The sequence below is a fragment of the Salmo salar genome, chromosome 29, assembly GCF_965601325.2.
Source record: "Salmo salar chromosome 29, fSalSal1, whole genome shotgun sequence".
NCBI lineage: Eukaryota > Metazoa > Chordata > Actinopteri > Salmoniformes > Salmonidae > Salmo > Salmo salar.
Genome location: NC_138319.1, coordinates 32,957,603 through 33,101,781, shown reverse-complemented (window position 1 = coordinate 33,101,781; position 144,179 = coordinate 32,957,603). Strand labels below are relative to the sequence as shown.

The 144,179-nt window shown below is 44.6% G+C and overlaps 3 protein-coding genes, 1 long non-coding RNA gene and 2 other non-coding genes across 8 annotated transcripts; 3 read left to right on the top strand and 3 right to left on the bottom strand.

Annotated features, from left to right (window-relative positions):
* Positions 1–28,608: 28,608 nt before the first annotated feature.
* Positions 28,609–53,724, bottom strand: LOC106590608 (methionine synthase reductase). 3 transcript variants are annotated; one of them, XM_014181732.3, is made up of 15 exons: positions 53,596–53,724; positions 53,231–53,378; positions 52,885–53,038; positions 52,645–52,762; positions 51,643–52,162; positions 51,457–51,570; positions 51,159–51,312; positions 50,919–51,007; positions 50,259–50,439; positions 47,665–47,707; positions 46,633–46,813; positions 45,049–45,167; positions 36,346–36,438; positions 29,404–29,595; positions 28,609–29,281 (listed from the first exon to the last, which is right to left on the bottom strand). In XM_014181732.3, the coding sequence occupies exons 2-15, from the start codon at positions 53,372–53,374 to the stop codon at positions 29,137–29,139; spliced, it is 2,247 nt and encodes a 748-aa protein (XP_014037207.3). In that variant the 5' UTR covers positions 53,375–53,378; positions 53,596–53,724; the 3' UTR covers positions 28,609–29,136. The 3 variants fall into 3 exon arrangements, with proteins under 3 accessions (XP_014037207.3, XP_014037208.3, XP_014037209.3); XM_014181733.3 differs by having other exon boundaries at positions 53,231–53,375; positions 53,596–53,723; XM_014181734.3 differs by having other exon boundaries at positions 53,231–53,375; positions 53,600–53,708.
* A 739-nt stretch (positions 53,725–54,463) lies between these two features.
* Positions 54,464–62,053, top strand: LOC106590610 (T-complex protein 1 subunit epsilon). The gene is made up of 11 exons (XM_014181736.3): positions 54,464–54,704; positions 55,318–55,378; positions 55,558–55,722; positions 56,204–56,402; positions 56,623–56,815; positions 57,385–57,534; positions 57,747–57,866; positions 58,022–58,207; positions 58,418–58,555; positions 59,658–59,838; positions 61,632–62,053. Exons 1-11 carry the CDS (start codon positions 54,600–54,602, stop codon positions 61,757–61,759), a joined length of 1,626 nt encoding a protein of 541 aa, XP_014037211.1. The 5' UTR covers positions 54,464–54,599; the 3' UTR covers positions 61,760–62,053.
* On the top strand, positions 55,959–56,092 carry LOC123731566 (small nucleolar RNA SNORA49). Its single transcript, XR_006762776.2, has one exon. It is a non-coding gene; the product is annotated as a small nucleolar RNA SNORA49 (small nucleolar RNA).
* On the top strand, positions 56,924–57,057 carry LOC123731567 (small nucleolar RNA SNORA49). The gene has a single exon (XR_006762777.1). It is a non-coding gene; the product is annotated as a small nucleolar RNA SNORA49 (small nucleolar RNA).
* A 6,204-nt stretch (positions 62,054–68,257) lies between the features above and the next one.
* LOC145865801 (uncharacterized) lies at positions 68,258–71,746 on the bottom strand. Its single transcript, XR_014383101.1, has 2 exons — positions 71,660–71,746; positions 68,258–69,289 (listed from the first exon to the last, which is right to left on the bottom strand). It is a non-coding gene; the product is annotated as an uncharacterized LOC145865801 (long non-coding RNA).
* A 23-nt stretch (positions 71,747–71,769) lies between these two features.
* On the bottom strand, positions 71,770–128,982 carry LOC106590600 (pleckstrin homology-like domain family B member 2). Its single transcript, XM_045710809.2, has 18 exons — positions 128,573–128,982; positions 120,326–120,445; positions 110,359–110,543; positions 105,794–106,921; positions 94,714–95,079; positions 93,627–93,797; positions 91,713–91,850; positions 86,581–86,736; positions 86,399–86,509; positions 86,161–86,250; positions 83,060–83,197; positions 82,792–82,888; positions 78,133–78,259; positions 73,634–73,724; positions 73,399–73,542; positions 73,037–73,256; positions 72,850–72,935; positions 71,770–72,035 (listed from the first exon to the last, which is right to left on the bottom strand). The coding sequence occupies exons 2-18, from the start codon at positions 120,378–120,380 to the stop codon at positions 71,895–71,897; spliced, it is 3,444 nt and encodes a 1,147-aa protein (XP_045566765.2). The 5' UTR covers positions 120,381–120,445; positions 128,573–128,982; the 3' UTR covers positions 71,770–71,894.
* Positions 128,983–144,179: the final 15,197 nt, after the last annotated feature.

The following is a 144,179-nucleotide window of genomic DNA, read 5'->3' as shown; positions in this document are numbered from 1 at the left end:
GAGGGGAGGAGATGAGACGGAGGGAGGGAAGGGAGGAGAGGAGAGGAAGGGAGGAGAGGAGGAGAGGAGTCGGGGGAGGAGAGGAGACAGAGGGAGGAGTGGAGACAGAGGGGAGGAGTGGAGACAGAGGGGAGGAGTGGAGACAGAGGGGAGGAGAGAAGTGGGAAGAGAGGGGACAGTGGGAAACAGGAGAGTGGGAGACGGGAGGAGAAGAAAAGGTCTGGGTCTCTCTCTCCTGATGTCAGAGAAAGAGTGTCTGGCCCGGAACGAAATGCCAACCAAATGAGGACGGGTCGGGATGATCGGGAGGCCGAGTATAAGCTATCCTTAGCCCCCATTACTGAGGGCACAAGACAGATGGGACTATTTCTCCTGAGAGAGTAATACACATACACAATAATATTTGATTCATCCAATATTTATACAGTTGATCCCATTGAGATTAAATATATTTTATACAGGAGGCCTGTGCCAATAGAGCAATATTCACACAGACATTGTTGTGTTAGCCGCAATACACTGTAGACACACACTATACTGTAACACACTCTCTAACACACACACACAACCGTCTGTCAACCGTCTGGTAGAGCATGTTTTGACAACGGATTTAGAAGTGGATATGATTTATTTATTTTTTTACTTGAAGTTGATTGGTCTACTCCCCCAGCCCTCATGCAACAATGACCATAATGTGTATCCATCTGGGTTGCTGCAGTTCAGTGGCACTCTGACTTTTCAGAGGAAGAAAACTCTAAATCAGTCACTAAAGATATGGGATAAAAGTCAGGATTTCAGTTGACGAGGGATTGAATTGTAGACAACACACTACATTTAAGCAATAAGGCATGAGGGGGTGTGGTATATGGCCAATATATCACGGCTAAGGACTGTTCTTAGCACGACACAACGCGGAGTGCCTGGACACAGCCCTTAGCCGTGGTATATTGGCCATATACTACAAACCCCTGAGGTGCCTTATTGCTATTATAAACTGGTTACCGACTTAATTAGAGCAGTAAAAATAACATTTTTGTCATACCTGTGGTATACGGTCTGATATACCAAGGTTGTCAGCCAATCAGCATTTACAGCTCGACCCACCCAGTTTAATAGGTAACATAAATTGGTTAAACCACGTTTGATGACACATGGGGTCAATTAATCAATATTCAGACTTTAATCAATATTCAGATCGGTAAGCTGCTCTGACAGCTGACGCTTAATGTTAGTGAGGGAGATATAAGTCTCCAACTTCAGTGATTTTTGCAATTCGTTCCAATCATTGGCAGCAGAGAACTGGAAGGAAAGGCAGCCAAAGGAGGTGTTGGCTTTGGGGATGACCAGTGAAATATTCCTACTGGAGCGCATGCTACGGGTGGGTGTTGCTGTGGTGACCAGTGAGGTGAGATAAGGCAGAGCTGTACCTAGCAAAGACTTGTAGATGACCTGGAGCCTGTGGGTTTGGCGATGAATATGTATGTTGTTGTCTGCTTTGCTTAACGCATTTCAAATGAATTATACTTTTACTTTTGATACTTTTGATACTTAATTACATTTTCTTCTGATATCTATATATATTTACAACAAAATACTTCTAACTTTTTACTTAAGTAGTATTTTACTGGGTCATGAAAATAAAAAAATGAAATATCATATTTACGTAAGTATTCAGTCCCTTTACTCAGTACTTTGTCGAAGCACCTTTGGCAGTGATTACAGCCTCAAGTCTTCTTGGTTATGACGCTACAAGCTTGGCACACCTGTATTTGGGGAGTTTCTCCTATTATTCTCTGTAGATCCTCTCAAGCTCTGTCAGGTTGGATGGGGAGCGTCGCTGCACAGCTATTTTCAGGTCTCTCCAGAGATGTTCAATCATGTTTAAGTCCAGGCTCTGGCTGGGCAACTCAAGGACATTCAGAGACTTGTCCCAAAGCCACTCCTGCGTTGTCTTGGCTGTGTGCTTAGGGTCGTTGTTCTGTTGGAAGATTAACCTTCGCCCCAGTCTAAGATCCTGAGAGCTTTGGAGCAGGTTTTCATTAAGGATCTCTGTACTTTGCTCCGTTCATCTTTGCCTCGATCCTGACTAGTCTCTCTGTCCCTGCCGCTGAAAAACAACCCCACAGCATGATGCTGCCACCACGATTCACCGTAGGGATGGTGCCAGGTTTCCTCCAGACGTGACGCTTGGCATTCAGGCCAAAGAGCTGAATCTTGGTTTCATCAGTCCAGAGAATCTTGTTTCTCATGGTCAGAGTTTTTAGGTGCCTTTTGTCAAACTGCGAGTGGGCTGTCGTGCCTTTTACTGAGGAGTGGCTTCTTTATGCCCACTCTACCATAAAGGCCTGCTTGGTGGAGTGCTACAGAGATGTTTGTCCTTCTGGAAGGTTCTCCCATCTCCACAGAGGAATTCTAGAGCTCTGTCAGTGACCATCGGGTTCTTGTTCACCTCCCTCCCCCTCTCTAGCGCTCGAGGGCACCAGGCTGCCCATCATTACGCACTCCTGTGACCTTCATTACGCGCATCAGCATTTCATTGGACTCACCTGGACTCCTTCACTTTGTTGATTGCCCCCTCTATATCTGTCTGTTCCTCAGTTTGATCCCCGTGTCAGCATTAATGTTGTTTTGCTTCCCCTGTCCAGACGCTGTCCGTGTTCTGTTTCATGTCCGTTTATTAAATGTTCACTCACTGTACTTGCTTCTCATCTCGTAGCCTCTGTCCTTACACTTGGTGGTTCCAAACGTCTTCCATTTAAGAATGATGGAGGACACTGTGTTCTTGGGGACCTTAAATGCTGCAGAAATGTTTTGGTACACTTCCCCAGATCTGTGCCTCTACACAATCCTGTCTTGGAGCTCTACAGACAATTCCTTCAACCTCATGGCTTGGTTTTTGCTCTGACATGCACTGTCAACTGTGGGACCTTATATAGACAGGTGTGTGTCTTTCCAAATAATGTCAAATCAATTTAATTTACCACAGGTGGACTCCAATCAAGTTGTAGAAATTTCTCAAGGATGATCAATGGAAACAGGATGCATCTGAGCTCAATTTCGACTTTCATAGCAAAGGGTCTTCATACTTATGTAAATAAGGTATCTCTATTTAATTTTTTTTTAATAGATTTTCAAACATTTCTAAAAACATGTTTTCATTTAGTCATTATGGGGTATTGTGATGTCATTATGGGGTGCTGTGTATAGATTGCTGAGGAATATATTTTATTTTATAGTTTTAGAATAAGACTAACGTAGCAAAATGTGGAAGAAGTCAAGGGGTCTTTCCGAAGGCACTGTAGAATGCAGTTTTTTTTTCTTGAGTATATATTTATTGTAATATTTAATATGGTTATTTCAATATCTTCATATAATTCAAATATTAACATTAATGTCAAAATCAATCAAGAGATTTTACTTCTGTAACAGAGTTCAAATTATGTTCTCTGTTAGCTTCTTTATGTCCATTCAAGATGTCGAGGAGTTCATTTTATGAAACGCAGACTAATAACTTTCTCCCTACATCCCTTAGTGGCAATAAAGCTGACGTTTACGGTGCGAAACTAAAGCCTTTTTTTATAAATGTCTCTGGTCAATGGCTGACATCAATACCAGAAGAAACTGGAGGACGAGATCAATTAGAGGAGATTTATGGAGATTAGAACGGAACAGCCTGTAGAGGTAGCTAAATGTGTGTCCCAAATGGTGCCCTATTCCTTATACTGTATAGCCTCTACTTTTGATTAGGGCCCCTAATATATAGGGAATAGGGTGCCATGTATGACGCATGCACCCACTGACTAGGTTCAGAGTTACCACCAGAAATTGACTCTTTTACAATGGCTGAGCACAATGAATAGACTTCTCTCAATGTATAAATTATGAATGTATTTTTTCAGACTATACCCCATTCGATTCAACACTTCATGGTCCACCAATTTCATTCATTATTTCCATAATTCAAAACCGAACAGGTTTCAATATAACCCATGCTATCATGACCTCCGCTAGAATATAGGTTTTCAAATCCTTTCTTTTATCTGTATTCATAAGATCTGTCTGTACGTTAAATGAAATGTTCTTTACGTCACGTAGTAATTACATTGGTAGGTACAGTGAAATTGAACTGTAGATACGTATTGTTGTATACAGTAGTTCTTACAATGTTCACAGAGTACCTATAATTACATCTGTCTTAATAACGAGCCGTAAGAAACAGAATCACAAATCACTGGCTTTTCCTCACAGATGTAAATTCTATGATAATTTATACATGAGATCATTTAAACAAGGAAGGAAAATAGGGCCAACATATTTCAGAGGGTCGTTAGCATGACCAATTAGTGTGGATAACATGTAAGATAGGGTGTTATTTTGGTTTTCAAGCTTTGATGCACGTGCAGAACCTATTGGGGTGGGGTTGTGAGTGTGTGTAAGAGTGTTTGTGCAGTTGTGTATGTGCATACGAGTAATGTGATAGAGAGGGGGGGAGAAAGGGGAAGAGAAAGAGATGTAGAAAGCTAGTGAGATGGATGAGAGAGAGAGAGAGAGAGAGAGAGAGAGAGAGAGAGAGAGAGAGAGAGAGAGAGAGAGAGAGAGAGAGAGAAGAAAGGGGAAGAGAAAGAGATGTAGAAAGCTAGTGAGATGGAGAGAGGGAGATAGCAAGAGACTCTAAGAAGCTGTAGATCTGTTCTGTGTGTGCTATTTCTATGCTTCCTGTTCTTAAGCTTACATTTTAGCTCCGTTTACTTTCGGTTTTGTACACCAGCTTCAAATAGCTGAAAAAAACTATACTTTTGGTTATGGAAAATACATTTGACAACGGTTTAGATTATTTCTGCATAGAGCATCTTTAATAATCTCTATTGTTCCCAGTGGGTCTGGGCTCCTGCATTGTTTATACTATAGATGTATTTTTAGACCTAATCAGGCAATAAAAACATGATCTGATTTGGTCTCTTCACACAGGGAGATGTAATCAGGTTTCACTCCCAAATATGACTTGGACAACAGCCGGAGGACACAAACTATTTCCTAGGGGACGTCCTTTAAGATACGGCACCTCATTGACTTACAGTAGTATTTCTGTAAAGTTTATTTGCATTGTGACCCACTTAAAATACTTGTAAATTTATTGTGACCTACTAATTCAACAAAGTTAGTGCTTCTAGTCTCAACTTAGTCTTTGGGCTACCTAGAACTTGGTTGTTGAGTACCTGGGTGTTTTGTCACCCTAAAAAAGTTCAGTTCCAGCCAGGGTTAATTTCTCAGTGGAAACAGGTCTCTATTGTGTCCCACAGACAGCTTCCTAAACTTTCTGAGGAGGTGACTGAATACACTACAAGTCTTATCTGTCCCCAAACAACTTGATGCTGCCTCAGTTTACCTACAGTCAGATAAGCTGGGTGATGTTATGGGCGTGGACTGCATAATGACCGAGGGTGCAAGTACAGTTGAAGTCGGAAGTTTACATGCACTTAGGTTGGAGTCATTAAAACTTGTTCTTCAACCTCTCCACAAATTTCTTGTTAACAAACTATAGTTTTGGCAAGTCGGTTAGGACATCTACTTTGTGCCTGACACAAGTAATTTTTCCAACAATTGTTTACAGACAGATTATTCCACTTATAATTCACTGTATCACAATTTCAGAAGGGTCAGAAGTTTACATACACTAAGTTGACTGTGCCTTTAAACAGCTTGGAAAATTCCAGATAGCTTCTGATAGGCTAATTGACATCATTTGAGTCAATTGGAAGTGTACCTGTGGATGTATTTCAAGGCCTACCTTCAAACTCAGTGCCTCTTCGCTTGACATCATGGGAAAATCAAAAGAAATCAGCCAAAAAAAATGGTACACCTCCACTAGTCTGTTTCATCCTTGGGAGCAATTTCCAAAACACCTGAAGGTACCACGTCCATCTGTACAAACAATACTATGCAAGTATAAAAACCATGGGACCACGCAGCCGTCATACCGATCATGAAGGAGACACGTACTGTCTCCTAGGGATGAACGTCCTTTGGTGCGAAAAGTGAAAATCAATCCCAGAACAACAGCAAAGGACCTTGTGAAGATGCTGGAGGAAACAGGTACAAAAGTATCTATAGCTACAGTAAAACAAGTCCAATAACGACATAACCTGAAAGGCCTCTCAGCAAGGATGAAGCCACTGCTCCAAACCCGCCATAAAAAAGCCAGACTACGGTTTGCTACTGCACATGGGGACAAATATTGTACTTTTTGGAGAAATGTCCTCTGGTCTGATGAAACAAAAATAGAACTGTTTGGTCATAATGACCATCGTTATGTTTGGAGGAAAAAGGGGGACGCTTGCAAGCTGAAGAACACCATCCCAACAGTGAAGCATGGGGGAGGCAGCATCATGTTGTGGGGGCGCTTTGCTGCAGGAGGGACTGGTGCACTTCACAAAATAGATGGCATCATGACGAAGGGAAATAATGTGGATATATTGAAGCAACATCTCAAGACATCAGTCAGGAAGTTAAAACTTGGTCGCAAATGGGTCTTCCAAATGGACAATGACCCCAAGCATACTTCCAAGGTTGTGGCAAAATGGCTTAAGGACAACAAAGTCAAGGTATTGGAGTGGCCATCACAAAGCCCTGACCTCAATCCTATAGAAAAATTGTGGGCACATTCTTAAAATATTGGTGATCCTAACTGACCTAAGACAGGGAATTTTTACTAGGATTAAATGTCAGGAGTTGTGAAAAACTGAGTTTAAATGTATTTGGCTATGGTGTATGTAAACTTCTGACTTCAACTGTACCTGTCTGAAGTTTATTTCTCACCTTGGTAAAGAGGTTTGTGAATGATGCTTTGATAACTGGAACATCTGCTATCTAATGAGCTGGTAGTACCACTGCAGAGCCAAACACACTTTAAGGCCCCTTTTGCACTTGGCAGTAAGTGAAATTCACTACACATGAGCGTCGTTTACATGAGTACCTGGGCATTTTGTAGACCTAAAAGTTCAGTTCCAGCCACTGTCACACACACTCACGAACGCATTCAGGTACACATCAGGAGTAGCTGCAGGCGCATTGAAGACAGAAAATAATTGTTAGCTCAAGGCTGCACAACTAAGTCCCTTGAGTTACTGCTTGATTAGGACCATCAGACAGTGTACATTGATACCCCATGTAATCATTCAGGACCTGTACAGTATATGTTGAAGGACGGGCCTGAACTGTCTCTGACATCTTCTTCTGTGGTAATTAGGTACAGTATGGGGTTAATGTGGCGTTGCGGGGCCACCTAGAGGACACTGTCAAATTTCAGCTCTCTAATCAGCTGGCCTGCGGCTGCATCTCTAAAGTTTCCAATTGCCACACTGCTCTAATTACTGGAGCCCTGTTACTGAGAAACAAATGATTCTGCATTTAGAAATGTAGGGTTTGAGGCCAATAGAATAGAATAGACACACATGCAGTGCCTTCAGAAAGTATTAATAAACCTTGACTGATTCCACATTTTGTTGTGTTACAGCTTGAATACAAAATGGATTTTAAAAAAAAAGATCCTCACCCTTCAAACAATACCCCATAATGACTTGGTGAAAACATGTTTTTAGGGGAAGAGAAGCTAGCCAATTACCCATGGAGCCCAGAGCGAGGAGAACAGTACAGCACTGGCGAGGAGAGGCTAGCCGTTGGTTACCATTTAACATTAGCACTGTCGTGACGTGACTACTTTTCATCTGATGACTTATGTATCAAATCAACGAACTATATTTAATTGTTACTCAAATTAAAATAATCATGTAACAATTAACTCATTTGTGTAACGTCTGCGTCCAACTCCCACTCCCCAAACACTTAGATCCCCGGGACGCAGCCAGCTTTCCAGCTCACGCTCCAGATCCCAATCACCGGAATTCTAATCACCTGTTCACACACCTGCATGTCATCATCACACTCTATTTAGTTCAGTTCCTTGCACCCCATCACTGTGTGTTATTGTTTGCTTTGAGACATACTTCTTTCGTAGCTCTGGTTTTTCCTGTCCTTCTCTCCTCCCTTGTGTGATAGTTTTTGCCTGCCTCACTCACGACGCCTTTTGCCTATTCCCTGCCTGTACTGTTGCCATTTTTGGACCTACCGTGTATGACCTTCTGTCTCTTCCTATGGTCCCTTTCATTAAATACCTGCTGAGCTCTACGCTTGAAACCAGCTCTCTGTCTCCCTCGTGTTCATTACAATTAGGATTTGGGGCAGAAAGATGTTTAACGAGCTACCATCTCCCAAATTAAACACAAGAAGAGATATATATATATATCTATCAGTTATATATTGTTAGACAGTCACTTATTAATCATTACCTCATATCAGTCTCATTCTGAACAGTCTCTTATTAATCATTACCTCTATATCAGTCTCATTCTGAACAGTCACTTATTAATCATTACCTCGTAATAACACAGAATACACACTTACATGAGACAAAAGTCCCTAGTGGACTGACAAAATATGACAGCTTATTACACAGAGATGGAGAGGGGGGGTGAGAAAAATAGAGAGATGAGGAGAAAGGGACATTAATTGTACATTTGGTAACTACGCACACAGTAACCATATACAGTTGAAGTCAGAAGTTTACATGCGCCTTGGCTAAATACATTTAAACTCAGTTTCACAATTCCTGACATTTAATCCTAGTAAAAAATCCCTGTCATAGGTCAGTTAGGATCACCCCGTTATCTTAAGAATGTGAAATGTCAGAATAATATTAGAGAGAATTATTTATTTCAGCTTTTATTTCTTTCATCACATTCCCAGTGGGTCAGATGTTTACATACACTCAATTAGTATTCGGTACCATTGCCTTGAAATTGTTTAACTTGAGTCAAACATTTCAGGTAGCCTTCCACAAGCTTCCCACAAGAAGTTAAGTGAATTTTGGACCATTCCTCCTGAGAGAGCTGGTGTAACTGAGTCAGGTTTGTAGGCCTCCTTGCTCGCACAAGCTTTTTCAGTTCTGCCCACAAATTCTCTATAGGATTTTTGTGATTGCCACTCCAATACCTTGACTTTGTTGTCCTTAAGGCATTTTGCCACAACTTTGGAAGTATGCTTGGGGTCATTGTCCATTTGGAAGACCCATTTGCGACCAAACTTTAACTTATTGACTGATGTCTTGAGATGTTGTTTCAAAATATATCCAAATTACTTTCTGTCTTCATGATGCCATCTGTTTTGTGAAGTACACCAGTCCCTCCTACAGCAAAGCACCCCCACAACATGATGCTGCCTCCCCCATGCTTCACTGTTGGGATGGTGTTCTTCAGCTTGCAAGCGTCCCCCTTTTTCCTCCAAACCTAACAATGGTCATTATGACCAAACAGTTATATTTTTGTTTCATCAGACCAGAGGACATTTCTCCAAAAAGTACAATATTTGTCCCCATATGCAGATGCAAACCATAGTCTGGCTTTTTTATGGCGGGTTTGGAGCAGTGGCTTCTTCCTTGCTGAGCAGCCTTTCAGGTTATGTCGATATAGGACTTGTTTTACTATGGATATAGATACTTTTGTACCTGTTTCCTCCAGCATCTTCACAAGGTCCTTTGCTGTTGTTCTGGGATTGAGCGGTATGACAGCTGCGTAGTCCCATGGTGTTTATACTTGCGTACTATTGTTTGTACAGATGAACGTGGTACCTTCAGGCATTTGGAAATTGCTCCCAAGGATGAAACAGACTTGTGGAGGTCTACAAAAAAGCCACCGAGTTTGTGTCAATTAGCCTATCAGAAGCTACTAAAGCCATGACATAATTTTCTGGAATTTTCCAAGCTGTTTAAAGGCACAGTCAACTTAGTGTATGCAAACTTCTGACCCACTGAAATTGTGATACCTTGAATTATAAGTGGAATAATCTGTCTGTAAACAATTGTTGGAAAAATGACTTGTGTCATGCACAAAGTAGACGTCCTAACCGACTTGCCAAACCTATAGTTTGTTAAGAAGAAATATGTGGAGTGGTTGAAAAACTAGTATTAATGTCTCCAACGTAAGTGTATGTAAACTTCCAACTTCAACTGTATGTTACACACAAACTACTGCCCGTTTTGGTAAGAAATGCAATGTATTTACGTGTAGATGTCTTTGTTGTCTCTCTGTTGAAGCCAATCGATCCTTCTATGGGTAATGGTTCGATAGGTGTAAGGCTCTGGTTGTCCACCAGAGGTCACAATGTCCTTAGTTTTGGTCTTGTAGTGGAGTGTTCAAATGGAACAGATACTCTGTGATTGTCTAAGATGGGATTTTCTTCCTTCCCACCTCGCGTCTTTAGTCAAAGTTCTAGATCCTTAAACATGCACAGCTGCAGACTGTCAATGTTTTGGTTTTGTGAGTTTTAGAGTTTCCAACCATTTCAACGTGTTTAGCTCACGCTTCACGTCTGGTAGGTGAGGTTATCTACTCACCTCGTGTTGGTTCCACGTTTCAACCATTTTACACATGTAGCTAACACTCAACGCTTTTCTGGTTAGAATGTTTATTAGCGAGTCCTTTTAATTTGTTATGGATAGGGGGCAGTATTTTCACGGCCGGATAAAAAACGTACCCGATTTAATCTGGTTATTACTCCTGCCCAGAAACTAGAATATGCATATAATTATTAGCTTTGGATAGAAAACACTCCAACGTTTCTAAAACTGTTTGAATGGTGTCTGTGAGTATAACAGAACTCAAATGGCAGGCCAAAACCTGAGAAGATTCTGTACAGGAAGTACCCTGTCTGACCATTTCTTGGACTTCTTTGCCATCTCTATCCAAAACAGGGGATCTCTGCTGTAACGTGACATTTTCTAATGCTCCCATAGGCTCTCAGAGGGCGCCAGAACGTTGAATGATGACTTTGCAGGCCATGGCTGAAAAACAGTAGCGCATTTGGTAAGTGGTCGATCTGAGAACAATGAGACTGGCATGCGCATGCACGAGACGACTCCATGTTTACATTTTCAGTCTTTGAACGAAAACAACGACTCCCGGTCGGAATATTATCGCTTTTTTACGAGAAAAATCGCTTAAAAATTGATTTTAAACAGCGTTTGACATGCTTCGAAGTACGGTAATGGAATATTTTGAATTGTTTTGTCACGATACGCGCCGGGCGCATCACCCTTCGGATAGTGTCTTGAACGCAAGAACAAAAACGCAGCAATTTGGATATAACTATGGATTATTTGGAACCAAAACAACATTGGGTGTTGAAGTAGAAGTCCTGGGAGTGCATTCTGACGAAGAACAGCAAAGGTAATACAATTTTTCTTATAGTAAATCTGAGTTTGGTGAGGGCCAAACTTGGTGGGTGTCAAAATAGCTAGCCATGATGGCCGGGCTATCTACTCAGAATATTGCAAACTGTGCTTTCACCGAAAAGCTATTTTAAAATCGGACACCGCGATTGCATAAAGGAGTTCTGTATCTATTATTCTTAAAATAATTGTTATGTTTTTTTGTGAACGTTTATCGTGAGTAATTTAGTAAATTCATTGGAAGTGTTCGGTGGGAATGCTAGTTCTGAACGTCACATGCTAATGTAAAAAGCTGTTTTTTGATATAAATATGAACTTGATTGAACAAAACATGCATGTATTGTATAACATAATGTCCTAGGAGTGTCATCTGATGAAGATCAAAGGTTAGTGCTGCATTTAGCTGTGGTTGGTTTTTGTGACATTATATGCTAGCTTGAAAAATGGGTGTGTGATTATTTCTGGCTGGGTACTCTCCTGACATAATCTAATGTTTTGCTTTCGTTGTAAAGCTTTTTTGAAATCGGACAATGTGGTTAGATAAAGGAGAGTCTTGTCTTTAAAATGGTGTAAAATAGTCATATGTTTGAAAAATCGACGTTTTTGGATTTTTGAGGACTTTGTAATTCCGGCCACACACTATCATTGGTTATTGGCGAGGCGTTCCGCTAGCGGAACATCTAGATGTAAGAGGTTAAAAACTGTATGAACCAAATACTGTAACTTAGGAAGGAAACACACTTTGGCTGTTAAGTTTCCATCCAATATGTTGTTAACACAATATGAATAATGATGAAACTATTTTTGTTAAGATATGTATGTGATTTTGGTTTTCTAATGAGATAATGGTTTTTTATGTCCGTTGCACATTAGCTAAGCCACGCCCCAAATTAGGTCGGAAGAGCGTGTCAGTGTGATGGAATCGCCCTTTCCGACCAGAGTGCTTAATAACATCACAAAAATGAAAAGCAATATGACATTATTATTCTTTAAATCCCCACTGACCATTCCTATCTTAGAAATATTTTTCCAATATTCACTTTTTGGGTGTTATAGTCTTGGCTGCAAAAATCTTCTGGGGGACAAAGACATTCTTTTAGTAATACTGAAGAGCAGGAGGGAGATTCCCCTTCTTAATTAATGACAGAGTGTTAAGGTGTCATCCCCCCTCACCTCTCCTGTGGGAGAGAGGGGGGTCTGGCTGTCTGTCAGCCATTTGCCAAGCTGATCTGAGGCCTTGGATCCTCAGCCAGGAGAGTCATGACAGCACAGAGACTAGAACACACAGAAGGAGACCCCCACTGTCTCTGAAGCCATGGCTGGGAGATGGGCCAGACTGGTTGATGTGGAGAAAACATTGAGTACAGTACAGGGTTAACATTGGTTGTATCAGCGTTGTTGACTTAAACTCCATGACCATGACACAACTACTGTACCAGTTCATCAATACTGGAACAACTCAGCTCAGAGATAAACACACAGAATAGGAGGAGGGCAGAGAGACGTCACGTAGTCAGGAATCAATAGAATACAGAGTGAATTGCTTTGAAAAGGGAGCAGAGTCCTGTAGATTCTACCTGTAGAACTCTTGGAAGCATTCTTGGAATCCTGTGGTGTTCTCAAGGCTCAGAGAGATTTCCATAAGGTTTAAAGTTGGTCTGTTGGTATGACGCAGCATTTATAGGCAGGCAATAAGGTGATGTGTAGAGTTACATGGCTCAGTGGTTTTGGAGAGAAAGGGGACATCAGGCCTCAGTAGGGGGAGACATCATTTACTAACACACACACAGCCTGTCTCTGCCTGTCTGCCTGTCTCTGCCTGTCTGTGTCTGTCTCTGCCTGTCTATTGCTAGCTGCTGAACAGTCTATTCAGACTATTTTATTCCGTTAACCTCCTTACCTGTCTCTGTCTGCCTGTCTATTTCTAGCTGCTGAACAGCCTCTTCAGATTATTTTATTCCATGAACCTCCTTACCTGTTCCTCAAGCTCTTCACTGACACCCATAATCCTATTTGACTGGCTGGATGAGGGACGGTGAACCTTCCCTGATGTAAAATTTTACTTAATGAAATTCCCCAAAAACATTTGAGTAGAGCACATTGTAATGGTATTTTATCCCCCATGATAAAGTGTTCTTATCTTTGACACAGATAATACAATACATAGTAATGGCCACTCCTAACCAATCAGACTCTGTGGTGAATTTTATTATCTTAATAATAATACATTCTGAATAACTGTGGTTTTGGGCGAGACTTACACCCCAAAATAATTACAGTTTCATGCTTCATGTTCCCCCATTGTCCTCTGTACGAATACTGAACTAATTGAATAACTTCATTTTTCTGACAAAGCACTTCAGCTGTGGCATAAAACCCAGCATTGTAGAGCTACATAAAATTTGATTTGATACATTTCACAACAACACAAAGCCAAACAATGCATGACAAATCCAGAGTATCCACTCAACACAACAGTTATCAAACATAAAATGTGGACACATACGGGTCAAATCTCCCTCAGGTGAAAAGAACTCATCTCTCTTGTAAGATTGCCTTGTGTATTGGTAAATAGCGCTTGTGCTGTAAACTATGAATTATGTTATTGTTCTATCTACAGTAAGTATAGATTTAAAAAATAAAACAGTCAGCACTGAGGGATAAAACTGTTATTCTTGATATTTTTTAATTTATGAAAAATAAAAAAAATAAAAAACGTATTTACATACACTACCGTTCAAAAGTTTGGGGTCACTCTAATTTTTTGTCCATTAAAATAACATCAAATTGATCAGAAATACAGTGTAGACATTGGTAATTTTGTTAATGCCTATGGTAGCTGGAAACTGAAGATTTTTTATGGAATATCTACATAGGCGTACAGAGGCCCATTATCAGCAACCATCACTCCTGTGTTTCAATGGCACGTTGTGTTAGCTAATCCAAGTTTAACATTTATAAGGCTAATTGATCATTAGAAAACCCTTTTGCAATTGTGTTAGCACAGCTGAACAATGTTGTCCTGTTTAAAGAAGCGGTACAACTGGCCTTCTTTAGACTAGTTGAATATCTGGAGCATCAGCATTTGTGGGTTTGATTACAGGCTCAAAATGGCCAGAAACAAAGACCTTTCTTCTGAAACTCGTCAGTCTATTCTTGTTCTGAGAAATGAAGGCTATTCCATGCGAGAAATTGCCAAGAAACTGAAGATCTCGTACAACGCTGTGTACTACTCCCTTCATAGAACAGCGCAAACTGGCTCTAACCAGAATTGAAAGAGGAGTGGGAGGCCCCGGTGCACAACTGAGCAAGAGGACAAGTACATTAGAGTGTCTATTTTGAGAAACAGTCTTCAACTGGCAGCTTCATTAAATAGTACCCGCAAAACACGTCTCAATGTCAACAGTGGAGAGATGACTCTGGGATGCTGGCCTTCTAGGCAGAGTTTCAGAGAAAAAGCCATATCTCAGACTGGATAATAAAAAGAAAAAATATTAAGATGGACAAAAGAACACAGACACTGGACAGAGGAACTCTGCCTTGAAGGCCAGCATCCCGGAGTCGCCTCTTCACTGTTGACATTGAGACTGGTGTTTCAGGAGGCTGAAGAAATTTGGCTTGGCACCTAAAATTTTCAGATGCACAATTGAGAGCATCCTGTCCGGCTGTATCACCACCTGGTACGGCAAATACACTGCCCAACGCATCACCGGGGGCAAACTACCTGCCCTCCAGGACACCAACAGCACCCGATGTCATAGGAAGGCCAAGACGCTGGGCTAATTGTGCGCCGCCCTATGGGACTCCCAATCACAGCCGGTTGTGATAAAGCCTGGAATTGAACCAGGGTCTGTAGTGACGCCTCTAGATGAGATGCAGTGCCTTAGACCCCTGCGCCACTCAGGAACCCTTGTTTTCAAAGACAACAACCACCCAAGCCACTGTCTGCTCACCCCGCTATCATCCAGAAGGCGGGGTCAGTACAGGTGCATCAAAGCTGGGACCGAGAGACTGAAAAACAGCTTCTATCTCAAGGCCGTCAGACTGTTAAATAGCCATCACTAGCACATTAGAGGCTGCTGCCCTATATACACACAGACTTGAAATCACTGACCACTTTAATAATTGGAACACTAGTCACTTTAATAATGTTTACATATTTTGCATTACTCATCTCATATGTATATACTGTATTCTATTCTACTGCATCTTAGTCTATGCAGATCTCACATTGTTCGCCCAAATATTTATATATTCTTAATTCCGTTCCTTTACTTTAGATTGTCTGTATTGTTAGATATTGTGTGTGTTGTTAGATATTACTTGTTAGATATTACTGCACTGTTGGAGCTAGAAACACAAGCATTTCGCTACACTCGCAATAACATCTGCTAAACATGTGTATGTAACAAATAAAATGTGATTTGATTTATTTGATTTTGACTAGTCAGGATCAAGGGGAAGATGAACAGAGCAAAGTACAGAGAGCTCTTTAATGAAAGGTCCTGTGCGCTCTGGAGCAGGTTAAGACTGGGGCGAAGGTTTAGCTTCCAACAGGACAACGACCCCAAGCACACAGCCAAGACAATGCAGGAGTGGCTTTGAGACAATTCTCAATGTCCTTGAGTGGCCCAGCCAGGGCCCGGACTTGAACCCGATCAAACAACTCTGGAGAGATGTTATCTATCCCCCATGTGCCGCGACGCTCCACATCCACCCTGACAGAGTTTGAAAGGATCTACAGATAAGAACGGGAGAAACTCCCCAAATACAGGTATCAAGCTTGTAGCTTCATATCCAAGAAGACTCAATGCTGCCAAAGGTGTTTCAACAAAGTACTGAGTAAAGGGTCTGAATACTTATGAAAAGTACTGAGTAAAGGGTCTGAATACTTATGAAAATTTGATATTTCCTGGGGTGGGGGTTCTATAAATTAGCAAAAATGTCTAAAAATCAGTTTTTCTTTGTCATTATGTGGTATTGTGTCTAGATTGATGAGGGGGGAAAAAACGATTTAATCCATTTTAGAATAAGCCTGTAACATAAAAATGTGAAAAAAAAGTCAAGGGGTCTGAATACTTTCTGAATGCACTGTATATTCCACTATTAATATCTTATGCAGGTACAACTCATAGAAACTGTGTGTGTCTGGTAATAGTCTTTGTTGTGTACTGCCAAACTGTTGATGTAGAAATTATACAATCCAGATGTTCTACAGTGTTTGATTAGTTATACATCATTAATGCATCCATAATATCCCTTTTGCTTTCTGTGAAAAATACTTCACTTCCTTCTCCAAACTATGATGGAGATTGAACATGTTCTCATGCTTTATGTTAAGGTCACAGTGATCCAGAGAGGTTGTCGTGACCGGTTACCTTAGAGATCACTTAGCAACGGTTCTCCTGACTTCTGCAGTCATAGTAACAGTCAGATACCATCTACTGACCACTGTGTGTGCGTGCATGTGGTGCGTGCATGTGTCTCTGCAGGGGAGATGTGTAGGAAGAGGAGGGTAGGTGGTGCTCCACCCACCCAGGTGGAACCATGTCCCCCTCCTGTTGTCCGGTAAACACACTGATGGATTACAGGACAGGGATAGTGTGTTTAAAGCAGCCTCTACTCTCACCTTTAAACATCCTTCATGCTCTCTCAATGTCCCTATCTCTCTCTTCCTCTATCCCCCATCTCTCCTTCCTTCTCCTTCTCTTCTTCCTCTGTCTCTATATCCCCAATCTCTGTTTCACTCTCTCTTCCTCCTCTCTCCCCCCCCCCCCCCCCCCGCCCCCGCACTCCCCGCATCCCCTCCCTTCCCTCCTTCTCTTCCTCTGTCTCTCTATCCTCCATCTCTCTTTCATTCTGCTTCCTCGGTCTCTTCACCCCCCCATCTCTCTTTCCCTCTCTCTTTCTCAGTCTCTCCCTCTCTGGACATGAAACCAGTCTTGATGAGTCTACGTTGTCCCCCCTCCCCCATTCTCCTCCTTCCTCTCAATCTCTTCTTTTCTCTATGTCTCTACCTTGGATATTAAGCTGGTCCTTGATGACTATGAGTCTCCTCTCCTAGCTGTTTATGTGGGAATGGTCAGGATTACACTGGACTGTTAGCTGTTTATATACTTATTAAAGAGTAGAGAGAGAGAGAGAGATGGAGAGATAGAGGGAAAAGAGCAGGAGAGATAGCAAGCTGCGCTGGGGTCTACAGAGAGATAGCAAGCTGAACTGGGGTCTACAGAGAGATAGCAAGCTGCGCTGGGGTCTACAGAGAGATAGCAAGCTGCGCTGGGGTCTACAGAGAGATAGCAAGCTGCACTGAGGTTTACAGAGCACATAGCCCTGCTGGTAGGGTTTTAAAATAGGGTCCATTTGAACACACTAGAAGGAGGGGAAAGCAGTTTGTTGAGTGGAAATGGGAACGGATGTTCATCAAAACCTAACTGGAAGTTATTACTCTTTCTCAAATAGACACACACACACAGAGTCCATCCCTCAGTCTGAGCACGTCCCTCACTGTCCAACACACTCATCTCTCTGAAATCCAATTAATCACTCATTTGCATAAGTCATTGTCTGTCAATACGCAGGATGGCGTCAATCCTGGGAAACACATCTGACTGCCGCTCGCTGCCCAAAGTTTAGACACGCTAAAATGATTTATGTTTAATTTGGGTTTTGTCTTTGACTAATGATGATTGAGTGTCCGTACCACAGAATGTTATTGAGACTACGTGAGTGGTTGCTGTGTGTTGGGTTTGCTGAGTTTAGTGGTATTACTTGCTATTATGTAGAATTATGAAGAACAAAATGCAATATGTTGAAGAGCAGCATTTGTTTCTGAGAGATAAATCCATATTTAGTTTCAATTTGCGTCATCGTTTGGGACAGATACATAACATAGGCCTACATGACACTAGAATATACTGTACTGTATCTTATTAGGGTTATTCAACTCTGACCCTACGAGGCCCAGAGCCGGCTGGTTTTCTGTTCTACCTGAATTAATTGCACCCACCTGGTGTCCCAGGTCTAAATCAGTCCCTGATTAAAGAGGGAAGAATGAGACAATGCAGTGGAACTGACTTCCCTGGTGTCCCAGGTCTAAATCAGGACATCCAGGTCCAAAGTTGAGTTTGAGGACTATAGATGATGAATGCTAACATCAGGTGTTATGACTGCCTATAACACTGTTGTGTCACACAAGTTATGAGCAAAGTAAAATAGTGTTTGGTTTCTGAGAGATAAATCCTACTTCCTTGTGAGGGGTTGTACTTCCCTCGGCGCAATATTTTAAGACCAAACTACATCATATTACAATGGTTGTCGCCTACTGCATTATCACAGTGTGATAACATCACAGATGTAAACAATCTTTACAAGCTTAGTAGGGAGATGGGACTTGTTACTGAACTCATCATCAATTACAGTAAACGTTTCGCTCTGCCCGATGTGGACCAGAGGTATCTCCCGTCGATAAACACAAAGCCCTGGAATAGAAAACATAAATTTTCAGGTTTCCACAGTGAACAGAGCAGGAAACCTAATAACACAATGGCTTTTTTTTTTTTGCCTCTGGTCTTTCTTGACAGATGCTGAAGTGATAATCAGTGTGTGTTGAAAATCAGAGAGAGTTGGTTCTCTCAAGAGGTATGCTGGATAGGGCTATGTTGCTGTTGGTTTTAAATGATTGAGCAGCAGGCACAGAGTAGACAACATTATGATGGAGCAGCAGGCAGAGTAGACAACATTATGATGGAGCAGCAGGCAGAGTAGACAACATTATGATGGAGCAGCAGGCAGAGTAGACAACATTATGATGGAGCAGCAGGCAGAGTAGACAACATTATGATGGAGCAGCAGGCACAGAGTAGACAACATTATGATGGAGCAGCAGGCACAGAGTAGACAACATTATGATGGAGCAGCAGGCACAGAGTAGACAACATTATGATGGAGCAGCAGGCACAGAGTAGACAACATTATGATGGAGCAGCAGGAACAGAGTAGACAACATTATGATGGAGCAGCAGGCACTGAGTAGACAACATTATGATGGAGCAGCAGGCAGAGTAGACAACATTATGATGGAGCAGCAGGCACAGAGTAGACAACATTATGATGGAGCAGCAGGCACAGAGTAGACAACATTATGATGGAGCAGCAGGCAGAGTAGACAACATTATGATGGAGCAGCAGGAACAGAGTAGACAACATTATGATGGAGCAGCAGGCACTGAGTAGACAACATTATGATGGAGCAGCAGGCAGAGTAGACAACATTATGATGGAGCAGCAGGCAGAGTAGACATTATGATGGAGCAGCAGGCAGAGTAGACAACATTATGATGGAGCAGCAGGCAGAGTAGACAACATTATGATGGAGCAGCAGGCAGAGTAGACAACATTATGATGGAGCAGCAGGAACAGATTAGACAACATTATGATGGAGCAGCAGGCACTGAGTAGACAACATTATGATGGAGCAGCAGGCAGAGTAGACAACATTATGATGGAGCAGCAGGCACTGAGTAGACAACATTATGATGGAGCAGCAGGCACTGAGTAGACAACATTATGATGGAGCAGCAGGAACAGATTAGACAACATTTCCCCAATCCACTTCAGTCTGAGAACTTAGACTTGTGTCCTCCTGATAGAGGTTTGATAAAGGGAATACAAGGCCAGCGGTTGAGCAACAGGAGAAAACTGCAGGCTTAAATCACCAAATCAATGGGAGAGATTGACACCATCTAGCAATCAATATCCCACATATGCACGGACTGTATTGGGTGGGAGTTTGTACAGTTGCACACCTCTTGTACCCCCTTGAAAAACCTGAGAGAAGCCAACTACATCCCCCACGCTGCTCCACTCTCCACTTCCACCTAATGACAGTCATTACCATCCACACACATCTTTCTGCTTCATTTACACTATTTTTAACTAGGCAGATCCATCATAGCACTCTTCTCCAGTCCTCGCTAGCGCTTGGCTGGCTCCGTTTCCCTCCCTCAGTCTGATTTATTCTGATTACCTCTCTTCCTCTTCGCCTCTCACTGCGGGGAAAAAGACACCTTGAACCTTTTATATTAAGAAACTGTCATTTAAAATGTCGTCAGTCGTTACTGATGATTCACAGGGCTCTCGGTCTTCACGTGAGGATGCTAATAGGCTAGGTAAATAAGGGGTGATGCGCCTGCCCCCCAAAAAACACTCAGCAGAGACACTGTCATTCAGGGGGTGTTTTGCTTTGGAAGACCAAACCTAATGAAAATTTTCCCCTCTTGTTTATTACACACCGAGTGAGTTTGGTGCCATTTATCAAGCTTAAGTCTCTCTCTGTGTGTGTGTGTGTGTGTGTGTGTGTGTGTGTGTGTGTGTGTGTGTGTGTGTTTGCATGAGTGTAGAGAAGAGCCGGAGGCCTTCTTCGTTCTCTCACTAAAACAAACAAAACGTTCTCGCCTTTTTGCAGACATCTAACCGATTGCTAAACTTTTCTTTTGTCCTTTAGCAGGGAAGGATGAATAATCCTCTAGTTACCAGGGCCTGCTGTTTTGCCCCCCCCCCCAAATGCCTTGGGTTGACAATTATAGCTGGATGATAGTAGATTGTGGATCAATAATGAAAAGACCAATCATCACATTCAGTAACCCATTCCCTTCCAGATTATTCTGTGACCTCTATAAAACAGCCTAATAAATACATCCTGTAATTCCTCCCTGACCCTCAGATATTCTGGATGAATACATCCTGTAATTCCTCCCTGACCCTCAGATAGCCTGGATGAATACAGTCTGTAATTCCTCCCTGACCCACAGATAGCCTGGATGAATACAGCCTGTAATTCCTCCCTGACCCTCAGATAGCCTGGATGAATACATCCTGTAATTCCTCCCTGAGCCTCAGACAGGCTGTATTCATCCAGGCTGTAATTCCTCCCTGACCCTCAGATAGCCTGGATGAATACAACCTGTAATTCCTCCCTGACCCTGGATGCCAGCTTGATTCTGATTAAACCAACCCCTTTCTCCAATGATGAAAGTTTGTGCATGTAAACACCAAATACCTCTCCTCATTCTGTAGTGATGTCTATACAGTACGATGACCTTGGTGACCAGTGGAGGTCGGTGCCATTTAAGATTAGGAAGGAAGATTATAAAAATAAAAATAAATTGTTTATTTATTTATTTTAAAAAAAAAATCTTAATGGAGGATAGCCTTAATTCTATTAATGCATATTGGATGACTGTCATTCATATTCCATTCACGCAGCTCAATGTAACGTGACATTGGAATTTGCCCTATACCAATCATGAGGATGCTAATTTAAAGTTTATAACGTAGCTAGGTGCACAGGTCGAGAGACAAATTGGAGTAATCAATGTGCCAGACAGTGACACATTCAATAACACATTGGATACTTGCCAGCATCTGGATGATCTGAGGTGTAATCATTAGTCCAAACAAAACTAAAATAAGAGTTTCTATTGGACAAAATCAAGTAGATCCCTGCCCGTTTCATTCGATTTGCTTCCATTTAAAAAATGTTTTGCAACAGAATCGTTGGAATGAATACACACCCGATCACCCGCACACACAGTTCACTTTCATAGCAGCCTCGTACCATAACCGCTACACAGCCTACATCGTTGTCACCATATTAACGTTATAGTCAACAAACTAGAACTAACACGTTAGTAAACCCACAATCCAATCCATGTGTACAATCACACGCTACAGTGTACAGCAAGCAGTTTAGCAGTTACACCGGTGGGCCCCGGTGGCAATAAATTAATAAACCCAAATGCTTTCCTTGACTTGGAAGAGTTGCAGTGTTGTATAGCCTTAGCCAGCTAGCTAACATAAATATCATTCCTCTCTGTTTGAGTTAGGTTCTTATGTAGGCTAAATTATCTGCAGTAGCTAACTATGTGCAAGGTAAACTAAGAAGTAAAAAAATACAAAATATAGCTAGCTAGCTCCCTCTCACTCTCACTCTGCTGATTCTTATTTTTTTGTAGAAATGTATTTGTTCAAAGCTGTTCAACTATTGTCTTTCTCTCTCTTTGAGTCAACTACACCACATTTTATGCACTGCAGTGTTAGCTAGCTGTAACTTATGCTTTCAGTAGTATATTCAATTTCCGATCCTTAGATTGAATGGATAACATGTCAGTTCATACTACAAGAGCACTGGTAGGTTGGAGGATGTCCTCCGGAAGTCGTCATAATTACAGTGCAAGTCTATGGAAGGGGGTGAGAAGCATGAGCCTCCTAGGTTTTGTATTGAATTCAATGTACCCAGATGAGGACGGAAGCTAGCTGTCCTCCGGCTACACAATGATGCTACCATACAGAGTGCTGTTGAGGCCACTGTAGACCTTCTTTGCAAAACAGTGTGTTGTAATCTGTTATTTGGTGACGTGAATATATTTCAAAATGTATTTGTATTTATTTATAAAGCCCTTTTTAAAAGTGCTTATACAGAAACCCAGCCTAAAACCCCAAACAGAAAGCAATGAAGATATAGAAGCACCATGGCTAGAAAAATCTGCCTTGAAAGACAGAAACCTTGGAAGAAACCTAGAGAGGAACCAGGCTCTGCGGGGTGGCCAGTCCTCTTCTGTCTGTGCCGGGTGGAGATAAGAGTACATGGCCAATAAGGCCAGATCATAATTCAAGATGTTCAATCGTTCATAGATGACCAGCAGGGTCAAATAATAATCACAGTGATTGTAGAGGGTGCAACAGGTCAGCACCTCAGGAGTAAATGTCAGTTGGCTTTTCATAACCGAGCATTCAGGAGGGGAGACAGCAGGTGTGGTAGAGAGGGAGAGAGAGAAGCATAGGGAAAGAGAGGGTTGAAAACAGCAGATCCGAGACAAGGTAGCACATCCAGTGAACAAGTCAGGGTTCCATATTAAGTATGGTTTTATCTAAAAACTACTTTTTTAATGTTTCATTACTTACTCTGAAATTCACAGACTAGGATGGTCCTCTTCTTCCTCCTCTTAGGAACATCGACTGTTGGTGACTCATAACTTGTAGCATTTCGAATGACCCATAGATCTCTCATATGTTGTCATGACAACAACAAAATGAGTTGGCTAAAGAAGTAAGAGACCAGGGCAGCCAGGCTAGTCCCAGAGACAATGGTTTCAAACTACCACTATTGATTTTATACTCCTCTGACAAAGTGGGTCAGCAGAAAGAAGTGTCCGAGACGTACTGACAATGTCCCAATCTGCTCTGATATTAACAGACCAGAGAATCTTGTTTCTCATGGTCTGAGAGTCTTTAGGTGCCTTTTGGCAAACTCCAAGCGGGCTGTCATGTGCCTTTTACTGAGGAGTGGCTTCCGTCTGGCCACTCTACCATAAAGGCCTGATTGGTGGAGTGTTGCAGAGATGGTTGTCCTTCTGGAAGGTTCTCCCATCTCCACAGAGGAACTCTGGAGCTCTGTCAGAGTGACCACCGGGTTCTTGGTCACCTCCCTGACCAAGGCCCTTCTCCCCTGATTTCTCAGTTTGGCCTTTCGGACTGCTCTAGGAAGAGTCTTGGTGGTTCTAAACTTCTTCCATTTAAGAATGATGAGGCCACTGTGTTCTTGGGGACCTTCAATACTGCAGAAATGTTTTGGTACCCTTCCCCAGATCTGTGCCTTGACACAATCCTGTCTCGGAGCTGGACTCCAATCAAGATGTAGATATATCTCAAGGATGATCAACAGGATGCACTTTTTTTGGTTGAGGTTATTGCTGCCAAAGTAGGGTCAACCACTTATTAAATCCAAGCGTTCACATACTTTTTCCTTCCTCAACTGTGAATGTTTACACGGTGTCTTCAATAAAGACATAGAAATGTATAATTGTTTGTGTGTTATTAGTTTAAGCAGACTGTGTTTGTCTATTGTTGTGACCTAGATTAAGATCAGATTAAATTGTATGAATAATTTATGCACAAATCCAGGTAATTCCAAAGGGTTCACATATTTTTTCTTGCCACAGTAAGTTTTTATGCTGATGATACAGTATTGTACTGTTACACCATCTGTAAATCAACCCTTTTCACATTTGCAGACTGATTTCCAAGCACTACAGAATACACTCTTGGATCTTAAGTTAGTACTTAAGGCAAACAAAACACATGCTATTTCCTAGGTCCCATAACTTGGACTTAAGTGATCTTGAAGTAACTAGCCTGAACGGAAGGCAAATTGAACTAGTGCCCTCATAAATATCGTGGTATCTAGCTAGATGATGAATTGGCATTTAAAAACGCATGTTAATAAGCTGGTAAAGAAAATGAAGATCAAAATGTGATTATTTTACATAAATAGACCATGTCTGTTTTTTGATAATAGAAAGGAAGTTCTCTGCTACTTTTATCTCTGTTTTAGATTACAGGGACATCAGCTACAGCTTCCACAGCTCTAGATTCTTCCCCTGTGCCCTTAGATTCTTACTGGTGATCATTTTAGAACTCACCATTGTGTATTGTATCAAAAGGTGGGTTGGGCCTCTGTATGTAAAAAGAGAGCAGCATTCCTTTTTGTTTATTTACTAAGCACTCCTGTAGAAACTTCCGATGTATCTGACAACCCTCATCAAGGTCACAACAATAGAACACAATACAACAGCACAGAATTGGTTAGAGCTGGCGGTTCCAAGGGTGGCTTCTAACTTAGGGAGAGCTGCTTTGGGTTTTTATGCTCTACAGATGTGGAATGTGTTGCAGGGAAGGCTCATGCTTGAATGTGTTGCAGGAGAGGCTCAGGCTGGAATGTGTTGCAGGAAAACTCAGGATGGAATGTGTTGCAGGGAGGTTCGGGCTTGAATGTGTTCCAGGGGAGGCTCAGGATGGAATGTGTTAAAGGGGAGGCTCAGGCTTGAAAGTGTTAAAGGGGAGGCTCAGGATTGAATGTGTTGCAGGGGAGGCTCAGGATGGAATATGTTGCAGGGGAGATTCAGGCTTGAATGTGTTGCAGGGAGATTCAGGCTTGAATGTGTTGCAGGGGAGGCTCAGGATGGAATGTGCTGCAGGGGAGATTCAGGCTTGAATGTGTTGCAGGGAGATTCAGGCTTGAATGTGTTGCAGGGGAGGCTCAGGATGGAATGTGTTGCAGGGGATATTCAGGCTTGAATGTGTTGCAGGGAGATTCAGGCTTGAATGTGTTGCAGGGGAGGCTCAGGATGGAATGTGTTGCAGTGGAGGCTCAGGATGGAATGTGTTGCAGGAGTGGCTCAGGATGGAATGTGTTGCAGGGGAGGCTCAGGATGGAATGTGTTGCAGGAGAGGCTCAGGATGGAATGTGTTAAAGGGGAGGCTCAGGCTGGAATGTGTTAAAGGGGAGGCTCAGGATGGAATGTGTTGCAAGGGAGGCTCAGGTTTGAATGTGTTAAAGGGGAGGCTCAGGATGGAATGTGTTAAAGGGGAGGCTCAGGCTTGAATGTGTTGTAGGAGAGCCTCGGGGTTGAATGTGTTGGGCCTCCCGAGTGGCGCAGTGGTCTAAGGCACTGCATCGCAGTGCTATCTGTGCCACTAGAGATTCTGGGTTTGAATCCAGGCTCGGGTGACCCATGGGGCGGTGCACAATTGGCACAGCATCATCTGGGTTAGGGGAGGATTTGGCTGGCTTTATTGTCATGTTTTGTAATTTAGTATTTTATTGTGTTTTGTATTGATGTGCGTTTGTACTGTGCAGAGCTCGTTTGAAAAAGATACAGTCTCAATGACACCATTTGAAAATAAAGATTAATACTTGTTTTTTGTGGATTATTTCTTATTGTTGTTGCGTTGTCGAGAAGGAACCTGCAAGTAAACATTTCGTTGGACGATGTATACCATGCTTATCCCATGAGCTTATCCTACCACTAATACAACTTGAAACTTGGATGGAGGCCCATAGCGGAAATCCTTCAATTAACTAATCGCCGACTACAGCTTCATCTAGAACGATTAAATTATTCTTAAAACACAATCATCCCTAATCAATCAAAATTCATTATCTTTGATTGTTCTATCTGAATGGGTTTCGTCTGGTCTTGTACCCGTGCCAAGATAAGTTTCACCCACAAGATCTTCATACAATATTATCATCATACAGTGAGCATCAGAAATACATCAGACCTTTCAAGCAGACAACTTGGATGGAAAATTACTGAGGATAATAGCAGACGATATTGCCACTGCTATTTGCCATATCTTCAATCTAAGCCTACTAGAAAGTGTGTGCCCTCAGGCATGGAGGGAAACCAAAGTAATTCCGCTACCCAAGAATAGTAAAGCCGCCTTTACTGGCTCAAATAGCCGACCAATCAGCCTGTTAGCAACCCTTAGTAAACTTTTGGAAAAAATGGTGTTTGACCAGATACAATGCTATTTTACTGTAAACAAATTGACAACAGACTTTCAACACACTTATAGGGAAGGACATTCAACAAGCACGGCACCTACACAAATGACTGATGATTGGCTGAGAGAAATTGATGTCTGCTGCTGGAAAAACGTATGTGTTATGGCTTTACACCCTCTGCTATATTGTGAATAAAGAGTTGCCGGTCTAACAGAGTGTTCTTTAATGGAAGCCTCTCCAACATAATCCAGGTAGAATCAGTAATTCCCCAGGGCAGCTGTCTAGGCCCCTTACTTTTCAAAATGTTTAGTAATTTCAGTAAAGCCAGTGTGTCTACGTATATGACTCAACGCTATACACGTCAGCTACTGCAGCGAGTGAAATCACTGCAAAACTTAGAGCTGCAGTTCGTTTCAGAATGGGTGGCAAGGAATAAGTTAATCCTAAATATATAAAAAAACAAAAAGCATCGTATATGGTACAAATTTTTCACTGAACCCTAAACCTCAACTAAAACTTGTAATAAATTATGTGGAAATTGAGCAGATTTAGGTGACTAAACTGCTTGGAGTAACCCTGGACTGTAAATTGTCATAGTCAAAACATGTTGATAAAACAGTAGCTAAGATGGGGAGAAGTCTGTCTATAAGAAAGTGCTGCTCTGCAGGCCCTAGTTTTGTTGCACCTCGACTACTGTTAAGTCGTGTGGTCAGGTGTCAGAAAGAGGGACCTTGGAAAAATTACAATTGGCTCAGAACAGGGCAGCACGGCTCCTAACAATAATATGCATGTAAATCTCTCATGGCTCAAAGTGGAGGAGAGATTGACTTAATCATTACTTGTTTTTGTAAGAAGTATTGACATGTTGAATACACAAAGATGTCTGTTTAAACTACTAGCACACAGCTCGGACAGCCATGCATACCCCACAAGACAGGCCACCAAAGGTCTCTTCACAGTCCCCAAGTCAAAAATCAGACTGTGGGAGGCACACAGTACAGCATAGAACCATGACCACATGGAACTCTATTCCACATCAGGTAACTGATGCAAGCAGTAGAATCAGAATGTTTTAATTTATTATAAAAGTACACCTTATGGAACAGCGGGAACTCCGAAGACACAGGCACAAACACATGCGCACACACGATAACATATGCACTATACACACAGATTTTGTTTTGTAGATATGTTGTAGTGGAGTAGTGGCCTGAGGAAACACACTTAATGTGTTGTGAAAAGTGTTATTAAAAGTAATGTCATGTAATATTTTTAATTCTAACTGCCTTAAAATGTTGCTGGACCCCAGGAAGAGTAGCTTCTGCCTTGGCAGCAGCTAATGGTGATCCATAATAAATACAAATACAAGCTTTTTAAGTGAGTGTATTTTGGGATTTTGTACACAGTAAGACAAGCATGTGAAATGTGTAACATTTATTAACTCATGATTGAAGGCAGTTTCACCTAGCTTTCATTTAGCTTGTACAGACAAATTATAGTTTCTGGTGTTCTTCCAGAATCTCAAGTCAACAAGAAGTCTCCCAGGGATAGCTACAGTCCTGATCTCACGGTGTGAATATGCTGCAGGACTCCAGAGTCAAACAGAGGCGTGTGAGTAGTATAACAGGCAGCGTGTTAGTCTTGCATAATTTTTTTTTTTTAAAACACTATAGTACTTGAAAGTACTTGAAAATCAAATCTTGTGCTGTCAGTTTATGAAGTTTATGGTCAGGTCCTGTGAGGCAAGAGGAACAGCATGCAACCCAATCCATATTGTCAGTTTAGGTGTTGCTGCATGGAAATTAATGGACAACTAAAATTACATGGACCTTTTCTGTCAGTGACATAAAATACACTGCCTTCAGAATGTATTCATACCCCTTGACTTATTCCACATTGTTGTTAGACTGAATTCAAAATGGATTTTTCTTCTCACCCATCTACACACAATACCCCATATTGACAAAGTGAAAACATGTTTTTAGAAATGTTTGCTAATTTATTGAAAATAAATTCACACTCCTGAGTCAGTATGCACTACCGTTCAAAAGTTTGAGGTCACTTAGAAATGTCCTTGTTTTTGAAAGAAAAGCAAATGTTTTGTGCTTTTCGATTACATTCTGAAACTCGTCAGTCTTTTCTTGTTCTGAGAAATGAAGGCTATTCCATTTGAGAAAATGCCAAGAAACTGAAGATCTCACACAACGCTGTGTACTACTCCCTTAACAGAACAGCGCAAACTGTCTCTAACAAGAATAGAAAGAGGAGTGGGAGGCCCCGGTGCACAACTGAGCAAGAGAACAAGTACATTAGAGTGTCTAGTTTCAGAAATAGATGCCTCACAAGTCCTCAACTGGCAGCTTCATTAAATAGTACCCGCAAAACACCAGTCTCAACGTCAGAAATGAAGAGGTGACTCCGGGATGCTGGCCTGACAATTACATACATTTGAATCCCAACTTGTAACACAACAAAATGTAAAAAAAGTCAAGGGGTGTGAATACTTTCAGCTCCATATGTCCTGTAGATAGCGTTTCTCCTCCCTGAGTCCGGCCAGTCTATTCATGGCGTCCAGTTTATCCAGCTGAAGCTCTGCTGATACCATCTCTATCAGGGTGTTGTTCACGTCTTTAGCCATGTTCTTAGCATCACTGTGGGAGCAAAAGGTAGTCAGGAAAACCAGTGATCCACTAAGATAATCAACTCTATCAACCATATTGTTCCATTGTTTCCCTATTGACATCATCACCACCATCATCAAAGCTGAGCTCACCCGCAGACATAGAGGTATCCCTTCTCCTTGAGGAGGAGGTTGATGATGTCTTTGGCATGGCTGAGCAGGTTGTGTTGGACGTATCTGGGTCCCGTCTCGGTCTGTGTTTCTGTTCCGTCCTGAGTGTCCCGTGAGAAAGACACTTTCAGATGGGTGAGGGTTCCATTGGCCACAAACCCCTGCAGCTCCTCTCTGAGAGAAAGAGAGAGCCGGTGAGTTATTTTACACGCTGTAGCTTTAATGAGAGTTATTTGACACATATTTCAATAAGTTATTTTTACACATATTTCAATGAGTTATTTTACACATATATTTCACCATCTCACGTTTTTTTTTAAATATCCATCCAAGCGGTGTAGAAGCCTACGCATAAACACACAGGCTAGCCGATGCACCTTATTCAGCGCAAGAGAAATTGAAAAAATATAGACTTCATAAGGTTGAGTCCCTCTTATAACCATATTTTTTTTTACAATCAATCCACCTAGCCTTGCTGCAACCTTGTCTGTGTGTGTCCATTACTTGCTGTCCAAGTTTGTGTATTCCGCCTCAATGTTTAACAGGGCCTTGTGTATATAGCAACAGCACGATAAAGTTGACTGTTTTCTGGGCCAGTGAAGAACCTTACCCAAGGTTGACAGGATGGACAGACAGACAGACGGACAGAGACTAGACATATGGGATGTTGTCTGGAAACAGAGGGAACTTGGGTGAAAGTATTCATATAATGTTTTGCAGTAGCAGAAAGACTTTTAAAAACGAGTTTTAATAAAATATGAAGGCCATGACAGGAATGAGAATAAATGCAGTAAATACTGCAGGGGAGGTGAGCGAAGGAGATATTGTTTTTACTGCCCTCTCTCTCTCCCCCTCTCCCTCTCTCTCTCCCTTCATTGGGTTGAATGTCACATTGATGCAAGAACATCACCATGTTAATCTTATGACATGTATTCATCTGGATGACTCAACAATTCTCTTCTACCTCTGACAGCCGCAAACAAATCCCTAGTTTACCTAGCATGTTAAACACCAGAAAAACAAGAGGGAAACCAGGAAGAAGGGAGGAAAAGAGCTCACAGACAGAATCAACAAGAGCAGTGATGAGGGTTCACTTTCTGGTGATCAAATAACAACATGAATAACACATCCCCTTAAAAGGTGTCGTCTAAAAGAAACGTCCAGGGGGGGGGAGGTGTCGTCTAACAGAAACGTCCAGGGGGGGGGAGGTGTCGTCTAACAGAAACGTCCAGGGGGGGGGAGGTGTCGTCTAACAGAAACGTCCAGGGGGGGGGAGGTGTCGTCTAACAGAAACGTCCAGGGGGGGGGAGGTGTCGTCTAACAGAAACGTCCAGGGGGGGGAGGTGTCGTCTAACAGAAACGTCCAGGGGGGGGGGGGGAGGTGTCGTCTAACAGAAACGTCCAGGGGGGGAGGTGTCGTCTAACAGAAACGTCCAGGGGGGGGGGGGGGGAGGTGTCGTCTAACAGAAACGTCCAGGGGGGGGAGGTGTCGTCTAACAGAAACGTCCAGGGGGGGGAGGTGTCGTCTAACAGAAACGTCCAGGGGGGGGGAGGTGTCGTCTAACAGAAACGTCCAGGGGGGGGAGGTGTCGTCTAACAGAAACGTCCAGGGGGGGGGAGGTGTCGTCTAACAGAAACGTCCAGGGGGGGGAGGTGTCGTCTAACAGAAACGTCCAGGGGGGGGAGGTGTCGTCTAACAGAAACGTCCAGGGGGGGGGAGGTGTCGTCTAACAGAAACGTCCAGGGGGGGGAGGTGTCGTCTAACAGAAACGTCCAGGGGGGGGGAGGTGTCGTCTAACAGAAACGTCCAGGGGGGGGGAGGTGTCGTCTAACAGAAACGTCCAGGGGGGGGAGGTGTCGTCTAACAGAAACGTCCAGGGGGGGGAGGTGTCGTCTAACAGAAACGTCCAGGGGGGGGGAGGTGTCGTCTAACAGAAACGTCCAGGGGGGGGGGGAAGGGGGAGGTGTCGTCTAACAGAAACGTCCAGGGGGGGGGAGGTGTCGTCTAACAGAAACGTCCAGGGGGGGGAGGTGTCGTCTAACAGAAACGTCCAGGGGGGGGAGGTGTCGTCTAACAGAAACGTCCAGGGGGGGGAGGTGTCGTCTAACAGAAACGTCCAGGGGGGGGGAGGTGTCGTCTAACAGAAACGTCCAGGGGGGGGAGGTGTCGTCTAACAGAAACGTCCAGGGGGGGGAGGTGTCGTCTAACAGAAACGTCCAGGGGGGGGAGGTGTCGTCTAACAGAAACGTCCAGGGGGGGGGAGGTGTCGTCTAACAGAAACGTCCAGGGGGGGGGGGAGGTGTCGTCTAACAGAAACGTCCAGGGGGGGGAGGTGTCGTCTAACAGAAACGTCCAGGGGGGGGGAGGTGTCGTCTAACAGAAACGTCCAGGGGGGGGGAGGTGTCGTCTAACAGAAACGTCCAGGGGGGGGAGGTGTCGTCTAACAGAAACGTCCAGGGGGGGGAGGTGTCGTCTAACAGAAACGTCCAGGGGGGGGGAGGTGTCGTCTAACAGAAACGTCCAGGGGGGGGGAGGTGTCGTCTAACAGAAACGTCCAGGGGGGGGAGGTGTCGTCTAACAGAAACGTCCAGGGGGGGGGAGGTGTCGTCTAACAGAAACGTCCAGGGGGGGGGGGGGGGGAGGTGTCGTCTAACAGAAACGTCCAGGGGGGGGGAGGTGTCGTCTAACAGAAACGTCCAGGGGGGGGGAGGTGTCGTCTAACAGAAACGTCCAGGGGGGGGAGGTGTCGTCTAACAGAAACGTCCAGGGGGGGGGAGGTGTCGTCTAACAGAAACGTCCAGGGGGGGGGGGGGGAGGTGTCGTCTAACAGAAACGTCCAGGGGGGGGGAGGTGTCGTCTAACAGAAACGTCCAGGGGGGGGGAGGTGTCGTCTAACAGAAACGTCCAGGGGGGGGGAGGTGTCGTCTAACAGAAACGTCCAGGGGGGGGAGGTGTCGTCTAACAGAAACGTCCAGGGGGGGGGGAGGTGTCGTCTAACAGAAACGTCCAGGGGGGGGGAGGTGTCGTCTAACAGAAACGTCCAGGGGGGGGGAGGTGTCGTCTAACAGAAACGTCCAGGGGGGGGAGGTGTCGTCTAACAGAAACGTCCAGGGGGGGGGAGGTGTCGTCTAACAGAAACGTCCAGGGGGGGGGAGGTGTCGTCTAACAGAAACGTCCAGGGGGGGGGAGGTGTCGTCTAACAGAAACGTCCAGGGGGGGGGAGGTGTCGTCTAACAGAAACGTCCAGGGGGGGGGAGGTGTCGTCTAACAGAAACGTCCAGGGGGGGGGAGGTGTCGTCTAACAGAAACGTCCAGGGGGGGGGAGGTGTCGTCTAACAGAAACGTCCAGGGGGGGGGAGGTGTCGTCTAACAGAAACGTCCAGGGGGGGGAGGTGTCGTCTAACAGAAACGTCCAGGGGGGGGAGGTGTCGTCTAACAGAAACGTCCAGGGGGGGGGAGGTGTCGTCTAACAGAAACGTCCAGGGGGGGGGAGGTGTCGTCTAACAGAAACGTCCAGGGGGGGGGGGGGGAGGTGTCGTCTAACAGAAACGTCCAGGGGGGGGGGAGGTGTCGTCTAACAGAAACGTCCAGGGGGGGGGAGGTGTCGTCTAACAGAAACGTCCAGGGGGGGGGAGGTGTCGTCTAACAGAAACGTCCAGGGGGGGGGAGGTGTCGTCTAACAGAAACGTCCAGGGGGGGGGAGGTGTCGTCTAACAGAAACGTCCAGGGGGGGGGGGGGGAGGTGTCGTCTAACAGAAACGTCCAGGGGGGGGGAGGTGTCGTCTAACAGAAACGTCCAGGGGGGGGGAGGTGTCGTCTAACAGAAACGTCCAGGGGGGGGGGGGGAGGTGTCGTCTAACAGAAACGTCCAGGGGGGGGGAGGTGTCGTCTAACAGAAACGTCCAGGGGGGGGGAGGTGTCGTCTAACAGAAACGTCCAGGGGGGGGGGAGGTGTCGTCTAACAGAAACGTCCAGGGGGGGGGGGGGGGGAGGTGTCGTCTAACAGAAACGTCCAGGGGGGGGAGGTGTCGTCTAACAGAAACGTCCAGGGGGGGGGAGGTGTCGTCTAACAGAAACGTCCAGGGGGGGGGAGGTGTCGTCTAACAGAAACGTCCAGGGGGGGGGAGGTGTCGTCTAACAGAAACGTCCAGGGGGGGGGAGGTGTCGTCTAACAGAAACGTCCAGGGGGGGGGAGGTGTCGTCTAACAGAAACGTCCAGGGGGGGGGAGGTGTCGTCTAACAGAAACGTCCAGGGGGGGGGGGGGGGAGGTGTCGTCTAACAGAAACGTCCAGGGGGGGGAGGTGTCGTCTAACAGAAACGTCCAGGGGGGGGGAGGTGTCGTCTAACAGAAACGTCCAGGGGGGGGGAGGTGTCGTCTAACAGAAACGTCCAGGGGGGGGAGGTGTCGTCTAACAGAAACGTCCAGGGGGGGGGGGAGGTGTCGTCTAACAGAAACGTCCAGGGGGGGGAGGTGTCGTCTAACAGAAACGTCCAGGGGGGGGAGGTGTCGTCTAACAGAAACGTCCAGGGGGGGGGAGGTGTCGTCTAACAGAAACGTCCAGGGGGGGGGAGGTGTCGTCTAACAGAAACGTCCAGGGGGGGGGGAGGTGTCGTCTAACAGAAACGTCCAGGGGGGGGAGGTGTCGTCTAACAGAAACGTCCAGGGGGGGGAGGTGTCGTCTAACAGAAACGTCCAGGGGGGGGAGGTGTCGTCTAACAGAAACGTCCAGGGGGGGGGAGGTGTCGTCTAACAGAAACGTCCAGGGGGGGGGGGAGGTGTCGTCTAACAGAAACGTCCAGGGGGGGGAGGTGTCGTCTAACAGAAACGTCCAGGGGGGGGGGGAGGTGTCGTCTAACAGAAACGTCCAGGGGGGGGAGGTGTCGTCTAACAGAAACGTCCAGGGGGGGGAGGTGTCGTCTAACAGAAACGTCCAGGGGGGGGAGGTGTCGTCTAACAGAAACGTCCAGGGGGGGGGGGGAGGTGTCGTCTAACAGAAACGTCCAGGGGGGGGGGGGAGGTGTCGTCTAACAGAAACGTCCAGGGGGGGGGGAGGTGTCGTCTAACAGAAACGTCCAGGGGGGGGGAGGTGTCGTCTAACAGAAACGTCCAGGGGGGGGAGGTGTCGTCTAACAGAAACGTCCAGGGGGGGGAGGTGTCGTCTAACAGAAACGTCCAGGGGGGGGAGGTGTCGTCTAACAGAAACGTCCAGGGGGGGGGGGGGGGAGGTGTCGTCTAACAGAAACGTCCAGGGGGGGGGAGGTGTCGTCTAACAGAAACGTCCAGGGGGGGGGAGGTGTCGTCTAACAGAAACGTCCAGGGGGGGGGGGGAAGGTGTCGTCTAACAGAAACGTCCAGGGGGGGGAAAGGAGTCGTCTAACAGAAACGTCCAGGGGGGGGGGGAAAGGTGTCGTCTAACAGAAACGTCCAGGGGGGGGGGGGGGTGTCGTCTAACAGAAAAAAATATTCTCTCTATATGAGACTTTCATATTGCCATTTTCCATTTCTCCTCCTTCCTCTCTTTTCTGTTCTTCCCTCTTTTCTCTGTTGAATGTCAGCCAATACAATGAGACTTTGATTTCTGTTTGAAAGGTTAACATCCTGGTACCAGGGGTCCACCCAGACCCCACTGAGCTGAGCTCTTCCGTCTGGCCTCAGCTCTCAGTCAAACCCTGTGTGTATTGACAGAGAAAACAGCCCTGGTCTGGTGGTGCCACTCTGGTCTTTAACAAGAGCTCAGCAAACCCCTTTCCCTCTGCACTGAAATCACAATCCATAAAAAGAGGGGGATAAGAGAGAAAAAAAAGGGAGGGAACTATAAGAAGGAGGGTAAGGGAGAAAACGGGTGCAAACATTAGGGGGTCTGAGTAACTGACTGGAGGTCAGATTGGTGTCACCCTCTAACACGTATGTTAAGTGTTGGGGTCGATTAGGGCTTTTATAGGAGAACATTGTGTACTAATGTTAAAGTCACATCCAGGATATCAGGGTTTAGCCTAGGATCACAGGATATACTTAGCATCAAAGGGAATACATCATTTTTCTATCAGTTCATGTTTCAGACCCCCACTGACCGGCCGAAGTCGGGTTAGGTTGAATTCCCGCAGATAAGAGAGATCTACACTGAACAAACAACCATCAGGCCAGGATACCTGGCTGTGAGGATGTATTTAACAAAGAGATGGAAGAAAATAAACAAATACAGGCAGATATTTCTTTGATCTGTTCTTTCATGATTTCTGGGACAAATTCATGTATTAAGGATGCACTGCTTTGATTTGTGTACTGGCCTTGTAGTGCTACAGCTCATTTAAGGAGAGAGTTTGGATGTTCTGCATTCTCTCAGTTAAGTAAGTTAAGTTTGATTTGAAATACAAATGTTTTCAAGTCTTCTGAACTGGAATTTCTGCATCTACTGTATGGCATATCTACACTGAGCGGACAAAACATTAAGAACACCTGCTCTTTCCATGACAGACTGACCAGGTGAACTTGGGCTACAGAGTGGCGCAGTGGTTTAAGGCACTGCATCTCAGTGCTAGAGGCGTCACTACAGACCCTGGTTCGATTACAGGCTGTATCAAAACCGGCCGTGATTGGGTGTCCCATCGGGCGGCGCACAATTGGCCCAGCGTCGTCCGGGTTTGGCTGGGGCAGGCCGTCATTGTAAATAAGAATTTGTTCTTAACTGACTTACCTAGTTAAATAAAGGTTAAATAAATAAAAAAAGGACATCCAGCCAACTTGACACAACTGTGGGAAGCATTGGAGTCGACATGGGTGCTTCCCAAATGGCATCATACTCCCTATACAGTGGACTACGAGCAGAAACACAATGCAGGCCCAGGTCAGGAGTACAGCACAACATAGGCAATGGGGTGCCATTTTGGAAATACCCAACGTTTTGGTCAAAATGACACTCACCTAAAGAGGAAGTCTCGGTCTCTATGGCGACAACCGAAGAACAGCCAGGTCTCACTGAACTCTGCCTCTGGGTTTTCCTCCCGCTCCTTCTCCCTGAAAGAGAAAAACAGAGGAGAAAATAAAACATATATATACACTGGAGGAGACCTCAAAGCCCAATCAATAAAAACACAGAATGGACAGAGTCCTTGTCACAACAGATGTTAAAGGGAGCAGTGATACGGTTGTATCTCGCTACAACATCTATACAGTACAGAGCCACAATTATGATGGGGATGATGCAGTCCAGAGAGGATAGGAAGTTAACATGCTACTAAAGAGATGGATCACACTACACCGTAGATTACAATTAAAACAAGGACTGAACACATCTCCCTCTGCACGTCAGCCCCACTTTTATAAAAGTGAGTCCTCCTGTGGCCAACGAGTCTGTCAGGGCTCCCAGAATCTTTTGCACAGAGGTGGCACAAAGACCCAAAACGCTGAGCCAGTGCGCTGCCATCTACACACCCCGCCGCCTACAGCCCCCGCCGCCTACAGCCCCCGCCGCCACCACCTACAGCCCCCGCCGCCTACAGCCCCGCCGCCTACAGCCCCGCCGCCACCACCTACAGCCCCCGCCGCCTACAGCCCCGCCGCCGCCACCTACAGCCCCGCCGCCACCACCTACAGCCCCCGCCACCTACAGCCCCGCCGCCACCACCTACAGTCCCGCCGCCACCACCTACAGCCCCCGCCGCCTACAGCCCCGCCGCCTACAGCCCCGCCGCCACCACCTACAGCCCCCGCCGCCTACAGTCCCGCCGTCGCCACCTACAGCCCCCGCCGCCTACAGCCCCGCCGCCGCCACCTACAGCCCCGCCGCCACCACCTACAGCCCCCGCCGCCTACAGCCCCGCCGCCACCACCTACAGCCCCCGCCGCCTACAGTCCCGCCGCCACCACCTACAGCCCCCGCCGCCTACAGCCCCGCCGCCTACAGCCCCGCCGCCTACAGCCCCGCCGCCACCACCTACAGCCCCCGCCGCCTACAGCCCCGCCGTCACCACCTACAGCCCCCGCCGCCTACAGCCCCGCCGCCTACAGCCCCGCCGCCGCCACCTACAGCCCCCGCCGCCTACAGCCCCGCCGCCGCCGCCTACAGCCCCCGCCGCCTACAGCCCCGCCGCCACCACCTACAGCCCCGCCGCCGCCACCTACAGCCCCGCCGCCGCCACCTACACACTCGCCGCCACCTAGAGACCTTGACTAGATAAGGTTTCTGAATACCCTGAACATTCCAGTCTCATTGATGAATACCCTGAACATTCCAGTCTCATTGATGAATACCCTGAACATTCCAGTCTCATTGATGAATACCCTAAACATTCCAGTCTCATTGATGAATACCCTGAACATTCCAGTCTCATTGATGAATACCCTGAACATTCCAGTCTCATTGATGAATACCCTAAACATTCCAGTCTCATTGATGAATACCCTAAACATTCCAGTCTCATTGATGAATACCCTAAACATTCCAGTCTCATTGATGAATACCCTAAACATTCCAGTCTCATTGATGAATACCCTAAACATTCCAGTCTCATTGATGAATACCCTAAACATTCCAGTCTCATTGATGAATACCCTAAACATTCCAGTCTCATTGATGAATACCCTGAACATTCCAGTCTCATTGATGAATACCCTAAACATTCCAGTCTCATTGATGAATACCCTGAACATTCCAGTCTCATTGATGAATACCCTAAACATTCCAGTCTCATTGATGAATACCCTAAACATTCCAGTCTCAACTCAACCCTCCACTCTTCAATCCTCCCCTCTTCCTCAACCCTCTTTACACTCCCCTCCTCAACCCTCCCCTCCTCTCTTCAACACTCCCCTCCTCAACCCTCCCCTCCTCTCTTCAACACTCCCCTCCTCAAATCTCTTCAACCTTCCACTCCCCTCCTCAACCCTCCCACCTCTCTCCTTCTCAACCATCCCCTCCCCAACTCTCTCCTCCTCAACACTCCCCCCCCCCACTCTCTTCAACACTCCCCCCCCCAACTCTCTTCAACACCCCCCCCCCCAACTCTCTTCAACACTCCCCCCCTCCCAACTCTCTTCAACACTCCCCCCCTCCCAACTCTCTTCAACACTCCCCCCCTCCACTCTCTTCAACACTCCCCCCCCCCTCAACTCTCTTCAACACTCCCCCCCCCTCAACACTCCCCCCCCTCAACACTCCCCCCCCCTCAACACTCCCCCCCCTCAACTCTCTTCAACACTCCCCTCCCCTCCTCAACCCACAAGGATCAATATCAATAGCCTGGCTTCTATTTCTACTGCGCCACACAGACCACACTACCCCTCCCTCTGAATACAAATCACATCTCTGCCCAGACCACACTACCCCTCCCTCTGAATACAAATCACATCTCTGCCCAGACCACACTACCCCTCCCTCTGAATACAAATCACATCTCTGCCCAGACCACACTACCCCTCCCTCTGAATACAAATCACATCTCTGCCCAGATTACACTACCCCTCCCTCTGAATACAAATCACATCTCTGCCCAGATCACACTACCCCTCCCTCTGAATACAAATCACATCTCTGCCCAGATCACACTACCCCTCCCTCTGAATACAAATCACATCTCTGCCCAGACCACACTACCCCTCCCTCTGAATACAAATCACATCTCTGCCCAGACCACACTACCCCTCCCTCTGAATACAAATCACATCTCTGCCCAGATCACACTACCCCTCCCTCTGAATACAAATCACATCTCTGCCCAGATTACACTACCCCTCCCTCTGAATACAAATCACATCTCTGCCCAGACCACACTACCCCTCCCTCTGAATACAAATCACATCTCTGCCCAGACGACAGGACCGGAGGGAAACAGTGCCACAGCATCAGAGCCAGACACTCCATTCTGGGTCCAAAGGAGGCAGTTGCCTCTCAATGCTTCTCTGATGAACAAGGAGGTGAAGAAACTGTGATTCAGCAGGAATGAGGTCTTGGTAAACACAGAAATTCTTTTATTTCCTCTGACCTTGTTCATGCTGAATGGGTTTTGATGCTCTGTGTGAGCAGTGTTATGAGACTGTGATAATATGTGGCTGTACGTGATAATTCCAGGAAGTGCCAATGAACTATGATCACTGTACCTGGATGCCGAATTACAATGACATTAGCATGCCCGATTCTGAATGCATTCAGCTGAATGTGGAGAAACTAGAGAGTCGTTTACAATAATCAAATACAACTACCGTTCATCCGGTGAACAGCCTCAATGAATTACTCATCCTTAAGCTCAGACGACTAATCAATGGCAAACAGCCAGAGGTCACCAGAGGTCGCCAGATCCCACCGAGTTATGATATTTCAACCGCTCCCTCTCATTCCCTCTCTCCTTTGTTCCCTCTCTCCATAGCTCCCTCGCTTCTGCAGTTACAAAGTGGAACAAAGTAATTTTCAAAACATCCATCGATTGACAAAGGAAGACAGGATGCCAGTTGGGGGAGGGGAGAGGGAGCGACAGAGGGAGAGAGGAGGAAAGAGTGAGGGGAGAGGGAGCGACAGAGGGAGAGAGGAGGAAAGAGTGAGGGGAGAGGGAGCGACAGAGGGAGAGAGGAGGAAAGAGTGAGGGGAGAGGGAACGACAGAGGGAGAGAGGAGGAAAGAGTGAGGGGAGAGGGAGCGACAGAGGGAGAGAGGAGGAAAGAGTGAGGGGAGAGGGAGCGACAGAGGGAGAGAGGAGGAAAGAGTGAGGGGAGAGGGAGCGACAGAGGAGGAAAGAGTGAGGGGAGAGGGAGCGACAGAGGAGGAAAGAGTGAGGGGAGAGGGAGCGACAGAGGGAGAGAGGAGGAAAGAGTGAGGGGAGAGGGAGCGACAGAGGGAGAGAGGAGGAAAGAGTGAGGGGAGAGGGAACGACAGAGGGAGAGAGGAGGAAAGAGTGAGGGGAGAGGGAGCGACAGAGGGAGAGAGGAGGAAAGAGTGAGGGGAGAGGGAGCGACAGAGGGAGAGAGGAGGAAAGAGTGAGGGGAGAGGGAGCGACAGAGGGAGAGAGGAGGAAAGAGTGAGGGGAGAGGGAGAAGAAGTTAAACGTCCCCATGCTGCTTTGTTGCTAAAAAGGAGGCCATTCAGGCTTTGTTGGCGACCTGCTTTCAAAATGGCTGTTGGTGATACAGCGTCCTGTTGTCAAATTGAACGTTGTTATCTCTTATCAAAGCACGACATCAGGGGTAGACTCCTCGTTTGGAATCTTAAATCGGGCACTGTACAAAGCTTTCATCGTGACAGGTTTTACAATCTGACAGAGACAAGGGTTGTTTCACCCAACTTCTTCCTACGGTGAAAAGCTTTATGCAGAGAAAATGACTGTCTATGTTGAAAAGCACTTAGAAAACGAGAACCTGCCTTTCTACAGCCAATCACCAGGGGCTTACTCAAGGCTGCTATATACCTGTATGTTACTGATTGCTGTTATCGTAGACATGAAAACATTTCTGAATGCTGTAAAGTGGAATGTCCCAGTTATATCAAAATCAGGTTTGAAAGGAACTTGACAGATATGTCATCGCTAATCTGATTAACTTTCCACGTGCAAGAGGACACCTCATGTAAATTGTGATGGATACATGTGATTCCATACAAGATCTGACAAGCCTGACTGCACTGATTTTCACTCAACTAAAAGAAAACACTAGAGAGGCACTAATAGTTTCTTCTGGGTCGAGGCTAAGCTTGAGTTGTACCAGGAAACATGGATTTCTTTAGTTGATAGGTAACAAGAAAATGTAAAAGCTTGAAAACTATGTCAACTAATGCCCTGAAAAGGAGGGCACAACTGTGTGGTGATGTCAGACTGCGCAGGGGAGAACACGCTCCATGGCGACGCTGACAGGTCGGTGTAGCTGAACTAGCAACGTGAGCCATTCATCGACCACGTAGTCGGCGGGTGGTGTGACCGTGTCTGAGCAGCGGTGCACCTCCCAGTAATGACCAGCTGTGATTTACATTGACACATACCTCTTCACATTGAAATCAATACGTCTCCGTCTGCCCTAAGTCATAAACACCAGACAGACAGCCAACGTCTCTGGAATGGCTTGACTTAATACCTCAGGTGGGAAGTTGCCCTTAGGCTCAGATCTAGGATCAGCTTACTCTCTCCAAATACTAACATTAAAAGGGGCAATCAGCAGTTGAAACAATAAATAGTTTCTGTAAAAAGCTGAGGGATGGGGCAAGAGAAAGGTAACCACTCTCAAATTCATAGAGCTATGGTTGCAAGGACTGACCATCCACGACATCAACATTATAGTTTTAACCATGCTATGAGGCTATTAAGTATTTGTTTATATTTGCATCGTTTACAAACATTGGAGTAAAACAAGTTTATATTTTGGGTTCTGATGGGGTACGACAGTTGAACTAAGCTATTTATAAAACTTTAAACAATTTAAAGAATCAAATGGGTACATATCAATTTATAAGCCAAAACATGGATGTGGTAACTACAGATTACTCATTAGAGGTAGAACACACAACGGACCTTGGATTGGCGTTTAGAGGTCATTTCCTCATACACGTAGTTTCACTGAAGAACTAGTGTTAATCCCAGACGTGATCACAGCTCTGTTTGTCACATTACCACTAGAAGTCGACCAATTAAATCGGCATGGCCGATTAATTAGGGCCGATTTCAAGTTTTCATAACAATCTGTAATCGGCCTTTTTGGACGCCGATTATATTGCAATCCATGAGGAAACTGCGCGGCAGGCTGACCACCTGTTACGCGAGTGCAGCGTCAAAAGAACCTTGTGGCTGCAATTAGCAAAGGTAAGTTGCTAGCTACCATTAAACGTATCTTATAAAAAAACAATCAATCCTCACATAATCACTAGTTAACTATACATGGTTGATGAAATTACTAGTTTAACTAGCTTGTCCTGCGTTGCATATAATCAATGCGGTGCCTGTTAATTTATCATCGAATCACAGCCTAATTCAACTTCGCCAAACGGCTGATGATTTAACAAAAGCGCATTCGCAAAAAAAAAAGCACATTCATTGCACAATTGTACCTAACCATAAACATCAACACCTTTCTTAAAATCAATACGCAGAAGTATATATTTTTAAACCTGCATATTTAGTTAAAATAAATGCATGTTAGCAGGCAATATTAACTAGGGAAATTGTGTCACTTCTCTTGCGTTCAGTGTAAGCAGAGTCAGGGTATATGCAACAGTGTGGGCCGCCTGGCTCGTTGCAAACTGTGTTTCTCCCTAACAAAGACCGTAATTAATTTGCCCGAATTTTACATAATTATGACATAACATTGAAGGTTGTGCAATGTTACAGCAATATTTAGACTTATGGATGCCACCCGTTCAACAAAATACGGAATGGTTCCGTATTTCACTGAAAGAATAAACGTTTAATTTTGAAAACAAAGTTTCCGGATTTGACCATATTAAATTACCATTGGCTCGATTTCTGTGTGTTTATTATAATTAAGTCTATTATTTGATAGAGCAGTCTGACTGAGCAGTGGTAGACAGCAGCAGGCTCGTAAGCATTCATTCAAACAGCACTTTACTGCGTTTGCGAGCAGCTCTTAGCAATGCTTGAGGCACAGCGCTGTTAATGACTTCAAGCCTATCAACTCCCGAGATTAGGCTGGCAATACTAAAGTGCCTATAAGAACATCCATAAGTCAAAGGCATACAGTTGAAGTCGGAAGTTTACATACACCTTAGCCAAATACATTTAAACTCAGTTTCACAATTCCTGACATTTAATCCTAGTAAACATTTCCTGTTTTAGGATCAACACTTTATTTTAAGATAGTGAAATGTCAGAATAACAGTAGAGAGAATGAGTTACTTCAGCATATTCCCAGTGGGTCAGAAGTTTACATACACTCAATTAGTATTTGGTAGCATTGCCTTTAAATTGTTTAACTTGGGTCAAACGTTTCAAGTAGCCTTCCAAAAGCTTCCCACAATAAGTTGGGTGAATTTTGGCCCATTCCTCCTGACAGAGCAGGTGTAACCGAGTCAGGTTTGTAGGCCTCCTTGCTCACACACACTTTTTCAGTTCTGCCCACAAGTTTCTATAGGATTGAGGTCAGGGCTTTGTGATGGCCACTCCAATACCTTGACTTTGTTGTCCTTAAGCCATTTTGCCACAACTTTGGAAGTATGCTTGGGGGTCATTGTCCATTTGGAAGACCCATTTGTGACCAAGATTTAACTTCCTGACTGATGTCTTGAGATGTTGTTTCAATATATCCAAATTATTTTCCTACTTCATGATGCCATCTATTTTGCGAAGTGCACCAGTCCCTCTTGCAGCAAAGCACCCCCACAACATGATGCTGCCACCCCCGTGCTTCAACGTTGGGATGGTGTTCTTCGGCTTGCAAGCATCCCCCTTTTCCTCCAAACATAACGATGGTCATTATGACCAAACAGTTCTATTTTTGTTTCATCAGAACAGAGGACATTGCTCCTAAGGATGAATCAGACTCGTGGAGGACAAATTTTTTTTCCTGAGGTCTTGGCTGATTTCTTTTGATTTTCCCATGATGTCAAGCAAAGAGGCACTGAGTTTGAAGGTAGGCCTTGAAATACATCCACAGGTACACCTCCAATTGACTCAAATTATGTCAATTAGCCTATCAGAAGCTTCTAAAGCCATGACATAATTTTCTGGAATTTTCCAACCTGTTTAAAGGCACAGTCAACTTAGTGTATGTAAACTTTTGACCCACTGGAATTGTGATACAGTGAATTATAAGTGAAATAATCTGTTTGTAAACAATTGTTGGAAAAATTACTTACAAATCACGCACAACCGACTTGCTATAGTTTGTTAACAAGCAATTTGTGGAGTGGTTGAAAAACAAGTTTTAATGACTCCAACCTAAGTGTATGTAAACTTCCAACTTCAACTGTATGAAATACAAAATGGTGTAGAGAGAAACAGTCGAAGGGTCATAATTCCTATAATAACTACAACCTACAACTTCTTAACTGGGAATATTAAAGAACTGGGAATATTGAACCACCAGCTTTCATACGTTCTCATGTTTTGAGCAAGGAACTTAAACATTTGCTTTTTTACATGGCACATATTGCACTTTTACAACACTGTTTCTGCATTATTTAAACCAAATTGAACATGTTTCATTATTTATTTGAGACTAAATAGTATTTATGTATTATATTTCATTATTCATTCAGTATTGTTGTACTTGTCATCATTACAAATATATATATATATATATATATATATATATATATATATAAAAAATAATGCTTTTTTTGGTCCTCCAATAAATCGGTATCGGTGTTGAAAACACATTATCGGTCGACCTCTAATTACTACCACAGACTTATTGGACACATACGTTTTTGCGTTACTTACACATGACATCACTTAAGCTGTTAATATTACATCGATGGTGTAGTTGAACAGTAAACATTTAACCCACTCCTGTTGCATCATGGTTGTTATAGCAGCCTAGTGATTCATGTCGTTGTTCTTGAGCCATAGAGAAAACCCTCATACAGAGTTGGCCTTCACAACTCAAACACTTCTACTCACTGACCAGATAAACAAGCATCACTTAAAACACAACAGTAGCCTGCTTAGTATGAATCCTCAATATTTGTGGGATGTACCTTTGTTGTAGGAATCCAATGAAGGGCGCAACCCCGGTGCCTGGTCCAATCATGATGAAGGGTTTGGAGAGGTCAGAGGGCAGGCGGAAGGAGCAGTTCTGACGCACACTCACATTGACCTGAGGTCAAAGGTCAAAAAGTGTTTATGGGTGCGTCACACCTTTACACTCGTATAATTTCAAAGATTTTACTGAACTACAGTTCATATGGAAATCAGTCAATTTAAATAAATTCATTAGGCCTTATTCTATGGATTTCACAGGACTGGGAATACAGATATGCATCTGTTGGTCACAGATATCTTAAAAAAAGAAAATGTAGGGACGTGGATCAGAAAACCAGTCAGTATCTGATGTGACCACCATTTGCCTCATGCAGCGCGACACATCTCCTTCACATAGAGTTGATCAGGCTGTTGATTGTGGCCTGTGGAATGTTGTCCTACTCCTCTTCAATGGCTGTGCGAAATTGCTGGATATAGGAACACACTGTCGGACACATAGAACCAGAGCATCCCAAACATGCCCAACGGGTGACATGTCTGGTGAGTATGCAGGCCATGGCAGAACTGGGACATTTTCAGCTTCCAGGATCCTTGCGACATGGTGCCGTGCATTATCATGCTGAAACATGAGGTAATGGCGGTGAATTAATGGCACGACAATGGGCCTCAGGATCTCATCACAGTATCTCTGTGCATTAAAATTACCATCAGATAAACTGCAACTGTGTTTGTTGTCCGTAGCTTATGCCTGCCCATACCATAACCTCACCACCACCATGGGGCACTCTGTTCACAATGTTGACATCAGCAAACTGCTCACCCACACAACGCCATCTGCCCGGTAAAGTTGAAACCGGAATTCATCCATAAAGAGCAGTGGCCATTGAAGGTGAGCATTTTCCCGCTGAAGTCGATTACGACGCTGAACTGCAGTCAGGTAAAATCCCTGGTGAGGACGACGAGCATGCAGATGAGCTTCCCCGAGACGGTTTCTGACAATTTGTGCAGAAATCTTTCGGTTGTGCAAACCCACAGTTTCATCAGCTGTCTGGTCTCAGACGATCCCTCAGGTGAAGAAGCCGGATGTGGAGGTCCTGGGCTGGCGAGGTTACACGTGGTCTGCGGATGTGAGGCTGCTTGGATGTACTGCCAAATTCTCTAAAACGATGTTGGAGGCAGTTTATGGTAGAGAAATTAACATTAAATTATCTGTCAACAGCTCTGGTAGACATTCCTGCAGTGAGCATGCCAATTGCTCACTCCTTCAAAACTTGAGACATCTGTAGCAATGTGTTGTGTGACAAAACTGCACATTTTAGAGGGGCCTTTTAATGTCCCCAGCACAAGGTGCACCTGTGTAATAATCATGCTGTTTAATCAGCTTCTTGATATGCCACACCTGTCAGGTGGATGCATTATCTTGTCAAAGGAGAAATACTCACTAACAGGGATGTAAACTAATTGGTGCACAAAATGAGAGAAATAACATTTATTTCAGTTCTTGAAACATGGGACCAACATTTTACATATTAAGTTTGTATGCACACACATGTCTAGACACAGGTGACTCCTCTACTCACCTTAGGGAGGGCTGGGGTGCTGGAGGACTGAGCCTTCCCAGGGCGCACCAGGATGGGATCAACTAGGTCAGAGAGCCAACCAGTACACAGGCCACGCCTCCCCACGGGTCTCCCAGAGCATGCTGGGAACTCTATGACGTTGAAAACAAAGTGCAGCCGACCTGGATGTCTTAAACTGGAGCTGGAGAGAGAGCGAGAGAGAGAGAAGAGAAGAAGAAGAAGAAGAAGAAGAAGAAGAAGTGACAGGGGAAGTGATAGATTAACAGATTAGGAGAAATAGTGGAGAAAATATATGAAGGTACTATCTTCTTCCAGTACGTAGAGGGTAAATAAGTGACTGTATACCATCAGTGGTGTAAAGTACTTAAGTAAAAATACTTTTAAGTTCTACTCAAGTTGTTTTTGGGGGTATTTATATATTTGACTACTTTACTACATTCCTTGAGAAAATATTGTACTTTTTACTCCATACATTTTCCTTGACAACCAAAAGTACTAGTTACATTTTGAATGCTTAGCAGGACACGAAAATAGTCCAATTGACGCACTTATCAACCAAACATCCCTGGTCATCCCTACTGCCTCTGATCTGAAAATGGTGCCATCTGGTTTGCTTAAAATAAGGAATTTGAAATGATTTATACTTTTAACACTTAAGTATATTTTAGCAATGACATTTGCTTTTGATACTTAACTATATTTTAGACCAAATACTTTTAGACTTTTACTCAAGTAGAATTGTACTTTTACTTGAGTCATTTTCTATTAAGGTATCTTTACTTATACTCAAGTATGACAGCTGGGTACTTTTTCCACCACTGTATACCATAGCCTACTCGTGTTCCAGTACGTAGAGGCTAAATAAGTGACTGTATGCCATAATCATGTTCCAGTACAAATTACAGTTAAGTGCCTTGCTCAAGGGCACATTTTTCAACTAGCAGGCTCGGGTAGTGTAACCAGCAACCCTTTCACTTACTAGCCCAACGCTCTAACCACTAGTCTACCTGCCGCCCGAGTACAACAACTTACCTTGCAGCGGAGTACGGTCTTGGTTGCAGTTTGGGCAAATGTTCTGAAATAAAAAGGAAAATGCAACAGGTGAGAGGATATTACGGTAAGGAGGCATCCATCCATCATATCACCTTTCTATGTAGATCACTGGCATAAAGGAGCTGAAGGGGCGCCCTACTTCAGAGTTGAGATTCACCCACCCAACCTCCTAGTCCTATTTCCTTGTTATACACACAGATACGCCTCACGCACATTTATTTTAGGGCATACTGCTGTATTCATGTCGTTTTCATATCCCCAGAGTGTAGATGTGGTGCATGTAGGATGGAGATAGTTCATGTCCACCATATTTCAATGTCAGCTTTGAAGGTGCCCTCTTTTGGGGTAATTTGGAGTCTGGGAATGAGGCCTCTGAGGAATATGGTACAGGAAGAGTTATAATAGTTGGGTACAGTGTGGCTCAGTTGGTAGAGCATGGTGCTTGAAATACCAGGGTTGTGGTTTCACCCCCCATTGAGACCAGTATGAAAAAGTAAGTCGCTCTGGATAAGAGTCTGCTAAATATGTCAAATGTAATGGTTAGGGCGGGTGAAGAAGATCTCCGACAATCTCCGTTTTTATGTGATAAAATACCCTCAACCCATTTTTCACTTCAACCTTAAAAGGTAACCCAAACAGCGAGCGAGCGAGAGAGCGAGAGCGAGAGAGAGAGAGAGAGAGAGAGAGAACCAGAACAGCTGGACTAACTCAGCTCTTCAACAGTAAACAGGTCAGAATGTATCACTGATACATGGTGTATCCAGCAGCACCCCCAAGCACTGCTGTAATTCCATCTCCCCCTGCCATTCTCATCTACAGGTTTAACATGGCCTTTTAACCATCTCATTCCCTCCCTGATGGTCTACAGCCCGGCCAGGCCTCTGAGTTCTGACAGTAAACGTTCTATCACAGACAATGACCACACGGGGGGGGGGGGGGGTATTTCACGCTATGAGTGACATCTCATTTTTGTTCACTACACAAAGACAAAAAATAATAACCCCAAAGTGGATTACAATTACAAATCACCTCTTTACCCAACCTTTTCTAGCTACAGATGCTGTGGAATATAGAGTCAATGCCACAGTAAAGATAATAATTAAGCGCAAAGCATTACTCCACCTTAAACTCACTCAGTCAAACCTAATGGGGCACCACGAAGCCAGTAAATGTGTTTTAACACAGACACAGACAGAGCAGTAGCGATCGTTAACCTGTGGCCTGCCCTCCACAGCGCTGTAGCTAGGCCCCTGTTAAATATAGTAGGATAGTCAATGACAGGACCCCAGCAACAGCTAGTGGACCCAAAACGCTTCCACCAGCACATTCTTCACCAGGGTACTTATGTCCCCATTTACATATGGCCAAATTTCTGCAATGCCGGTTCTACTACTGAAAAGGTGTTGCTGTTTTTTATTTCACCTTTATTTAACCAGGTAGGCCAGTTGAGAACAAGTTCTCATTTACAACTGTGACCTGGCCAAGATAAAGCAAAGCAGTGCAGCAAAAACAACACAGAGTTACACATGGAATAAACAAACGTGCAGTCAATAATACAGTAGAAAAGTCTATATACAGTGTGTGCAAATGTTGTAAGATTAGGGAGGTAAGGCAATAAATAAGCCATAGTTGCGAAATAATTACAATTTAGCATTAACACTGGAGGGATAGATGTGCAGATGATGATGATGTGCAAGTAGAGATACTCAGGTGCAAAAGAGCAAAAATAAATAACAATATGGGGATGAGGTAGTTGGGTGGGCTATTTACAGATGGGTTGCGTACAGGTGCAATGATCGGTAAGCTGCTCTGACAGCTGATGCTTAAAGTTAGTGAGGGAGATATAAGTCTTCAGCTTATATGTTAGCAAAATGGCTGTCACAACACAGGATATTAAGTCGTGACACAGCCTCTGTGGGAGGACATTACAACTTACAAGAACAAATGGGACAGATAACACAGTTCTAGTCTAAATATTTTTTATGAGTATTAGATTACGTTTATGTACAATATGTACTGATCTGATAGAAATGCCCTTTCCAACTGGCTTCAAACAAATCTACATAAGTCATCCTCAGCGCAAGTCTAGGCATTATGCCATGAGAGACTATAATGCCTAACTGTCTGCAGCCAATAGTTCTCTGTGTCAGGGGTGACCAAATGGTGAGACAGGATGGAACCACTGACGGGTCACAAAATTTGCAATTTAACTATTTCCTTTTTGCGGTCCTAGATCAAGACTTGATTGAAGCCATGCAGGAACATTGATTTGGTAATTTAGGATTCAGTAAAATGTTTGTAAAAATCCAAGTTGGGTCAAAAAAGAGGAAAAAATAAAATAAAAAAAGAAGTCGGGGAAAACGCTCTATGTAAAATTACATTAACCGGCATTCACTGAGGCTATACTGCCCTCTGCAGGCTAGATGAGGAATACCAGTACATCACTTAGAGACGCTCACTGTATTGGTGACCATTAGAAACTAGAGACATGTTTTGTGACGTGTAAAAGCTAAAACAATGCCCTCTGATTAGCTCAGACATTATGACTGACAGGAGAGGGAGTGTGCTCTGACCTATGAGGAGGCTGAGAGGGGGCTGGCAGGTGGGGAAAGCCCTGAGCAGGTCCAATAGGCAGAGGTTGGGGTCTCTGACATAGAGGTTGTAGTCGGCTGATCCCTGTTTACTACACAGCTCCTGTAGTCTTCTCTTCTCACCACTGTCTCCTGTACACTCCACCAGGGAACGGAGGAACGCCTGAGAAAATACTAAGTAACATTACACACCACATAGCACAAAACCTCTTGTCCCAGATCGTATAGTTTGGGCTCCCGAGGGGCACAGCGGTCAAAGGCCCAGCGTCTCAGTGAAGAATTTGTTCTTAACTGACTTGCATAGTTAAATAAAAGGTTAAATTTTTTTTAAATGTAACATTTTTTCTTCTTCAGATTTGTAGTTAATTCTGGACTGCTGGGACTTTTTCTGCATTCAACAATGTTACATTGACGCCTTGACAAACAAGACAACGGCAAGTTGGATGAGGCAGAGACAGACTTGGCACCCAGGCAACATTCCTGCACCATACTGTACCTGCCAACACTGCAACCTTAGCTGTCTGCCACAGACACTCTAGGTCCTTCTGAGCGTGTATCTTACTGCAGTGCAGTAAACTTTTACAGACAGGTTCAGGTTCTGGACTGGGTAGTTCAGGTATAGGAAGAGAAAGGAGAAGGGACCTTCTTAGGGACAGTCCTGATCTCCAGACTCCAGGTGAGCAGGTGGTGCAGAGTGGTGTTCTCTGGGATGTAGGAGGGGATCTGAGCAGCTGGAGGGAAACAACACTGGGTCACATTTTACATCGATTACATATACTGTGTGTAGTTACATAGTTCAAATAAATGTGTTTAATGTCATCACTAGAGCTATATAGTATATAGAGACTATAAAAAAACACTGCTGCTGAGAAAACGGCATACTTTTCTTCTTGGTTTCTTTTCGCAGTGAGAGCTGGATGCGGTTGCTCTTCTGATCCTCTAGGCCCAGTCTATGGAGCAGCTCCCCCACCTCGGAGGCTCTGTTAGGGCAGAGCACATCAAGCGTGTCCCCAGGCTGGTAGGCCATAGGGTGGGACTGGGTACACAAAGGAGAGAATGGAGTAAAGAAACTACTTTAACCACCATTTCGATCTATTGACCTATCTATTGACCTATCTATTGACCTATCTATTGGTCTCTGTATGAAAAACCATGTTGTAAGAGTGGGACGGCCACTCACTGAGATGTCCATCTCGATCAGAAGGGCTGTTTTAACTGAGTCGTCTCTGGTCAGCTGGACTGCACTGGAGATGGGAACCTCGTGAAGAGTCTCCTTACTGACCGGAGCATTGATCTGGGAAGGGACAGGATATGAGGGGCTAGTGATGTTAGATTTCAAACAAATATGAGTTGAGAGACAACCCACCTCTTCTTCTATGGTGGCTTCCTGAAGCGTGACATCCAGGTAGGGTGGAGGCAGAGTTGGGACGTTGAGGGCCAACTCAGACAGCGGGGGCAAGGAGTGTGTCAGAGAGGCCTCTACAACAGCAGGGAGAGCCCCATTCTGTCCACTCTGTGTCGCTAACACTGACGTGCGATCAGAGACAACACTATGAAGTTTAAGAGCAGTCCCAGTGTTGTCGGTCACTGACACCGGTATGAGAGCAGTAACTGAGCTCCCGGTCTCTGATGCTGAAACAGCCAAAGAATCAGTCCTAGCACTCGCTGCTGTTCTGAGGGATTTGGTGCTCTGGGATTCTGATTCGTTGAGACTCAGGAGGTGGAGTTTGATGTCTGTTGCTGACGATTCAGGTGTTTCATTCGATGATACTCTCTGGTCCCTAACATGGCCATCTCTCTCAGGCTGAGGGGCGGCCATCTTGGATAACGCTCCTCTGATCGCCTCCCACAGTCCTTCAAGCCAGGGGTCCAACACCAACTCAAGCCTGGAAACACACACACACACACACACACACACACACACACACACACACACACACACACACACACACACACACACACACACACACACACACACACACACACACACACACACACACACACACACACACACACACACACACACAGAGTTTGGATTACGAGATAAACTATTAACATGACACTACCAAGAGGCCACTACCAACTGAAGCCTGGACAGAAAGCAAAGACTATTCAGACTCACAGATAAGCAGTGTGATGGAACCGAAAGATAATGTGCCACACAACACAAACGAGGTGACAGGAGGTAAGTGGGGAAAGTACATTAAAAGTGTGTGTCTATTGATGCCACTTTTATTCCTACCGATTCATGAAGACATTGTACCCCTACTTTAAAGCTTCTTAGGTGAGTGCCAAGATTTAAAGTGGTTCTCATACATCATGTAATAAATATGTATTACTTTCCCAATTCAAAAGCCTTGGGCCTTACCCTACACCGTCGTCTGCATGTCCTGTTGCGTAGAAATGTTTAGCACCAAGATCCAGTAGACGGCTGTCAATAGTCTTGCCACATTTGCAGAAATCTGCATAGTTTGTATCACCCAGAGCTGGAGCAGAGAAGAAAAAAAAACAAGATATTGACCATCAACACAATAAATCTTATTTTAAAACCATAGTAGCAATTTATCTCAGCACTAGGCATTTCGTCTGACACACAATTCTTCTTTACCTAAAAAAGCATAGCAGAGGTGTGCATAGAGGTCGCTGGCCAGGGTCTTTAAATTGATTCTCTTGACAAACTTCAGGGCCGTGTCTGGTGGGTCCCCATCCCCTGTGGTAGACACAACGAACACCACAGGAGAACTCTCCTTCTCCAAGTTAAACTGAGGGTGGGATACACAAAACAGGATCAGTTATTCACATGAGAATAGAAGAGGCCAGTAACAACATCTACCACAAATATACTCATACATAGGCCTAGTTATGTTTCCTTAGCAGATTGATTGTTGGCGCCCGCATTGGAATGCATGTCATGGGAGGGCAGGTTGACACTATTTTGTGTTTGATAACTTTACCTTGTGTCCTTCGCTCAAGCAGCAGATATCAGCAAACAGTCCCCTCTCCTCGGCCTCGTCAACTATCCCCTCGGCTATAGACTGGGCCTGGCCTTTCTGAGACCCGTACAGAACCAGGAAGCGAGGCTTTAACTCACAAGGCATTCTGCTGGACAAGTGGAAACAACAGAAGTCAGTGAAACTTTACGTAATTGCAAGCAAATCTATAATTGTTGTGGCAACATTGTTCCTATTGTCATCAACAAAACATTGTGCAGAAACTGACAACCATCATCCATACTGACACGGATCCTTCCAAAACAGAGCCAAGTAAAACTGAATTCAGACTAGATCATCCACGACTGAATACATTTCATGCATCTTACCTACACACTCGGAAAGTTGAAGAACTAGTAGCAGATCCCCGTGGAATTCCTTTTGTAACATTGTATAATAAACCTCTGAACACGTTCAGCACCGTACAAAACCTACCCAGAAGTTACGTCACTTGTGACGCACGACATGCACCAGGAAGGAACACGCTGTCCTAATGCACGTGGATTTGTGTCCATTTATTTATCTAACGGTAACATAACACGAACTGCTTTTCTCTGATATGAGGATGCTTTTGGAGAACAGCTCTCTGAAACTCCATGAGATTCGCTTATCATCCAACAGGACTGACATGCAGATAGCTGTTAAAACTCCTGAGTGCCAGTCTTTCAGCTCTGTTCACTGAGCAACTACTCAACTCAGTGATGGAGTCCGATATAGTTTATTTGGTGGAACTGACAGACAAAAATGGCACTAACTAGCTCACAAGCAAAATATTGAATTCACTTTTTTTCTGGACGACTTACTCAAGCCCGGGAAAGAGCAGCCTAACAATACCAGTAAAACTGCAAAATGAGCTGTCTGATAGTTTGCTGAAATAAACGTAGTCACCCAAAAACATTATCAAACGAATACAGTTATGGAGTTTTAAAGGCTTTGATACAACATTTTCCTCACACCAAAGACGTCCAGACTGCACCGCGAGATAAGAGGGATAGAATCGCGAGACTGGAGGAACTCATTTGCCAACGGGATAATAGGAAAATAAAGTAAATTAAAACATTTTATGCACAACATCTCTCTCAAACCGTTAATTGTATAAAAGGCAACTGAAATCTATGTTCATTATATAGTTTTAAAATAAAAAATGGAATCATTCTATGATTTCTCAACCTCCCCCTCCCCACTTTGTCTCGCCCTCCCCGCCCTGAGATCCTTCCAGAAGTCGCCGGCAGACCCGTGCGACCAAGTGCCAGCAACACTCCACTTTTTTCACCGATAAAAGTCTGAATTTCAGCCGTAGACACTTCTGAAGTGTCGCTGTTTTTCAGCCAATATGTCCGCTATGGGGCAGCTCGCGTTCGATGAATATGGACGGCCGTTCATCATCATCAAAGATCAGGACAAGAAGACTCGCTTATCGGGCCTTGATGCACTGAAGGTACAATGGATTTAACAAGTCCCGTTAGCTAGCATGGTACTTCATTCATGTTTCAGCATCTTACCAAGGCACATTTGCAGAACACTTGCAACTTAAGACCCACTTGTTTAGTTAGCTAGCAAGTAAGTTAGTTATTATGGACTTATAGCTAACATTCTGAGCCAGTCAAATTGTATGTTTAATTTATGTTGTACAAGTTGGCTAGTTAGCGGATTAGCTACGGCATGCTAAGTCTGCCCATGTGCTTATTTTCTGAAGACCCCTGTGAGTCGCGGCTGGTTGTCAAATGAACAATGGAATCATTTAACTAGCTAATATGTCATCATAAGTTGTGTTTTCTCACTTAGTTATGATGAATAATAAATAAAGTGCAATTCATAGTTTGGTTTTATTTAACGTGCGTATGCTGTCATGCCGCTAACGTTAACTAGTTCGCTAGCTAAGTAGCTTAGCCAAAGTTAGCGGTCTAACCTAGATGACAAGGTTTGACCAACGTCAGTTGTCAAACATTCATTTTCACGGACATAGCCATCTACCTAGTCGACCATCCCCGCAGTTTCCCTCCCTCAGCCGCAGTGAAGAAATTCACCAGATTTGCTTTTGTGTTTTGCAGTCTCACATCATGGCAGCAAAGGCGGTTGCCTCGACGCTGAGGACGTCACTAGGACCAAACGGTAAGGCCAAACAGCCACACTGAAGCTTATTCATTCACAGCGCTGTGATAAAGCCACTGCTAGTATTTTTGTGTGCCCTACCCCTCTGGTTAACACAATAACGGCTACCTGAGCTACACATTCATCTTGAAGTACATTTAACCCCCCCCCCCCCCCCTTCACTTTTCCTCTTTCATTAGGCCTGGACAAGATGATGGTTGACAGGGATGGGGAGGTGACTGTCACCAACGACGGAGCCACCATCCTCAGCATGATGGATGTGGACCACCAGATCGCCAAGCTCATGGTGGAGCTCTCCAAGTCTCAGGACGACGAGATCGGCGACGGGACCACCGGAGTTGTTGGTATGCTCCCCTATATATTTGAGTCTCCCTGATTTGATCTTTGACTCATTAGCTTATTAATTAAACAATTGTGGTCTCTTGCATCTCTATCCTGTTAGTAGGCTGTCATTGTAAAGAAGAATTTGATCATGACTGACTTGCCTAGTTTAAAAAAAACAACATTGGATGGTAGACTACTCCTGGTTCCTTTTTTTTGTGCCAATCCAGACATTGGATTAATATTGCAGAATGTTCCTCTTCCCCTCCCTTACACCAGTCACTCTGTCCCCAGTGGAGTGGTCTGACATTGACAGGGGACATAGCACCACTGCTCTCTCACCTCTCATCTAGGACCTTCATCTTACATGGGGCTTGTGAGAGAGCTGACAATTTCTGAAAGCCATTCACATTACCTGCAATTCTTTCTATGATAAGATTGTTAATCAATGCAGAATCATATTGGTACACTCATCCAAACAAACTCCTCACCCCTCCTCTCCAGTGCTGGCTGGTGCTCTCCTGGAGGAGGCAGAACAGCTGCTGGACAGGGGCATCCACCCCATCCGTATCTCTGACGGTTACGACCAGGCCGCCAAGATCGCCATCGCGCAGCTGGACAAGATCAGCGAGACTTTTCCTTACGACCCCAGCAACACAGAGCCACTCATCCAGACCGCCATGACCACACTAGGTTCCAAAGTGTGAGTTTTACTGGAAGTTGGTGCTTTTTCATGACAACTTTCAGAAATGTCAGTTATGGTCCGGCTAGCTGTTGGCATGGCAAGATGGTGTAGAGTTTTGCGCTCTTTGCACAAATTGATTTGGCCCAGATGTGATGGCATACATGTATTATTTATGAACCTTGTCCGTTGGTTTCATTAGGTCTCATACACATTTCTCTCTCCATCTTCCTTCTTCCAGGATCAACCGCTGCCACAGACAGATGGCGGAGATCGCGGTGAACGCCGTCCTGACGGTGGCGGACATGAACCGTAAGGACGTGGACTTTGAGCTGATCAAGATGGAGGGCAAGGTGGGAGGCAAGCTGGAGGACACCCAGCTCATCAAGGGAGTCATCATAGACAAGGAGTTCAGCCACCCTCAGATGCCCAAGGTACACAACCACACACAGACGGCAGCGGTGCCTCAGCCACACAGTTGATACAAGGGTCATGTAATGCTGTCACCTCAGATGTAAACTAGGATGCAGTGTGTTACTCCTCTTCCCCTCCCTTACACCAGTCACTCTGTCCCCAGTGGAGTGGTCTGACATTGACAGGGGACACAGCACCACTGCTCTCTCACCTCTCATCTAGGACCTTCATCTTACATTGGGCTTGTGAGAGAGCTGACAATTTCTGTAGATTTAATATATCTATTTTTTAACCTTTATTTAACTAATAAGAACAAATTCTTATTTCCAATGACGGCCTACCAGGGAACAGTGGGTTAACTGCCTTGTTCAGGGGCAGAACGACAGATTTTTACCTTGTCAGCTTGGGGATTCGATCTTGCAACCTTCCGGTTACTAGTCCAACGCTCTAACCACTCGGCTACCTGCCGCCCTCAATGTTTTCTTTTAGCCCATCTGAGTCTAAAGCACTCCCATTTTAAATTGTATTTAACAAGGTAAATCATCCAGTTGTCTTCTACAACAATCTCCTTTACTCCTTTTCCCCTCAGCTCCTGAAAGACACAAAGATGGCCATCCTGACCTGCCCGTTTGAGCCCCCTAAGCCCAAGACCAAGCACAAGCTGGACGTGACCTGTGTGGAGGAATACAAGGCCCTGCAGAAGTATGAGAAGGACAAGTTCCTGGAGATGATCAAACAGGTCAGTCACACGACCTTTCACAACTTACTATTTCTCTACAACACAGCTGCTAAAGGTAGATTCCTGTCATTCAGTCAGCACAACTAGAAGATGTGTATATGAAGGACCCTCATTTCATTAAATATGATCTAAACTAAAGCTAGAGTTGACTGAATATGTCATGTGATGAAATAACATGAATAAGTGAATTGTCATATTGTGACTTTTCTCAGATCAAGGATACTGGCGCTAACCTGGCCATCTGCCAGTGGGGCTTCGATGACGAGGCCAACCACCTGCTGCTGCAGAATGAGCTGCCTGCCATCCGCTGGGTCGGAGGGCCTGAGATCGAGGTGAGACACACACACACTACACACACACACACTGCATACACACACACTATACACACACACTGCATACAGACGCCCATGCCATTCAGCTGCAAAATGTTCATTTATTTTCCCCCATGTGTTCCTGTGTTGCTAACCTCTGTTTCACCCTGCCTCAGCTGATTGCCATAGCGACAGGAGGCCGCATCGTGCCACGGTTCTCTGAGCTGACTGCTGAGAAGCTGGGTTCAGCCGGCGTAGTCAAGGAGATCTGCTTCGGCACGACCAAGGACCGCATGCTGGTCATCGAGGAGTGCAAGAACTCCAGGGCAGTCACCATTTTCATCCGCGGAGGAAACAAGATGGTGGGTGGACTGCTAGTCTGCTAATGTTGACTGTTGGAGACGATGCTGAAGGGACTGATAATCAGTTTATGTAGACAGTTCAGAGATTCCCAATCATTGGTATCTCTTTCGGATGGACAGTTCTGGTCCTGGAGGGCTGTCGGTATGCATGCTTTAATTGCAGCCCAGCACTAACTCTCCCATTTTATATTTTTTTGATTTCCCTGTCAGATCATTGAGGAGGCTAAGCGCGCGCTGCATGACGCGCTGTGTGTCATCCGTAACCTGGTCAGGGACAACCGCATCGTGTACGGGGGCGGAGCCTCTGAGATCGCCTGTGCCCTCGCCGTCAACCAGGCCGCTGACAAGGTACAATGTACATACACCACTATCACACCGAATCAGGTCAAACATCTGCAGTACCTTTTAGAAAGTATTCACAGCCCTTAACTTTTCCCACATTTTGTTGTTAGTGGGACTAAAATGGGTTTGTCTTTTTTTGTGTCAGTGATCTACACATTTAGAACATTTTTATATAAAAAAAAAAGTGAAATCTTAATTAGATAAGTATTCAAACCCCTGAGACAATACATGTTAGAATCACATTTGGCAGCGATTACAGCTGTGAGTCTTTCTGGTTAAGTCTAAGAGATTTGCACACTTGGATTGTGCAACATTTGCCCATTAAAAAAATCTATAATAATATTCAAGCTCTGAAGATGTTATTGATCATGGCTAGATAGCCATTTCCGGGTCTTCCCATAGAAAAAAAAAAAAAAACTAGCTCTTGGTAGTAATTTTTTTTAATCCTGAAAAACTCCCCAGTCCTTAACAATTACAAGCATACCCATAACATGACGCAGCCACCACTATGCTTGAAAATATGGAGAATGGTACTCGGTGACGTGTTGTATGTTTGGGGCAAGCTGTATTGATAAACTCTGGATGGTGTAACCTCACCATGCTCAATGGGTTATTCTATGTTTTCTGTTTTTTTTTAATGTTTACCCATCTACCAATATGTCCTTTGCAAGGCATTGGAAAATGCCTGGTCTTTGTGGTTGAATGTGTTTGAAATTCACTGCTCGACTGAGGGACCTTACAGAAAATTGTATGTGTGGGGTACGGGGGTGAGAGTCATTCAAATGATGTTAAACACTATTATTGCACACTTATGTGACTTGACCACATTTGTACTCCTGGCCTTATTTAGGCTTGCCATAACAAAGGGGTTGACTACTTATTGACTCAATACATTTCAGCTATTTAATTTGTACAAATTTAGAAAAATATAATTCCACTTTGACATTATGGCGTTTTGGGTCTAGGCCAGTGACACATCTTCATTTAATCCATTTTAAATCCAGGCTGTAACAATTTGTTGTTGAAAAGGTCAGTAATAGCCTGATGTTGATAATGATGGTGAGTTATCTGAAACAAAGCCATGTGCTCATCTCTACTCTTTCTGCAGTGCCCATCTCTGGAGCAGTATGCCATGCGTTCGTTTGCTGATGCCCTGGAGGTGATCCCCATGGCCCTGGCAGAGAACAGCGGGCTCAACTCCATCCAGACCATGACTGAGGTCCGTGCCAGGCAGGTCACAGAGTCCAACCCAGCCCTGGGCATCGACTGTCTGCACCTTAACACCAACGGTAAGGACAGACAAGGTGGAAAATGTAATAAAATAAATAGATTAATAAAAGTTAATTGGATATACAAAATATTGTAAATATACCAATGTTACCTAACACTTAACCTCTTGGGGCTAGGTGGGACGCTAGCGTGCCACCCGTGGTGCACTCCATCAACAGCAGGTGCATTTCAAGAGCGGCAAATTTGAATCCAAATAAATGTCAAAATTCAAATTTTTCAAAAATACAACTATGTTACACCATTTGAAAGATAAACATCTCCTTAATCTAACCACGTTTTACGATTTCAAAAAGGTTTTACGGCGAAAGCATAAATTTAGAGTATGTTAGGACAGTACATTTACAAGAGTTGTGTGTAATGTTTTGTCAAGTCAAAGACAGGGTCACCAAAACCATAAAACCAGCTAAAATGATACACTAACCTTTTACAATCTCCATCAGATGACACTCCTAGGACATTATGTTAGACAATGCATGCATTTTTAGTTCTATCAAGTTCATATTTATATACAAAAACAGCGTTTTACTATGGCATTGATGTTGAGGAAATCGTTTCCCTCCAATAACCGGCAGTCAAGTCAGCGTCACAAATTAAATAATTAAAATTAGAAAACATTGGTAAAATATTATATTGTCATTTAAAGAATTATAGATTTACATCTTTTGAACGCAATCAACTTGCCAGATTTAAAAATAACCTTACTGGGAAATCACACTTTGCAATAATCTGAGCACTGTGCCCAGAAAAATACGCGTTGCGATACAGACTAGACGTCATGTTGGGGAGATCTAAAATCGAAAATACTATGTAAATAATCCATTACCTTTGATTCTCTTCATCAGATGTCACTTCCAGGTATCACAGGTCCATAACGAATGTAGTTTTGTTCAAAAAAGCTCATCATTTATGTCCAAAAATCTCCGTCTCGTTAGCACATGATGTAAGCCAGCCGGACTTCTCGTCATGAACGAGGGGAAAAAATATATTTCCGTTCGTTCAAACATGTCAAACGTTGTATAGCATAAATCATTAGGGCCTTTTTTAACCAGAACATGAATAATATTCAAGGTGGACGAATGCATAGCCTTTTATAACGTATTGGAACGAGGGTACCCAACATGAAGTAGCGCGCCAGGTGTCTAATGGGACATCACCGTTCCATGGCTCTTGTTCGGTCAGATCTCCCTCCAGAAGACTCAAAACACTTTGTAAAGGCTGGTGACATCTAGTGGAAGCAATAGGAAGTGCCAAAATATTCCTAAACCCCTGTGTTTTTCAATGGGATAGGTTTAAACTCAATACAACACATCAGGTATCCACTTCCTGTCAGAAAATGTCTCAGGGTTTTGCCTGCCAAATGAGTTCTGTTATACTCACAGACACCATTCAAACAGTTTTGGAAACTTTAGAGTGTTTTCTATCCATATATAATAAGTATATGCATATTCTAGTTACTGGGTAGGATTAGTAACCAGATTAAATCGGGTACATTTTTTTTATCCAGACGTGCAAATGCTGCCCCCTAGACCCAACAGGTTAATATAAAGCACGTGTCAAACTCATTCCACAGAGGGCCATGTGTCTGGGGGTTTTCGCTCAGCCCTTGTACTTTATTGATGAATTAAGGTTACTTATGAGTGAGGAACTCTCCTCACCTGGTTGTCTTCATTGACAGGGAAAAACCAGCAGTCACTAGGCCCTCCATGGAATGAGTTTGACACCCTTGATATAAAGCATTAGATCTTTTCCTAAATAAATGTGTTATTGATGTTGACCCTCTTCTCTCCCCCAGACATGAAGCAGCAGCATGTTATTGAGACTCTTCATGGGAAGAAGCAGCAGATCTCTCTGGCCACACAGGTAGTCAAAATGATCCTGAAGATAGACGACATCAGAAGTCCTGGAGAGGCAGAAGACTAGGGACCTCCCACTGAGCGCATGCTCGGCCTGGTCTTCTAGAACTGTGTTCTTCTAATCTAGAATGTTCCGGAACAGAGGCATTCTAGAATGGCTGTGTTTTAAGAATGTTCTAGAACTCAAATACAGAGTTCTAGACTGTTCCTGTGATCTAGAGAAGCCTTTAGGCACTTGTCGAGCACTGTGTCCAACCCTGCGTACTGTTATTTATCATTTGATACTGAACCCCCCCCCGCACACACACACAAGCTCTTGTAATGCTGAAGTCATCAATAAAATGTTTGTCTGTGCAATTTCTCTGGCTTGTGGATTTCCCCCCTTGATGATACAATACTAGTTGTAAGCACAGAATCGTCTACAATATAATTGTACGCTATAGCGTTAAGATTTCCCTTCACTGGAACTACGGGGCCTAGCCCAAACCATTATTTCTCCTCCACCAACCTTTACAGTTGGCACTGCATTCGGACAGGTAGTGTTCTGGCATCTGCCCAACCCAGATTTGCCCGTCGGACTGCCAGATGGTGAAGCGTGATTAATCACTCCAGAGAACTAGTTTCCTGAGTCCAATTGCGGTGAGCTTTACACCACTCCATCCAATGCTTGTTATTGTGCGTGGGGATTTTAGGTTTATGTGCGGCTGCTCGGCCATGGAAACCCATTTCATGAAGCTCCTGACAAACAGTTATTGTGCTGATGTTGCTTCCAGAGGCAGTTTGGAGCTCGGTAGTGAGTGTTGCAACCGAAGACAGACGCGCTATGCACTTCAGCACTCGACGGTCCCGTTCTGTGAGCTTGTGTGGCCTACCACTTTGTGGCTGAGCCGTTATTGCTCCTAGACATTTCCACTTCACAATAACATCACTTACAGTTGACCGGGGCAGCTCTAGCAGGGCAGAAATTTGACAAACTGACTTGTTGGAAAAGTGGCATCCTATGATGGTCCCTGAGCTCTTCGGTACGGGCTATGTTACTGACAATGTTTGTCTATTGAAACTGAATGGCTGTGTGCTGGATTTATTACACCGTTCAGCCAAATTCACTCATTTGAAGGGGTGTCCACATACTTTTGGCGGTGCAGTGTAAGAACATAAATGGTGTTCAGTTACTTGGTTTAGTTTGATTACATCAGGGTTCAAGTGCCAACAGCAACAAGCCAATGATGGGAGACATTCATTTAGTAATGTTTATGAGAACAACCCTAGTTCAATACAGCATTTCTCCCTCACACAGGGAAGAGTCGGAAGGTACATCACCTGTGAGCACACACACTGCGGGAATACACATGTAGACCACATCCCCCAGCTCGAGACAATCCATTTTTATTTATTTAACCAGGTAAAACCCATTGAGGTTAAAAAACCTATTTTGTGAGGGTGACAAGAAGGCAAACCGGAAATAGCAGCATGTCCAAAAAACATTACAGAAAAATACAGAATGCACACAAAAGACAGTCACAAGTTAAAGATACAATTAAAGATTAGAAACAACTGCAGTTATCATAAACAGTACTGTCCATCAGTACTGTTTAAAAAGTCTTAAAAGATACACATTATGATTGTACTGATGAGCAAATATCGTACTCCCGAAATGACGGCGTTTCACGGCAGTTCATGTAAAGTAGTAGACTCCTCTCACTGGCGCTGTGAAGATACCAGAGGAGATGCAGGAAGACGTCAGCGCTGTCCATCTGTCGTAAACACTAGGACTGTCAGTTATTGCATTCATACTCTTGTCTATGAGCCGCTCAGTAGAGGTTGTCCACTCCTATATAGGAAGTCATTTTTTTTCTCTTTACAATCTGATTGTAATGGAACAGAGACGTTCTGAAGTAGTAGTACGAACTACTGTGCCTGTAACTGGGTTGTGGATGGTTCGGATGTTGGTGATCACTGCTGTAGATCAGAGTGGTTTCAGTACTGAAGGGTCCCAATAGTCCATCACCTAAAGTAGCAGAGAAGGCCATCTTTGGTCTGCCTGCAAACACAGATCCTGTGTGGCTGAGTTGGTAGAGCATGGCACTTGCATCGCCACGGTTGTGGGTTTGATTCCCATGGAGAACTAGCACACAAAAAAAATCATATGAAAATGTATGCACCCACTACTGTAAGATGCTCTGGATAAGAGTGTCTGCTAAATGTAAATTATAAAACAATAAGCCACATAATTAATTTGAGCACAACTGTGCAATTTCAGGTTGATTCCTGATTTTGGAATTTTACAAATCTGATCAAAGTGAAATATAAATCATGTTTGTCCTTCTATACATTTTATCCAGATGTTGAAGCTAACTATGAACTTTGAACTAACTGTCCAGTGAAAATCTCACTTTTAAAAGCTCATATTCTGGCCTCCCGAGTGGCGCAGCGGTTTAAGGCACTGCATTGCAGTGCTAGAGGTGTCATTACAGACCCAGGTTTGATCCTGGGCTGTGCCACAGCTGGCTGTGACTGGGAGACCCATGAGGCAGCACACAATTGGCCCGACGTCGTCTGTGTTAGGGGAGGGTTTGGCATGCCATTTCCTTGTCCCATCCCACTCTAGTGACTCCTTGTGGTGGGCTGGGTGCCTGCAAGCTGACTCGGTAGCCAGCTGGATGGTGTTTCCTCTGACACATTGGTGCGGTTGACTTCTGGGTTAAGTGAGCAGTGTGTCTAGAAGCTTAGGAGGATTGTTTTTCGGGAGGACGCATGGCTCTCGACCTTCGCCTCTCCCGAGTCCGTAGGGGAGTTGCAGCGATGAGACAATACTATAACTACCAATTGGATATTGTGAAATAGGGGGGTAAAAAATATATCATAATTTAAAAAGTTAATATTCTGTGTGGCTCAGTTAGTAGAGCGTGGTGCTTGCAACCCCAGTGTTGTGGGTTTGATTCCCACAGGGGACCAGTACATAAAAAATGTATGGCAATGTTTGTACTCACTACTGTAAACTCCATTATTAATTGAAGCACAACAATGCAATTTCAGGTTTATGCCTGATTTTGGCATATTACAATTCTTATCAAAGTCAAATATAAATCATGTTTGTATCCATTTGTCTTCTATACATTTTATCCAGATCCTAAAGCTAACTGTGAAGTAACTGTCCAGTGAAAATATCACTTTGAAAAAGTTCAGATTCTGTTAACTCATACCCAAATAATGTTGTGACCAAAGCATAAATTGGACCAAAAAAACCCACGTAAAATTTGTACCTCAAACAAACGCTTGCTATTTCCTCATAAAACATGATGTCATATTGGCTGAACTGGCCAATCAGCGGTATAATCGCATGAATATTTTTTATGAACGGTATACGCCCACACCATTCCAACACAGAAAAGTGAATTACCACTTTTTGGAAGGAAAACTACTTCACTCGTAATTAATTATAGGTCATATTTCATAGAAATCTGGAAACACTGGACATTTACTAAATATGGATGAATTAACATGGGGAAAGGTTGTCTGCATCTGTTGCCTGCATTCTCTTTCTTCAGCTCCTCCTAGCTCCCTCTCACTGGCCGCAGTGGAGGCTGCTAAGGGGAGGACAGGCTGATGGTAATGGCTGAAACGGAGCGAATTGCATCAAATACATGGAAACCATACGTTTGATGTATGTGATACCATTCCACTGATTCCTCTCCAGCCATTACCATGAGCCTGTCCTCCCCAAATAAGGTCTCACCAACCTCATGTGACTGGAACTCAGTCTGGCCTCCAAGCCTGTGGTTTTAAACATTTGCAATAGCAAAGTTGAATTGAGTTATCCTGCTCTTCTTTAAGATGATTTGTTGTAATACCTGTGTTTTCACTCTCACTGGCTGTCACTCTTGCTTCCAGGGCTGACATAACCAATGCTCCCTCTAAACTTCACATGTGCTTCCCTCAGACAGCTGCCCAGAAGAAATATGAGCCCAAGCAGAGAAGCACGAGATTGAACTTCACTTAACTTTCTACAGTTTTCCCTTTTAGTTAACACTATCGAGGTTTCGCTTTACTGTAGGAATTGTGATCGAATCAACGCAATATTAGACACTTTCAATGCAATATCCCGAAACAAAACTATGCATAGTTTGTTTCAGTGTGAAAAACGAACTGTGCAAGATATGTTCTTGTAGGCAGAGCGCATTGGAGTAGGATTGTATTTGCATTCACAGGCACGACTCAGTTCGTGCCATAACCAATCAGAGCTGCAGTAACCCTGTATGCAAATAGCCATTGCCATATATGGATCTGTGCCGTTCCCTTTGAAGTGTGCTGTGCTCCGGCTACAGCGGTGGAGAGTAGATGATGCTTGTTTTCAGATCAAAGTGAGAGCTGCATGTAGCCACATGTGCACATGTTGTTCAAATTTGCTCAGTGCCGTAGATACTTTTAGGTTTACATTGGACATAACATGAAAGAAAATATTATTTAAAAGTTACTACTGTACCATGTTAAACCATATCAAACATTACTCAAATAAATGTATATTTTAAACTGATATTTCTGTGATATTTACCTGCATTCTATCTCTCCAGCTCCTCTACCTTGTCCTTCTGGAGCAGCAGATCAGTCTTGGTGACACTCAGGTGGCTTTCACTCTGGCCCCCATGGCTGACCGTTAAGCTGCTTGTGCTTATGTTTCATTATAAACTGGGTGGTTTAAGCCATGAATGCTGATTGGCTGACAGCCATGGTATATCAGACCGTATACCACGGGTATGGCAAAACATTTTTACTAATTACATTGGTAACCAGTTGACAGCAATTGAACACCTTGGGGGTTTGTGGTATATGGCCAATATACCATGACTAAGGGATGTATCCAGGCACTCCGCGTTGCGTCGAGGATAAAAACAGCCCTTAGCCGTGGTATATTGGCCATATACCACACCCCCTCGGGCCTTATTGCTTAAGTATACTGACCTTATAATGACCTAAAACTCAACTTCCACATTTAGAAAATGCCAATTACCTGCATTCTCCCCCTCGCTGTCTCTGTCTGGCCTCTCTGTTCCACCCCGTCTCTCAGCTCAGCCCAGATGTCAGGTTCAGCAGCAAAGCTGGTAGACTGTGTTTGACCCTGTTGAGTGATGTCATTCTCTCCAGCGGTGTAAAGTACTTAAGTAAAAATACTTTAAAGTACTACTTAAGTAGTTTTTTTTTAGGGTATCTGTACTTTACTTTACTATTTATATTTTTGACAACTTTTACTTTACTACATTCCTAAAGAAAATAATGTACTTTTACTCCCTACATTTTCCCTGAAACCCAAAAGAGCTCGTTACATTTTAATGCTCAGCAGGACAGGAACATGGTCATTTTAATACTCAGCAGGACAGGAACATGGTCATTTTAATGCTCAGCAGGACAGGAACATGGTCATTTTAATACTCAGCAGGACAGGAACATGGTCATTTTAATGCTCAGCAGGACAGGAACATGGTCATTTTAATGGTCAGCAGGACAGGAACATGGTCATTTTAATGCTCAGCAGGACAGGAACATGGTCATTTTAATGGTCAGCAGGACAGGAACATGGTCATTTTAATGGTCAGCAGGACAGGAACATGGTCCAATTCAAACTTATCAAGAGAACATCCCTGGTCATCCCTACTGCCTCTGATCTGGAGGACTCACTAAACAGAGAACATCCCTGGTCATCCCTACTGCCTCTGATCTGGAGGACTCACTAAACACAGAACATCCCTGGTCATCCCTACTGCCTCTGATCTGGAGGACTCACTAAACAGAGAACATCCCTGGTCATCCCTACTGCCTCTGACTAAACTGACTAAACACATAATGCTTAGTTTGTAAATTATGTCTGAGTATTTATTTAAAACTAAATACTTTTACTCTAGTATTTTACTGGGTGACTTTCAATTTTACTTGAGTCATTGTCTATTAAGGCATCTTTACTTTTACTCAAGTATGACAATTCAATACTATTTCCACCACGGATTCTCTCTGACCCCCCCCCCCCCCCCCCCACACTCGCTCTCCCTGAGCCCATGCCCCAGACAGACAGAACAGAAACACTTGCAGAGTTACAGCACCCCTCATTCTGGAATAGACTACATCATTTCTGAAGAGATTCCATGTGGCACAGTCCCTTCTTTATATACACTAAGAATTTAGTGAGCCATTGCATGATAATTTAACATGTGTTACTGACATGAAAAAACTAAATCATCAAGAACTTCCTAATGCCAACTGAACAGCAAACAGTGCCAAAGATGTCATAGCAGGTGTCTTATATCTGATGTTTTCTCAGACCGCTTTAGTCGAAGGTCTCTAATTCCCAAAGTAAAACTCGGTGGGAACACAATGTGCCTTTACATCTGTGTCTGAAGAGAGGACCAGGATTCAGTCTGAATACAGGACAAGATCACCCTCTAGTGGTTCTCATTTGATACTGCTGGTTCTGAGCACATGGATCCTCTGTGAAAGGTAAGCAAAACCAGAATCTTTGTGTTCAACAAATCAATACCGAATGATCATTCTCTTTTCAAGAAAAATGACCAAACACTTTTTCAAGGCACAATATGTTCTTGCTTTATTTTTCTGTATGCAAAAATAAAGATACATGGATTGATAATCAATAGCATATTGATAGCATATAAATACAATATGATGATAAAATCAAACAATGATATCATTCAAATGTGTATATATATTTTTTTGAATGGTTAAAAAGCACATTAACGCCCAATACCGCATCAACCCCTGGCTAGCCAGACCCCAGATACTCGCATGCAGAGATGATTTGACCTCTGGCTACACTGGAGGACACAACAAAGGACATAAAGGCTGAGTAAACATCAGTAACTTGAACCCTATGCAACCAGGAAGTTTAATGACTGTTGTTTTGCTTGTTTACTACAGCACATCATGTTGCTATCGGCGAAGACTGCTGAGGTGAGGACGGCTCATAATGTCACCAACCTCCTGTGGTTGCTATGTACATTACTAGTTAATCAACAACCAATCACTTTGTCAACATAATGATGCGTAAAAACACTGGCCAATCCCAGTAGAGTTACCGGTGAGAATTAATGCAGCTGTTGGAGAATTCTTCCTTAGAAAAAAGTTTAAAAAAATAATAAAATACAGAAATAAGAACAACCGTCCATTTGAGTCACAGAGAAAAGAGAGGATCTAGTCCTGGCGCCGGAACCGCACGCTGGTCGTATCCTTCCACTCTGGCCGAAGCGCCACTCTTTACAGCTTCAACTGGATGTGTCCCTCCGCCCTGGCAGCATCACACCTTCTACACCATTAACTGAGTGTGTCCCTCCGCCCTGGCAGCATCACACCTTCTACACCATTAACTGAGTGTGTCCCTCCACCCTGGCCGCATCACACCTTCTACACCATTAACTGAGTGTGTCCCTCCGCCCTGGCCGCATCACACCTTCTACACCATTAACTGAGTGTGTCCCTCCGCCCTGGCAGCATCACACCTTCTACACCATTAACTGAGTGTGTCCATCCGCCCTGGCCGCATCACACCTTCTACACCATTAACTGAGTGTGTCCCTCCACCCTGGCCGCATCACACCTTCTACACCATTAGTTTTTTCCAATTGCTAACACACTAAAATGACATGCACAGCACAATTTAAACTGACACACAGAGAGCAAAACCTCTTCTCAAGTCTCCAAAAGTCTAAACACATTTTCTGCTTTACACACATTTTGCAATTCAAAATGGCACTTTTTAAATGTACTGCACACGGTTCTCTGCATAAGACACAATCTGACAAAGTCACATGTTTGCTATTTCAAAACACTGCCATTCAAAATGACACTACATGAGCTAATTGGCCAATACATGTGCCACCTGGCCAAACACCTCAATGGTTAAATTGTTACCACTTCAATCAGGAAGTAAGCACTATGAAAAGACCACAGGTGAGCACCTTTTGTTTTACAACAACAATGGAAGCCGTTGCAGAGAGAGGAAAAGGAAGAGAGAGGGTGAGAATGAGAGGGGGAGGAAGAGTGAGAGGTAGGGTTAGAGCTGGTAGAGGAGTTCATGGCCAAAGAAGACAACTTTCAAATGAAATCAGAGCAACCTTAGTTGATCATGTCATCAACCATGGGCTGACAATGCGAGAGGCTGGACAGAGACTGCAGCTCAACTTCAGCCGTTTTACTGTCGCCTGTGTCATCCGGACATTTAGACTGGAGTACAGGTATGGAACCAAAATGTCTTTCACACTATGTAGTACACCCCATGTCATAGTGTATCAGTTGGGTGACACCTGTTTACTTCATGAATGGCTGATGTCATACACTAACTGCACAAATTTCCTATAGAATTGACTCTACTGTGGGGGAAATATCTTTAGGCTGCATTGTCCAAGCCCTATATATATTTTTTTTGTTTTTCTAAAGGACTGAGAGACGCAACCATGGTGGAGGAAGGGGCCAAATGTTCACCGGGGTACAGGAAGCTGCCATTGTAAACTTGGTTTTGGAAAATAAGGAAATCAGATTACGAGAAATTCAAAGCCACATCACCCAAGACAACACAACATTCAACGAGTCAGTCTGTCCACATTGGCTCGCGTTCTCAAACGAAACCAAATCCGAATGAAACAACTTTATAAGGTGCCGTTTGAGAGAAACTCTCAAAGAAACAAAGAGGTCAGACGAGCATATGTGGATGTAAGTACAATATTGACTGCAGTACACTACACGCAACATTGTTTCCCAGTGTACTGGATAACACCATATTGACTGCTTTTGTTCTTTGTTTTCAGGGAGTACTGGAAATGGATGCTCATGCAATCCCACGAATTCATCTTTATAGATGAGGCTGGGTTCAACCGAGCAAAGACCAGAAGAAGGGGGAGAAACGTCATTGGCCACAGAGCCATTCTAGATGTTCCTAGCCAACGTGGTGGGAACATCACAATGTGCGCTGCCATCTCCAATACGCATGGTGTCCTCCACCGTCATGACAACCTTGGACCATACAACACAGCCCATATTCTCCCATTTCTGGACAGACTCCACAACATTCTCATACCACCAGAGCGTATGAATGATGCAGACCATCAAAGAACCCGGTACGTTGTAGTATGGGACAACGTGAGCTTTCATCGTGCAGCCCCAGTCCAAAACTGGTTTGCTGACCACCCACCATTTCTCGTGCAATACCTCCCACCATACTCACCATTTCTGAACCCCATAGAAGACTTATTTTCGGCATGGCGGTGGAAGGTATACGACCGGCAGCCCTTTGTACGCATGCCTCTTGTGCAGGCTATGGAAGAGGCATGTGATGAGATTGATGTGGATGCGATTCAGGGATGGATAAGGCACTCAATGCACTTCTTCACTCGATGTCTGGCAAGGGAAGATATTGCCTGTGATGTGGACGAGGCGATGTGGCCAGATCCAGCTGTGCGGCAAGATGCTGCCTAATTATTTTTCTTGTCTCTTTATCTTCTATATATTTTTTCAGTTTACTGTTTTTTTGGGAGCATATTTTTGTTCAGTCCAATGTAAATATATCTGCTGTGCATATGTTGCACTGACTTGTTTGGTGAAAAATAAAATGTTTCAACAGCATGTGTGTGTATCTGCAAATATTTCTGCGCATCTGAAGAATTTTCTACAATTTGAACTATTTTAGTATTATGGCAAAGCATACTAAAGATGAGTGCTTTTCATTATGCCCAACAGTGTGTAGTTGGTTAGACAAAAATCTGGTAATATGAATGAAGTGTGTGCCATTTCGTGCAAACGTTTGATTTTGATATGTAGTTTTGGTTGCAGTGCTTCATTTTGCAGGATATATGAGGTATTTTGCAGTTTGGGTGTGTGGTTTTGTGTTAAGTATTCTGATAAAACCAGCCTAGTTTGAAAAATTGTTTTAGCAATTGGGAAAAACTGAGTGTGTCCCCTGGCCGCATCACACCTTCTACACCATTAACTGAGTGTGTCCCTCCGCCCTGGCTACATCACACCAGCGTTTCTCAAACTCGGTCCTCGGGACAGCAAAGGATGCACGTTTTGTTTTTTGCCCTAACACTACACAGCTGATTCAAAGCTTAATGATTTGTTTATTATTTGAATCAGCTGTGTAGTACGAGGGCAAAAAACAAAACGTGCATCCTTTGCTGTCCCGAGGACCGAGTTTGAGAAACCCATTTCTACACCATGAACTGAGTGTATCCCTCGGCCCCAGTGACGATAACGTCTATCCAGATCCTCATGGCCTCAGGAGAGGGGGCCAGCATGTAGTAGATCCTATCATGAGTCTTCACACTGAACGTCAGACACGGGTTAGGACTCTGGAGAGAGAGAGAGAGGGGCAGGGGTTAGGACTCTGGAGAGAGAGAGAGAGAGAGAGAGAGAGAGAGAGAGAGAGAGAGAGAGAGAGAGAGAGAGAGAGAGAGAGAGAGAGAGAGAGAGAGAGGGGCAGGGGTTAGGACTCTGGAGAGAGAGAGAGAGAGGGGCAGGGGTTAGGACTCTGGAGAGAGAGAGAGAGAAAGAGAGAGAGAGAGAGGGGCAGGGGTTAGGACTCTGGAGAGAGAGAGAGAGAAAGAGAGAGAGAGAGAGAGAGAGGGGCAGGGGTTAGGACTCTGGAGAGAGAGAGAGAGAGGGGCAGGGGTTAGGACTCTGGAGAGAGAGAGAGAGAGAGGGGCAGGGGTTAGGACTCTGGAGAGAGAGAGAGGGGCAGGGGTTAGGACTCTGGAGAGAGAGAGAGGGGCAGGGGTTAGGACTCTGGAGAGAGAGAGAGGGGCAGGGGTTAGGACTCTGGAGAGAGAGAGAGGGGCAGGGGTTAGGACTCTGGAGAGAGAGAGAGGGGCAGGGGTTAGGACTCTGGAGAGAGAGAGAGGGGCAGGGGTTAGGACTCTGGAGAGAGAGAGAGGGGCAGGGGTTAGGACTCTGGAGAGAGAGAGAGGGGCAGGGGTTAGGACTCTGGAGAGAGAGAGAGGGGCAGGGGTTAGGACTCTGGAGAGAGAGAGGGGCAGGGGTTAGGACTCTGCAGGGGGGAGAGAGGGGCACGGAAGGAGGGGAAGAGTAAGGCGAGAGAGAAAGTTTAACCATTTTGAAAAGGCCGACCTAGATCAGAAATAGACTCACTATCAGAGCAACATGTACCTTGTGTGCCTTCTTTAAGTGGTCGTAGTAAACTTCTTCTATGGCTTGAAAATAGATTACACCTTTCAGCTTGGCCTCGTGCTTGTCTGCAGCACATACAAAACACACACACATCAGAGTTGTTGTTAACACACACATCAGAAAAGTGTGAGTTATTGACACTCCACGGTCACCATCCAGTGTTCACCTGAGAAATAGGAGAGTGTTCGTCGGTTGCGGTCGAAGACGAACCAGCGTTTCTTCCAGGTCTTGATTTTTCTCCCCATCTTGACCAGGAATCCTCGACAAATCTTCTCCGTGAGCGACAGGTGGAAACACGTGTCAGCGCTGTGGCCAGCTGACTCTATATGGGCCCTCAGGTCAAAATCATCCTTACGCACCGGCAGGTAGCGCGTCAGAGGACGGGACTATGGGGACAGGGGTTAAAGGTTACCCAAATGGTCACCAACCCTATAATCCTGGAGAGCTATTGTTTTCTCTTGACTTTTGAATATAATTTTATTTTGCTCGCTCCCACTCTTTTTCTGTCTCTCTCTCTCTCTCCCTTACCTGTGCTCTCTGTTTCTCCCGTAGTTTCACCTCCCTATCAATGAGTTTCTGTCGTCTGTTGGTCTCTTCCTGCAGTCGTTTCTCCAGATGCTCCCTCCTCCTCTCCTCCTCCAGAGCCTGTTTGCGCGACTCCATCTCTTGCTCCTGCACCAGACACAACACACACTTTACACATCTTGGAGTTCTGTGTGTGTGTGTGTGTGTGTGTGTGTGTGTGTGTGTGTGTGTGTGTGACCTTGTGTTCTATGAGGCGGTTCTTCTCTTCCTGGGCCTGTCTCAGTAGATGCTCCATCTCCTCCAGTCTGGTCACATGAGACGTGCTGGCACTGCAACACACACAAACACATTCTACCGTCTGGGAACGATGCAACACGAGACTTGTTCTTCCCATGGAACACACACACACACACACACACACACACACACACACACACACACACACACACACACACAAAGACATTCTACCGTCTGGGAACGATGCAACACAAGACTTGTTCTTCCCATGGAACACACACACACACACACACACACACACAAAGACATTCTACCGTCTGGGAACGATGCAACACAAGACTTGTTCTTCCCATGGAACACACACACAAAGACATTCTACCGTCTGGGAACGATGCAACACAAGACTTGTTCTTCCCATGGAACACACACACAAAGACATTCTACCGTCTGGGAACGATGCAACACAAGACTTGTTCTTCCCATGGAACACACACACACACACACACACACACACAAAGACATTCTACCGTCTGGGAACGATGCAACACAAGACTTGTTCTTCCCATGGAACACACACACAAAGACATACAGAGCCTTCAAAAAGTATTCACACCCCTGACCTTTTCCACATTTTGTTGCGTTACAGCCTGAATTTAAAATGGATTGAGATAGTGTCACTGGCCTACCTACACACAATACCCCATAATGTCAAAGTGGAATTATGTTTTTCAAAAGTTGTACAAATGAATTAGAAATTAAAAATCTGAAATGTATTCAACCACTAAGCCTAAATAAGTTCAGGAGTACAACAAGTCACATAATAAGTTGCATGGACTCACACTGTGTGCAATACTAGTGTTTTCTTAAAGCAGACATTGAATATCCCATAATGGCTGTGATAGGAGAAAACTGAGGATGGATCAACAACATTGTAGTTACTCCACAATACTAACCTAAATGAGAGAGTGAAAAGAAGGAAGCCTGTACAGAATACAAATATTTCAAAACATGCATCCTGTTTGCAACAAGGAACTAAAGTAATACTGCAAAAAATGCAGCAAAGCAATTAACTTTTTGTCCTGAATACAAAGTGTTATGTTTGGGGCAAATCCACTACAACACATTACTGAGTACCACTCTCCATATTTTCAAGCATAGTGGTGGCTGCATCATGTTATGGGTATGCTTGTAATCGTTTAAGGACTGGGGAGTTTTTCAGGATAAATAAAGAAATGGAATGCAGCTAAGCATAAGCAAAATTCTAGAGGAAGAACTGGTTCAGTCAGCTTTCAACCAGACACTGGGAGATGAATTCACCTTTCAGCAGGACAATAACCTAAAACACAAGGCCAAATCTACATTGGAGTTGCTTACCAAGAAGACAGTGAATGTTCCTGAGTGTCTGAGTTACAGTTGTGACAAACCGGTTTGAAAATCTATGTCAAGACCTGAAAATGGTTGTCTAGCCATGATCAACAACCAATTAGACAATTTTTTTAAGAATAAGGGGCAAATGTTGCACAATCCAGGTGTGCAAATCTCTTGGAGATTTACCTAGAAAGACTCACAGCTGTAATCGCTGCCAAAAGTGATTCTCACATGTATTGACTCTGGGGTATGAGTATTTTATTTTCAAAAATTTCCAAAAACAGGTTTTCACTTTGTCATTATGGGGTATAGTGTGTATATGTTTTATTTAATATATATTGTTTGATCTATTTTGAATTCAGGCTGTAACACAACATAATGTGAAATAAATCAAGGGGTATGAATACTTTCTGAAGGCAAAGCGTGCACACACACACACACACACACACACACACACACACACACACACACACACACACACACACACACACACGTCAATAAAACTGCTGGAACACATTAGAACCAGCCTGGACATGTGTGTGTCTCAGTACAGTCTGCTGCTTTTCATTTCTGACTGACTGTCCACTCACTAACTACACCGCTTCCCTCCATCCCTCTCTCCTTAATCTCTACCATAATCCTTCATTCCCTCCATCCCTCTCTCCATAATCTCTCCCATACTCCTTCATTCCCGCATCCCTCTCTCCATAATCTCTCCCATACTCCTTCATTCCCTCCATCCCTCTCTCCATAATCTCTCCCATACTCCTTCATTCCCTCATCCCTCTCTCCATAATCTCTCCCATACTCCTTCATTCCCTCATCCCTCCTTAATCTCTACGATAATCCTTCAGTACATTCACTAACTACACCGCTTCCCTCCATCCCTCTCTCCTTAAGCTCTACCATAATACATTGAGGAGACTAAACTGCTTGGATTAACCCTGGATTGTAAAACTGTCATGGTCAAAACATATTGATACAACAGTAGCTAAAATGGGGAGAAGTCTGTCCATAATAAAGCGTTGCTCTGCCTTCTTAACAACACTATCAACAAGGCAGGTCCTACCGGCTCTAGTTTTATCACACCTGGACTACTGTTCAGTTGTGTGGTCAGGTGCCACAAAGAGGGACTTAGGAAAATTGGTTCAGAACAGGGCAGCACGGCTGGCCCTTAGATGTACACAGAGAGCTAACAATAATATGCATGTCAATCTCTCTTGGTTGAAAGTGGAGGAGAGATTGACTTTATCACTGCTTGTATTTATGAGAGGTATTGACATGTTGAATGCACCGAGCTGTCTGTCTGAAGTACTGGTGCACTGCTCAGACACCCATGTATACCCCACAAGACATGCTACCAGAGGTCTCTTCACAGTCCCCAAGTCCAGAACAGACTATGGGAGGCACACAGTACTACATAGAGCCATGACTACACGGAACTCTATTCCACATCAGGTAACTGATGCAAGCAATACAATTAGATTTAAAAAACAGATAAAATACACTTTATGGAACAGCGGGGACTGTGAAGCAACACAAACATAGACACAGACACATACATACAAACACATGACAACATACGCACTAGAAACACACAGGTACACATGGATTGTGTGTTGTAGATATGTGGTAGTAGAGTAGGGGCCTGAGGGAACACACTTAATGTGTTGTGAAATCTGTGAATATATTGTAATGTTTTGAAAAATGGTATAAACTGCCTTAATTTTGCTGGACCCCAGGAAGAGTAGCTGCTGCTTTGGCAGGAACTAAATGGGGATCCATAATATATACAAATACACACACAGACAGAGCGAGAGAGAGAGAGTTAGAGTTAGAGAGAGGGCTCTACATGCAGAACACATGATTTTACAAAGGGGGTCTGAACCCCAAATCTACCTCCACTAGCTGGCTATCCCCACTTGTAACCTCCCAATCCTCCCGAGAAGGGGGCCTGTATGGTGGGAGAGCTATGGGTCGGCTTACATACACACTTTCTACATTAGCCCTAATACAAACACGCACAGTCTCACAATACATTCATATTCCCGAAAAGCTCCAGCACTCAATGTTCCACATGATATGAAATGATAAACTGACTTCATATAGATCTTACATTTGTTGCTTGATCAGTTGTTAGGCTATTATACTGAATAAAATAGAAATGCAGCATGCAACAATTTCAAAAGGTTTCACTGACTTACTGTTCATATGAAGAAATTAGTAAAATAGGCCCTAATCTATGGATTTCACATGATTGATAATATAGATATGCATCTGATGGTCACAGATACCTCAAAAACAAAATGGGCCTCACAATAGTCCTCAAGATCTCAGAGTATTTCTGTGGATTCAAATTGATTAAAAAGTCAATTGTGTTCATTGTCCGTAGCTTATGCCTGCCCATACCATAACCAGAGGTGACATCAGCAAACTGCTGGCCCACACGACGCCATACATGTGGTCTGCGGTTCTGAGACCAGTTACATCTACTGACAAATTATCTTATGAGAGAGAAATGAACATTAGATTCTCTGGCAACAGCTCTGGTGGACATTCCTGCAGTCAACATCCCAATGAGACATCTGTGGCATTGTGTTGTGTGATAAATCTGCACATTTTAGGGTGACCTTTTTTGTCCCCAGCACAAGGTGCACCTGTGTAATGACCAGGCCGTTTAAACAGCTTCTTGATATGCCACACCTGATGGATTATCTTGTCAAAGGAGAAATACTCACTAACAGGGATGTAAACAAATTTGTGCACAAAACTTGAGAGAAATAAGCTTTTTGTGAGTATGGAAAATATCGGGGATCTTTTATTTCAAGTCATGAAACATGGGACCAACACTTTACATGTTGCATTTATATTTTTGTTCAGTGTAGCTGACCAAAAGTAGGCTAGATGTAAAGTAAAATACTGTTAATATGACCATGTGTTAGTCTCTCTCTCCCCTTCCTCAGTCCTATAGGCTTCAACAGACAACGATTGGACAGGGACTGCTAATGTGAAGAATGGTTTTTTTTTTTTCACCATTCACTTAACGGTGAAGATGGACACTTTAAATAAAATGTCTTTATGTATCCTCCCTCTCTGTCTCTCACACACACACACACACACACACACACCTACCAGGAGACATTGTCAGGTGAGCAGACAGAGATGCTGGTGTCCATGGAGTCCAAGCTGTCCATGCTCATGGTGTCGTAGGCCTGGCCGTTGTCACTGTCCAGGTACAGGTTGGACCGGGTGGCCTGACCTGGACCACAACAAGACCACCCAGGGTGAGAAAGTGAGAGACGGACAGTATAGTGAGAGAAAGAGAGAGATCTCCATAGGTACAGCGTTTATTACCTATGTTAATTCATGTGTAAAAATCAGTTATCTGTGTTTGACCCTCCATGCGCTGAGCCCTGTTCTCCATGACCGCTCCCCGTCTCAGGGGCCACAGTCTGACTGGACGCTACAGACCGCTGCACCTCCCTCTGATCACACAGACCAGCCACGGTTAAACCGGTAAAAAAAAAAAAAACACAACCGAAAGTTCCTCATAACAAAGTCAAAGTTTACGTACACTTAGGTTGGAGTCAAGTAAAACTCGATTTTCAACCACTCCACAAATTTCTTGTTAACAAACTATAGTTTTGGCAAGTCGGTTAGGACATCTACTTTGTGCATGACAAGTCATTTTTCGAACAATTGTTTACAGACAGATTATTTCACTTATTTTTCACTGTATCACAATTCCAGTGGGTCAGAAGTTTACATACACTAAGTTGACTGTGCCTTTAAACAGCTTGGAAAATTCCAGAAAATGATGTCATGGCTTTAGAAGCTTCTGATGGGCTAATTGATACCATTTGAGTCAATTGGAGGTGTACCTGTGGATGTATTTCAAGGCCTGTCTTCAAACTCAGTGCCTCTTTGCTTGACATCATGGGAAAATCAAAATAAAATCAGCCAAGACCTCAGAAAAAGATTGTAGACCTCCACAAGTCTGGTTCATCTTGGGAGCAATTTCCGAACGCCTGAAGGTACCACATTCATCTGTACAAACAATAGTACACAAGTATAAACACCATTGGACTACTACGCAGCCGTCATACCGCTCAGGAAGGAGACGTTTTCTGTCTCCTAGAGATTAACTTACTTTGTTGTGAAAAGTGCAAATCAATCCCAGAACAACAGCAAAGGATCTTGTGAAGATGCTGGAGGAAACAGATACAAAAGTATCTACACTGCTCAAAAAAATAAAGGGAACACTTAAACAACACAATGTAACTCCAAGTCAATCACACTTCTGTGAAATCAAACTGTCCACTTAGGAAGCAACACTGATTGACAATACATTTCACATGCTGTTGTGCAAATGGAATAGACAACAGGTGGAAATTATAGGCAATAAGCAAGACACCCCCAATAAAGGAGTGGTTCTGCAGGTGGTGACCACAGACCACTTCTCAGTTCCTATGCTTCCTGGCTGATGTTTTGGTCACTTTTGAATGCTGGCGGTGCTTTCACTCTAGTGGTAGCATGAGACGGAGTCTACAACCCACACAAGTGGCTCAGGTAGTGCAGCTCATCCAGGATGGCACATCAATGCGAGCTGTGGCAAGAAGGTTTGCTGTATCTGTCAGCGTAGTGTCCAGAGCATGGAGGCGCTACCAGGAGACAGGCCAGTACATCAGGAGACGTGGAGGAGGCCGTAGGAGGGCAACAACCCAGCAGCAGGACCGCTACCTCCGCCTTTGTGCAAGGAGGAGCAGGAGGAGCACTGCCAGAGCCCTGCAAAATGACCTCCAGCAGGCCACAAATGTGCATGTGTCTGCAAAACGGTCAGAAACAGACTCCATGAGAGTGGTATGAGGGCCCGACGTCCACAGGTGGGGGTTGTGCTTACAGTCCAACACCGTGCAGGACATTTGGCATTTGCCAGAGAACACCAAGATTGGCAAATTCACCACTGGCACCGTGTGCTCTTCACAGATGAAAGCAGGTTCACACTGAGCACATGTGACAGACGTGACAGAGTCTGGAGACGCCGTGGAGAACTTTCTGCTGCCTGCAACATCCTCCAGCATGACCGGTTTGGCGGTGGGTCAGTCATGGTGTGGGGTGGCATTTCTTTGTGGGGCTGCACAGCCCTCCATGTGCTCGCCAGAGGTAGCCTGACTGCCATTAGGTACCGAGATGAGATCCTCAGACCCCTTGTGAGACCATATGCTGGTGCGGTTGGCCCTGGGTTCCTCCTAATACAAGACAATGCTAGACCTCATGTGGCTGGAGTGTGTCAGCAGTTCCTGCAAGAGGAAGGCATTGATGCTATGGACTGGCCCGCCCGTTCCCCAGACCTGAATCCAATTGAGCACATCTGGGACATCATGTCTCGCTCCATCCACCAAAGCCACGTTGCACCACAGACTGTCCAGGAGTTGGCGGATGCTTTAGTCCAGGTCTGGGAGGAGATCCCTCAGGAGACCATCCGCCACCTCATCAGGACCATGCCCAGGCGTTGTAGGGATGTCATACAGGCACGTGGAGGCCACACACACTACTGAGCCTCATTTTGACTTGTTTTAAGGACATTACATCAAAGTTGGATGAGACTGTAGTGTGGTTTTTCACTTTAATTTTGAGTGTGACTCCAAATCCAGACCTCCATGGGTTGATAAATTGGATTTCCATTGATTATTTTTGTGTGATTTTGTTGTCAGCACATTCAACTATGTAAAGAAAAAAGTATTTCATAAGATTATTTCATTCATTCAGATCTAGGATGTGTTATTTTAGGGTTCCCTTTATTTTTTTGAGCAGTGTATATCCACAGTAAAACGAGTCCTATATCGACATAACCTGAAAGGCTGCTCAACAAGGAAGAAGCCACTGCTCCAAAACTGCCATAAAAAAGCCAGACTACGGTTTGCAACTGCACATGGGGACAAAGATCGTACTTTTTGGAGAAATGTCCTTTGGTCTGATGAAACAAAAATATAACTGTTTGGCAATAATGACCATGGTTATGTTTGGAGGAAAAAGGGCTTGCAAGCCGAAGAACCCCATCCCAACTGTGAAGCACAGGGGTGGCAGCGTCATGGTGTGGGGGTGCTTTGCTGCAGGAGGGACTGGTGCACTTCACAAAATATATGGCATCATGAGGTAGGAAAATAATGTGAATATATTGAAGCAATATCTCAAGACCTCAATCCTATAGAAAATTTGTAGGCAGAACTGAAAAAGCGTGTGTAAGCAAGGAGGCCTACAAACCTGACTCAGTTACACAAGCTCTGTCAGGAGGAATGAGCCAAAATTCACCCAACTTATTGTGGGAAGCTTGTGGAAGGGTACCCGAAATATTTGACCCAAGTTAAAGAATTTAAAGGCAATGCTACCAAATTCTAATTGATGTATGTAATGTATGTGTAAACTTCTGACCCACTGGGAATGTGATGAAAGAAATAAAAGCTGAAATAAATCACTCTCTACACTATTATTCTGACATTTCATATTCTTAAAATAAAGTGGTGATCCTAACACACCTAAGACAGGGAATTTTTACTAGGATTAAATGTCAGGAATTGTGAAAAACAGAGTTTAAATGTATTTGGCTACGGTGTATGTAAACTTCCTACTATATGGTCCAAAAAAATAAAGCCACAATTTCATGGGCCACAAAACACAGCAGGTGAACAAGTCCAACCGGAGAAAATCACAGACCACACACACCAGTGGACCTCCCCCCAGACTGTCACTATGACAGGAATAACACACCAGTGGACCTCCCCCCAGACTGTCACTATGACAGGAATAACACACCAGTGGACCTCCACCCTGACTGTCACTATGACAGGAATAACACACCAGTGGACCTCCACCCTGACTGTCACTATGACAGGAATAACACTCCAGTGGACCTCCACCCTGACTGTCACTATGACAGGAAAAACACTCCAGTGGACCTCCACCCTGACTGTCACTATGACAGGAATAACACACCAGTGGACCTCCACCCTGACTGTCACTATGACAGGAATAACACACCAGTGGACCTCCACCCTGACTGTCACTATAACAGGAATAACACTCCAGTGGACCTCCACCCTGACAGGAATAACACACCAGTGGACCTCCACCCTGACTGTCACTATGACAGAAATAACACTCCAGTGGACCTCCACCCTGACAGGAATAACACACCAGTGGACCTCCACCCTGACTGAAATAACACACCCCACAGTTCTAGAGTTGGGTACAGGAAACACACACACACACACACACACACACACACACACACACACACACACACACACACACACACACACACACACACACACACAACACACACACACACACACACACACACACACACACACACACACACACACACACACACACACACACACACACACAGAGAGATGGCGAGTCGACACATAGGCGCGCGCACACACACACACACACACACACCTCCGCAGGAACCCTGATACCATAAGGCAAGAGGGCCAGATACACCTGGCCCACAGGACAGGCTTCAATCTCAACACACACAAATTCATTGGGTACTGGGACCTACTGTATAAATGGATGCTTCACAACAGCAGAAAGCATCTTCTACCTCTCCTCAACTAACTCCACAAACAAATAAAAAGAATCATGCTCCTATCCACCCATCAGACATACAATCTGAGGATCCATCCTATGTGTTGAAGCCTTATAATGTAAACTGTGTTACTGTACAGTATCTAGTCCAGAGGATCACCGGTGGTGTGACAGACTGTGTGTGTGTGTGTGCCTCACCCTTGTGCAGACGGCGTGTATCTGTGTTGCTGGAGACAGACATGGCCCTTGGTAGAATACTGACACAGCTACAACTCTGCACCGGGGGCTGCTGGGACTGTGGAAGACCAGCGAGAGGGAGATTAAAGGGGATGGTGTGTGTGTGTGTGTGTGTGTGTGTGTGTACCTTGTTAAACATGCTGTGTCCCAGTGTAACACAGCTGAACTGAGGGGTGACAGACTGTGTGTGTGTGTGTGTGTGTGTGTGTGTGTGTGTGTGTGTGTGTACCTTGTTAAACATGCTGTGTCCCAGTGTAACACAGCTGAACTGAGGGGTGACAGTGGTCTTCTTCCTGGGTAACGTGTCACTCAGGTGGGCCCCGCCTTCTTTCACTAACCTCTTCCTCTCCTCCAGCGAACGGAAGTGCTGAACATGCACATACAATATTCAGAATCACAACACACACACACACACACACACACCCTTTACCTGCCTGTTGTGGCAGTGATTATTTACAGGTAGAGGAGGAGGAGAGTCAGGGAGGGGTCACGATAGGTCGCCATGTCCTCCGGCCAATGAACAGAGGGGGTTTTGGTGAGAGGGGGACGGCAGGGCGAGGAAGAAGGCCAGTCAACAGGAGAGGAGGGGCGACAGAGCTTAAAGAGGATGAGAGGAACACCATCAGAGAAAGAGCACTAGGGCTGACCCGATTTAGTCGACTAGTCAAATGTTTGGTCCATAACCTGTTGGTCGACAGAGATTTCCTTAGTCGAGCAGTTACAAAAACAAATAAATATCACGGTGTACAAGACACCTGTCTGATTGGCTCCTATCTGAGTGGACTGATCCATTGTGGAGGCAGAGGGGATGGAACAGTCCATCACTCTAAGAGACTAGTGCTACTGAAATTCTATATGGTTCAGGACAATGGTTCAACACTAATTAAAATCATATTATTATATAACAAATGTTCCTTCTCCCACGTTTGATAGCGGTCACTGTCCGCGGTTCTGAAACACATCAGTGTGCTGTTGAATTGGTGTCTTTTCCTAGACCATGTTGCTATGTGCATAATAGGTAAGTTAACCAGCATATTGGTGTTGAGAACAATGCGGATGCAACACTCCAACACTCTCCTTCTTGGTCATTGTCCTGTTGAAAAACAAATGATAGTCCCACTAAGCGCAAACCAGATGGGATGGCATATCGCTGCAGAATGCTGTGGTAGCCATGCTAGTTAAGTGTGCCTTGAATTCTAAATAAATCACAGACAGTGTCACCAGCAAAGCACCATCACACCTCCTCCTCCATGCTTCACGGTGGGAACCACACATGCAGAGATCATGATTTCACCTACTCTGCGTCTCACAAAGACACGGCGGTTGGAACCAAAAATCTCCAATTTGGACTCATCAGACCAAAGGACAGATTTCCACCGGTCTAATGTCCATTGCTCGTGTTTCTTGGCCCAAGCATGTCTCTTCTTCTTACTGGTGTCCTTTAGTAGTGGTTTCTTTGCAGCAATTCGACCATGACGGCCTGATTCACGTAGTCTCCTCTGAACAGTTGATGTTGAGATGTGTCTGTTACTTGAACTCTGTGAAGCATTTATTTGGGCTGCAATCTGAGGTGCAGTTATTTTAATGAACTTATCCTCTGCAGCAGAGGTAACTCTGGGTCTTCCTTTCCTGTGGCGGTCCACATGAGAGCGAGTTTCATCATAGCGCATGATGGTTTTTGCGACTGCACTTGAAGAAATGCTCAAAGTTCTTGAAATTTTCCAGATTGACTGACCATCATGTCTTAAAGTAGTGATGGACTGTCGTTTCGCTTTGCTTATTTGAGCTGTTCTTGCCATAATATGGACTTGGTCTTTTACCAAATAGGGCTATCTTCTGTATACCAACCCTACCTTGTCACAACACATCTGATTGGCTCAATCACATTAAGGAAGGAAATTCTACAAATGATCTTTTAACAAGGCACACCTGTTAATTGAAATGCATTCCCGGTGACTACCTCATGAAGCTGGTTGAGAAAATGCCAAGAGCGTGCAAAGCTGTCATCAAAGCAAAGGGTGGTTAATTTGAAGAATCTTTGAAGAACACTTTTCTGGTTACTACATGATTCCATATGTGTTATTTCATAGTTTTGATGTCTTCACTATTATTCTACAATGTAGAGAATAGTAAAAATAAAGACAAATCCTGGAATGAGTAGGTGTGTCAAATTTTTCACTGGTACTGTATATTGAAAAGTGCACGTTTAAACATTTCGACCAATCGATTGGTCGCAAGAACATACAACTTTTTTGTTGTTGTTGTCGGGGACAGCCCTACAGCGAACAAAATATAAATCAAGATGAATAGAAAGGCAATAGTGTCATCCACCTCCAAACTACCATCGCTCAAACACACACACACACACACCTCATCATCCTCTGGTTTTTGGGTGATGTCATCAAGGGAGGGGATATGCTCAGGATCAGGAGAGGGATTGGCCAGAACAGGGGTGGGACTAGGGTTCCCCCCCTGCTGAGAGTAAAGTTCATTGATCTCACTGACTGTGACATAGCCCTGGAAAACACCATCATGGAAACGGGGGGGGGGGGGGGGGGGGGAGAATGAGAGGGTAGAGGGGAAGATGAGAGGGGGACAAAGTGGTGATAGACAGAGGTGAGGAGGTGGAGATTGAAAGAGAAAAAAAAGAGAAATTGAGAGAGAGAGATTCAGCCATGTTCAAACTTGTTGTTAGTTTTGTTAGTGAAGGCAGAGCTGTACTGTTATGCAGGTTAAACATCTTCCATTAGTTTCACATTGACATTGAATGCTAAACATAAACAATAGGAACAGGCCTGTTTGTTACCAGTGCAATGTGTTATTATCACCGTATAAATGAAAGACGAGAAGGAGGAAGTGTTTCTGAAATGGCCTCTACAAAGTGCTTCTTAAAACCTCATGATATACCAGAACTTTCCCTCTGACATGCACATCATTTCAATGGATAGAATAGCAGATACAATTTATTTTTACCGCGAAGCTGGCTGCCCATTTCCTCAAAACAAAAACAAATGCCCTGGGTTGGCCAGTGGCCCTGTTTCACCTATCGTGGATCTCAGCTTTAAAATGGCAAGGATGGAGGCAGGACATGGTACCTTAGCACTCTTTATGGCAAGAGAGGAAAGGAGGGATGAGAGGACCAGCAGGAAGGATAAGAGAAGAAAGAGAGGAAGAGGCGTGGTCACGGGACTGGTCGCTAGGAGACCGACACACATCAGCCAGCAACGCCATATCCTAAGTGACAGGAGAAGGAGGAAAGAGAGGAGACAGTAAGGCGAGGGGGAGAATCGGCGGGAATGGAGACGGTTGCTAGGCAACAGTCAAACATACCTCCTTGAGACTGATAGGACTGAGAGGGAAGTGCCGCCCACCTGTGAGGTCAGCATACTTCCTCTCCAGAGATGCATGGTTCTCTTTCTCCTGAGAGAGAGAGAGAGAGAGAGAGAGAGAGAGAGAGAGAGAGAGAGAGAGAGAGAGAGAGAGACAGAGAGACAGAGAGACTTTGATTTCAGTCCTACTTGCATTTTAAACACACACAAATGTACACACACACACCATGCGTTCATACCCTCTGCAGCATCATCTGCAGGTTGGTCCTCTCCTTCAGAAAGCTATCCTTCTCTCGCTGAGCCTGCTGGGTAATCAGGTCCGCCTGCTTCTTCAGGGTCACCAGCCTCCCCTGGGAACACACACAGTTTAACACACACACAAAGTTCAACACACACATACTCTAAGACAAACCCACCGTACCTTGCGTGTGACAGTGCTGAGTTGGTAGTCAGTGATCTCTCTGAGAAGGTGTTGTGTGTTTGTCTCCTTCTCCTCATCATGATGACTCCCTCTCTCCATCTGCTGAAAACCCAGGTCCTTAAAACACTTTGTCTCAGCCTCCAGCACCTCAGAGTCCTGAGACACACACACACTTTGTCAGATTGTGTTGTAACATATTGGCTGTCCCTATGTGTACACAGTTTACTCCCTATTTTGTGCATGAGGGAGAGAGTATTCAGTCACACACACAACCAAATCAAGGCATGCTCTCGCCCAACATGCTATAAACCATGTTTCCTCATCCTATCAAATACCAGCTACTACCCATCAGCAGGCTGAGAGTCTGTGGAGCTGAAGGACATGATGTGACCCATCCTGAAACTGACAGGAGAAGAGGAGGAAATGGAGGAGGAAGAGGAAGGAGGAGGGGTGAGGAAGACAAGTAGAGATAGTCCTGTAGGCAAATGAGAGGAGGAGGAGCTAGAGGAGAAGGAGGGGTGAAGAGGTAGTAGCAGGTGTGTGTGTGTGTGTGGTGTGTCACCGGAAGTCATTTATTTTAGCAGGAAGTGTGTGAGAAACTGAACCAGCTCACACATACCCTGAGACAGCCGCTCTACCCTAGTCCTCTCAGTCTGTAGAGACACCCACCCTGAGACAGCCGCTCTACCCTAGTCCTCTCAGTCTGTAGAGACACCCACCCTGAGACAGCCGCTCTACCCTAGTCCTCTCAGTCTGTAGACACCCACCCTGAGACAGCTGCTCTACCCTAGTCCTCTGTCTGTAGAGACACCCACCCTGAGACAGCCGCTCTACCCTAGTCCTCTCAGTCTGTAGAGACACCCACCCTGAGACAGCCGCTCTACCCTAGTCCTCTCAGTCTGTAGAGACACCCACCCTGAGACAGCCGCTGTACCCTAGTCCTCTCAGTCTGTAGACACCCACCCTGAGACAGCCGCTCTACCCTAGTCCTCTCAGTCTGTAGAGCACCCACCCTGAGACAGCCGCTCTACCCTAGTCCTCTCAGTCTGTAGACACCCACCCTGAGACAGCTGCTCTACCCTAGTCCTCTCAGTCTGTAGAGACACCCACCCTGAGACAGCTGCTCTACCCTAGTCCTCTCAGTCTGTAGAGACACCCACCCTGAGACAGCCGCTCTACCCTAGTCCTCTCAGTCTGTAGAGACACCCACCCTGAGACAGCCGCTCTACCCTAGTCCTCTCAGTCTGTAGAGACACCCACCCTGAGACAGCCGCTCTACCCTAGTCCTCTCAGTCTGTAGAGACACCCACCCTGAGACAGCCGCTCTACCCTAGTCCTCTCAGTCTGTAGAGACACCCACCCTGAGACAGCCGCTCTACCCTAGTCCTCTCAGTCTGTAGAGACACCCACCCTGAGACAGCTGCTCTACCCTAGTCCTCTCAGTCTGTAGACACACACACACACACACACACAGTGGAGGAAACACAACACACACAGACGAACGACAAGCACACACATAGACAACAAGAACACACACACAACCACGGATGAATGACAAGCATGTGCATACGCCTAGGTACAAACACACAGGACAGAGAGGGAGAGAGCAGGATATAGTGTTCATGGGAGAAGTACACTATAGCCTTTTTATTTATTTAACCTTTATTTAACTAGGCAAGTCAGTTAAGAACAAATTCTTATTTACAATGACAGACTACCGAAAGGAAAAAGACCTCCTGCGGGGACGGGGGCCTGGGATTAAAAAATATATATTTTTTAAATAAATTACGTATAAATATAGGACAAAACACACATCACGACAAGAGAGACAACACTACATAAAGAGAGATCTAAGACAACACAGCATGGTAGCAACACAACATGGTGGCAACACAAAACATGGTACAAACATTATTGGGCACAGACAACAGCACAAAGGGCAAGAAGGTAGAGACAACAATACATCACGCAAAGCAGCCACAACTGTCAGTAAGAGTGTCCATGATTGTGTCTTTGAATGAAGAGATTGAGATAAAACTGTCCAGTTTGAGTGTTTGTTGCAGCTCGTTCCAGTCGCTAGCTAGCTGCAGCGAACTGAAAAGACAAGCGACCCAGGGATGTGTGTGCTTTGGGGACATTTAACAGAATGTGACTGGCAGAACGGGTGTTGTATGTGGAGGATGAGGGCTGCAGTAGATATCTCAGATAGGGGGAGTGAGGCCTAAGATGGTTTTATAAATAAGCATCAACCAGTGGGTCTTGCGACAGGTATACAGAGATGACCAGTTTACAGAGGAGTATAGAGTGCAGTGATGTGCCCTGTAAGGAGCATTGGTGGCAAATCTGATTGCCGAATGGTAAAGAACATCTAGCCGCTCGAGAGCACCCTTACCTACCGATCTATAAATTACACCTCCGTAATCTAGCATGGGTAGGATGATCTGAATCAGGGTTAGTTTGGCAGCTGGGGTGAAAGAGGAGTGATTACGATAGAGGAAACCAAGTCTAGATTTAACTTCAGCCTGCAGCTTTGATATGTGCTGAGAGAAGGACAGTGTACCGTCTAGCCATACTCCCAAGAACGTGTATGAGGTGACTACCTCAAGCTCTAAACCCTCAGAGGTAGTAATCACACCTGTGGGGAGAGGGGCATTCTTCTCACCAAACCACATTACCCTGTTGTGAATTAACAGCTGTATATTTGGACCGGAGACAGCATGACAGGGATTTACACATACCAAGTCATCTAGTCACAAGCCAATCAATGTACTGTATGTATGTGTTTAGCTTGACAATATGTGGCTCACATTCCATATCATGCACACAGTGGTGTAAAGTACTTAAGTAAAAATACTTTAAAGTACTACCTAAGTAGTTTTTTGGGTTATCTGTACTTTACTATTTATATTTGACAATGTTTACTGTTACTTCACTACATTCCTAAAGAAAATTATGTACTTTTTACTCCATACATTTTTCCTGACACCCAAAAGTACCCCCGTAAATGTTGAATGCTTAGCAGGATAGCAAAATGGTCTAATTCACACACAAGAGAGAACATCCCTGGTCATCCCTACTGCCTCTGATCTGGCGGATTCACTAAACACATGCTTCGTTTGTAAATTATGTCTGAGTATTGAAGCTTGCCCCTGGATATCTGTAAAAAAAAAAAAAAAATAGAAAATGGTGCCGTCTGGTAAGGAATTTAAAATTATTTATACTTAAGTATATTTCAGCAATTACATTTACTTTTGATACTTAAGTACAGTGAGGGAAAAAAGTATTTGATCCCCTGCTGATTTTGTACGTTTGCCCACTGACAAAGAAATGATCAGTCTATAATTTTAATGGTATTTTTATTTGAACAGTGAGAGACAGAATAACAACAAACAAATCCAGAAAAACACATGTCAAAAATTGTATAAATTGATTTGCATTTTAATGAGGGAAATAAGTATTTGACCCTTCTGCAAAACATGACTTAGTACTTGGTGGCAAAACCCTTGTTGGCAATCACAGAGGTCAGACGTTTCTTGTAGTTGGCCACCAGGTTTACACACATCTCAGGAGGGTTTTTGTCCCACTCCTCTTTGCAGATCTTCTCCAAGTCATTAAGGTTTCGAGGCTGACGTTTGTCAACTCGAACCTTCAGCTCCCTCCACAGATTTTCTATGTGATTAAGGTCTGGAGACTGGCTAGGCCACTCCAGGACCTTAATGTGCTTCTTCTTGAGCCACTCCTTTGTTGGCTTGGCCGTGTGTTTTGGGTCATTGTCATGCTGGAATACACATTTTCAATGCCCTGGCTGAGGGAGGGAAGTTCTCACCCAAGATTTGACGGTACATGGCCCCGTCCATCGTCCCTTTATGTGGTGAAGTTGTCCTGTCCCCTTAGCAGAAAAACACCCCCAAAGAATAATGTTTCCACCTCCATGTTTGATGGTGGGGATGGTGTTCTTGGGGTCATAGGCATCATTCCTCCTCCTCCAAACACGGCGAGTTGAGTTGATGTCAAAGAGCTCCATTTTGGTCTCATCTGACCACAACACTTTCACCCAGTTGTCCTCTGAATCATTCAGATGTTCATTGGCAAACTTCAGATGGGCATGTATATGTGCTTTCTTGAGCAGGGGGACCTTGCGGGCGCTGCAGGATTTCAGTCCTTCACGGCGTAGTGTGTTACCAATTGTTTTCTTGGTGACTATGGTCCCAGCTGCCTTGAGATCATTGACAAGATCCTCCCGTGTAGTTCTGGGCTGATTCCTCACCGTTCTCATGATCATTGCAACTCCACGAGGTGAGATCTTGCATGGAGCCCCAGGCCGAGGGAGATTGACAGTTCTTTTGAGTTTCTTCCATTTGCGAATAATCGCACCAAATGTTGTCACCTTCTCACCAAGCTGCTTGGCGATGGTCTTGTAGCCCATTCCAGCCTTGTGTAGGTCTACAATCTTGTCCCTGACATCCTTGGAGAGCTCTTTGGTCTTGGCCATGGTGGAGAGTTTGGAATCTGATTGATTGATTGCTTCTGTGGACAGATGTCTTTTATACAGGTAACAAGCTGAGATTAGGAGCACTCCCTTTAAGAGTGTGCTCCTAATCTCAGCTCGTTACCTGTATAAAAGACACTTGGGAGCCAGAAATCTTTCTGATTGAGAGGGGGTCAAATACTTATTTCCCTCATTAAAATGCAAATCAATTTATAACATTTTTGACATGTGTTTTTCTGGATTTTTTTGTTGTTATTGTGTCTCTCACTGTTCAAATAAACCTACCATTAAAATTATAGACTGATAATTTCTTTGTCAGTGGGCAAATGTACAAAATCAGCAGGGGATCAAATACTTTTTCCCCCCTCACTGTATATTTAAAACCAAATACTTTTAGAGTTTTACTCAAGTAGTATTTTACTGGGTTACTTTCACTTTTCTATTAATGTAGCTTTACTCAAGAATGACAATTGGGTACATTTTCCACCACTGCATGCACACAGTGCTTATGACACCACAAACTCTTACAAACTTCATGTAACAGCACGTACACACCCACCCATATTGTCTCTCTCTCTCTCTCCCTCCCTTATGTTGAGTTGCCCCTAGTGAACCCAGTTGACTCAGTGTTACAGACACACACCTGAGTCTTCTGGTCCTGTGCCTGTTGTTCCATGTCGGCCATCTTGGTGTCGAGTGTCTCCACAGCATCTCTCTCCTGCTGCAGAGCTGCTAGCTCCGCCTCCTGCTCCGCCTGTACCAGGGCACCCTCCACCTCCACCTGGATGGAGAGAGAGGGAGGGAGTGAGTCTGTCCACCTCCACCTGGATGGAGAGAGAGGGAGGGAGTGAGTCTGTCCACCTCCACCTGGATGGAGAGAGGGGAGGGTGAGTCTGTCCACCTCCACCTGGATGGAGAGAGGGAGTGAGTCTGTCCACCTCCACCTGGATGGAGAGAGGGGAGGGGTGAGTCTGTCCACCTCCACCTGGATGGAGAGAGAGGGGGAGTGAGTCTGTCCACCTCCACCTGGATGGAGAGAGGGAGGGGTGAGTCTGTCCACCTCCACCTGGATGGAGAGAGGGGAGGGAGTGAGTCTGTCCACCTCTACCTGGATGGAGAGAGGGGAGGGGTGAGTCTGTCCACCTCTACCTGGATGGAGAGAGGGGAGGGTGAGTCTGTCCACCTCTACCTGGATGGAGAGAGGGGAGGGGTGAGTCTGTCCACCTCTACCTGGATGGATGGAGAGAGAGGGAGGGAGTGAGTCTGTCCACCTCTACCTGGATGGATGGAGAGAGAGGGAGGGAGTGAGTCTGTCCACCTCTACCTGGATGGATGGAGAGAGAGGGAGGGAGTGAGTCTGTCCACCTCTACCTGGATGGATGGAGAGAGAGGGAGGGAGTGAGTCTGTCCACCTCTACCTGGATGGATGGAGAGAGAGGGAGGGAGTGAGTCTGTCCACCTCTACCTGGATGGATGGAGAGAGAGGGAGGGAGTGAGTCTGTCCACCTCTACCTGGATGGATGGAGAGAGAGGGAGGGAGTGAGTCTGTCCACCTCTACCTGGATGGATGGAGAGAGAGGGAGGGAGTGAGTCTGTCCACCTCTACCTGGATGGATGGAGAGAGAGGGAGGGAGTGAGTCTGTCCACCTCTACCTGGATGGATGGAGAGAGAGGGAGGGAGTGAGTCTGTCCACCTCTACCTGGATGGATGGAGAGAGAGGGAGGGAGTGAGTCTGTCCACCTCTACCTGGATGGATGGAGAGAGAGGGAGGGAGTGAGTCTGTCCACCTCTACCTGGATGGATGGAGAGAGAGGGAGGGAGTGAGTCTGTCCACCTCTACCTGGATGGATGGAGAGAGAGGGAGGGAGTGAGTCTGTCCACCTCTACCTGGATGGATGGAGAGAGAGGGAGGGAGTGAGTCTGTCCACCTCTACCTGGATGGATGGAGAGAGAGGGAGGGAGTGAGTCTGTCCACCTCTACCTGGATGGATGGAGAGAGAGGGAGGGAGTGAGTCTGTCCACCTCTACCTGGATGGATGGAGAGAGAGGGAGGGAGTGAGTCTGTCCACCTCTACCTGGATGGATGGAGAGAGAGGGAGGGAGTGAGTCTGTCCACCTCTACCTGGATGGAGAGAGAGGGAGTGAGTCTGTCCACCTCCACCTGGATGGAGAGAGAGGGAGTGAGTCTGTCCACCTCCACCTGGGTGGAGAGAGAGGGAGTGAGTCTGTCCACCTCCACCTGGATGGAGAGAGAGGGAGTGAGTCTGTCCACCTCTACCTGGATGGAGAGAGAGGGAGTGAGTCTGTCCACCTCTACCTGGATGGAGAGAGAGGGAGTGAGTCTGTCCACCTCCACCTGGGTGGAGAGAGAGGGAGTGAGTCTGTCCACCTCCACCTGGGTGGAGAGAGAGGGAGTGAGTCTGTCCACCTCTACCTGGGTGGAGAGGCAGTAAGTATTTGTCTTTCTACCCAACTTTTTCTCTACATCTCTCCCTCCCTCCTTTCCTCTCTCCCTCCCCCTATATCTCTGTCCCTCCCTCCCCCATCCCTCCTTACTTCTCTGAGTGATTCGTCCATCTGGTTATCCAGTTCTTTGATCTTCTGTTCCAGCTTGTCCATGTTGTTGAGCACCTGGATCCTCTCCTCCTCCACACGGGTCACCCTTCCCCGCCGCCCCCGGACCTCTCCTCCCCCCGGGCCCCCCCGCCGTCCCTCCTCTGCCAGTGCCTAAAGATGACATCACACTCTCACAATGGAATCTATGCTAAGTTCTTTATTCACTGGTCCTGGAGAGATATTGGTGATGCTGTTGTCTGTTCCCAGCCCAGAACAAACCTGATTCAGTTGATCTAGATCTTGATAATTAGTTGAATAATGCGTGTTAGTGCTGAGCAGGAACAAAAGCCTGCACCCACTACAGGTCGTCCAGAACAAGGGCTAAAAAAAAACACTGTGGTCATAGACATGTTCTAGGTGTTAACGTGATAGCTTCATTGGTTGGATTTAGCTGTCCACACACACATCTCCTGTGACCTACTCTCACAGCTGCACAGAAACCTAACTTGAAATACAGTATCCAGCACCTCCAGGTTCTGACACGGTAAATAGAAGACCAATTCACTAGAACAAACGACCCTGACCTCTAAAGCTTGTTGTGGGGGTCTAAGAAGATAAGACATTTTTGCGAGTAGATAAAATATGTGGATCCTAAATGGTAGAGTAAGTCAGATTCCAGAGGAGTTTCCACAACAGAACTAAGCAATGTAGAAGGAGGCGTTGAGACGTGGCCAGGGCCGGTGTGTGTTTTCCTCTGTAATACTTTATGGTGAGAGGGGATCTCTCTACCACTCTTATCCCTCTCTCCTTTAACTCTTATGAGAAGCAACATTAAGCTTCGTAAAGACTGTTATTAAGCTTGTGTAAGGACTGCCTGACCTGAGGTCTCGTTAACAGGTTGCCAGGTGATGAACACTTTGCCTCCTGTCAATCATTTAACAAGGCTTAATTAAGCTTTACTCAGAGGAAGGACAGCAGTAGCACCTTACGTATATCTGTGTGTCAGAGAGAGAGAGAGAGAGAGAGGGGGGCAGATAGGTTGGCTGAAAGGGGAGAAAGAGAGTGTGAGAAAGTGAAGAAGTCTCACCTGATTGGTCCTCGGTAGATGCGGGGTGGGCGAGGAGGCAGAGCTTTGTAGAGTGACGACGGGCGATTCCGCCCTGTTGTCACGGTGATCGCTGCTCCATCGCTGTCTGACCTGGCGCTCCTTGTCGTTACCATAATAATCGTTTTCCGAGCCGGTACCATTTCCGTTAACGGTTAAGTCGAAGAAGACTGATACTGGCTCTTTGTCGTCAGAGACCTGGAGCTTCTCTAGTTCCCGGTTGATCTTTTGGATGTCGGCTAGACCGGCACCGGTACCTGGACTAGAACCAACACCCTTCTCCCTGTCCTGCTCCGATCGCCCCAGCTCTGAACACAAAGACAGGATGGTCTCCAGCCGTTGGAGTTCCTACAACACACGCAGAAACCCACACAAACATGTACACTACCGTTCACAAGACCAGGGTCACTTAGAAATGTCCTTGTTTTGGAAGAAAAGCACATTTTTTGTCCATTAAAATAACATCAAATTGGTCAGAAATACAGTGTAGACATTGTTAATGTTGTAAATGACTATTGAAGGTGGAAACGGCAGATTCTTTATGGAAAATCTACATAGGTGTACAGAGGCCCATTATCAGCAACCCTCACTCCTGTGTTCCAATGTCACGTTTTGTTAGCTAATCCAAGTTTGTCATTTTAAAAGGCTAATTGATCATTAGAAAATCATTTTGCAATTATGCTAGCATAGCTGAAAACTGTTGTTCTGATTAACCTGTTAGGGCTAGGGGGCAGTATTGACACGGCTGGATAAAAAACGTACCCGATTTAATCTGGTTACTACTCCTGCCCAGTAACTAGAATATGCATATAATTATTGGCTTTGGATAGAAAACACCCTAAAGTTTCTAAAACTGTTTGAATGGTGTCTGTGAGTATAACAGAACTCATATGGCAGGCAAAAACCTGAGAAGATTTCATGCAGGAAGTGGCCTGTCTGACAAGGTGTCGTTCTTCTTGTCTCTGTTTATTGAAGAGTGAGGATCTTCGCTATAACGTGACACTTCCTACGGCTGCCATAGGCTCTCAAAAGGCGGCAAAACGCTGAATCGTGGCTTTGCAGGCTCTGGCTGAAAAAAAGTAGCGCGTTTGGGTAGTGGCTGGTTACAGTACTGTGAGACTCAGGCTCGTGCCCGCGTCGACCGAAAGCTCTCCTTTCCTTTGTCTGTTTACCTAAAAGGATATTCCCGGTTGGAATATTATCGCTTTTTTACGAGAAAAATGGCATAAAATGGATTTTAAACAGCGGTTGACATGCTTCAAAGTACGGTAATGGATAATTTAGATTTTTGTCACGAATTGCGCCATGCGCACGACCCTTATTTACCATTCGGATAGTGTCTGGAACGCACGAACAAAACGCCGCTATTTGGATATAACGATGGATTATTTTGGACCAAACCAACATTTGTTATTGAAGTAGAAGTCCTGGGAGTGCATTCTGACGAAGACAACAAAAGGTAATCAAACTTTTGTAATAGTAAATCTGATATTGGTGAGTGCTAAACTTGCCGGGTGTCTAAATAGCTAGCCCGTGATGGCTGGGCTATGTACTTAGAATATTGCAAAATGTGCTTTCACCAAAAAGCTATTTTAAAATCGGACATATCGAGTGCATAGAGGAGTTCTGTATCTATAATTCTTAAAATAATTGTTATGCTTTTTGTGAACGTTTATCGTGAGTAATTTAGTAAATTGTTAGTGAATTCGCCGGAAGTTTGCGGGGGTATGCTAGTTCTGAACGTCACATGCTAATGTAAAAAGCTGGTTTTTGATATAAATATGAACTTGATTGAACAAAACATGCATGTATTGTATAACATAATGTCCTAGGGTTGTCATCTGATGAAGATCAAAGGTTAGTGCTGCATTTAGCTGTCTTCTGGGTTTTTGTGACATTATATGCTAGCTTGAAAAATGGGTGTCTGATTATTTCTGGCTTGGTACTCTGCTGACATAATCTAATGTTTTGCTTTCGTTGTAAAGCCTTTTTGAAATCGGACAGTGTGGTTAGATTAACGAGAGTCTTGTCTTTAAATAGCTGTAAAATAGTCATATGTTTGAGAAATTGAAGTAATAGGATTTTTAAGGTATTTGAAAATCGTGCCACTGGATTAGACTGGCTGTTGCGTAGGTGGGACGAATTCGTCCCGCCTAGCCCAGAGAGGTTAAAGAAGCAATAAAAAAACTGTCCTTTAGACTAGTTGAGTATCTGGAGCATCAGCATTTGTGGGTTCAATTACAGGCTCAAAATGGCCAGAAACAAAGACCTTTCTTCTGAAACTCGTCAGTCTATTCTTGTTCTGAGAAATGAAGGCTATTCCATTTGAGAAATTGCTAAGAAACTGAAGATCTCGTACAACGCTGTGTACTACTCCCTTCACAGAACAGCGCAAACTGTGTCTAACCAGATAGAAAGAGGAGTGGGAGGCCCCGGTGCACAACTGAGCAAGAGGACAAGTCCATTAGTGTCTAGTTTGAGAAACAGACACCTCACAAGTCCTCAGCTGGCAGCTTCATTAAATAGTACCCACAAAACACCAGTCTCAACGCCAACAGTGAAGAGGCGACTCTGGGAACACATGGCGCAGTAAGGACCTCAACATGACAGCAGCTCAATGCCCTAGCTGTGAACAGAGCAACATGCCCAACCGCCACTAATACACCCGCCCAAGTCCCACCCTGCGACCAAAGAGGTATGTATCAGATGCTCTGCTCACACCTACACAGTGATGGTCCGGGCCTAAACCACACAAAATCAACACTAGACACTATGAAAGACAAAGCTTTTACGATCTCTTCCTGGAATATACAAGGTCTGAGGTAATCTGCCTTTAGCCTAAAGAGCAGGAACCCAGACTTCAAAGAAATTGGAAATACAGACATTGTCATCCTACAAGAAACATAGTATAGAGGAGACGGACCCACTATTTGCCCTCCAGGTTACAGAGAGCTGGTAGTCCCATCCACCAAACTACCAGGTGTAAAACGGAAGAAACTCAGGGGTTATGCTAATTTGTTACAGGGCAGACCTAACCCACTCTATTAAACTAGTCAAAACTGGAACATTTTACATCTGGCTAGAAATTAATACGGAAATTATCTCAAAATGTCCTCATTGTGCTACCTATACCCCCCCAATACAAATTCCCTGTCTTAGGTCAGTTAGGATCACCACTTTATTTTAAGAATGTGACATTTTGGAATAATAGTAGAAAGAATGATTTATTTCAGCTTTTATTTCTTTCATCACATTCCCAGTGGGTCAGAAGTTTACATACACTCAATTAGTATTTGGTAGAATTGTCTTTAAATTGTTTAACTTGGGTCAAACATTTCAGGTAGCCTTCCACAAGCTTCCCACAATAAGTTGGGTGAATTTTCCTCCTGACAGAGCTGGTGTAACCGAGTCAGGATTGCAGGCCTCCTTGCTCGCACACGCCTTTTCAGTTCTGCCCACACATTTTCTATAGGATTGAGGTCAGGGCTTTGTGATGGCCACTCCAACACCTTGACTTTCTTGTCCTTAAGCCATTTTGCCACAACTTTGGAAGTATGCTTGGGGTCATTGTCCATTTGGAAGACTCATTTGCGACCAAGCTTTAACTTCCTGACTGATGTCTTGAGATGTTGCTTAAATATATCTACATAATTTTCTTTCCTGATGATGCCATCTATTTTGTGAAGTGCACCAGTCCATCCTGCAGCAAAGCACCCCCCAACATGATGCTGCCACCCCTGTGCTTCACAGTTGGGATGGTGTTCTTCGGCTTGCAAGCCTCACCCCCCCCCCCCCCCCCAAACATAACTATGGTCATTATAGCCAAACAGTTCTATTTTTGTTTCATCAGACTAGAGAACATGTCTCCAAAAAGTACGCTCTTTGTCCCCATGTGCAGTTGCAAACCGTAGTCTGGCTTTTTTATGGCGGTTTTGGAGCAGTGGCTTCTTCCTTGCTGAGCGGCATTTCAGGTTATGTCGACATGGGACTCGTTTTACTGTGGAAATAGATACTTTTGGACCTGTTTCCTCCAGCATCTTCACTACGTCCTTTGCTGTTGTTCTGGGATTTATTTGCACTTTTCGCACCAAAGTATGTTCATCTCTAGGAGACAGAACGCGTTTCCTTCCTGAGCGGTATGACGGCTGCGTGGTACCATTGTGTTTATACTCGCGTACTATTGTTTGTACAGATGAACGTGATACCTTCGGGCATTTGGAAATTGCTCCCAAGGATGAACCAGACTTGTGGCGGTCTACAATTTTTTTCTGAGGTCTTGCCTGATTTCTTTTGATTTTACCATGATGTCAAGCAAAGAGGCACTGAGTTTGAAGGTAGGCCTTGAAATACATCTACAGGTACACCTCCAATTGAGTCAAATGATGTCAATTAGCCTATCAGAAGCGTCTAAATCCATGACATAATTGTCTGGAATTTTCCAAGCTGTTTAAAGGCACAGTCAACTTAGTGGATGTAAACTTTTGACCCACTGGAATTGTGATACAGTGAATTATAAGTGAAATAATCTGTCTGTAAACAATTGTTGGAAAAATTACTTGTGTCATGCACAAAGTAGATGTCCTATCCGACTTGAACTATAGTTTGTTAACAAGAAATTTGTGGAGTGGTTGAAAATCGAGTTTTAATGACTCCAACCTAAATGTACGTAAACTTCCAACTTCAAATGTACATGATCAATTACAAATCTTAGAATCAGCTATTAAAAGACTACCAGAACCCACTGGATTCTCCAATTACATTGAATGAAATACAGGACAAAATAAAAACCCTCCAACCCAAAATGGCCTGTGGTGTTGATGATGATATCCTACATGAAATGATAAAATATACAGACCAATTGGCTATACTTAAACTCTTAACATCACCCTCAGATCTGGCATCTTCCCCAATATTTGGAACCAAGGACTGATAACCCCAATCCACTAAAGTGGAGACAAATTTGACCCCAGTTGGTAGAGCATGGTGTTTGCAATGCCAGCATGGTGTGTGCAAAGCCAAGGTTATGGGTTCGATTCCTACGGGGGGCCAGTACCAAAAAAAAAATGCATTAAATGTATGCATTCACTACTGTAAGTCGCTCTGGATAAGAGCGTCTGCTAAATGACTAAAATGTAAATGTAACCTTGGGAAAATCCTCTGCATCATCATTAACAGCAGACTTGTATATTACCTTAGTGAAAAAATGTACTGAGCATATGTCAAATTGGCTTTTTACCAAATTAACGTATGACAGACCACGTATTCACCCTGCACACCCTAACTGACAAACAAAACATAGTCTTCTCATGCTTTGTTGACTTCAAAAAAGCTTTTGACTCAATTTGGCATGAGAGTCTGCTATACAAATTGATGGAAAGTGGTGTTGGGGGGAAAAACAGACGACATTATAAAATCCATGTACACAAACAACAAGTGTGCGGTTAAATTTCTTTTAAAAGCAGGCACATTTCTTTCCACAGGCCTGTGGGGTGAGACAGGGATGCAGCTTAAGCCCCACCCTCTTCAACATATATATCAACAAATTGTTGAGGGCACTACAACAGTCTGCATCACCTGGCCTCACCCTACTAGAATCTGAAATCAATTGTGTACAGTTTGCTGATGATCTGGTGCTTCTGTCCTGGGCCCTGACAGTAAATCTCAGTAAGACAAAAATAATGGTGTTGCAAAAAAAATCCAGTTGCCAGGACCACAAATACAAATTCCATCTAGACACCGTTGCCCTAGAGCACACAAAAAAAACTATACATACCTCAGCCTAAACATCAGCGCCACAGGTAACTTCCACAAATCTGTGAACGATCTTGAGATACAAGGCAAGAAGGGCGTTCTATGGCATCAAAAGGAACATCAAAATTTGACATACCAATTAGGACATGGCTAAAAATACTTGAAACAGTTATAGAACCTTTATGGTTGTGAGGTCTGGGGTCCGCTCACCAATCAAGAATTCAAAACAATGGGACAAACAGCAAACTGAGACTCTGCATGCAGAATTCTGCAAAAATATCCCCAGTGTACAACGTAAAACACCAAATAAAGCATGCAGAGCACAATTAGGCAGATACCGCTAATTATCAAAATCCAGAAAAGAGCCATTAAAATTCTACAACCACCTAAAAGGAAGCAATTCCCAAACCTTCCATAACAAAGCCATCACCTACAGAGAGGTGAACCTGGCGAAGAGCCCCCTAAGCAAGCTGGCCCTGGGGCTCTGTTCACAAACACAAACAAACCACACAGAGCCCCTTGACAGCAACACAATTAGACCCAAACAAATAAGGAAAAAAAAAACAATTACTTGACACATTGAAAATAATTATTTAAAAAAAACAGAGCAAACTAGATTGGTATTTGGCCCTAAACAGAGTATACAGTGGCAGAATACCTCACCACTGTGACTGACCCAAAATTAAGGAAAGCTTTGACTATGTACAGACTCAGTGAGCAAGAGAAGATAGGCTATGCGCACACTGCCCACAAAATGAGCTGCCCTTCCTAATCTGCCAAATGTATGACCATATTAGAGACACATATTGCCATCAGATTACACAAACCCACAAAGAATTCAAAAACAAATCCAATATTGATAAACTCCCATATCAAATTAAATCAAATTTTATTTGTCACATGAGCCAAATACAACAAGTGTAGACCTTACAGTGAAACGCTTCCTTACAAACCCTTAACCAATAATGCAGATAAGAAATGTACCTAAAAAATTACAAATAGTTAAAGAGCAGCAGTAAAATAACAATAGTGAGGCTATATACAGGGGGTACCGGTACAGAGTCAATGTGCGGAGGCACCGGTTAGTCGAGGTAATTGAAGTAATGTAGGTAGAGTTATTAAAGTGATTATGCATAGACAATAACAGAGAGTAGCAGCAGCATAGAAGGGGGGGGGGGGGGTGCAAATAGTCTGGGTAGCCATTTGATTATCTGTTCAGGAGTCTTATGGCTTGGGGGTAGAAGCTGTTTAGAAGCCTTTTGGACCTAGACTTGGTGCTCCGGTTCCACTTGCTGTGCGGTAGCAGAGAGAACAGTCTATGACTAGGGTGGCTGGAGTCTTTGACACCACCTGGTATAGAGGTCCTGGACAGCAGGAAGCTTGGTCCCAGTGATGTACTGGGCCGTACGCATTACCCTCTATTAGGTGAAATACCACAGTGTTTTATTTTTTTATTTCACCTTTATTTAACCAGGTAGGCAAGTTGAGAACAAGTTCTCATTTACAATTGAGACCTGGCCAAGATAAAGCAAAGCAGTTCGACAACATACAACACAGAGTTACACATGGAGTAAAACAAACAAAGTCAATAATACAGTAGAAAAATTAATCTATATACAATGTGAGCAAATGAGGTCAGATAAGGGAGGTAAAGGCAAAAAAGGCCATAACTATAGTTTTTTAACAAGAAATGTGTGGAGTGGTTGAAAAACGAGTTTTAATGACTCCAACCTAAGTGTATGTAAAACTTCCAACTTCAACTTTATACATACTGTATGTTATTCAATGTGTTTCTAGAGGCTAATAGCAGTAAGGCCAAAACCAATGTTTCATCAAAACTTACAGGTGTCCTAAAATTCTAAATCAAATGGCTAAATAGTCATTGGTATGACCATCGTAAAACAATTCCATATGTTAACTCAGTAGAAACCCAGCGATGGGGCATTAGACCTCAGGAGGGTACATTAAGATAATAACTGCCAGAATAAAGGAAACACCAACATAGTGTCTCAATGGGGGCGTTGGGCCGCCACCAACCACCAGGTAACTGCCAGAATAAAGGAAACACCAACATAGTGTCTTAATGGGGGCGTTGGGCCACCAACCACCAGGTAACTGCCAGAATAAAGGAAACACCAACATAGTGTCTTAATGGGGGCATTGGACCACCACCAGCCACCAGAACAGCTTCAACGATCCTTGGCATAGATTCTACAAGTGTCTGGAACTCTATTGGAGGTGCAGTGATCTGTGAGCTGCTCTGACAGCTGGTGCTTAAAGCTAGTGAGGGAGATAAGTGTTTCCAGTTTCAGTGTTCAATTACAGCAGAAAGATTTATGACCTGCATTGAAGATTTTCCAGTACCTATAGAATTTTCCAGTACCTATACTGTTTTCTTAGATGTAAGCAGAATCAATACACGGTTAACCATTAGACATGTGTAAACATAATGTAAGCAGAAACCATGTGATTGTGCAAAGCTGGATCAACACAAGCCTAGTCATTTTGGGTCATGCTTGGTCTTGTGAAGGTCATTGGACAGCCACATTAGTTAATCAGTTATAGGCACCATTAAACATACACCTGCATCAGGAGTGTGCATGTCTATTTTTGTGTCATTGCTATGGTCACACCACCAATATAATCTATGTCCTAATGTCTGTACCAATAAGAAAGTGTAAACAAGTCAGAAGTGAGACTGAAAGAGAATAGTGGCCAAGGCTAAAGGGTAGTGGAGTGACTATGTATGTTATGTAAGGGTGAAACTGTATAAAAGGAGAGGGCTGAGACTGGAAAAATCAGTTGGTCCATGGGCCTGCTCGGCTTTGTTACTTTGTAATAAAGTCTATTTGAATTCACAAGTTCCGGTATCTGAGAAATATTATTCAGCAAATATTTCCAAGACACCTGTTACCACAAGAAAAGGGCAACCAGTGAAGAACAAACACCATTGTAAATACAAACCATATTAATTTATTTCCTCTTTTGTACATTAACTATTTGCACATCACTACAACACTGTATATAGACATATGACATTTGAATTGTCTTTATTCGTTATGGAACTTGTGTGAGTGTAATGTTTACTGTAATGTTTACTTTACTTTTGGTTATCTATTTTCACTTGCTTTGGCAATGTTAACATACAGTGCATTTAGAAAGTATTCAGACCCCTTGACTTTTTCCACTTTGTTACATTACAGCATTATTCTAAAACTGATTAAATAGTTTTTCCCCCTCATCAATCTACACACAATACCCCATAATGAAAAAGCAAAAACTGGTTTAGAAATTTGTGCAAATGCATTACAAATTTAAAAAATGTAATATCACATTTACATAAGTATTCAGACCCTTCACTAAGTCTTCTTGGGTATGACACTACAAGCTTGACACACCTGTATTTGGGGAGTTTCTCCCATTCTTCTCTGCAGATCCTCTCAAGCTCTGTCAGGTTGAATGGGGAGCGTTACTGCAAAGCTATTTTCAGGTCTTCCCAGAGATGTTCGATCGGGTTCAAGTCCAGGCTCTGGCTGGGCCACTCAATGACATGCAGAGACTTGTCCCCAAGCCACTCCTGCGTTGTCTTGGCTGTGTGCTTAGATTCGTTGTCCTGTTGGGGAAGGTGAACCTTCGCCCCAGTCTAAGGTCTTGAGAGCTCTGGAGTAGGTTTTCATCAAGGATCTCTCTGTACTTTGCTCTGTTCACGTTTCCCTCAATCCTGAGTAGTCTCCCAGTTTCTGCCGCTGAAAAACATCCCCACAGCATGATGCTGCCACCACCATCCTTCACTGTAGGGATTGTGCCAGGTTTCCTCCAGATGTGACGCTTGGCATTAGGCCAAATAGTTCAATCTTGGATTCATCAGAACAGAGAATCTTGTTTCTCCTGGTCTGAGAGTCTTTAGGTGCCTTTTGGCAAACTCCAAGTGGGCTGTCATGTGCCTTTTTCTGAGGAGTGACTTCTGTCTGGTCACTCTACCATAAAGGCCTGATTTGTAGAGTGCTGCAGAGATGGTTGTCCTTCTGGAAGGTTCTCCCATCTCCACAGAGGAACTCTGGAGCTCTGTCAGAGTGACCATCGGGTTCTTAGTCACCTCCCTGACCAAGGCCCTTCTCCCCTGATTGCTCAGTGTGGTTGGAAGGCTAACTCTGGAACCATCGAGACTGTTCCTAAACTTCTTCCATTTAAGAATAATGGAGGCCACTATGTTCTTGGGGACCTTCAATGCTACAGACATATTTTGGTACCCTTCCCCAGATTTGTGCCTCGACACAATCCTGTCTCAGAGATCTACGGACAATTCCTTCGACCTCATGGCTTGGTTTTTGCTCTGACATGCACTGTCAACTGTGGGACCTTATATAGACAGGTGTGTGCCTTTTCAAATCATGTCCAATCAATTGAATTTACCACCGCTTGACTCCAATCAAGGTGTGGAAACAACTTAATGATGATCAATGGAAACAGGATTTACCTGAGCTCAATTTCGAGTCTCACAGCAAAGGGTCTGAATACTTATGTAAATTAGGTATTTCTAAAAACCTGTTTTCACTGTCATTATGGGGTATTGTGATGTCATTATGGAGTATTGTGATGTCATTATGGAGTATTGTGATTAGATTGATGAGGGAAAAAAACTTGAATCCATTTTAGAATAAGGCTATAACGTAACAAAATGTGGAAAAATTCAAGGGGTCTGAATACTTTCCGAATGCACTGTTTCCCATGCCAATAAAGCCTTTTGAATTGAGGGGAGAGAGAGAGAAAGAGACAGCAAGAGAGCGAGCGAGAGAATGAGCGAGTGTGTATATCCACCTGCGGTATATTCCTACTCATTAATTCAATCTGGTTCTAACCCACATCTGATGGTTCTGTTATGGGTTCCAAAATCACCCGGACCAACCCATCTGGGCGGTACTCCAGATGGCCTGACTTATGGAACCACACACACTCACAAACCACACACACACCACGGAGAGCCCAAAGAAGTCTGTACTTTCCTCTGAACTGGACCCAACAAAGTGAAGGAGTGAGAATAGCTACGTATCTTAGCATAGGCTAGCAACCAGAGGCCTTAGCACTGAACCTCCCTCAGGGAACGTGTGTGTGTGTGTGTGTGTGTGTGTGTGTGTGTGTGTGTGTGTGTGTGTGTGTGTGTGTGTGTGTGTGTGTGTGCCCAAACAGTGCACCTCCTGAACAATGTCTTCAAGAGGTCGAGAGGGAAGTTATCCAATTCCACCCATCCTGTTCCTCATTTAATTACTATTTCATTTGGATAATTTCAAACAGACACACACACACTACTCACCAGTCTCTCCACTTCCTGTTCTCGCAGTCTCTCGTCTCTCTGGCGATGGTGGTAGTCAATCAGTTCTTCTTTCCCACTCAGGGAGCTGATGCTGCCACTCCTCACCCTGAACCCCCCTGGTGGGGTCAACCCCGCCCCCAGCCCCACCCCTCCCTTTCCAAATGACTGCCTTCGTTCCTCTAATCCTAGCCCAGGCTCCAGGCTTCCCCCCCTGTGCTCTCTCCCCCTCTCCCCCAGAAAGAGCTCTGGTCCTGGGGTGGCTCCTCGGCTGGCTGGCCTCTTTGGCTCCTGAAGGCTGGAGGTGGAGCTGGTGGAGGTGAGGCTGAGTTTCTTGGCCACACGGGGGCTGGAAGAGCCCCCTGATAGGGACGGTGTGGTCACGTCTGGAGGGGCCTGGGTGGGAGACTCAGGGATGGAGAGCGAGATGGATTCCACCCCCTCTCCTTGGTTCCGGTTCATGTTTTGGGCCTGGCTGTAGTTGAAGTTAGTGATTTGGTTATGGTCGTAGTTGTTGTTTGTGGTGTGGTTTTGTCTGTTGTTGTGAGAGGAGTTGCGTAGAGGATTAGAGGTCAGGGGGAGGGAAAACAGGGCCAGGGCTCTGTTGTCATGAGAACGAGGTGACGATGAGGGGCAGAGGCGGGGCAGTGAGTGGCTGTGACTTTCCATCATGCCGCCTATAGACCCTGCAGAGTACTTCCTGGTTCGGTTGCTAGGCACTGGCTCGTGGTTGCCGTGGCTTCGGAGTCCCAGGCGGGGGCTGGAGGGCATGCTGGCTGCTCCACTAGGTGGAAAGAGCGATGAGGGTGGAGGAGAGGAGAGGCTATCACCACCGGCCACTGAGTTAGAGGAACCTCCCCCATTCCGCATCGACAACAGGGAGGAGGAGTTTGGGTTTAGTGGGCGTCGCCCATTGCCAGGGGAGATAAGCAGGCTGTCCTGTGACTGGTAGGATTGTTTCCGGGTCATGGAGGTTCGGGAGGAAGGGGGGTCGGAGCGCCGAGAGGGGGAGCGAGGGGCGGCAGCTTTGCCAGAGAGAGGAGGACGATCAGAGCCGTAGAAACGCCTAGCCTGTTCCTGATAGGCTGACCACATGGAGGTGGGTGAGGTCACAGGCGTGGTGGGTGGAGACTGGGAGGGAGAGAGAAGAGAATTCATTAGGAATGCCCATCTAGCAGGGAACTCAACTACTATTTCAGAAGGTCCGGTCACACAAATTTCCTAGGTGCAGTGGGGACCCGTCATTCAGGGCAGGTGAGGCAGATTTTTTTGGCTGTTGTTGCCTGTTATTTTGGCATTAATACGTGCCACATATCAGTTTGCAAACAAACAAAAAAATCATAATCATTGAGTTAATAAAGCCACATACAAACGTGGTCTCTTTTTTGCATTCTTGAGTAAGGTAGCTCCAAAATGCAGGTGTTTCAGCCTAGCTTAGTGCTTTCTGTGGTGGTGGGGCAGCCAGCGGAAAATACAGAGCGTAGGGGTTGGTAATGTTTTCTAGTTGCGCCGTGATTGGCTCAATTTTCTGTCACTCATGGGGACACTACGATGCCGCAAAATCTACGGGGAGAGCTCGAAAATTCAAGCCCCTTGGGTGCTGCCATAGACTTACAGAAGTGCCCATCTAAGAAGGCTCAAGGTCATTGGCCAAAGATAAAATGACATATCTACAGTAGCTTTGATTGGACTCAACGTCATACTTTCAAAATCTTAGCTAGCAAGCTATCCGTCATCATCATGAAGTAAGTCGACAATCTTCTGGCAAATCCTTTTCAATACTTGTCATATGAAGAGAAATTATAGATAAAACGTATCGGTGCTCATCGGCCATAGGACATAAACATTACACAACAAGTTGGAAATCGCAGATTCAACAATGAGTGATTTGGAAGGAATTAGTGGCTAACTGCAAGCATTGCAAAGCAATCACTAGCCTGCTATTCAGTGGAGAAGATGTGTAGTCCAAGTCTGGGTTCAAGGGTCTCTTTTTCAAGCTTAAAAGGATAAACATTCTGCACATTTCAAAACAACTGGAAACTAGGAACTGCGACTCCAGTGAGTTCAAGACAACTGGGAAGTAGGGATTTTTGTTGTTGCTCTGACTGGGAAAATACGTTTTGAACGGACATCCAACTCAGAATTCCAAGTCGGAAACTCGGGACTCTTTCTAGAGCTTTGACCTGAACATCACTGACGTCATGATTCAACCTTGTTTTTTTTCTCTCCATTTTCCAGTTGTCTTGAAAGCACCATAAATCCAGATAATGCCAGACTTTGATGACAGTTTTATGACCAAACATTTTTTTGTAACAGTGGTAAGATGTTGGGACTGCTGTTGGGACTCTGCTGTTGGGACAGCTTTATGTAGGCACCAGTGGTGGAAAAAGTACCCAATCGTCATACTTGAGTAAAAGTAAAGATACCTTAATAGAAAATGACTCAAGTAAAAGTCACCCAGCAAAATACTACTTGAGTAAAAAAAGTCTAAAATTATTTGGTTTCAAATATACTTAAGTATGAAAAGTAAATGGAATTGCTAAAATATCAAAAGTAAAAGTATAAATCATTTCAAATGTCTTATATTAAACAAAGCAGACGGCCACATTTTCTAGTATTTTTCATTTACAGAAAGCCAGGGGCACACTCCAACACTGAGACATTTACAAACGAAGCATGTGTTCAGTGAGTCCGCCAGATCTGAGGCAGTAGAGATGACCAGGGATGTTCTGTGTTCAGTGAGTCCACCAGATCAGAGGCAGTAGAGATGACCAGGGATGTTCTGTGTTCAGTGAGTCCTCCAGATCAGAGGCAGAAGAGATGACCAGGGATGTTCTGTGTTCAGTGAGTCCGCCAGATCAGAGGCAGTAGAGATGACCAGGGATGTTCTGTGTTCAGTGAGTCCTCCAGATCAGAGGCAGTAGGGATGACCTCTGTTTGGTGAGTCCTCCAGATCAGAGACAGTAGGGATGACCAGGGATGTTCTGTGTTCAGTGAGTCCTCCAGATCTGAGGCAGTAGGGATGACCAGGGATGTTATCTGTTTAATGAGTCCTCCAGATCAGAGGCAGTAGGGATGACCAGGGATGTTATCTGTTTAATGAGTCCTCCAGATCAGAGGCAGTAGGGATGACCAGGGATGTTATCTGTTTAATGAGTCCTCCAGATCAGAGGCTGTAGGGATGACCAGGGATGTTCTGTGTTCAGTGAGTCCTCCAGATCTGAGGCAGTAGGGATGACCAGGGATGTTCTGTGTTCAGTGAGTCCGCCAGATCAGAGGCAGTAGAGATGACCAGGGATGTTCTGTGTTCAGTGAGTCCTCCAGATCTGAGGCAGTAGGGATGACCAGGGATGTTCTGTGTTCAGTGAGTCCGCCAGATCAGAGGCAGTAGAGATGACCAGGGATGTTCTGTGTTCAGTGAGTCCGCCAGATCAGAGGCAGTAGAGATGACCAGGGATGTTCTCTTGATAAGCATGTGAATTAGACCATTTTCCCATCCTGGCAAGTTTTCAAAATGTAATTTTGGGTGTCAGGTAAAATATACAGAGTAAAAAATATTACTTTCTTTAGGAATGTAGTGAAGTAAAAGTACAAGTTCTTAAAAACATAAATAGTAAAGATACCCAAAAAACAACTTACATGTAATTAGTACTTAAAATATTTTTACTCAAGTACTTTTACTTATTTTTACTCAAGTACTCAAGTTCTTTTATTCAAGTATTTTTACTCAAGTACGCCACTGGTAGGCCCTAACAGTTTGTGGCACCGTTTGTCACCGCTATAGTCGAATTGAGTTTTCCCCCACCAAGATTTACATGCTAAATTTGCCACTGCCTAGGTGGCAAAGTCCGGAAGGATATTCAAATCAAATGTCACATGCGCCGAATACAACAGGTGTAGTAGACCTTACAGTGAAATGCTTACTTACAAGCCGTTAACCAACAATGCAGCTAAGTAAAAATAAGTATTAAGTAAAAATAATAAGTGTAAGTAAAACATAGAAAATAAAAGTAACAAATAATTAAAAAGCAGCAGTAAAGTAAAAGTAGCGAGGCTATATACAGGTGGTACCGGTACAGAGTCAATGTGGAGGCTATATACAGGGGGTACTGGTACAGAGTCAATGTGGAGGCTATATACAGGGGGTACTGGTACAGAGTCAATGCGCGGGGGCACCGGTTAGTTGAGGTAATTGAGGTAATATGTACATGTAGGTAGAGTTAAAGTGACTATGCATAGATAATAAACAGAGAGTAGCAGCAGCGTAATAGTCTGGGTAGCCCTTTGGTTAGCTGTTCAGGAGTCTTATGGCTTGGTGGTAGAAGATGTTAAGAAGTCTTTTGGACCAAATTGTATTGTAATTTATTGACTTAGTAATAAACCCCCCAACTCGCAATGCATGAAACCACAAACTGTTCGAACAGTTCATACCCCTCTTGTTGGCAGAGTCATAATGCTCAGTTTCTCAACTTCTACACATTTTGGGGAGGAGATCTGTATTGACCCCGTTCTGGGTCTGCCTGTTGAGTATGGTTGATCCTGCTGGGAGAGCTTTACAGCTGTCATACCTGTGTCATACTGAAGTAGGAGGGGGTAGCGTCCCCATTGGCTCTCAGGCTTGTCTCCAGGGCGATCTTCTTGCGTTGTAAGGTGTCCATCAAATCACGGAGCTCTGAAGCTGAGCGCATCCCTCTGGCGCTGCTGGCCCCTCCCACCTCCCCATGTCTGTAGTCACTACTAAACTTCAGATAGTCTGGGGAGAGAGAGAGAGCGAGAGCGCGAGAGAGAGCGAGAGAGAGCGAAGAGTTGATACATAAAGACATGTTATTTAAAAAGTGTCCATCTTCACCGTTAAGTGAATGGTGAAAAAAAAACATTTACATTAGCAGTCCCTGTTGTCTGTTTAGTCTGTTGAAGCCTATTGGACTGAGGAAGGGGAGAGGTATTAATAGCTCTCTGTATACGTGGGCCAGTGTGTGCCATCCCATTAGGAGTGAGGGTGAAAGTTGCATGGTGGATGTACGTGCAGCTACGTCGATTCCTAGCTGGTCTTGGCAGAACACCCATAACCCAAACAGCAGAGAGCAAATGGCCCATAACACAGAGGGCCTGACAGCCAACACACACACACACACACACCTATTCTCAGATCCAAAACTAATACACACATGGTAGTTCAGGTTTCTAAAAGTAGCAGAGCAACTGACTTCCTTACATTGGAATTTGGGGAAATAAAAACAGTCAGCGGTCAGGAATTTCCTCAATTCCCCTGACGGTTCCATTTCCCCTCCATCGCTGATCTGAAAACACTCTGTAGGTGAAAGCAATGGAGAGGAAACAGTCATTTTACTCATCAACGATAGGTAAGGGAAGAAATGTTTCCCTGAGTAATGGGACAGTTCTATCCATACCATCAAGACAGTAACACGCATGACCTCCAAGACACACATAACCACTAAAAGTAGACGGGCACGTGTGCATCTACCCAGCTAGCACATCGTTCCTTGGAAGTTGTGGGAATGAACGTTTTTGGTTTCCAAATTGGTTCTGGGAATGAAGCCAAAAGTTTCCTGATCGAAACAACTGAAATGTTTTTTAAATGTTCTGGGAACGGAAGTGAAACTATCACCTGTTCTGGGAATGTACAAATCAAATTGTATTGGTCACATAAACATATTTAGCAGATGTTATTGCAGGTGTAGCGAAACGCTTGTTTTCCTAGCAGTGCAGTAGTATCTAACAATTCACAACAATACACAAATCTAAAAGTAAAAGAAGGGAATTAGGAATATGTAAATAAATAAATAAATATTAGAATGAGGGAGGTTGCAGGGAGGTTCTGAGAACGTTTTACTAGGGTTGCCTAAAAGTTTTCCTGGGAAGTTTTATTAACGTTCTGAGAATGTAAATTCTAGGGTTGATTGGAGTTTTTTTTAAATAACTTCCTTAAAATGTTTACTGAAGGTTTCAATACTACTTTTATTAACACTGCTAGCTTAGGTTAACTGTTTTGAATTCCAGGCACAAATAGGCCAAATGGAAATTAATTTGCATAGGTGTTAATCATCATAACGCATTTCTTTTGACATGGCGTGAGATTCGAACCTATGATCTTCTGTTCTCTATCCATGGAATTAGTCCACTGTGTGCCACCAGGATGAAGCTAGCATGACATGTTTTTTTTTACTCATATGAAGCTGTTCATTTTAGTCTATTCAAACGAAACCCCATTTCAAAGTAAACACTAATTAAGATCCAGTGTGGCCAACACACCTGAACACATTAAACAAGTTAGAGGATAGACTATTGTTGTCGCTGAGAACGAAATGTATGTTTTTAAATAACATTATTAGAGCATTTTTGGAATGTTACCAATGTTGTTTTCTTATGTTTTTTATGGAATGTTTTCTTAATGTTCTGAGAACATGATTTTAAATAGAACCATGAGGAAACAAGCAGAAAACGTTATGCTGAAGTACTGAAAATCCCACCTAAGAAACATATGGTTCTCAGAATGTTATGTGCTAGCTGGATATCCTACACCATTCCAATAAAGATGTGGATGTGTCACCACGATGTGTCACCAAGAACTGGCAGAAGATTATGTTTCCTTTAACAAGTCCGACGAGCCCTACTTGAAGAACAAACTGCTTTCAAGGGAACAGACCCAAATCCACATCATTTGCGTGAAGAGAAGACAGAGAAAAAGAGGACAGAGGTCGGGCTGCCTTCTGAAGATACGTAGGCGATCGAATAAACCCCCACTGCCTTCCGTTCTACTAGCTAACATGCAAATCATTGGAAAATAAAATCGAAGACCTACGAGGAAGATTAAATTACCAACGGGACATTAAAAACTGTAATATCTTATGCTTCACAGATTCGTGGCTAAACGACGACATTATCAACGTACAGCTGGCTGGTTATACAGTGTATCGGCAGGATAGAACAGCGGTGGCTGGTAAGACAAGGGGGGTGGACTATGTATATATGTAAACAACAGCTGGTGCACGATATCTAAGGAAGTCTCAAGGTTTTGCTCGCATGATAAGCTGTAGACCCCACTATCTACCTAGAGAGTTTTCATCTGTATTTTTCGTAGCTGTCTACATACCACCACAGACCAATGCTGGCACTAAGACCGCACTCAATGAGCTGTATTCCACCATAAGCAAACAGGAAAACACTCATCCAGAGGTGGCGCGCATAGTGGCTGGGGACTTTAATGCAGGGAAACAAATCCGTTTTACCAAATTTCTATCAGCACGTTAAATGTGCAACCAGAGGGGGAAAATATTGTATTTTTTAAAACTCTGGACCACCTTTACTCCACACACAGAGATGCATACAAAGCTCTCCCTCCACCTCCATTTGACAAATCTGACCATAATTCTATCCTCCTGATTCCTGCTTACAAGCAAAAACTAAAGCAGGAAGCACCAGTGACTCGGTCAGTAAAAAAGTGGTCAGATGAAGCAGATGCTAAGCTACAGGACTGTTTTGCTAGCAAAGACTGGAATATGTTCCGGGATTCTTCCAATGGTATTGACAAGTACACCACATCAGTCATTGGCTTCATCAATAAGTGCATCGATCGTCGTCCCCACAGTGACCGTACGTACAAACCCCGACCAGAAGCCATGGATTGCAGGCAACATCCGCACTGAGCTAAAAGCTAGAGCTGCCGCTTTCAAGGAGCGGGACTCTAACCCGGAAGCTTATAAGAAATCCCCCTATGCCCTCCAACGAACCATCACTGGCAAAGCTTCAATACAGGACTAAGATCGAATCGTACTACACCGGCTCCGACGCTCGTCGGATGTGGCAAGGCTGGCAAATCATTACAGACTACAAAGGGAAGCACAGCCAAGAGCTGCCCAGTGACACGAGCCAACCAGACGAGCTAAACTACACTACCGATTAAAAGTTTGAGGTTACTTAGAAATGTCCTTGTTATTTAAAGAAAAGCTATTTTTTTGTCCATTAACCTGTTTAGGATAGGGGTCAGTATTTTCACTACCGGATAAAAAAACGTACCCGATTTAATCTGGTTATTACACCTGCCCAGAAACTAGAATATGCATATAATTGTTGGATTTGGATAGAAAATACCCTAAAGTTTCTAAAACTGTTTGAATGGTGTCTGTGAGAATAACAGAACACATATGGCAAGCCAAAACCTGAGAAGATTCTATACAGGAAGTGCCCTCTCAGACCATTTCTTGGCCTTCTATAGCCTGTTTATCAAAAACAGAGGATCTCTGCTGTAACGTGACATTTTCTAAGGCTCCCATGGGCTCTCAGAAGGCGCCAGAACGGGGAATGATGACTCTGCAGTCCCTGGGCGGAAAACAGTAGCGCATTTGGAAAGTGGTCAATCTGAGAACAATGACACGGGCGCGCGCTTGAAGAGTCCATTTTCTTCTTTCAGTCTTTGAACGAAAACAACGTCGGAATATTATCGCTATTTTACGAGAAAAATCGCATAAAAATTGATTTTAAACAGCGTTTGACATGCTTCGAAGTACGGTAATGGAATATTTTGAATTTTTTTGTCACGAAACGCGCCGGCGCGTCACCCTTCGGATAGTGTCTTGACTGCAAGAACAAAACGCCGCTATTTGGATATAACTATGGATTATTTGGAACCAAAACAACATTGGGTGTAAAGTACAAGTCCTGGGAGTGCATTCTGACGAAGAACAGCAAAGGTAATCCAATTTTTCTTATAGTAAATCTGAGTTTGGTGAGTGCCAAACTTGGTGGGTATCAAAATAGCTAGCCTGGGATGGCCTTTATCTAACCACATTGTCCGATTTCAAAAAGGCTTTACAATGAAAGCAAAACATTAGATTATGTCAGGAGAGTACCCAGCCAGAAATAATCAGACACCCATTTTTCAAGCTAGCATATAATGTCACAAAAAACAAAACCACAGCTAAATGCAGCACTAACCTTTGATGATCATCAGATGACACTCCTAGGACATTATGTTATACAATACATGCATGTTCTGTTCAATCAAGTTCATATTTATATCAAAAACCAGCTTTTTACATTAGCATGTGACGTTCAGAACTAGCATACCCACCGAAAACTTCCGGTGAATTTATTAAATTACTCACGATAAACGTTCACAAAAAACATAACAATTATTGTAAGAATTATAGATACAGAACTCCTTTATGCAATCGTGGTGTCTGATTTTAAAATAGCTTTTCAGTGAAAGCACATTTTGCAATATTCTGAGTAGATAGCCCAGCCATCACGGCTAGCTATTCTGACACCCACCAAGTTTGGCACTCACCAAACTCAGATTTACTATTACAAAAGTTTGATTACCTTTGGTGTTCTTCGTCAGAATGCACTCCCAGGACTTGTACTTCAATAACAAATGTTGGTTTGGTTCAAAATAATCCATTGTTATATCCAAATAGCGGCATTTTGTTCGTGCGTTCAAGACACTATCCGAAGTGTAAATAAGGGTCACGAGCATGGCGCATTTCGTGACAAAAGATTTCTAAATATTTCATTACCGTACTTCGAAGCATGTCAACCGCTGTTTAAAATAAATTTTTATGCCATTTTTCTCGTAAAAAAAGCGATAATATTCCAACCGGGAATCTGCGTTTAGGTAAACAGACGAAAGAAAATAAAGCATGGGGTCGACTCGGGCACGCGCCTGAGTCTCACAGTACTGTGACCAGCCACTATCCAAACGCGCTACTTTTTTTCAGCCAGAGCCTGCAAAGCCACGATTCAGCTTTTTGCCGCCTTCTGAGAGCCCATGGGAGCCGTAGGAAGTGTCACGTAACAGCAGAGATCCCCTTTTTTGGATAGAGATAATCAAGAAGGCCAAGAAATTGTCAGACAGGGCACTTCCTGCATGGAATCTTCTCAGGTTTTGGCCTGCCAAATGAGTTATGTTATACTCACAGACACCATTTAAACAGTTTTAGAAACTTTGGAGTGTTTTCCATCCAAAGCTAATACTTATATGCATATTCTAGTTTCTGGGCAGGAGTAATAATCAGATTAAATCGGGTACATTTTTTATCCGGCCGTGAAAATACTGCCCCCTAGCCATAACAGGTTAAAATGGTGTAAAATAGTCATATGTTTGAAAAATTGAAGTTTGGGGATTTTTGAGGAGTTTGTAATTCGCGCCACGCCCTATCATTGGATATTGGTGAGGCGTTCCGCTAGCGGAACATCTAGATGTAAGACATCAAATTGATCAGAAATACAGTGTAGACATTGTTAATGCTGTAAATGACTATTGTAGCAGAAAAGGCTGATTTTTAATGGAATATCTAGATAGGCATACAGAGGCCCATTATCAGCAATCATCACTCCTGTGTTCCAATGGCATGTTGTGTTAGCGAATCCATGTTTATCATTTTAAAAGGCTAATTGATCATTAGAAAACCCTTTTGCAATTATGTTAGCACAGCTGAAAACTGTTGTTCTGATTAAAGAAGCAATACAACTGGCCTTCTTTAGAATAGTTGAGTATCTAGAGCATCAGCATGTGGGTTTGATTACAGGCTCGAAATGGTCAGAAACAAAGAACTTTCTTCTGAAACTCAGTCTATTCTTGTTCTGAGAAAGGAAGGCTATTCCATGTGAGAAATTGCCAAGAAACTGAAGATCTCGTACAACGCTGTGTCCTACTCCCTTCACAGAACAGCACAAACGGGCTCTAACCAGAATAGAAAGAGGAGTGGGAGGCCCCGGTGCACAACTGAGCAAGAGGACAAGTAGATTAGAGTGTCCAGTTTGAGAAACAGACGCCTCACAAGTCCTCAACTGGCAGCTTCATTAAATAGTACCCGCAAAACACCAGTCTCAACGTCAACAGTGAAGAGGCGACTCCGGGATGCTGGCCTTCTAGGCAGAGTTGCAGAGAAAAAGCCATATCTCAGACTGGCCAATAAAAATAAAAGATTAAGATGGGCAAAAGAACACAGACACTGGAAGATTGGGAAAAAGTGTTATGGACCGATGAATAAGTCTAAGGTGTTCGGATCATAAAGAAGATTTTTGCATCTGAGCTCCTAGAGGATTCGGCTTTCCATCATCTTTTTAAGCGGATCACAAAGAAGAACATTCGTGAGACGCAGGAAAAATGAAAAGATGCTGGAGGAGTTCTTGACGCCATCTGTCATGCATGGTGAAGGCAAAGTGCTGGTCTGGGGGTGCTTTGGTGGTGGTGAAGTGAGAGATTTGTACAGGGTAAAGGAAATCTTGAAGAAGGAAGGCTATCTCTCCATTTTGCAACGCCATGCCATACCCTGTGGATGTCGCTTAATTGGAGCCAATTTCCTCCTACAACAGGACAATGACCCAAAGCACAGCTCCAAACTATGCAAGAACTAGTTAGGGAAGAAGCAGTCAGCTGGTATTCTGTCTATAATGGAGTGGCCAGCACAGTCACTGGATCTCAACCCTATTGAGCTGTTGTGGGAGCAGTTTGACCGTATCCAATTTGTGGGAGGTGCTTCAGGAAGCATGGGGTGAAATCTATTTAGATTACCTCAACAAATTGACAACTAGAATGCCAAAGGTCTGCAAGGCTGTAATTGCTGCGAATGGAGGATTCTTTGACGAAAGCAAAGTTAGGACACAATTATTATTTTAATTATTATCATTATTTATAACCTTTAATCATTATTTATAACCTTGTCAACGACATCATTATATTTCCTATTACTTTTGTAACTCATTTCATGTACGTTTTCATGGGAAACAAGGACATTTCTAGTGACTTTTGAAAGGTAGTGTACTTTATGCTCGCTTCGAGGCAAATAACACTGGAACATGCATGAGAGCACCAGCTGTTCCGGACGACTGTGCGATCACGCTCTCCACAGCCGATGTGAGTAAGACCTTTAAACAGGTCAACATTCACAAGGCCGCATGCGAGCATGTGTTGACCAACTGGCATGTGTCTTCACTGACATTTTCAACCTCTCCCTGTCCGAGTCTGTAATGCCAACATGTTTTAAGCAGACCATAGTCCCTGTGCCCAAGAACACTAAGGTAACCTGCCTAAATGACTACCGACCCATAGCACTCATTTCTGTAGCCATGAAGTGCTTTGAAAGGCTGAACATGGGTCACATCAACACCATTATCCCAGAAACCCTAGACCCACTCCAATTTGCATACTGCCCCAACAGATTCACAGATGATGCAGTCTCTATTGCACTCCACACTGCCCTTTCTCACCTGGACAAAAAGAACACCTATGAAAGAATGCTATTCATTGACTACAGCTCAGCGTTCAACACTATAGGGCCCGCAAAGCTCATCACTAAGCTAAGGACCCTGGAACCCTCTGCAACTGGATCCTGGCCTTCCTGACGGGCTGCCCCCAGGTTGTAAGGGTAGGTAACAACACATCCGCCATGCTTATCCTCAACACAGGGGACCATCAGGGGTGTGTGCTTAGTCTCCTATACTCCCTGTACACTTGGCCAGGCAAGACTCCAACGCCATCATTAAGTTTGCCGATGACACAACAGTGGTAAGCCTGGTCACCGACAACGACGAGACAGCTTATAGGGAGGAGGTCAGAGACCTTGCCGTGTGGTGCCAGGACAACAACCTCTCCCTCAACGTGATCAAGACAAAGGAGATGATTGTGGACTACAGGAAAAGGAGGACCAAGCACGCCCCCATTCTCATCGACGGGGCTGTAGTGGAGCAGGTTGAGAGCTTCAAGTTCCTTGGTGTCCACATCACCAACAAACTAACATGGTTCAAACACACCAAGACAGTCGTGAAGAGGGCACGACAAAACTGGTGCCCCCGCACATTGACTCTGTACCGGTACCCCCCTATATATAGCCTCCACATTGACCAGTACCCCCCTGTATATAGCCTCCACATTGACCAGTACCCCCCTGTATATAGCCTCCACATTGACCAGTACCCCCCTGTATATAGTCTCGCTATTGTTATTTTACTGCTGCTCTTTACTTCCTTGTTCCTTTTATTTATTATTTCGTATTTTTTTAACTGCATTGTTGGTTAAGGGCTTGTAAATAAGCATTTCACTGTAATGTCTACACTTGTTGTATTCAGCGCATGTGACTAATACAATTTGATTTGTGTGCAAAATAACCATAAGACAACCACACTCTCACCAAGCTCTCATAAACATCTCATTTAGTTTGTGTTATATCTGACTGTGTGTGTGTGTGTGTGTGTGTGTGTGTGTGTGAGATCCCTATACGTATGTTTGTGTGTGTACATCCCTGTTGTCTAACTGCAGAGACAGCAAGCGAGCAGCACTGATATACGCCAGACACACACACACATACTGTGATCAAATGCTCTCTTTCTTTCTTTCTCTCAGGGGACCTGAGCCCTAGGACCATGCCTCAGGTCTACCTGGCCTGATGACTCCTTGCTGTCCCCAGTCCACCTGGTTGTGCTGCTGCTCCAATTAACTGTTCTGCCTGCAGCTATGGAACCCTGACCTGTTCACCGGACATGTTGCCTATCCCAGACCTGCTGTTTTCAACTCTCTAGAGACAGCAGGAGCGGTTGAGATACTCTCAATGATCGGCTATGAAAAGACAACTGACATTTACTCCTGAGGTGCTGACCTGTTGCACCCTCGACAACCACTGTGATTATTATTATTTGACCTGCTGGTCATCTATGAACATTTGAACATCTTGGCCATGTTCTGTTATAATCTCCACCTGGCACAGCCAGAAGAGGACTGGCCACCCCTCATAGCCTGGTTCCTCTCTAGGGTTCTTCCTAGGTTTTGGCCTTTCTAGGGAGTTTTTCCTAGCCACCATGCTTCTACACCTGCATTGCTTGCTGTTTGGGGTTTTTGGCTGGGTTTCTGTACAGCACTTTGTGACATCAGCTGATGTAAGGGCTTTATAAATACATCTGATTGATTGATTGATCAATCACCACGGTTACAGCAGAATACAGCTGCATCACCATGACGACAGCTATTGCCAGTTCTGAAGAACATTCCACCAGCCTTGATCTAGAGAAGTGTGTTTTAGGTTTGTTGGGGGAGGGGGGGTAACAGACAGTTTTACACCCTACAATAAAGCATTCCTTCTGTGTTTCTAACCCTGTGACTCTGAGACCCCTATGATAACCCTGTGACTCTTCAGAGACCCCTCTATGAAGATATCACATATATTAGGGACGCAAGAATGCCTTCGTCACGCATGAACACGTCTCAATCACACACAACTGTCATGATGGGTTCCACCTGTAACTGTACCCTCACACAGAGTGGGAGACAGGAAGTCATATGACATTTGAGGGACTATGGACTGATGGGATCTATGGGGGAGGGAGGGAAGGAACAAAGGAGAAGCGAGGACTGGGGTCAAGGGGAGGTCAGAGGTGAAAGAGGGTAGGGGCATGTGTGTTACCTGTGCTATAGCCCAGGGGTGAGACTGGGCTCTTCAGAGGGTAGGGGTGTGTGTGTTACCTGTGCTATAGCCCAGGGGTGAGACTGGGCTCTTCAGAGGGTAGGGGTGGGTATGTTACCTGTGCTATAGCCCAGGGGTGAGACTGGGCTCTTCAGAGGCAGCATGCTGTTCATACGGCTGGCCTCTTCTGGATGGTTGAAGCGCAAGAAGCAGGATTTACCCAGACACAGAGAGTAACCTGGAGAGAAAACACACAGTCAGATATAACACAAACTAAATGAGATGTAACTCAGACAAGACAGTCCATGTATTTGTCCTCTCAGTTGTCTGTATTACAACCTATATCCTGTACATCTGCTGCACTGCGCAGCCAACCACACAGTCAGGTCTGTTCATCTGCTGCACTGCTCAGTCAACCCCACAGTCATGTCTGTTCATCTGCTGCACTGCTCAGCCAACCCCACAGTCAGGTCTGTTCATCTGCTGCACTGCTCAGTCAACCCCACAGTCAGGTCTGTTCATCTGCTGCACTGCTCAGTCAACCCCACAGTCAGGTCAGTTCATCTGCTGCACTGCTCAGTCAACCCCACAGTCAGGTCTGTTCATCTGCTGCACTGCTCAGCCAACCACACAGTCAGGTCTGTTCATCTGCTGCACTGCTCAGTCAACCCCACAGTCAGGTCTGTTCATCTGCTGCACTGCTCAGTCAACCACACAGTCAGGTCTGTTCATCTGCTGCACTGCTCAGTCAACCACACAGTCAGGTCTGTTCATCTGCTGCACTGCTCAGTCAACCCCACAGTCAGGTCTGTTCATCTGCTGCACTGCTCAGTCAACCCCACAGTCAGGTCTGTTCATCTGCTGCACTGCTCAGTCAACCACACAGTCAGGTCTGTTCATCTGCTGCACTGCTCTGCCAACCACACAGTCAGGTCTGTTCATCTGCTGCACTGCTCAGCCAACCACACAGTCAGGTCTGTTCATCTGCTGCACTGCTCAGTCAACCACACAGTCAGGTCTGTTCATCTGCTGCACTGCTCAGTCAACCACACAGTCAGGTCTGTTCATCTGCTGCACTGCTCTGCCAACCACACAGTCAGGTCTGTTCATCTGCTGCACTGCTCAGCCAACCACACAGTCAGGTCTGTTCATCTGCTGCACTGCTCAGTCAACCACACAGTCAGGTCTGTTCATCTGCTGCACTGCTCAGTCAACCCCACAGTCAGGTCTGTTCATCTGCTGCACTGCTCAGTCAACCCCACAGTCAGGTCTGTTCATCTGCTGCACTGCTCAGTCAACCACACAGTCAGGTCTGTTCATCTGCTGCACTGCTCTGCCAACCACACAGTCAGGTCTGTTCATCTGCTGCACTGCTCTGCCAACCACACAGTCAGGTCTGTTCATCTGCTGCACTGCTCAGCCAACCACACGGTCAGGTCTGTTCATCTGCTGCACTGCTCAGTCAACCCCACGGTCAGGTCTGTTCATCTGCTGCACTGCTCAGTCAACCCCACAGTCAGGTCTGTTCATCTGCTGCACTGCTCAGCCAACCCCACAGTCAGGTCTGTTCATCTGCTGCACTGCTCAGTCAACCCCACAGTCAGGTCTGTTCATCTGCTGCACTGCTCAGTCAACCCCACAGTCAGGTCTGTTCATCTGCTGCACTGCTCAGCCAACCACACAGTCAGGTCTGTTCATCTGCTGCACTGCTCAGTCAACCCCACGGTCAGGTCTGTTCATCTGCTGCACTGCTCAGTCAACCCCACGGTCAGGTCTGTTCATCTGCTGCACTGCTCAGTCAACCCCAGGGTCAGGTCTGTTCATCTGCTGCACTGCTCAGTCAACCACACAGGTCTGTTCCAGAACACAGTGTTTGTTCAGGTTATCAATTAGGATCACTGAGTCAGGAAGCATTAATAAGACACCAGGCTCACAACCCCATATAACACACACACACACACACACACACACACACACACCACACACACACACACACACACACACACACACACACACACACACACACACACACACACACACACACACACACACACACACACACACACACAAAGGAGAGAAAAAGAGAGAGTGGAAAAACTCTCTTTCGCATGCAGCGGTACAAAGGTCACTGAGTGAAGGTCAGCAAAAAGTAAAATCACCTTGACCATCTCTGTTAACCTTAAACTGGCCCTTCCACATGATCCAGAGAAGTCATTCAGCCACTTATCTGTATTAAACTAGTCTGATGCTTATAGCATGGAGGTCTAATCTGTATTAAACTAGTCTGATGCTTATAGCATGGAGGTCTAATCTGTATTAAACTAGTCTGATGCTTATAGCATGGAGGTCTAATCTGTATTAAACTAGTCTGATGTTTATAGCATGGAGGTCTAATCTGTATTAAACTACTCTGATGCTTATAGCATGGAGGTCTAATCTGTATTAAACTACTCTGATGCTTATAGCATGGAGGTCTAATCTGTATTAAACTAGTCTGATGCTTATAGCATGGAGGTCTAATCTGTATTAAACTAGTCTGATGCTTCTAACATGGAGGTCTAATCTGTATTAAACTAGTCTGATGCTTCTAACATTGAGGTCTAATCTGTATTAAACTAGTCTGATGCTTATAGCATGGAGGTCTAATCTGTATTAAACTAGTCTGATGTTTATAGCATGGAGGTCTAATCTGTATTAAACTAGTCTGATGCTTATAGCATGGAGGTCTAATCTGTATTAAACTAGTCTGATGCTTATAGCATGGAGGTCTAATCTGTATTAAATTAGTCTGATGCTTATAGCATGGAGGTCTAATCTGTATTAAACTAGTCTGATGCTTATAGCATGGAGGTCTAATCTGTATTAAACTAGTCTGATGCTTATAGCATGGAGGTCTAATCTGTATTAAACTAGTCTGATGCTTCTAACATTGAGGTCTAATCTGTATTAAACTAGTCTGATTCTTGTAGCATGGAGGTCTAATCTGTATTAAACTAGTCTGATTCTTGTAGCATGGAGGTCTAATCTGTATTAAACTAGTCTGATGCTTATAGCATGGAGGTCTAATCTGTATTAAACTAGTCTGATGCTTATAGCATTGAGGTCTAATCTGTATTAAACTAGTCTGATGCTTATAGCATGGAGGTCTAATCTGTATTAAACTAGTCTGATGCTTATAGCATGGAGGTCTAATCTGTATTAAACTAGTCTGATGCTTCTAACATTGAGGTCTAATCTGTATTAAAATAGTCTGATTCTTGTAGCATGGAGGTCTAATCTGTATTAAACTAGTCTGATTCTTGTAGCATGGAGGTCTAATCTGTATTAAACTAGTCTGATTCTTGTAGCATGGAGGTCTAATCTGTATTAAACTAGTCTGATGCTTATAGCATGGAGGTCTAATCTGTATTAAACTAGTCTGATGTTTATAGCATTGAGGTCTAATCTGTATTAAACTAGTCTGATGCTTATAGCATGGAGGTCTAATCTGTATTAAACTAGTCTGATGCTTATAGCATGGAGGTCTAATCTGTATTAAACTAGTCTGATGCTTCTAACATTGAGGTCTAATCTGTATTAAACTAGTCTGATGCTTATAGCATGGAGGTCTAATCTGTATTAAACTAGTCTGATGCTTATAGCATTGAGGTCTAATCTGTATTAAACTAGTCTGATGCTTATAGCATGGAGGTCTAATCTGTATTAAACTAGTCTGATGCTTATAGCATGGAGGTCTAATCTGTATTAAACTAGTCTGATGCTTCTAACATTGAGGTCTAATCTGTATTAAAATAGTCTGATTCTTGTAGCATGGAGGTCTAATCTGTATTAAACTAGTCTGATTCTTGTAGCATTGAGGTTGCAGTTCAGGGATCCCTGGCAAACAGCTCAACTATGGAGAAAAACAATATAGAAAATGACAAAATGGTTCCATCCATCTGTCCGTTACTGATACCAGAGCCACCTACACTGAGACAGATACCCAGAGAGGAAACCAAACAGGGGAGGGAGAGAGAGTGAACGAGAGCGAGAAAAGGGGAAAACTGAAAAATATGGCATTTTGTTTCTCCCTCTCTCTCCGTCTCAAAGACCCAATGTTAGGAAAGTGGGTCATGATAACAGGGAGGATGTGACTCCCTTAGAGGGCTCAGTCTAATCTGATGTGTGTGTGTGGTTTTACATGTATCTGACATACTGTATCTAGTGAGTGGAACTAATACGTGAGTAATGTGTGTGTGTCGGCTCCTCCTCTTCAGCTGTGTAAAGAAACATGTCTGACATGATTCACTCTTCCTGACGGGACGCCTACACATTTATTAACTGAATTAAACACGATCAATACCTGTTTCCCATTAAACACGATCAATACCTGTTTCCCATTAAACACGATCAATACCTGTTTCCCATTAAACACGATCAATACCTGTTTCCCATTAAACACAATCAATACCTGTTTTACAATAAACACGATCAATACCTGTTTCACATTAAACACGATCAATACCTGTTTTACAATAAACACAATCAATACCTGTTTTACATTAAACACGATCAATACCTGTTTCCCATTAAACACGATCAATACCTGTTTCACAATAAACACGATCAATACCTGTTTTACAACCATGGTCTATCTTTATTTCCCAATCACAATTGCTTTTTTGTCTTTTAATCATTGTAAGCATCTTTTAACACGGGCTTAACACCTAACAAACACTTTGTACTTTTTTTAAACACTTAAAATAGGCCATGCCCTGTTTTTACCTCTTATCGCAGCGATAATGCCTTGCATTGCGCCTGGGAAGAAACTCAACTTGCCATTGGCTCAACTTACCCCAAGGAAAACATTTTGACTGTATTAGGCCATACATCTACAAGGATGCACTTTCATGCTAGGTTTAGGCCATCACATTGAAACCAATAGAGACCCCGACTAATGTATAGAACATTACAAAAATGATCCAATTTGGCTTAATTTGACTTGGTGAAAATCTGTTTTTTGGACCAAACTTGCACTTTTTCCATGTGGTTTCTTCCTTCACAGACTCCATGAAATGACAACCTTTTCCTAAAAAAAATTTGTCAAATTATTAATTTTGTGTATGGTTTCCTAGAAACAAGGGTGGCTCAACTTACCCCTTTGGCTCAATTTACGCCACTCTCGCCTATGCCGTGTGTGACCTTGTATGACCGTGTGTGTGTGTGTGTGTGTGTGTGTGTGTGTGTGTGTATAAATACTTTTTACAGTCTCTATCTAATCACTCACAGTATCTTACAGTATATAAACAGTCAGAGGGAAGGAGAGAGCACGAGAACAGTCTGTAACAGCAGTCTTTTCTTAAACTCTAATTCCCTGACTTTCAACAGTCTGCCAGTGTTATACAACTGTTGCCCTTATTTGTTTATTAAACTACTTTCTAATTTCCTCCCTCCCCCTAGACAACACACAATCTGGGCTACAGGACATTTCGATTTTACAGCTATCCCCCAGCTACAACGATAACCGCACACACTTTGATCATACAGATGCCAGTGAAGAAGAAGCCTGGTACCAATTTATTCTGGTTGATCTAAATCGATAGCCTGGTTGTCGTCTCTGTTCAGCTATTACATTCCACTCGTGATTTGCCAAAGAGACCTTCGCTTGAAAAATTAGGAGGGGAAAAGGAGGCAATAGTACTGTTTGTCCATTTTAAGATGCCATAGCCAGTATACACTTTTTCAAAATAGTCAGAATTAATATCTTCCATAACTCAAGAGATCTGTCATTAATTTTGACATGTTTGCTGAGGAGATCTTATTGGCGTAATTTTACATCTAACAAAGATTTTTGGTGCAGTTTTTCTCAATGAAAAAATTTGCATGAAAACAAGTAATCTCTCACTTCATTGAATAATCCCTACTGTTTCCCAATCACTGACGAAGGGGTGTAGACTTCAGCTACCAACTTTGGCTTGCCTCCTGAAAAAATGTGTGTGCCCGAACAGCTGGGGAAAAAACAACAAGTCCAAAACTAACAAAAACGTCACAAAACGTCGTAAAAAAAAATGTCCTCATAAAATATGTACCGAAATCTTCTGAACAATTTTGGATGGGAAGCATGCGGACACCTTTAAATGAATACGTCTACTATAGACCAAGGTAGGATGGGGGAAGGAAGGAGGGAAGTGAGTTTACTTTAAGTATCCGTGAGTAACATTGTCATGTCAGCTGACAAATGCTGCTGCTTTCAATTAAATGTCCTCTCTCCTTTATAAAAACAAATAATGTGGCTAATCTTGCCATCTTAAATCAAAGCCCCTGTCTGAATAAATAACAGAGTCCCAGAACAGAGCTAAAGCCGTTGAAAGACAGATTTCCTTTGGCTTCACTTCAGTTCTACCTTCTATGACCGCAGGCAGTTTTGTCTTGTCATGTGAAATCACATCTGTCTGAACTGAACTAAGCCCGGTTTCACCAAAAGCATCTTAAGGTTAAATTCATTGTTAGACCCTTCATAGGCGCATCGTTAGGGTACTAGGGGGCAACTAGCCCCCTCCCTGTAATTCACATTAAAACCACAAGATGTTACCAAATTATATATATATTTTTAAATATACAAGTTGGAAAGTCTTAAATAATCCACTTGTTTAGAGAGAAAAACATAGATAATTTTAGAGTAAAGTAGTAATATGTTGGGTGAGTGTGTTGGGGGCAACTCGCTCCATCCCCTACTAGGGGAACTGGCCCCTGGGCGCCAGTTACACACACACACTTCCAATTAATATTTTGTTTTATTAATTAAAAACTATTGAACAAATTTTGCTCCTGAATGTCATTTTAAAGACAGCAGGGATTTAAAAACTTGCATTATTCAAATAATATTTAGTGCAATTGTACATAATGGATTGTATGGAAAAGGAACAACAAAGAAATGAATGTGCAGGTGAATTAAGAGGGACTTTACCTTAACTCTCCTCATAGTGCGGATATTGATGGTGACATGTGCAACACCCTTTCCCCTCATATTTTATTAAAATAAGAATCCTACTGTTGACCAATCACTGACAAAGGGGCATAGACTTCAGCTACCAACTTTGGTGTGCCTCCATGAAAAAGTGTGTGTGCCTGAACAGTCGAAAAAAACTTTACCGGAGTCCAAAACGAACAAAAACGGCACAAAATGTCATCATAAAATAGAGATCCTTGATGAAAAGGTGCTCCAGAGCACTCAGGACCTCAGACTGGGGTAAAGGTTCACCTTCCAACAGGACAACAACCCTAATCACACAGCTAAGACCAAGCAGGAGCGGCTTCATGACACGTCTCTGAATGCCCCAGCCTGAGTCCGGACTTAAACCCGATCGAACATCTCTGGAGAGACCTGAAAATAGCTGTGCATCGACGCTACCCATCCAACCTGGCAGAGCTTGACAGGACCTACAGGGAAAAATGGGAGAAACTCCCCAAATACGTGTGCCAAGCTTGTAACGTCATACCCAAGAAGACTCAAGGCTGTAATCGCTGCCATAGCTGCTTCAACAAAGTACTGAGTAAAAGGTCTGAATATTTTTGTAAATGTGATATTTACTTTTTTTTATTTGTAATAAATTTGTAAAAATGGCAAGTTTATGTTTTGTATTAAAAAAGATAGATACGTGTTTCCAATGACATCATCCACCAATTAATAGACAATTAGGAGGCAACACCTCCTGATAATTGGTTAAAATCACAATGCACACTGATGTCATTGGTAAAACGTATCTTCCTCTTATCTTTTTACTACAAAACATAGCAAAGTGCCATTTTTACATATGTTAATGTTGGGGTGGTACTGGAGATGATTAACAACGTTGAATTATTTTTTAAATGCCCCTTTAAAATAACCTTCTGTCTCATGTAACCATATCAAACTTAACATATATTAGTTTCAGCATCCCGGATTTACGTTTACTATGCTACGTCTTGTCTATGAGACTTGGCTGAGGTGATGTGTGGGTGCTGCTTACAATGTTGACGTCAAGATGGACTTCAACTTTGCTCGTAGGTAATGAAGTCCATTTTCACTAAAAACGTAGGCTAGGCTATAGACTGACATGTTTTGGGGGGCTAAAGCAAGATCGGTTCTTATTTGTAACAATTATAGAATTGATGGTTGCAACAGAGCAAGAGTGACGCAAATGGTCAAGTAGCCAAATACCTGTATCATTTCCCCACAAGTCACAAAAGGCTACAAAACCAAACGTAGGAAATGTTGCACAAAACACTATTGTAGGATATGAGAGCACAAATCGCAGTTCCACATGCACACTTGCGCATACATGTTGGCGCCGCTTGAGATTCCTCCAAGCCAGTGAACTTTTGAGTTAAGGCTACTTTTACTAACCTTTTTACTGAGTTCCATCCAGCGAAAATAACAGCAGGATTTTCCTTATTTCTCTATGTACAACAATTATCAGGACAATTGGTGAAAAGTAACCCCCCGCTTTCTTATCCTCCTTCAGCCCAGTACAAGGCTCCAGAAATAACTCGGGACTTTTGGTGTCCACGGATTTCCATCCAGTTGAGTTTGAGGTAAGGAGCGCACCAACTCCCCCGAAATGCGGTGGTGACGCCTGCTTGACGCGAATAGACTGGGGTAAAATGTAAACCCGCCCCTAAGAAAGTTTACTAGCTCTGCATGAAAAAAAACACGCGGTTTTAAAATCCAAAACGACTATTTGATTAAAAACGCATTTCAGTTCAGCTAAAACAGTCTCGGACCCCCTTCTCTTTGTTGGTAGATTTACAGCGGTTTATAAACCAGAGGTATTTAGTCCCCACCCTTCTTATGCTTTTTCCTTCGTATGCCTACTTTTATCCTCTGTGAAAACACCTTAACGGGAATGTTACTGTGGCCTCACTCCAATCCATAGAAGTCAACACATCAGAGCATAGCTGCGGGAAGTAGTTTGGGGGTGCTGCAACAAAAAATGATTCCCCGCGCTGAAGAGTATATCAGTCAGCTAATACAGGACTAGTAAAGCCTGAAGAGTATATCAGTCAGCTAATACAGGACTAGTAAAGCCTGAAGAGTATATCAGTCAGCTAATACAGGACTAGTAAAGGCCCAGTGGACTACTTTAGTGGAAATGTTTTAACTAAATGTATGAGTGTTTACCAGCATTTGTAACTTGAGTCAGATAATTATCTGTACAAAACAGTTAATCTAATAATACTTGTGGAATATAAAAAATACTTGCTTGATATGTTTTCCAGTTTCTTGAAATACTTTGTGAAAACTGAAATGGTCTATTCATTCCTTTTCCATTTCAGTAGACACTCTTATCCAGAGCAACTTACAGTAGTGTTTGCAAACATTTTCATACTGGTCCCCTGTGGGAATCGAACCCACAACCCTGGTGTTGCAAGCACCATGTTCTACCAACTAAGCCACATCATCACAAACCGCTTAATGTCAGAATGTACTCAATTGCTGTATTGTACATTGTTTTTCTTCATGGTGATAGAAAGTCTATAGGTACTAACCTAGATGACCAGCCTATGTATACTACAGTAATTTACACTAAGTGGTTTGTAAGTGTAACCGATGTGAAATGGCTAGTTAGTTAGCGGTGGTGCGCGCTAATAGCGTTTCAATCAGTGACGTCACTCGCTCTGAGACTTGAAGTAGGGTTTCCCCTTGCGTTGTAAGGGCCATGGCTTTTGTGACGCGATGGGTAACGATGCTTCGTGGGGTGTCAGTCGTTGATGTGTGCAAGGGTCCCTGGTTCGAGCCCGGGTTGGGGCGAAGAGAGGGACGGAACCTACACTGTTACATAAGGATGGTAAATTAATACTGTACAAAAAGTGCTTGTTCTCTATGTTATTTGATCAAGACAAATATTTAATTTGATGTGGATGTTTTGTGTCTTTGACCATAACTTTTCATCTTTTGATGTAAATGTTTGAGGACAGGGTTGTGTTCTTTCTGGATTCCATTAGAATGACATCACAGAGAAAGAGACAGGGCAACAACTCTTACAATTCCAATGATTGAATCCTGCAACATACTGTTCTTAATTATACAAATTATACAAATACCTCTGCCAAAGTAGAGAATTTCTTTATTAATATATTTTTATTCTCATTTTTCAGGGGGTGCTGCAGCACCTTCAGCACCCTCAGCACCTTCAGCACCCTCAGCACCTTCAGCACCCTCAGCACCTTCAGCACCTTCAGCACCCCTTCTTCACGTGGCTATGCCTCAGTGGGAGAAAATAAAAACTCAAATAGAGGTTATTACTTTTTGAAATCCAGCCTCTCTGATACACAGAAGAACAGTTTTAGTAAAGAGGGAGAAAGAAAAGGGGTGGGTGGCAGGAGAGTGACGCTGGGACAGAAGAAGATGAGGGAGAGAACTGTGACAGGAAAATCTCAGTTGCATACTCCAGTCCTTTCTCCTCATCTCCTTTTCAATACCCACTGGATAAGAAAGCCAGAGGTCCCTCCCCTCTGACCTTCTCCTCCAATGGGTTTTGAGAAGGAGACGAGGAGCGAGGACGTGGGAGAATGCAATTGAGATCTTTCCAGTGAGACAGGGATAGAAGAGAGGGGTAGGAAAAGGAGAAAAACATCCACCCTGATGTTTTTCAGAGGGCTTTGCTCCTGTGATATGACTTAGTTGTATGGTGTTGTTGGATTCTGGGTAAACTCTGATCATTGGTATACACAAACATAGTATATAAAGGAAGAGACTGGTTTATATGTCAGCAGTAAATGGTTCTGTAGAAAGACAGAGTGGCTGTGGAATGTGCTGGGTGGACGGGAGGACGTCACAGGATTGCTATAGGTGAAGAGGATGGACATCTGTGGATTAGGCGAAGGAGGGGTTGAGGTCAGATCCCCTGAAGGGAGAAATTATGGTTCATTACTCTATTATCCTCTTCCTGTAGAACCACAAGATGTAAGGATTGGAGAGAAGGAGGAGTGTCTAAAGTGGAGTATATATATTTGTAGTGGTGTGAACATGTCTTTATCTGAATACAGCTGTGTCGACCCTTTGGGGAGAATTCAACTTGGTTCAGCTTCTCTAGTGTCCGTGAGTTATTTACTCTGAAAAATTAGAACCTAAGTTTATAATCTCTGTTATTGGAAAAACACTGCAAGCACAACGCGGATTATTGGCTGCGTGTGTGTGTTTCCAATTTCACACTCTCTCTCTCAACCCACAAGTGTGTGCGTGTGTCTCTCTCTCTGTCTCTCTCTGCCTTTCTCTCTCTCTCTCTGCCTTTCTCTCTCTCTCTCTGCCTCTCTCTCTCTGCCTCTCTCTCTCTCTCTCTCTCTCTGCCTCTTTCGCTTTCTCTGCCTCTCTCTCTCTCTCTCTCTCTCTCTCTCTCTCTCTCTCTCTCTCTCTGCCTCTCTCTCTCTCTCTCTGCTTCTTTCTCTCTCTCTGCCTCTCTCTCTCTCTGTCCCTTCTTCTTCGTCCTTACCATGAACTTTCCAATTCTTTGTACCTCTTGCCCTCTGCCCTGCCCTCTTCATATCTCTTATTCTCTATGACTCTCTGAGACAATACCTTGGCCTCCAGGAGGAACAATACCTTGGCCTCCAGGACGAACAATACCTTGGCCTCCAGGACGAACAATACCTTGGCCTCCAGGATGAACAATACCTTGGCCTCCAGGAGGAACAATACCTTGGCCTCCAGGACGAACAATACCTTGGCCTCCAGGAGGAACAATACCTTGGCCTCCAGGACGAACAATACCTTGGCCTCCAGGACGAACAATACCTTGGCCTCCAGGACGAACAATACCTTGGCCTCCAGGACGAACAATACCTTGGCCTCCAGGACGAACAATACCTTGGCCTCCAGGACGAACAATACCTTGGCCTCCAGGACGAACAATACCTTGGCCTCCAGGACGAACAATACCTTGGCCTCCAGGACGAACAATACCTTGGCCTCCAGGACGAACAATACCTTGGCCTCCAGGACGAACAATACCTTGGCCTCCAGGACGAACAATACCTTGGCCTCCAGGACGTATATCAAAAAACATATTGTCAATATTAGAGTCAGCCAGCCACAGTGTTAAAACAAACAGGTCAGTGAATATTTAAAGCGTTAATCCAATCTCCCAAACACCTGATTAACTTAACAAAAGGCACACCTCGAGGTGGTCCAGGTAAGACACTACATAGCACAGCTGGGGGGGAGACCGATGACGTCATGGATTCCCGTCAGACCAACTCCTTGAAAGCCCTACTCCTTCAAGTTTGCAGTTCCATCTAAAAAACACTATTTTGCTCAAAACATATTTATTTGACCCTTTTAGTGTGGGTACTTTACTGTATTTATACTTGGGATATCACTTTTCAACAGTAAAAAGTGTAATAATCGCTGGAAGACATCTTTAACGGACAGTGGTCAGACCAGACCAAGACAGAGAGGTGGGGAGGAAAGGAAAGGGAAAGGGGGTTACCTAGTCAGTTGTACAACTGAAAGAGAAAGGGGGGATACCTAGTCAGTTGTACAACTGAAAGAGAAAGGGGGTTACCTAGTCAGTTGTACAACTGAAAGAGAAAGGGGGGATACCTAGTCAGTTGTACAACTGAAAGAGAAAGGGGGTTACCTAGTCAGTTGTACAACTGAAAGAGAAAGGGGGGTACCTAGTCAGTTGTACAACTGAAAGGGAAAGGGGGGATACCTAGTCAGTTGTACAACTGAAAGGGAAAGGGGGTTACCTAGTCAGTTGTACAACTGAAAGGGAAAGGGGGGGGATACCTAGTCAGTTGTACAACTGAAAGGGAAAGGGGGTTACCTAGTCAGTTGTACAACTGAAAGGGAAAGGGGGGGGGGATACCTAGTCAGTTGTACAACTGAAAGAGAAAGGGGGGATACCTAGTCAGTTGTACAACTGAAAGAGAAAGGGGGGGGGGATACCTAGTCAGTTGTACAACTGAAAGGGAAAGGGGGGGATACCTAGTCAGTTGTACAACTGAAAGAGAAAGGGGGGGGGGGGGGGGATACCTAGTCAGTTGTACAACTGAAAGAGAAAGGGGGATACCTAGTCAGTTGTACAACTGAAAGGGAAAGGGGGGGGATACCTAGTCAGTTGTACAACTGAAAGAGAAAGGGGGATACCTAGTCAGTTGTACAAGGGAAAGGGGGATACCTAGTCAGTTGTACAACTGAAAGAGAAAGGGGGGATACCTAGTCAGTTGTACAACTGAAAGAGAAAGGGGGGGGGGGGGGGATACCTAGTCAGTTGTACAACTGAAAGGGAAAGGGGGGATACCTAGTCAGTTGTACAACTGAAAGGGAAAGGGGGGATACCTAGTCAGTTGTACAACTGAAAGGGAAAGGGGGGGGGATACCTAGTCAGTTGTACAACTGAAAGGGAAAGGGGGGGATACCTAGTCAGTTGTACAACTGAAAGGGAAAGGGGGGTTACCTAGTCAGTTGTACAACTGAATGGGAAAGGGGGGATACCTAGTCAGTTGTACAACTGAAAGAGAAAGGGGGTTACCTAGTCAGTTGTACAACTGAAAGAGAAAGGGGGATACCTAGTCAGTTGTACAACTGAAAGAGAAAGGGGGTTACCTAGTCAGTTGTACAACTGAAAGAGAAAGGGGGGTACCTAGTCAGTTGTACAACTGAAAGGGAAAGGGGGGATACCTAGTCAGTTGTACAACTGAAAGGGAAAGGGGGTTACCTAGTCAGTTGTACAACTGAAAGGGAAAGGGGGGGGATACCTAGTCAGTTGTACAACTGAAAGGGAAAGGGGGTTACCTAGTCAGTTGTACAACTGAAAGGGAAAGGGGGGGGGGGATACCTAGTCAGTTGTACAACTGAAAGAGAAAGGGGGGGATACCTAGTCAGTTGTACAACTGAAAGAGAAAGGGGGGGGGATACCTAGTCAGTTGTACAACTGAAAGGGAAAGGGGGGGATACCTAGTCAGTTGTACAACTGAAAGAGAAAGGGGGGGGGGGATACCTAGTCAGTTGTACAACTGAAAGAGAAAGGGGGATACCTAGTCAGTTGTACAACTGAAAGGGAAAAGGGGGGGGATACCTAGTCAGTTGTACAACTGAAAGAGAAAGGGGGGATACCTAGTCAGTTGTACAAGGGAAAGGGGGATACCTAGTCAGTTGTACAACTGAAAGAGAAAGGGGGGATACCTAGTCAGTTGTACAACTGAAAGAGAAAGGGGGGGGGGGGGATACCTAGTCAGTTGTACAACTGAAAGGGAAAGGGGGGGATACCTAGTCAGTTGTACAACTGAAAGGGAAAGGGGGGATACCTAGTCAGTTGTACAACTGAAAGGGAAAGGGGGCGGGGGATACCTAGTCAGTTGTACAACTGAAAGGGAATGGGGGGGATACCTAGTCAGTTGTACAACTGAAAGGGAAAGAGGGGTTACCTAGTCAGTTGTACAACTGAATGGGAAAGGGGGGATACCTAGTCAGTTGTACAACTGAAAGAGAAAGGGGGTTACCTAGTCAGTTGTACAACTGAAAGAGAAAGGGGGTTACCTAGTCAGTTGTACAACTGAAAGAGAAAGGGGGATACCTAGTCAGTTGTACAACTGAAAGAGAAAGGGGGTTACCTAGTCAGTTGTACAACTGAAAGAGAAAGGGGGGATACCTAGTCAGTTGTACAACTGAAAGAGAAAGGGGGATACCTTGTCAGTTGTACAACTGAAAGAGAAAGGGGGGATACCTAGTCAGTTGTACAACTGAAAGGGAAAGGGGGTTACCTAGTCAGTTGTACAACTGAAAGGGAAAGGGGGTTACCTAGTCAGTTGTACAACTGAAAGAGAAAGGGGGGTACCTAGTCAGTTGTACAACTGAAAGGGAAAGGGGGGATACCTAGTCAGTTGTACAACTGAAAGGGAAAGGGGGTTACCTAGTCAGTTGTACAACTGAAAGGGAAAGGGGGGGGGATACCTAGTCAGTTGTACAACTGAAAGGGAAAGGGGGTTACCTAGTCAGTTGTACAACTGAAAGGGAAAGGGGGGGGGGATACCTAGTCAGTTGTACAACTGAAAGAGAAAGGGGGATACCTAGTCAGTTGTACAACTGAAAGAGAAAGGGGGGGGGGGGATACCTAGTCAGTTGTACAACTGAAAGGGAAAGGGGGGGATACCTAGTCAGTTGTACAAGTGAAAGAGAAAGGGGGGGGATACCTAGTCAGTTGTACAACTGAAAGAGAAAGGGGGATACCTAGTCAGTTGTACAACTGAAAGAGAAAGGGGGATACCTAGTCAGTTGTACAAGGGAAAGGGGGATACCTAGTCAGTTGTACAACTGAAAGAGAAAGGGGGGGGGGGGATACCTAGTCAAGTTGTACAACTGAAAGGGAAAGGGGGGATACCTAGTCAGTTGTACAACTGAAAGGGAAAGGGGGGATACCTAGTCAGTTGTACAACTGAAAGGGAAAGGGGGGATACCTAGTCAGTTGTACAACTGAAAGGGAAAGGGGGGGGGGATACCTAGTCAGTTGTACAACTGAAAGGGAAAGGGGGGTTACCTAGTCAGTTGTACAACTGAATGGGAAAGGGGGGATACCTAGTCAGTTGTACAACTGAAAGGGAAAGGGGGGATACCTAGTCAGTTGTACAACTGAAAGGGAAAGGGGGGATACCTAGTCAGTTGTACAACTGAAAGGGAAAGGGGGGGATACCTAGTCAGTTGTACAACTGAAAGGGAAAGGGGGGATACCTAGTCAGTTGTACAACTGAAAGGGAAAGGGGGATACCTAGTCAGTTGTACAACTGAAAGAGAAAGGGGGGATACCTAGTCAGTTGTACAACTGAAAGAGAAAGGGGGGTACCTAGTCAGTTGTACAACTGAAAGGGAAAGGGGGGTTACCTAGTCAGTTGTACAACTGAAAGAGAAAGGGGGGGATACCTAGTCAGTTGTACAACTGAAAGAGAAAGGGGGGTACCTAGTCAGTTGTACAACTGAAAGGGAAAGGGGGGATACCTAGTCAGTTGTACAACTGAAAGGGAAAGGGGGTTACCTAGTCAGTTGTACAACTGAAAGGGAAAGGGGGGGGGATACCTAGTCAGTTGTACAACTGAAAGGGAAAGGGGGTTACCTAGTCAGTTGTACAACTGAAAGGGAAAGGGGGGGGGGGATACCTAGTCAGTTGTACAACTGAAAGAGAAAGGGGGGATACCTAGTCAGTTGTACAACTGAAAGAGAAAGGGGGGGGGGATACCTAGTCAGTTGTACAACTGAAAGGGAAAGGGGGGGATACCTAGTCAGTTGTACAACTGAAAGAGAAAGGGGGGGGGGGGATACCTAGTCAGTTGTACAACTGAAAGAGAAAGGGGGATACCTAGTCAGTTGTACAACTGAAAGGGAACGGGGGGGGATACCTAGTCAGTTGTACAACTGAAAGAGAAAGGGGGATACCTAGTCAGTGTGTACAAGGGAAAGGGGGATACCTAGTCAGTTGTACAACTGAAAGAGAAAGGGGGGATACCTAGTCAGTTGTACAACTGAAAGAGAAAGGGGGGGGGGGGATACCTAGTCAGTTGTACAACTGAAAGGGAAAGGGGGGATACCTAGTCAGTTGTACAACTGAAAGGGAAAGGGGGGATACCTAGTCAGTTGTACAACTGAAAGGGAAAGGGGGGGGGATACCTAGTCAGTTGTACAACTGAAAGGGAAAGGGGGGGATACCTAGTCAGTTGTACAACTGAAAGGGAAAGGGGGGTTACCTAGTCAGTTGTACAACTGAATGGGAAAGGGGGGGATACCTAGTCAGTTGTACAACTGAAAGGGAAAGGGGGGATACCTAGTCAGTTGTACAACTGAAAGAGAAAGGGGGGATACCTAGTCAGTTTGTACAACTGAAAGAGAAAGGGGGTTACCTAGTCAGTTGTACAACTGAAAGAGAAAGGGGGATACCTAGTCAGTTGTACAACTGAAAGAGAAAGGGGGTTACCTAGTCAGTTGTACAACTGAAAGAGAAAGGGGGGATACCTAGTCAGTTGTACAACTGAAAGAGAAAGGGGGGATACCTTGTCAGTTGTACAACTGAAAGAGAAAGGGGGGATACCTAGTCAGTTGTACAACTGAAAGGGAAAGGGGGTTACCTAGTCAGTTGTACAACTGAAAGGGAAAGGGGGTTACCTAGTCAGTTGTACAACTGAAAGAGAAAGGGGGGTACCTAGTCAGTTGTACAACTGAAAGGGAAAGGGGGGATACCTAGTCAGTTGTACAACTGAAAGTGAAAGGGGGTTACCTAGTCAGTTGTACAACTGAAAGGGAAAGGGGGGGGATACCTAGTCAGTTGTACAACTGAAAGGGAAAGGGGGTTACCTAGTCAGTTGTACAACTGAAAGGGAAAGGGGGGGGGGGGATACCTAGTCAGTTGTACAACTGAAAGAGAAAGGGGGGATACCTAGTCAGTTGTACAACTGAAAGAGAAAGGGGGGGGGGATACCTAGTCAGTTGTACAACTGAAAGGGAAAGGGGGGGGATACCTAGTCAGTTGTACAACTGAAAGAGAAAGGGGGGGGGATACCTAGTCAGTTGTACAACTGAAAGAGAAAGGGGGATACCTAGTCAGTTGTACAACTGAAAGGGAAAGGGGGGGGGATACCTAGTCAGTTGTACAACTGAAAGAGAAAGGGGGGATACCTAGTCAGTTGTACAAGGGAAAGGGGGGATACCTAGTCAGTTGTACAACTGAAAGAGAAAGGGGGGGGGGGGGGGGGATACCTAGTCAGTTGTACAACTGAAAGGGAAAGGGGGGATACCTAGTCAGTTGTACAACTGAAAGGGAAAGGGGGGATACCTAGTCAGTTGTACAACTGAAAGGGAAAGGGGGGGGGGATACCTAGTCAGTTGTACAACTGAAAGGGAAAGGGGGGTTACCTAGTCAGTTGTACAACTGAATGGGAAAGGGGGGATACCTAGTCAGTTGTACAACTGAAAGGGAAAGGGGGGATACCTAGTCAGTTGTACAACTGAAAGGGAAAGGGGGGATACCTAGTCAGTTGTACAACTGAAAGGGAAAGGGGGGATACCTAGTCAGTTGTACAACTGAAAGGGAAAGGGGGGATACCTAGTCAGTTGTACAACTGAAAGGGAAAGGGGGATACCTAGTCAGTTGTACAACTGAAAGAGAAAGGGGGGGATACCTAGTCAGTTGTACAACTGAAAGAGAAAGGGGGTTACCTAGTCAGTTGTACAACTGAAAGAGAAAGGGGGGTACCTAGTCAGTTGTACAACTGAAAGGGAAAGGGGGTTACCTAGTCAGTTGTACAACTGAAAGAGGAAAGGGGGGGGATACCTAGTCAGTTGTACAACTGAAAGGGAAAGGGGGGATACCTAGTCAGTTGTACAACTGAAAGGGAAAGGGGGATACCTAGTCAGTTGTACAACTGAAAGGGAAAGGGGGGGGATACCTAGTCAGTTGTACAACTGAAAGGGAAAGGGGGGGGGATACCTAGTCAGTTGTACAACTGAAAGGGAAAGGGGGGGGGATACCTAGTCAGTTGTACAACTGAAAGGGAAAGGGGGGGGGGGGATACCTAGTCAGTTGTACAACTGAAAGGGAAAGGGGGGATATCTAGTCAGTTGTACAACTGAAAGGGAAAGGGGGGGGTATCTAGTCAGTTGTACAACTGAAAGGGAAAGGGGGGATACCTAGTCAGTTGTACAACTGAAAGGGAAAGGGGGGGTATCTAGTCAGTTGTACAACTGAAAGGGAAAGGGGGGATACCTAGTCAGTTGTACAACTGAAAGAGAAAGGGGGGATACCTAGTCAGTTGTACAACTGAAAGAGAAAGGGGGGGGGGGGATATCTAGTCAGTTGTACAACTGAAAGCATTCAACTGAAATGGTGTCTTCCACATTTAACCCCAACCCCTGAGGTGTGAAAAGAGAGAGAAATTAATGGGGAGAGAGGTAGGAAAAAATGAGAGAATATGACAATAGAGGAATGTGTTCTTCCAAAAACCCTAAGAAGGGAAAAGGTAAAGAGGGATAAGAGGAAAATAATGTTTGGAGCTAGAAGAGAGAAGGAGAAATGGAAGTGATCACTAGGAGATCATCACCACCCGGTTACCACCCGGCTACCACCCGGCTACCACCCGGTTACTCAACCCTGCACCTTAGAGGCTGCTGCCCTATATACATAGACATGGAATCACTGGCCACTTTAATAATGTTTACATACTGCTTTACTCATCTCATATGTATATACTGTATTCTATTCTACTGTATTTTAGTCAATGCCACTCTGACATTTCTCGTCCTACTATTTATATATATTCCATTCTTTTACTTTTAGATTTGTGTGTATTGTTGTGAATTGTTAGATACTACTGCAGTGTTGGAGCTAGGAACACAAAGCATTTCGCTACACCCGTAATAACATCTGTTAAATATGTGTATGTGGCCATTACAATTTGTTTTGAAGCGAGAGTGAAAATGATTAGAAGAGAGGCAGATTTAAAAGGAGAAGGAGAGAGAGGAAGGGGAAAGGAGGAGTGTGTTCTCTGTTGGACGTTGTGTCATCATGGCATTGCAGACAACAGGAGCTATCCGTTCCAAACCACCGCTAATCAAGCTAATAGGCTAAGGGCCAAATTTACACACATACTGTATATACAGGAATGTGAAAGCTACCCACACACACACACACACACACACACACACACACACACACACACACACACACGCTCAAATTTGAACTACAGCAACTACTACCAGTAGGTGGCGACTAAGTGTGTGTGTTTGTGGAACTGTGTGTTTGTGGAACAGTGTGTGTGTGTGTGTGTGGTAATGTGTGTTTGTGGTACTGTGTGTATGTTTGGTACTATGTGTGTGTGTGTCTGTGGTCCTGTGTGTGTGTTTTTGATCGTGTTTAACTATTCTGGACCAGAAGTCCCCACAAGAATAGTAAATAAACACAAATTTGACCAAATGGGGAGATTTTGTTCGTCCCCACGAGGTCAAATGCTATTCTTAGGGGGGTTAGGCTTAAGGTTAGAATTACATTAAGGGTTAGAGTTAGGAGCTAGGGTTAGTTTTAGGGTTAAGGTTAAGGTTAGGTTTTTGGGTTAGGCTTAGGTTTAGGGTTAGGGAAAATAGGATTTTGAATAGGACTGAATTGTGTGTCCCCACAAGGTTAGCTGTACAAGACTGTGTGTGTGTGTGTTAGTGTGTTTGTGTGTGTGTGTGTGTGTGTGTGTGTGTGTGTGTTTGTGTGTGTGTGTTAGTGTGTGTGTGTGTGTGTGTGTGTGTGTGTGTGTTAGTGTGTGTGTGTGTGTGTGTGTGTGTGTGTGTGTTAGTGTGTGTGTGGTTCTGTTTCTGAATTCCTCTGAGTATCTCACCTTGTATGAGCGGGACGGGTGATGTCACAGCGACCCCATCCTGGGAGCAGAGGTTACTGTAGGGGTCAAGGGTGATGACACAGTGTTCCGTACCCTGGATGGGAATGTCTTGGGGTATCACCGCGTCCTCTCGCCCGATACGGGTCACTCCTGGAACTAGTCATGGTACGTTGTTGTGGGGTAGAGATGATCTAGTCAGCGTAGCACATCTGTTATAGACAGTGTTTAAGTCTACCAGTCTAGACTGTGTCTGGGTGTAGATTCCAGGGCTTTCTGTGCTTTCTATAGTGCTGCTGGTCCAAACTATAATCCAAACCATTCTATTACCAGTATATTGTAGCTGTGTGAGGTTAGGTGTGTGAAGTGTGTGAGATTAGGTGTGTTAACTGTGTGAGGTTAGGTGTGTGAGGTTAGGTGTGTTAACTGTGTGAGGTTAGGTGTGTGAGGTTAGGTGTGTGAGGTTAGGTGTGTTAACTGTGTGAGGTTAGGTGTGTTAACTGTGTGAGGTTAGGTGTGTGAGGTTAGGTGTCTGAGGTTAGGTGTCTGAGGTTAGGTGTGTGAGGTTAGGTGTGTGAGGTTAGGTATGTGAGGTGTGTGAGGTTAGGTGTCTGAGGTTAGGTGTGTTAACTGTGTGAGGTTAGGTGTGTGAGGTTAGGTGTGTGTGAGGTTAGGTATGTGAGGTTAGGTAGGTTAGGTGTGTGAGGTTAGGTGTGTGAGGTTAGGTGTGTGAGGTTAACTGTGTGAGGTTAGGTATGTGAGGTTAGGTGTGTGAGGTATCTATTGTCACCTGTGTCTCGTCTGGACTCATCTGGTCTGACTCTGACTGACAGAATGTCTCTGGGTCCTAAAGGAGAGAGAGGAGAAGGAGGTTAGACTACATAGAAGATAGACCCAGAAACTAAACACACACACACACACACACACACACTGTGGCACTCTACGACCGTGACTGTGACCATGAGTGCTAGTCTGATCCAACCACCCTGCATTGTTCAGCTGTTGATTGGAGTGAGGTTTATTTCACAGCTCTGTACAAAAAGGAAAGCAAAGGCCAATAAATGCCCATCTAGATTGAGTGTGGGGGTGTCTATGAGTATGTAAAAGTAGGGTACATATAAAGAAGTGGCCTTACGGTGTGACAAGGAGGACAGCAGTTGGAGAGGGGAGGAATTTAACAGAGAGGAAAATAGACATAGAACAAACAGTAATAGCAGCAGAAGGACATGGCAGGGAGGTGTGTGTGTGTGTGTGTTGAGTCTCTGTGTGTGTTGAGTCTCTCTGTGTGTTTCACACACACAAACAAGTGAAATACCACAGCAAACATGATTAGAGCCTTGTTAAAATCACATCCACCATGTATCCTCCCTCTTCTATCATTCCTCCTTACTATCCTCCTCTCCTCTCCTCTCCTCTCCTCTTCCCTCTCCACTCCTCTACCTCTCCTCTCCTTTCTTCTCCTCTCCTCCACCTCTCCTCACTTCTCTCCACCTTGCTCCCCCTCTCCTCCCTCTCCTCTCCTTTCTTCTCTCCTCCTCTCCTTTCTTCTCTCGTTTCCTTTCTCCTCTCCACTCTCCTCTCCTTTCTCCTCCTCTCCTCTCCTCTTCATCTCCTCTTCTCTTCATCTCCTCTCCTTTCTTCTCTCTTCCTCTCCTTTCTTCTCCTCCTCTCCAGAGGAAACACAAATCACCAGCCGCTCCAGGGCACTTCCTCTAATTCAGAACTCACTTCCCCTGTCTGAGGACATTTCCTTTACGGACTCGAACACCCTATTTGCTCCTCTACAGACAACTTCTCACACACGCACGCACACACATGCAAAAGATAAATGAGGTATGTGTGTGTTTGATATGACCTGATGTAAATGGAGATCAACAGCACTTGAAATTCAGGTAGATTAAAACAAGAACAGTAATGAATAGCCTGAAGGACTACTGACAGGAGTCCTATTCCTCCTCCTCCTCCTCTCACACGTCACTTTACCCTCTCCCCTAACACTCTTCATGCCTCCTCCTCCTCTCACACCTCCCTTTACCCTCTCCCCTAACACTCTTCATGCCTCCTCCTCCTCCTCTCACACGTCACTTTACCCTCTCCCCTAACACTCTTCATGCCTCCTCCTCCTCTCACACCTCCCTTTACCCTCTCCCCTAACACTCTTCATGCCTCCTCCTCCTCCTCTCACACGTCACTTTACCCTCTCCCCTAACACTCTTCATGCCTCCTCCTCCTCTCACACCTCCCTTTACCCTCTCCCCTAACACTCTTCATGCCTCCTCCTCCTCTCACACCTCCCTTTACCCTCTCCCCTAACACTCTTCATGTCTCCTCCTCCTCCTCCTCCTCTCACACCTCCCTTTACCCTCTCCCCTAACACTCTTCATGCCTCCTCCTCCTCCTCTCACACCTCCCTTTACCCTCTCCCCTAACACTCTTCATGTCTCCTCCTCCTCCTCTCACACCTCCCTTTGCCCTCTCCCCTAACACTCTTCATGTCTCCTCCTCCTCCTCTCACACCTCCCTTTACCCTCTCCCCTAACACTCTTCATGCCTCCTCCTCCTCTCACACCTCCCTTTACCCTCTCCCCTAACACTCTTCCTCCTCCTCCTCCTCTCACACCTCCCTTTACCCTCTCCCCTAACACTCTTCATGTCTCCTCCTCCTCCTCCTCCTCTCACACCTCCCTATACCCTCTCCCCTAACACTCTTCATGCCTCCTCCTCCTCCTCTCACACCTCCCTTTACCCTCTCCCCTAACACTCTTCATGCCTCCTCCTCGTCCTCCTCCTCTCACACCTCCCTTTACCCTCTCCCCTAACACTCTTCATGTCTCCTCCTCCTCCTCTCACACCTCCCTTTACCCTCTCCCCTAACACTCTTCATGCCTCCTCCTCCTCCTCCTCCTCCTCCTCCTCCTCTCACACCTCCCTTTACCCTCTCCCCTAACACTCTTCATGTCTCCTCCTCCTCCTATCACACCTCCCTTTACCCTCTCCCCTAACACTCTTCATGTCTCCTCCTCCTCTCACACCTCCCTTTACCCTCTCCCCTAACACTCTTCATGTCTCCTCCTCCTCCTCCTCCTCTCACACCTCCCTTTACCCTCTCCCCTAACACTCTTCCTCCTCCTCCTCCTCTCACATCTCCCTTTACCCTCTCCCCTAACACTCTTCATGTCTCCTCCTCCTCCTATCACACCTCCCTTTACCCTCTCCCATAACACTCTTCATGTCTCCTCCTCCTCCTCTCACACCTCCCTTTACGCTCTCCCCTAACACTCTTCCTCCTCCTCCTCCTCTCACACCTCCCTTTACCCTCTCCCCTAACACTCTTCATGTCTCCTCCTCCTCCTCCTCTCACACCTCCCTTTACCCTCTCCCCTAACACTCTTCATGTCTCCTCCTCCTCCTCTCACACCTCCCTTTACCCTCTCCCCTAACACTCTTCATGTCTCCTCCTCCTCCTCCTCTCACACCTCCCTTTACCCTCTCCCCTAACACTCTTCATGTCTCCTCCTCCTCCTCTCACACCTCCCTTTACCCTCTCCCCTAACACTCTTCATGCCTCCTCCTCCTCCTCTCACACCTCCCTTTACCCTCTCCCCTAACACTCTTCATGTCTCCTCCTCCTCCTCCTCCTCCTCTCACACCTC

What these genes read in the sequence shown, in the direction of transcription:
- LOC106590608 (XM_014181732.3), bottom strand. Translation starts at nt 53,374, where the DNA reads ATGCCTTGTGAGTTAAAGCCTCGCTTCCTGGTTCTGTACGGGTCTCAG. An exon ending in GACCGAGACTTCCTCTTTAG is followed by an intron (nt 29,596 to 36,345) that starts GTGAGTGTCATT and finishes TCTTTCTCTCAG; the next exon opens with AGAGGAGCTGCAGGGGTTTG. An exon ending in GGATACCTCTATGTCTGCGG is followed by an intron (nt 29,282 to 29,403) that starts GTGAGCTCAGCT and finishes TTGCTCCCACAG; the next exon opens with TGATGCTAAGAACATGGCTA.
- LOC106590610 (XM_014181736.3), top strand. Translation starts at nt 54,600, where the DNA reads ATGTCCGCTATGGGGCAGCTCGCGTTCGATGAATATGGACGGCCGTTC. An exon ending in ACCACACTAGGTTCCAAAGT is followed by an intron (nt 56,403 to 56,622) that starts GTGAGTTTTACT and finishes TCCTTCTTCCAG; the next exon opens with GATCAACCGCTGCCACAGAC. An exon ending in TCCGCGGAGGAAACAAGATG is followed by an intron (nt 58,208 to 58,417) that starts GTGGGTGGACTG and finishes TTTCCCTGTCAG; the next exon opens with ATCATTGAGGAGGCTAAGCG.
- LOC106590600 (XM_045710809.2), bottom strand. Translation starts at nt 120,380, where the DNA reads ATGAACAGCATGCTGCCTCTGAAGAGCCCAGTCTCACCCCTGGGCTAT. An exon ending in GACACAGCATGTTTAACAAG is followed by an intron (nt 82,889 to 83,059) that starts GTACACACACAC and finishes GGTCTTCCACAG; the next exon opens with TCCCAGCAGCCCCCGGTGCA. An exon ending in TCACCTGACAATGTCTCCTG is followed by an intron (nt 73,725 to 78,132) that starts GTAGGTGTGTGT and finishes TGTGTGTTGCAG; the next exon opens with TGCCAGCACGTCTCATGTGA.